This window comes from Sturnus vulgaris, chromosome Z, assembly GCF_052056855.1.
Source record: "Sturnus vulgaris isolate bStuVul1 chromosome Z, bStuVul1.hap1, whole genome shotgun sequence".
Classification (NCBI taxonomy): Eukaryota; Metazoa; Chordata; class Aves; order Passeriformes; family Sturnidae; genus Sturnus; species Sturnus vulgaris.
The window spans coordinates 49,540,762-49,684,940 of NC_142283.1; the positions used below are offsets into that span (position 1 = coordinate 49,540,762).

Sequence of the window (144,179 nt, forward strand, 5' to 3'; positions counted from 1 at the left end):
TTGCATTGCTTTTCCTGTAAACTCTATGGCTATGCAAGTGGCTTCTACTGAGGAATCCTCTCACTTGTGAACTTACTTCCTGTCTCCTCAGCATAGCAGTAAGGCTCAAATTTCTCATGTTGCATGCATGGGAAAAGAGACAGGAGGTTGTTTGTATGTTTATTTTAAAAATAGGGCAAACTTCTCTTGTATTATGCTTTCAAACTCTTTTATATCAATAAGTCTTTTCAAAACCATTCTTTCTACATTTTCTCAGGATGAAAGAGCAATTAGCAGAATACAATAGCCTCAACGTAGTGAAATTCATTGTATTGTAAAGATCATCAGTGAAGATCCTATCTGTCACCACAGGTAAGAGGTCTTTGATCCTGTATAATTCCCTTCTGTGTGATTACAAATGTGACCCGAATGTATGATTTAAAAGGATCAAGCAACGTTTTTGGCTATGTTCTTATTAGGGGTTTTGTTGACGTCTGCATTGGCTTGTTTTAATAAAGCTATTTACTGTGAGACTGAATAGTTCTGTAAGTGCCGCTGGTTTGTCCTGGTTCAAACTTTGAACATTAGCAAAGAGGAGTTTGGTACACTTTATGATGGTGACCCTATGATGCAAATTTGTCTGTTGACAATTTAAAATTGTCTGTTTCCAGACAATTAAGACCTTTTTTTTTTTTTTTTTTTTAACCAAGGCATATTTTAAAAAAAATTTTTTTCAGGTTTTGAAGTCTCCTTAAATATTCAATAACGTTGCTGCAGGTAGTGATGGGCTAAACTGCTAGGAAGTATGTTGTGTCAGTTCTTAATCTGCAGAGGAAAGCATTCTCTCTCCTCAAAAGCTATAAAAAAATCAGTTCAGAAGTTCCGTCTCACTGGAAAATGAACCAAGATTCACCCACTGAAAAGCTCTGTATATACTCACAATACTACTTTTTGATAGTGGTTAAATTGGAGTCAGGTCAAACCCCTGGTTTTTTAGATTCGACTAGAGTTATCTGCTTTGAATATAAGACTAATTCTGTCACTTTACATTTCTAAGTCCTCAGCTGTTTTGGCTGGTGGCTGAAAACAGCCCGGTTGCTATCTCAGTTCTTGTGCTGAAGTTGCTGATGAGCTCTGAGCCCATCTCCCCAGCTGATCCTGCTCCAGGGCCAGTGAGCTCTGGACAAAGATAATCTACTGGAGCTGGGGTCAAACAGATGACCCTGAGGCTCTCCTGCATGTTGTGTAGTGCCTTAACTCGGTGCTGCTATATCCTCCAGGACAAAGGTCCATGTTGACGTGGGTACACAGCAGCAGGTGTGAACTCCCTCTGCACCAGCCAGGCAGCATTTTCTCAGCCTGGTGGTGTCCCACACCTTCCTTTGGGCTTGCAGTCATACATGTCTCCAAAGAACTTAGCATTCTTGGACTTAAGGTCGATTATTTTTTTCAGATCATTCAATGTGACATTGAATTCAGCCTGGAAAATGCCACTTTCCAAAGCTATGAGCTACTGAGACACACAACCCAAATTTAGCTGCACACATCCCTTATTTTCCTAGTTACAGCCGTGTACACTGTAATGCTGTTAAGGCTGAAAAGGTCTCTAATCATTGCCTAGGCTCTCTTTGGCTTTCTCTTCTGTTTGCACTAGAAAAGTCATTGCATAATTCAGTCTAACAACACTTGAGATGTGCCCCAATCCATCCTATGAAATGAGGTTTAATGAGACTTTGAACAACCTGATCTTGTAAAAGACACTTCTGTCCATGTCTGGGGGGTTAGGATACATGATCTTTAAGGTCCTTTCTAAACCAGAGCACTGTCATTTTATGATTCCATGAGGTTTGTTGGTGGCCTGGAAATACTCCAGTTGGTTCATCTGATGTGATTTAGTGCTCTCACAGTTTGGATCTAACCTTGGGTACCTTTGGCTTGCGAAAGTCAGAAGACGGTGCAACATTCTTTGTCCCTCATTCAGATTTCTGTTCTTCCACGATATCCCAGCTCTTTCTGCAAGCATCTGTTTTTCTGGCCAACACCCTACACTCCTAAAGAGACTTTGTGCTTTTTCACTCAGACCTAGGCTGTCTAATTTAAAATTCTGTTTGGACAAACTGCCAAGAGAAAAGACACGTCACGTTATCATTCACTGTTACTCTGTAAAGAACCTCAGCTGGAAAGAGGTTTTAAATGAAATGTATTTACTTTTTAAATTTTTTTTTGCTGGGCTCATCCCCTGGCCAGTGCAAGGAGGATGGTTCAAGTAAGAAACAGTGTGAATAAAAACTAGGCACTTCCAGGTGGAATTGAAATGGGGCTACATCTGGTCATTTGAAGACTTAGAAAAGAAAGACTGCAAAAAATAGTTAAAATAAAGAAAGATGGAGAGAAGGAAGAATTGCCTTTTTATTTTTTTTTTTAAAGAAGAATCTACCAAATACAGTGACTAGGTGCTGAATTCTTAGAAAATCTGTGTTCTTCATAGCATGTCCAGGTGTTTTCTGATGTGTCTTTTCCCATTGCCCTTTTCAGGTATGGAAGCTCATGAAGTTAACACAACTCAAAGCACTTATTCAAGATTCTTTCTCAGATATTTAGAGGTTCTTGCTTAAGAATTTTTTCTTTCTCTTTGCATTATCTACTGTAATCCTAAGCATGGTTCTTGAAAAGAAAAAGAAAATATGATTCCTTGCTTCCAATGACCAAACTTAATTGCATTACTTGCATAATTTCTTATAAAATTCTTGCTGAGTTGTATCTGTTTGTAAACATAAAGATACAGACCTGTGTCAGGCTGGGGAAGCATTTTTTCGGTCTCAACAGATCATGTCTTAACACTAATGTGCTGTTCAGTGAGAATGTTGAAGCAAAGGCGTGCCTTGGGCTATGAGAGATGAACCTGTTGGCTGTAGCTGGTGACTGGGCTTCAGGCTCTCCTTTCCAAGCCAGTCTTTGTCCTGCCCTCCTCTTCCTATCCTTTTGGTTTTATGTCTCAAACCTCTTCTGTTGCCCATTCTGTTCTACCTTCCTTAGATCTGCATCTGCCCAGATAACAGTGAGTACTGCTTGTGCCGCAGCTGGGCTTGGATATTAAAGTAGAAAAATGACAGGAATACCCAAATGTACAGTGGGGGTACTCTGGAGAAATCTTCATTTTCTCCAGTTGCTATGTTTCATTTATTACTAGCAAGAATCAGATCTGGTGCTGTTAGAATTAAAATAACACATCTTCCTAGAATTCTCTAAACTGTTCCCAGCAGGTTTCTTTCTGTCTTATATCTCAGAAGGCTCCTTCAATTTTCTTTAATTAACCTCTCATCTTAATAATACCTTAGCTGAATGCCAAGATGCAAAACTTCTTCAGAAGTAATCTTTTCAGAGGATTATAGCAAATTAAAGTGCTATTCCATGCTTAAAGACTTCTGCATACCTTCTGAACAGTTAGGGATTGCAATGGTTTCAGGAATATGTCGTCACAACTAAAGCACTGCTGTCGGTAAAAATGTAGACTTCAGAGGCAAGGGAGGTTCCTTATGAGCATCAGCGTTCCTGGTTTTCAATCTGCATGCTTTGTGTAGAATGTGCAAGGATAAGCATAGGATGATTTCAGTGTTCTAAAAAGTATGGGTTTTCTGGAACTACTCCTTAAGGTCAGGAGCAGTATCTGCTATGTGTTAGACTTACCATATTATGCTTCTGAGAAGTATTCTGCCTTTGCAGAACTTACACCCTTCTGTAGAATACAAAGATAAAATCTGTGACATTGTTTGGAAGACTCTTTTTGCAAATCTTTCATAATCAGTGGCAGAGTGAGCAAAATAAGGAAAGTCGATAAAACTTTAGAAACATTAACTGAGATGAAAATACATTTGTACCAGCTGTAGTATAAATCCATATGTGGTCTAAAGCCAAAATAAAGACCCTGCCACACAAAAGGCTCCATTTTCAAAGACTTGGGATAAAAATCTCCAGAGTCTCATTAAATTCACTTTGATTGATCTCAATTATAACAACTAAGGAACCTTTCCTGAGTGCAAATTACTTTAATGGCAACAAGGTAATATTCCTAAAAGTATTCAGTTTGAAGTAAATTGGATAGTAGTTTAATTATGTGAATAATTCCCCCTTTGCATTAATGAGGACACATGGTCTGTGGGTTTTGGTGAAAAGATTGGACATAGAAAAACAGACTTTAAAGAAAGAGAGGAAAAACCTGGGCATTTTGAACATGCATTTTGAAGCCCAGTTGTGAGCACTGTTACAAGAAGTGGGCAGACTACCAGCATGAGACAATCCTTCCTTTTTGGGATTATTTTTAGCCTTTTTTTAGCCTATATTTTAAACACATGGTGTTTACCCTTTCTCTCCTGTGCTTCTTGATAGTGAAAAATTGCTTTTTCTGTCCCTTGTTATCTACATTAAAGAACAGGCCAGCTCTTTGCAAGTGGAAATGTAATTATTTCCTCCACCACAAGGACATTGCCATTCCTCCAAGATCTTCATTAAGTGTTGCCCTCCAGTGGTGCCAAATGGATGATTTTTGTGGTGCTCAACCTGTCTAGGATCTCTGTGACTAGGAAGAGGTAGGAAAGGGTTTATCCTGACCTCGTATGTGATGCCTGCGTGACAGACCAGACCTAGCCACCCTCAAATGCTAGAAATGCTGATGGTCATCTTAGCTGCTGCCACCCATTTCATACCATGTTACCTGAAGATTTGAAAAGCCTAACCTTTATCTTTTTACAGGTAAGATGAGAAGGGTATGGCAGCAACTTCGCAGACAAAGAATCAATACCTTTACTGGTGCTGGGAGGACAAATACAAATACTCTTAATTTCTACAATTTAAATTCTGTGATGAAGCTTACACACAAAAACATATCTTTTAATGCTGCAGAAAGTGTCCTGCAAAACGGTGGGAGCTGAGTTTCTCTTCCTACTAAATTGTCATGTGTCTACTATCCTGGTCCAGTGAGGGACAAGCCTCTCTGGTCACAGTGGCCATGGCTGCCCTGGAGGGTGTGGAGGGGAGACTGCTGCTTTGTATCCAGCTATGCCTAGTCCCTCTCACTTCTCTGGAAAGAGCACCATGGCCATGAAGAGGTGTTTTCATGGTTTACAGCATGTATGCTAAACCCTACAGATGTATAATTTGAAGAAACCTTGCTAGTGATGACGTGCTCTAGATGCATTCAGGCAAAGCACTGCAGGGGTTGCCAAGATGCCAAAATCTTTGAAGATGTTCCTTCACTGTCCTCTGCAACATCTGAGAGTCTAGCCCAAGATACAAAATCTTCTAGGCAAATATCAAAGTCATTAAAATTAGTGATAATAGAACTAAATATGGATTTCTCAAAGAAGCTACCCATTTTACTGGAAATGCCACTGACATTTGTCTCAAACATTCAGGCAACATTCTGATCTTTTGATCTGCTTGACACAAACCAAATATTTTTGGGCTGCCTTGTTGTATTTTCCATAATACCATTCTCTATGTCTAATGCTCCTCCTGCAGTCAAAATTTTGAATAATTCGTTTTTGGTCAAGAACTTTACCATTATAGATTCTCCGCATGTATTTAGCAATGAAGCAGCTGGCAATGACTTAGTTCATTTGATCTTCTGACAGCTGTGGTCCATGTAAGACATTGATGAATTAGAACATTTTCTTTAAAAGCTGTATGAAGAGTGGATTATTGGTACCAGGTATTGTTGCTCAGACAATAAAATGTATGTCATGTAGTAAATACCTGGAAAATAATTGTATCTTTTTTACCTCACAATGCAGCAGATTCTCCTCTTGTACGGCCTCCAGATTAGGACAGGGACAAGTCTTTGTTTTTCCTTTGAGAACCTCGTCCTTCTTACAGGAGTGTTGACTGAATGTGCAGATATCAGACAATGTGGGTTTAGGCCATTGCTTATCATTGCAAGTCAGAATGAAAGAGATGGGGCTGTGTGTGAGGGGTGTGTGTGTGTGTGTGTGTGTGTGTTTATTGCCTGCTTTGTGCCTCAAGTATAGTATTTTTTTAAATTTTTCAAATAAAAGCCTGTAAAGAAAGGGGATGATTTCGACTGTATCTTGTTAACAAAAGCTTGCAGAAATTTTTTAACTTATAGCCTTCATACCAACAGTCTGGACTGCATGATTTTACTAATAATTGATAAAAAATATATTCTGTGCTTATGTTTCATCTATGAGAAATAGAACTACTCTCTTTCCTGTGTGGGCAAACATTGAAATGGAAAAACTGAGTGTCGTACAAAAATCTTGTCTTCTCTTCAGTGTTCTGGCATTCATCAAGAAAAGCTTGGGTAATTTTGCTGTATCCTTTAGATAAAGCAACCTTGATAGATTGCAAAAATTAATTGTAGTTAAGGAGTACAATAAGAAATGAGAGGCTAAGTTCATTGATGCAGTAATAAAACTGGTTTGAATACAGCTTCTGCAATGATATTATTGATGAATGTGTCATAGACTTTAAAATAAGCTGCCTCTATTTTAATCAGGCTGTAAAGACAGTTATTCTGATGCTTCTAATCAGACCGCTGTACAATACAGACAGGCCGTTCATCACAGTGAATTAGAAGCTACCTTTAAGCAAGCAAAATCAGAGACACACAGGCTAACCCACAACCTTCTACACAACTCAGAGGAGATAAATATTTATTGCAAGTTTTTCTGAAACCTGATAAAAGTGTGGTCTGAAATCCAGGACAGTATACCACACTATGAATAATGTACCTCATAATGTTTCTTTTTGCATGTTTTTTTTTTTTTTCCCCTTAGGAAAGTATAGGCCAGATTGTATCATATTACACATTGTGTAGCTTTGAATTAATTTTAATTCTTAACAGTCATCTGTTTTCTTCATCTGTACATAAGTCATGCCACAGGAACATCTGCTAGTTCTTTTCTTTCTTCCTATTGACTTCAGTTTTTTCATTTTTATATTTTTGTTTTGTTATTTGGTTTTGTTTCCATATGAGGGTCAAAGTCAGCTTGCTTACTCAAAGAGGACAAGGAGAGACAGTGCTACAGCCCTGCAGTTGTGCTGGATTTGACTCCTGTTTACACAAGCAACCTGGAAGACAGTAGGTCTTCCCCATTCTGTCCTCTTGTCACAATGCCCTGTGGCTGGGTGGGTTTTTTGTCCCATGTATTAGAAAAACTCTTTCGGTCTCTGCGCTGAGGTGAACAGTCTGTCCCTGTATTGGGACTTTGCAACACAGTTCCTGTGCTCTGAAAATTAGAGCTGTCAGGTTTACCCCTCAGGGTGCATCCATGAGCCACTGTATAATGGCAAATTTTATTTAGAATCTCATCAGCCATTTAAATCTGATGTGAATCTCATGATAGAAGGCTGAAGAGATACATTGAATCCTATGAGATATTTAATAATTGGTAGGATTTTGCCTCTGCTCTTTGTCTTTCTTGCTGTTTTGAAAAAACAGGGAAAAAAAGAAAATTAAAATTTGAATACTACCGTGGTGGTGTGTGTTTCAAAGGAAATAAACTAGCAAAAGTGGGGCAAAAAAAAAAGAGCAAACCTTAATAACAGCAGCTTAATTTTTAGTCTCAAAAGACTTAACTAGCAGAAGGTGAAAAGAAGATCTGGGGCTAGCTAGCAGAGAAGCATTGCTGAGTGTAAACACTACAAGGCATGTCTGAGTGCTTTTATCATACAGAGACTGAAAATATTTCTAATTTGTAACTCTGCAGTCAGGAGCAGTCTTGCAAGCAAGGAGTGTTTATTGTGGATTTTCAGTACAGAGAAAACTACAGCCAAGCTGACCAGAAAGACTGGAATTTCATCTATCTCCCTCCCCTCCCCCCCTCTGCTTTCTCTCTGTCGCTCACTCATTGGATTTCTTTTTCAGCCAGCCTTTTAAAACAGAAATTACTGGGTCAGTGACATACATTTTTCCTCTTTTTCTAGTATGATCTCATGTTCAGCCTCCAGCAGAAACACCGCTACCTGTAAGTATCTTATTCAAGTTTGTTGCACACACTGAATGCTGTTGTGTTTGTGGTTGTAATAGTGCTTAAACAGCTTGCAGAGTTTAGCTTGTTGCTGAATGCTGCAGCAGAGCAGCCAGACAGTAATTTTTGAGCTCGAGAGGGATGAAAGCTCAGTTCTAACTTCGAGAAAAGGAGGCACTGGGTTATGGCAGTGGTTTAGTAGAAGCTACATTGAAAGTTTGGATTCCAAGCAATTTTATCCTAATATTCAAGTTGATACAGATTTCTCAAATATGCTGGCCTTTTTTTCCAACAGATTTAATAAAACTTTGAGGGTTTAAAAGCTTGGAAGAACTAAATAAGATTTCTTTGCTTAGAATTGTCTTATTAAGGAGACATACTAGAAAAAATGTGACAAAAAGCACTGAAATAAATGCTAAAAACTTTTGATACTAGTAAGTCACTAAAAAGGATATATTTCATGTATTTGAGTTTTTTAAATGCATGTTTTAAAATTGTACAGTTATTTTGCAGTAGTGATCTGTCAGCATTTTTACATTTTCATGTTAATTCAGACAGCTGATTCAGTTAATCTAAACTAGGCAGAGGTTTATTAGTCATATGTATGCATAAAAGTTTACATGTGTTCCTTAATACATGTATGCTTATAAAGGTTTTACGTTTCCTGCTGATTTCTATCTATTTATCTGGAACCATCACCTTTTAGAAATAAGTTGCTTTCAATTGTGTTTTGCTGAGACATTCCAACAAATTCTGCAGATAATTATACACTGTTTCTACAAATGGTTATTAAAAGAGGATTTTGCAAGTTACATATTTTCTGGTTAGAGAGTTCTACTAGTTGTAATCTCAGCTAACTCAGGATTGCACTTTGCCTTAGGCAAAATGCATCTCTGCTGTTGACATGTCTCCAAGGTGTAACTACTTACAGGGTGTTATCTGCCGTTCCTTAACTCAGCAAATATCTTGCCAAATATTTAGCTTCTTGGTGACCTGTAATCCTTGTTTGTAGTGCATGGAACAAAACCATTAAGTGGCAAACAGTCCAAGGGTTGCATGTGTTAAGTGCACATTCTGAAGTGACAGTCCCGTAATTTAATAGCTCATGATCCTCTCATTGCCCTGGGCTAGATTTTAATTACTGTAATAATATTCCTCTTTCCTAGATTAATTTCCTAGAAATTATGGAAAGCTCTTTCTTGTTTTCTTTAAACCCTTTCTCAAAAAAATGTATACGTTCTTTCTATTTCTTGCAAATATTTTCTGGTATTCTTTAAAACAAATCAATCCAACTTCCAACCCACAAAAATCATTCTCCATTATCCCCTTCTGGCTTTGCAAAAGAATAGGGCAATTTTGATCCATCTGTTCAGGGAAATATCCCAGGTAACCAGGGATTTTGTCACACACAGAGAAACTCTTGAAGTCTCATCCAAATCCCAATGAAGGCTTTGGATGTCATAGAGACTTGGGTCAAGGTCACTTGTGATTACAGGTGTTTTAGCCAAGTTTGAGGTATTAAAGCTGAGACTTATTGGTCCTGTTTGAAATTTTCCTTTCAGTTGTTTTGTGTTGGTAGATAACTATCTAAATAATTTGGATTAATCTTGTACTTACATCAATGTAGCTCTGCTCAGAATCAGACTCACTAGTTGTTATGTTTTTAATTAACCATTGCATCATTTCTCACATGTGCACCAGCAGCCCTGAGGGAAAACCAGTTCTTGCACTTGGAGAAAATTTTTAAAAGAAACCCTCTTCTACATTGTCCTCAGTTTAGTATGTCCCTCTATCAACTCTACAGAGCTGCATTCACTGCCTCTTCAGAGGCCCCTTCTCCATCTGCATTCCTCCAGGCTTATCTGCTGAGCAGGCAGGAGTTGCCAGCAGAGGAGTAACTCCTTCGAGTTCCCCTTTCCAAGTGTCCCTTGTTCAATGCCTTGGGCACCTCTTCAGGACTTACCTTCCAGGCCTCCAAATGCCAGAGCCAGCTTGGCCAATCTGCCTCTAATTATGGGAAATGATGTCTCTTTGCTTGTTGCCACATTTTTTTATACTGGTATGGGTTTATATTGGATCTCAGGGGAATTACTGGACAGGTGACAAAATGCACTGTGTTTTGCAAAAATACACCAGGTAATTAATTTAGATCCTAGCAGTGAGATGGCTTTGACTTTTCAGCTTAGAGTCAGCACATGATTTAGGGTGAAGAGGACCTCTGCAGGTAACTGCACCCACCTCCTTCCCCGAGAAAAGTCAGTTTTATGGCAAACCTGGCTTAAAAGTTGCGTCTGGCCTTGATTAGTTATTTATTAAATAAACATTGCTATTTTAGTGGGTTTGTATGTCTCTTCCTTGTGCTCCAGGCACTCTTCTGTTAGAAGCTTAAAACTGAGCAGTAAGGCCTCTCTGAGCAAATCCAGCTGTGTCAGCCTCTCCTTGTAAATCCCGTGCTCCAGCCCCATAGAGGGATAACAAGTATATATATCACTGAACTGACATGATGTTTACTTCTGGGACCAAAGCTGGTAGCTTTCTGTGAGCTTGTACTCACACAGTGCACCTGGAGTTGTTCAGTTGTTTCTGTTGTTTTGGCATAAAGACAGACCCTTAGAAAGCTGATGAGAAAACAGCTTAATTTCACAATACTGATTCTCCTTCTGTGTTGTTTGTGAATACCATTATTTCATTAGGCCACTAAGTATATCTGAAATATTACAGTGCATTTGGAATTAAACTGTCCCTTAGTTGTATGTCCACTCTGGATACACAGGTGACATGGCAAGGAATAGTAGAGGTGAATCCGAAGAGTAGAGCTGTCATATTAAGGGCAGAGAAGTAAGGAGATTGTAAGGAAGTCCAAAGCAGCCACAAAATGCAACAGTAGCATCACCAGCAGTTGTATATCTGCTGAAGTGCAGAACACTGTCAATCAGTATAAGTACCATGTAGCACACATAGGACTTTACTGAAACAATGACCTTCTTCACAGACACGGAGGATGTTAATACCTTGGCACCCGCCCCAAAACTTTCTCATCTTTATTGTCATTATGTGCTGAAAGGATCTCTTGCCATTTCGTCTTGCTATGATTGCATAAGTAATTGAGAAAGTGCGGTTATACTTCCCAAGATCTTCACTTGGCCACCTCAGTCCTACAGCATCCTAGTAGAGGCCAGTGGCTGGAACACATGGAGCAAACATAGTGATACAGGAGCTGTGTCTGCAAGATGAAGTAATACACTGTAATACTTGGTGACAACAGGACCAAATATGTAGCTGAGTACATCCACCATGAGATTGATCAAAATGCTCTTGATTCCTCTTGTACACTTTTTGTTCTGTTTTTGATGCAGGGCAACATAGAAAGCACTGCCTGCACCCGAGGTTTACAGCTGTACTCTGTGCTGGGATTTATGGGGCAGGCACCAGAAACAAATGAATCTGGTCGGTAACAGAGTCAAGATGCAGACATCTCTGCATGAGTGCCATTTTCAAGCTGGTGATGAAGCTATCTCTCAACTTTAACATCGTTTTATGACAGCTATCCACGTCGGAGTGGAGAAAGTCAAAACTATCCAGGCTTTAATTTTATAATTTCTGACAAGGTGCCATGTCAGAAAATGCCTCTGAATAAAGCTATTTTGCACCATAAATCTATGCCTCAGCCTGCTATTATGGAGCAGAGAGGTGGTGGCATTGTCATGAGATATACACTACTGTGTCAGTCATTAACAATGACTATGACTAAAAAATTATGTGTCAGAGTCATTAACTACCTCTTAGCACTTTGCCAGGTCCTAGTCTGAATCTAAAATTTCTAAATATTTTCTTATCTGAATTTTCTACCTTGGATTTAATTCCTTTTCCACTGGCTAGAGTTCTACATTTTCTCTCAGATTTTCTTCAGACTGGTATGGCTTCAGTGTTTTAAACCAAAATTGAAAGACTTTAAGTTAAATACCTAGAAAACTAGAGTTAAAATTTGCATTCCAGACTACACAGTCAACATACATCTAAATTTACATGTATGTGAGTCTCAATGTCTTCAGTCTTGATGATTGTTGTTGTGATGAAGTGAGTGGATCTGTGTTGTTTAACTTTAGGAAGTGAGTAATTTTACAGAATTTCTGAACTGCCAGTTGTTTTTCAGTGAAATTTAGACTGGGTGGATATGTGTGTTCATTTACAGGCTGCTCAGAAGGTCATTCTGCCAGAAACAGTGGAGTGAAAACTTACCTGTTATCGACAACAAAGAAAATGAAGACATAAAAGGATTTCTTTTTTAAATTCACTTTCAGGAAAGTTCATTGTTGGTCATAAGGTTGTGGCAAATAAGTAGTCAGGGCATTAAAATTTTACAAAAACTAAAGGAGTGTTGATACTTTACTGTCTTGGAATTCTTATGATCTTCTCAAATTTAGTTAAATCAATATCACTTCATGTTGGAACTTTGAAGCTTAGGAGTTTTGTACTTTCTGTGCTGTCAGACCCTGATCCCCAGAGGAGCACTGCTTTTGACTTGAGGACTTGGAGAAGGCTTCCAAATTTGAATAACAGAGCTGGAATCACTGGTGTGTAGTTTGAATAAAAGTGTGTAATATCACATGGTGAAGGGTTTGGAATTTGGGGTTTTAGAATATAAGAATAGATATAGGACAAGATGGAGGTTTTAAGACGTTGGATTTTCCTTCCTTCTTCTTCTTCTTAGGTTTGGGTAGTATTTTTTAATTGGATAGAAAATGCTGCACTGCAGGTCACGGGTGTATGGTCATTAGGTCAAAAGTAAAAATAATGTAATAATGTTAGGTTTTAATGGGACTGTTTAGCCTTAAAAGACCTTGTAATGAGTGAAATACATTGCCATTTCTTCATTTTTAGCTTGTTAGCTGGAAGTGCTGTAGAATCATTGTAGTATAGATAAGGATTAATAAACAACTGAGTCCGAAAATGAAATTCCATCTCTTGTGCTTTTAATCCTGACTCTGACTGAAGAGAAAAAAAAGAAGATAAAAAGAAATAACTTCATATTCTTTGGGCTGTAGCTTCAGTTACTTTGGAGGATTGTAGAAATTAGGCTTTTGAAAGGATTTCAATAGTGCTTGCTTAATGTCAGAAAAAATTTCTTTTCTTATGAGGTTATAAACATGAAAGATGACCATTAACTGTAACTAGGAGCATGAGAAACTTGTATAATTTATTTTCCCTATTATCTTTTCTTCTTTATTTCCCTTGAATTTTTCTCAGATTTTGGGGTTGTCTGCTATTTTCTGAGCATGTGTGCACTGAATGGTATTCAAAGGTGAAGTCATTCTGCTGCTTGAAATGAACTGCAATTGCCTGAAATGGTGGAAGTGTTTTGAATGTGTTTGTTGGTTTTTTTTTTTTTTTTTTGTCCCTGTAGTTGCTGGATTCCTTACAGCAATTTTCTTTCTCTTATTTTTTTTTCAGGATTAATGAACCTTGAAAGGATCTGATTTTGTCAGTCTTGACCAATGGATTTTACAAAAACCTAAGGATATTTTGAAAATATCTGCCCGATAACCGCCCAAATTTCAGTCAAGGAGAGCCTATTAATTGAAAACATAATACATTTTTATCTGTAACTAATAATGCCTTCATTATAAGGTGAAAGTCTGCTGGTGGAGGAAGAAGACTCCTTTTGTTAAGAAATTTTTTCACTGGTGAAAAAGGCTGGCATCCTCTTATAATATGAAGCCCTTTGAGAAAAGCTGGTTCTTTCTACTGCTGCCTGTCATGTTAAGAGTCGTGTGCTCTTCCTTTATTAGTGTGAACCTTGGGTTGAAAGTGATGAAGGGACAGTCTGTCTTCCTGTCAGAAGAAGACCTCAAGTTTTCCATCCCCAGAGAGAAGGATGCCTGCAAAGTAGAAGTTGTGATTAACGAGCCAATAACGCAGAGGGTTGGGAAACTTACTCCACAGGTATTTGGGCTCAGTTGTGCTGCTTTGAGTGTTAGTGTGTGCAGGTCTGGGAGAAACTAAAAAGAGCTGCTTTATTGATTTTTGTTGTTCTATTGGGTAGTGACTAAAAGGCATGAAACTGAATGGTGTGTGAGATTCAGCCCTTTGCTTAAGTAGACAGCTGACAGAGTACTGCAACCCTGAAATCCAAAAGCTGAGCTCAGTAGCGTGAGTGCACAGAAGTGAATCTGGCCAGAGTCTCCTTCCACAAATGAAAAATGGGTATTTCAAAACTTCCAGTTAGGAGATATCCTCCGTTCTCTCAGCTGCTTATTTTTCTCCCATGAGGGTAACCAGTACCCCCTGAGTAATGTATAACCCACTACAGCATTTTGAATTTTAGTCACAGAGCCACTACTTAAGAAACAATTAAGAAAAGAATAGTCACATACAATAAGCATTTTGTGTGCAACATTGTTTGTTCTGCTCTGCAACGGCCAAATTGTTAGCAGATGGCAAATACATTAAAACTCCCCTGTTTTCTGTTCAAATGTCAAGCTTGTAAGAATAATGAAGTATATTTCACATATTACCATTCTGCTACTCATCTGCTTTACAAATTGCCCCACCTGAGTTGTAGCAGGAAGGAGTTGAAAGTAGTTGTCATGAAGATGTAATGTTATAGACAGAAAATAAATGGGTTTAATGATTCATAACCAAACAGGTTTTAGAGTTTTGAAAAGTTCTGGTTTGTGCCACAGAATACACTTTTGTGTGTTTGTATATGAATATAGTTTTTAACCTCCTTTCCAGGATTTTTGGTGTCTTCTGTGAAGATAGGTGAAGGAGCACCAGTCTCAATAGATTTTTCAAAACTTCTGTCTTGGTCATCAGGATTATTTTTGCAAACCACTGACAGGTACTTCAGCTGAATCAGCACTCCTAAGGAGCAGAGGCATACCAGGGAAATCAGGAGGTGATGGACAGGACAATGTGTGAACTTCTCTAGAGGCTGGCCTCAAGTAGAGTAGTGCATCTGCTGAAACTACCCAGGACTTGTTTTCTGCCAAGGCAGGGACACTGACCATAGTATCTCACCTCTACTTCCCCAGTATAGGTTGGTCCTTGACTCATACAAACATAGAATTACTAAGGCTGTAAAGACCTCAAAGAATATTGAATCGAATCATAAATCCAGTACTGCCAGGTGCACTATTAAACTATGTCCCTAGGACCTACCTATATACAATTTTTGAATGTTTCCAAGTATGGTGATTCCACCACTTCCTTGGGGCACCGTTTTAATGCCTGACTGACCTTTCAGTAAAGAGATTTTCCATAATATCCAATCTAAAGGAGAGGAGGCAAAGAGGAACTTACATGTGAAACCTATGGCAAACCTCTTCTCTACGCAATCTTTCTGGTTGAGGAGTAAATTTGCTTTCAATTTCTGCCTCAGCCTCTATGTAGAGTAGGACCCAGGTATTTTGAAAAAGCCTCTTTGTCCTGTGTAATCCAACATGTTTTAAGCACATAGCTAGAGGCCTTTTTAAAGAGATCTCAGGAGACGTGCATTTGCTGCACCTTATTTTCCAAACGACTTCCTCTCTCCCAGCCTCACTTCTGTTAGCACCTGTTCTTTTATGGCCCTGAATATGTACCCAGGCAGTTGAGTGTGGAAGCTGCAGGCACTCCTGTGAGAGAACAGCTCTGCTGGGAAGGTGGCCCTAGAAAGGTGCCAGAATCTAGATCTTGTGCCACTCATGATCTTTCTACATTCTGCAATTCTGCAACCAGAAAATGTCTCTGGTATGATCTGATTTACTGCCATTAAAGTGAGTAATGTTCTAGGAATGTATGACAATTTAATTATAAATTGTAATTGAAAAGCAGCTCAAGTGGAAAAAACCAAAGCTCAACAGTAATTAGGAAAATATTTAGATTTCCTTTGTCTTACCCAGTGAATTTATAGACAATTAGAGTTGTCTGTTCATACAAAGAAAAACATATCAGGAAACATAAACCAGATGTTTCTTTTTGCTAAGCAGATTGTGTCTCAATACACATATAAACTGACTGTCAGTCAGTAGTAACAAACTTTTGTGGAAAGGTTCTAAATTTTCCAATCCCTTGTTACCAGTTAAGATGCAGAACTAACAATGTCTTAAAAATAAGGACATTAATTCTTTGATATGATTGGACCCAGTGAGATGCATCCCAGAGTCCTTAGGGAATTAGTTGATGTAGTTGCAAAGCCACATTTCACAATATTTGAAAAGTCATGGTGGCAGTCAGGTGAAATTTCCAGGCTGGAAAAAGGAATATACTGTACCCATCCTTAAAAAGGGTAGATCATTCCTGGGAATTATTGACCTGTCAGCCTTTGCTCTGTGCCTGGGAAAATCATTGAACAGATCCTCCTGGAAGCTGTGCTAAGGCACAGGGAGGATAGGGAGATGATTTGAGACAGCAGGGCTTCACCAAGGGCAGGACCTGCCTGACCAACCCATTGGCCTTGATGGAGTGATTGCATCAGTGGGCAAGGGAAGGACTTGGATGTCTTTTATCTGGACTTCTGTAAAACCTTTAGCCTTGTACCCCAAAACACTCTTATGTCACCAAAATCCTATTGACTCTGGGGGCTCTACACTGATTTATGTCAGTGAAGAATTTTACTTTCAGTGTACAGCATAAAGCTTCTGAAACTACATTTTGAGTGGGTTTTGTATATAATATACTCATTTTTTTCTTTAAGATAGCATACCACATAACTACTTAATATTTTCCATTTTTATAGAATATCACATAAGACTATCCAATTGATTACTTAAATATCACGTTCCTTTATGTTGTTAGTTTATACTAAGAAAGAAAGGACATTAAGTAAGAAAAAGACATAACTGTTGTTTTTGTTTGAAAAAAAAGCAGAGCACATATTTCTGTAGCATTTGAAAACAATACACAACAGAACAGCCACAACATAGTCAAAACTTTCATCACATGAGAGTAATCTTGTTTTCCACAAATTGTTCTTGTTCTTCTTTTCTAAGAAGTCCAAATAAAACCAAGCATACTTCCCATAATACCACAGTTTATTCTAAAAGGTTAATCCATGTATATATGTCTGGAAATCAACTAATTTATAACTTAAAAAAAAAAGACTTTGTACAATGCACTTCTTAAAGAAAATTAAAAGCAGGCAATACATTTTAAAATTGCTAGGAATGTAGAAAAATTATCACATTGCTTGAGCATCTGAGATTAACTTCAGTGGAAGTAGACCCTTTCACTAATAATAAAGGCTGAGGAAATCTATTCTTCCATTATAGAAGAATGTAAGTTCTATTCTGTGTAATGGCTAGAAAGAAACAAAGTTCAATAATTCTTTAATCCTTTAGCGTAAATACACAACGTGATCATTAGGTGCTTCAGTTAACTATGCATTAACATTTAATTTAGAATTAAATTATTACATAAATTTTACACTGAAAGTCAGAGCATCCAAAGATTTTCTCTACGAGTTTTACTTTCAGTCAACAATTTAGAACCTTACTAAAGTCCCTCAGCCATTTCACCATCATCTGAAGTGGTTGAAATGGAAATTGAAGTGGAAATGAAGACAATTCATGCAAGGCACTTCATTTTCATGATTCTTTTTTCATATTTTAAAAAATCACTGTCATTAAGAAATTACATCTTCTTTTTAAAAACAAACAACAAAAAAAGATAAAAGTGATTAGTCAGTCAGCCATATACATGCACTAATTGCTATTAGTTATGGCCTCATTAGATCTGTTAGTGAATGTTGAACAGATTTCACTTTGAACCGTGGAAGTCCATGTAACCATTTGTGAATACATAACCATTTGTGCCTTGAAAAAATGCATTGAAAACTATTAGATTCATAGTGAAATGCTTAGAAAACACAGTGATTTTGGTTTCTTGCTGGTTAGAATATACCTTCTCTCTGTAGATGTGAAACATGAGCATCTTCCATCCTCCACGTACTGCACAGGGATTCGCTGTTATCACAAGGATAACACAAACATAGTTTTGTCAGTGTTAAGGAGCTTTCAGCTGGTGTTTCAGTAAAGAAACAATACTTCATAGGAATTATAAATTTCCAGTCTTGCAAACTGCATTATTTGAGAACATGAAAATTGTGTGCCCCGGAATCCAAATCCATTTTCCAAAGAATGGGTGTGTCAAAGCAATCTGTTTTCTGTGTCAGGCATGTTTCCTCATTGCCTTGCTTTCACAAGTCAACCTACCATTAAATAAATCAATCTGCCTGAAATACGTGTCTGCCTTAGATGGTTAAACTGTGGCCAGACAGACTCACAGATTGTGCCTGTATGTTGTAAGAATTAGTCTATTTTGAATTAGCTGGTAGGGAAATACAGATATCTGCTTGCTTTTGTGCTGTGGATTACTCTGAGTTTGAGGCTGGATGTTTGTATGGCACAGAGATGATATCTGATCTGGAAAAGAGCTACTGGTACAAAGTAGGTATCACAAAAACTAGGAACATCTCTGAGTTAGCAGGGTTTCTAACAGAGAAATTTCACTGGGTTGTGCTTTCGTGGTACAGTTGTAGTGGACATAAAGCATGATTTACTGTATAATCAAGCTATTGTCATGAACAACTTTAAAAGTCAATAGATCTCAAATTATAATGTTGAAAATGCTGGTTTTACAGCACCATTGAACGTATATGCACTGCTGGATATTTCTACACCCTTAACTCCACAGGCTGCAGTGGTAAAGAAGGTGAGGCCAAACTATTTGTTGTACTGTGAAGGGACTTGGCAGCCTGAAACAATCACATAGGACGTTTGCCTTTCTGATTGTGCAGTGCTGGAATCCCCATGTTTAAGTGGATGCTCTGACTCTCACTGGGAGATTACAGTACAGGTGAATACCTATTCATAGAAATGAACTGCACATTAAAAATTTTCTCAGTCTGATGTATTCTAGGCACTCAGAGAGAAGTGGAACAGATGAAGTTAACATCTTTGGCAGTGTGGTGGCAGTCTATTCTTTCTCCTTCATAGGTTTTTGACTGTCACTTCCTTCCTAATGAAGTCAAATATACCCACAATGGATGTCCAATTTTAGATGAAGACATGGTCATGCTTCGGGTGTACAGGTAAGCAGCAGCAGCAGATCACACTTCATTGTGACCAGGAACCCAGCTGACCTTAGGAAGAGCAAGCAGTCTATTTTTTACAGTTAGAGCATGTTCTTCTGTACATGTTGCCACTACTTAGATCCAGTAGCTACATCATTTGTCAACAAATGACCACCTATTTACAGAAACATTTCTCACTGTGTATTGCAGGTATGCTCATTTAATGTGTATGATGTATTGCTGGCTTATTACACAAAACCAGTGATTTTTCATTATGCTGTGGAAAGTGACAATAGTACTTTCAGAGTACTGTGTGTCCTCTGCTGTCCTGCTGATAGGGACAGACACTCTCATACATACACAAAGAGTAACCTCTTCCTTCACACAGACGCCCTACTTATAAGTAGGGGGATTTGGGCAGCAGGGCCTGGATTATGGCAATTCAAGGCTTGAGCACACAAGAGAGAAAGAGGTTCAGGTAATTCAGTTTTGAAGATGAGGACAATGCCCAAATCACAAAGCAATATAAGATGGGATGAAGCATAACTAATTTTCTTTTGTCACTTGCAGGTTTACAGAAACGGAAACATATGTAGAAACATTCACCCTTCATGTGCAGTTACTTGAGCCAGACTGTAACATCATAAAAATGCGCTCCCATGCTTTGGAGGTCCCTGAATACTACGGTCTGTCTAGGGTGATTGACAAGAATGTCCTCACCTTTGATTTTGACAGGAAGATAAACCTGGATTGCACCATATCCATAATCTCTTCGGAAACTCACCTGCCTGCTCACGGCCAGCTTATTGCAGGAAAAGTGCAGCAAAAGCAGTTTCATGGAGATCAGCCATGGAGCTTCTTCCCTGGCACTAGTATGACATGCTTTTGTTGCTTGCATTAGCACGTTCAAAGGGATGCAGCAGATTAAATCTGCAGCAGTGGGTTGTTTCAGATGTGCTGTGTAACAGTGGGTCTTGTGAAGTTTAATGAACAGCTTGAGCTTAGCGTGGGCATGAAAGGGACATGAAGTTTTTGTGAGGCACCATGCAGATCACAGATCTTGGTCACTAGTTCCTTGACTGGGTTCTGCTTCTGGCTCCTAAACATGTGGACCAATATGACAGCTTTGTGAGTGCCAAGACTCAGTAGAAACAGCACATGCAGTTGCTGGAGGCAGCACCTAACAAAGACACCAAGGGAGGATGGAGTTGGAAGATGTCAGTTGAAAACAAAATCCTATAGGAGAAATTAAGTCACGAAAGGAGCCTTACTTCTAACCACACTGTCTCTCTCAGAGTTACTTTAGCTACCTGGGCAGGTTCCCCATGTTGGTTTCTGCTCTGGTAATTTTCACTGTTGCTGTTGGATTACAGAGCACAGCCTGGGCCAAAAGTGCAGAAATGGGAGCTGTACACTGGGACTAGGAGTTATTAACAACAAAAAGATGAGCTGTGAAGAATTTCTGAGGATGGGCATTCAGTATCAACACCTTGACCCCCCCTCACCTGACATTGACTATATTCCTGTGAGGTTGGATCTCTCAGACAGCAGAAGCAAAACTCTGCACAAGGTAGATTTTTATGCAAGTTTATGATGTCTGATTGTCATCCTGTGTTTTGTTGTTGTTGTTGTTGTTGTTTCTTTTTTATTAAAGTTTTTGCTCCTTGTCACATTCGAAGAAAGATGGGGAGCCTTTAAATTTTTCCAGTTCTTAGAACTTTGCCAGCTAAGCTAATGAAAGGCATTATCTCCATGCCTCTATGATTAGACCATTATGGCTACAGAAAAACACCTCTGGCTGATTACTGTCAGACATAAGTAGTTTATCCTGAGTGAAAAATTAATTCTGGCATAATTCCACAACTTCTATACAGTATGCTCTGCACTAACTTCAGCATATACAGTAATTAATAAGTTAAGAGCTCTGTGAACATATTCAGTTAATAATAATTAGTATCTTGTGCATGTTTCTGTCAGATAAAGTTATTCATTAAACTCACATCAAATTAAGTAAGTCGTTTCAGCCCCAAATTAAGGACACAAATAAGACTAGTGAACCTGAAAGTCATATTCAAGATGTCTCAATATTTACTCTAGGCATTTTCTAATTAAAATATTTCAATTTTTCTTTTCAAAATAATTATTGCATTAACATGTACCCTGATTTTCTAAAAGAAATCAAATTTATTTTTTCACTTTACTTTGCATTTTCAGTTGTCTCATTTTTTTCCTGTTGTAGACGGAGTATGCGTGGCTCCCGGTTCAGATTAGAGGTGCCATTCCCAACCAAATACCCAAAGCTGCCCCAATGGCAAAGTTTGTCCTGGAAGTAGATCAATTTATTTTAACCCCTATTACAACCACAACCATTGATGCTGAAGACAAGGAAACTCCAAAGTCTCTGCTTATATTCAACATTACCAAGCCACCTCCACAGGGTTTTATCACTCACCTCTCTGACCACACAAAAACTGTTGGCTCCTTCACGTGGAAGGATCTCAGTGACATGCTCATTGCTTATCAGCCTCCAAATAACAGCCACACAGAGAGGAGGAATTATGAGGTAACAGTGGAGGGTGTGAACATTTGCTGTTTTCACTTCCTTAAGTAAAATGGAAATAAATGTAATCATATGTAATGGATATTTTTCAGGGAAAAAAATTTTAAAACTATATGCAGTACGGGAGTCTCCTGTGTCTCCTGCGACACATCATCTTAACTAACACAAAATAGATGTTTATTGCTTACTGCATAAAGATTTCTTTGCACTAAAACCTTCTAGTCCCTCTAAACTGGATTTTTTTTGGTAAGAGGAATAGTGAAATAACAGTACTTGTACATCAATCAAAGAGCCCTTGGAAAGATCAGTGTTGCCTTTTCCACACAGCTTTTATCCCTGCATGATGTTGCTGATCTCTGTGATCTGTGCAGAGGTGACATATTTAAAGTCATGAAAGATAGACCAGTTAAAGTCCAGGATTGCTATTTGGCCTTACAGCCTAACTGCTGGGATAATGGTGGTTTAGGGATAAAGAAAAGGGACTCCCAACAGTTCCTGCTGGGAGTAGTAAAAGCATGTCACTAACATACAGAGCATGATACAAATGATGAATGAGATCAGGCTTCTGTCTGCAGTTTCTTGAGTAAGTTATGAAATAACTGTCTGATAAGGTACTTAAGGAATTATCCAATCAAAGCAAAATGATTGGTACTAAAGTAATAGAACTGAAGAAACAAAGAGTGAGAGCAAGGTAAGCTGAGGAAAGGGCTGCCTGGAAAGCAGAGCAACAGTAACTGGCAATTGATGCTGACATGTCTTGTCTCACCTTTTTTTTCTTGGCTGTCCTTTCCCTGTTTTCTTAATGTGAGGACCAGACATCCTACCAAAACATCTGCTCCTTAGGTGCCTCATCTCTGCTGTGCTTTCAGCATTGTTTGATTGCATGTTCAAGAATTTGACAGTTCTGGAGTTTGACAACTCAAGAGTTGATTTATTTTTTCTATATTAGTGCATAAATTTTCTATCATATCTATTTTGGTCGTGCACCTCTTAAAAGAGCAGGAAATCTCCACGTTTCATTATGACTAGTTAAGAAAAGCTCTATATTAATTGACGATTTAACTGTACTCCAAATAAAATGAAAATTACACACTACAAACTAAGTTTCACAGAATTCATTGCAAAGAGCAAAGAAGGCAGATAGTCAGTTTTGTGCAGAACTTTTGTGGCTCTTTTTGAAAGCTAAATTGTGTTTTGTTTATTAACATATTATCAGATGCCTGTAAGATCTCTCAGAAGAGTATTCATTATATGTGTTTTGAAGTACATTTGGTTTCCAGTTTTTAGTAAGCAGTTTGTCTGTTTTCACCACAGGTGGAATTTGAGGTGCATGACTTCTACTTTGAAAGGAGTTTGCCAATCACTGTGCATCTTTCTATCAGAACAACGGATACAAATGCCCCTCGCGTTTCGTGGAACACAGGTGAGATCTCTTATGCTAAGTTCATTTTGCTTCAGAATTAATAATATTTTGACACACTTCTTTGACAAAGCTCTAAAATTCAGATTTATACCTGGAGTCTAAGGATCATTAAACTGAAGGAGCATAAATCTATTTTTCCCTATATCCATTTTGGAGGGAACATGTTGTAACAACTTGAAGAAAACTTAATGTCTTAACTAGAATGAAAAATAAACAAAAATATTGGAGTTACAGGAAAACCAGGATTTATTTATACAGCATTTTCTTGAAGAATGAACTGTACATAAAAAAGTATTAATATTAAGGGAAAATATATGACAGAGTAGGAATAGTGGGGTAGCATGTGGGAAAGACCAAGGCTTGTTGGTGTTGTTTAAAGTGGAAATTTGCAAAAATAAACAATTAGGAAAAAGGGCATGATATACCACTAGTCATTTAAAGCTTGGAAACTTTACAGGGTTAAGTCTAATTCAAACATTGATAATGCCTGCACTGGAAAGGGAACAGAGTCTCTCATCTAGAGTACATTGATACTTAATGATCAAAAAGAAAACACAGAAGATCAAACATGTCTAGAAGTTAACACCAGGGGAAGTGTTTTCTTATAGCAGAAAAGGAAAGGAGCTGAGAAGAAGGTACCTCATGTCTTCCAGAGAAGCCTCACCTGAAATGACTGTTTAAGTAAGAAGCAACACTGTCCTCTGTCAGGAAGATCAAGCTATGTTTTTAACTGCAGACTCACTAAAGAATCTAAATACCCACTTTCAGACATTTTGAGATTTCAAGTACGATGCTCGTGTTGGTGCAAATGTCCAGAAATGTGCATCATTAGATTATCAGGTAACTGGAAACCAGATGACAAGGAAACTTTCAGGTCCTGCCTCTCTCTGTGAGCCACAATTGCTCCACTCAAGACTTTCACTGCTGGGACTGAGGTCGTTCATAGCAGGTGGCTCCAGTGACCTGATGGATGTCCTGCTTGGCTTCTTACACTCACCACACACACTAACAGACAGCTTTCTGTTACTGGCTCAATATGGGTATCCCATATCAGAATCCCTGCTATCTGTTTCCTTTATGTAATTTAACTGTGGTGCAGCAAAACAAAATTGGCTCAAACTGGTGTCTCCAGAGAGGGACCCTGAACAAAGGAATTCCTGACTTTTTACCCCCACAGTCTGCGTGTATTTGTTCCAATAGTGATACTTGTTCTTGTTGCTCATTGGATTCTGCAGTCTCTGGGTGACCAGCCACACCCCATGCCCTTTTTTAGACAAAAGGTCCATGCCCATTCATGGCTTTTTGCTTGAGGCTCCAGATATTTCCCTCCACCCAGGGCACAATGTGCAACTTGCACATGAAGCTATCTGCACGAGCTGCATTCTGCAACATCAGAATTAGTTATTTCTCTGAAAAAGATTCCTTAAAAACAGTGAACAAAATCAAGTATATCAGAAACTATTATCAAACTTTTGGGTAACTTTAGAATCAGCATTATAGAAGTATGAAGGTTGAAAACAACCTCCAAAATTATCTTCATCTGAATACCACCATGTCCACTAAACTATATAATGAAGTGCCATGTCTACTTGTTTTTTGAACACTTCCAGTCATGGTGACTCCACTACTGCCCTGGGGAGGTTCTTCCAAAGCTAAATTATTCTTTCAGTGTAGAAATTTTTTCCTAATATCCAATATAAACCTCCATTGGAATGCCTTTCACACATAGATGTGTAGATAGAATGAAATATGCTGCATTTTTCCTGGTTGAAACACTTCTAAAACCATCAGATGTTCATAGTGACATAACTCTCTGCTCCTTGCAGGCCTCAACCTCCTAGAAGGGCAATCCCGACCCATCACATGGCAACACTTCCAAATTGTAGACAATGATGACATCCAAAATGTTCGCTTGGTCACAGCTGATGGATTACAGCATGGGCGACTGTCAGTGAGAGGTAGGTAATTTCAACTCCAGAGACTGGAAAAATTTCCTCTATCATAAAACAACAGCTCTGCTCCCTCTGCTGACCACCTTCCCCTGCTACAACTGTGCTAGGCATGGGAATTTAAACAGGAATGTTCAAAAATGCTGTATTTAAACCTTTGCTTTCCTGATGTACATTTACACTCCAAAGGCAAAATTTTAAAGAAATCAGTTATGCCTTCATTGAGAAACATGATTTAGGAGAAACACAGCCAATACATTTTCAGTTCTTACATTTTTACTTGCTGATGTTAAGGAACACCAAGTGATTTTGATTTGTTGGCAAATACAGACAACACTTGGATATAGCTGTTACTGGCAGCTTAAGGTTTATTTTTAAAAGTGGAAATTAAATTAGATTTCTAGCTCATTAACCTAATGCATTATCAATATTACTAGTTTTGCTCTGCAGCACATGGGTCAGCACAGTGCTTGGGGAAAAGGTTATGTATTGGAAATCACTCTCTTCTTGGCAGGGTAGGAACATGTCACTATAAATGCTGAGTTTTTTGATTGTTGAATGTGTTAATGTAAAATGCATGACCTAAAGGCATAAATAAACTATTTAAAGAGAAGAAAAGGTAGTATTTTGAATATAGCAAGCATAGAAACTACTCAGAAGTAAACTTAAATTCACAAAACTCCTGACAAGTGGTCCAGTGTCTGCAAGATCATCCTCCTGCAAAGGGTTCAGCCTTAGAGACAGTATTAGAGAGACTGTGCAGCCAGCCAGGGCTCATCTCCTGGTGGCAGTCCTGCCCTTGCATGCTGAGTTTGAGAGCTGCTCAGACTACCATGCACCAACCAGAGGTGGATATTTTATCTTCAGTGACTGAGCCTTACTCTCTTTCGTCTGTCTGCATAGGTACATGCCAAGGATAACATCACCACAAATTTTGGCAATTGTCTTTCTTTTTGTAAAACCTTAGAGGAATGCTTGGCATCTTTCCCTGGTGGCCCTGGGGAGATCATACGTTTTAGGGCCAGCCCGCAGCTCTTGAATCCTTTGACTTGCCTGAATACTTGTCTGTATGCATAATATTTCTAATGAAGCAGAAATGTTATGCATACATTTATTGTCTTAATTACAGAAAATAACTTCAATATACCAAAATCCCCACATCATTATATTTCACTTGAAATGAAATCCTGATCTTTAATTATAAACACTGTATTCTTTGATGCTTAAAATGAATGCAAAATGCTCTGATAAGAAAACAGAAGTTGAAATTAAAGTGGAAACAATCGTAGTTAAAAATCCTTGATGTCTCCAGTTATCTTTAGTGACATTTGGAGGATTTCCTCTGCTTTCACAGTTATATATTTTGCATTCTTATTAGCTCTTCCAACTCCTACAGGCTTGTTTTTGATAGGTGAAGTTACGTTTGATTTTGCTAGTTAGCAATATGTTGTTAATCTCTCTCCCTCAATAATCTTCATATTAGTGGAAAGATATTTTCTGGGCTGAACCACACATTTTTGATGTGTTTTCTTCCACTATTTTGACAGGAGGGAAAGGATTCATGTTCACTGTCTCTGACATTCAGGCTGGCGTTGTTCGCTACCATCATGATGACAGCGATTCGACTAAGGACTTTGTTGTGTTTAGAATTTTTGATGGCTCCCACAGTATTCGCCATAAGTTTCCAATAAATATCCTCCCTAAAGATGATAGCCCTCCATTTCTGATCAGCAATGTGGTCATTGAAGTTCACGAGGGACAGATGATCCTCATTCAGGGCTCCATGCTTCATGCTTCGGACTTGGATTCCAGTGATGACTACATACTATTCAATATTACCAAGCCATCACAGGCTGGAGAAATCATGAAGAAACCAGGACCAAACTTGATAGGTAATGAAGCACATCCACAAAAGCACACTTTTCTTTGTCCCCTCCTTTTAAAAATACAGTAAACATTACAGTCAGACACCTTATTTTGGCTCAGGACAAATAATGGAAAGTTTGTACTTTCATTGTAGTGAAAAACCCCATCACTAACCAATGTTGGTCTCTGCACTAGGATAACTGTCCCTGTGTACACAACTTATCCTGTAATTCTTCCATTCTGAGTCCATTTTCCTACAGTACTTTTCTCTGGAAAATGTATTGGGCTTGTCAGGAGTTACATGCAAGGATCTGTGACAGATTCAGAGCTAAGACATTATCCTAATTATGCTAAATGATGAGAAAACTCTCCTTCCATGTAACAACCCAGAAATACCTGTACTAGGCTGTAGAGGCTGCTAGTCCTGCAAATTCTCTTCTCACTTTTGAACAGGGTTTTCAGCCTGTTTGTTGCGTTGCTTCATTTTTTTGAATGATCTTTAGGTGATACAGAAAAGAAGTTGTTGGTGATCTTCAGAGAATGTGGAAGACAATGAGAGAACATTTCAAAGAACTTGCTCCAGTTAGGGTGAAAATGAGGACATTATACTTCTCCAGTTCCTTGCACAGCTAATCCATAACTTTAATGTAGTATTAAAATCACAAAGTGTTCAATGGAAGATGTATTCTTCATTTCAACAGGGTATTCTGTCAACAGTTTTCTTCAGAGGGATCTATTTAATGGAATGATTTATTATCATCACTTGGGAGGAGAAGTATTTGAAGATTCCCTTGAATTTGTGCTATGTGATAGCCATGACCCTCCAAATCTCTCTGAGCCACAGGTATGAAATGGAAGCATCTTTGCAGTGTCCTGAATTTTTTCTTCAAATGGCTGATATCTTACATGTTCTTACAGGCTTTCAAATAAAACGGGTATAGATGTTTTCTGATGACAGTCATCACCACAATATTCTTCAGGGCCATTTCTTTTTTTTTGCTTTCAATGGAGTAATTCTCTCCCTGGCTGAATAGAGAAAAGTTAATCAAAAAGACTTCTTCCTATGCTATAAAATGAAATGTTGAAAACAAATTGTATTTGGAGACATTAAAAGCAAATTAAACAACTCTCCTGAAGTCAACTGAGAAGAAACTATTTTTTTTCATACAAGAGTCTAACATACTGGATTTAGCTTTGAATTGAAAAGGAAACCTCTAAGATTCAGAATCTTTGCCTTTAACTGCTATATTCCTCCATTACTGATGTATTGATGATAAGGCATGGCAGCCACATCCTGTGTCTCAGAGTCCAGTGACCCACTTCTGCATGCATGTTGCTAAACAGCTACTTGGGACACTCTCTTACTGAGAGGAATGGCTGATGACTCTACTGTCTCCCCAATTCCAGGTGATGATGGTTCACATTATCCCTGTGGATGATCAGCTACCCAGAGAAGCTCCAGGAGTGACCCGTCACCTGGTTGTTAAGGAGACTGACATTTCTCACCTAACTAAGAAACATCTCCACTTCATAGATGTGGAAGAGCAAGACAGGGAGCTCACATACACCATAACCACTTCCCCATTTTTCTCTTGCACCCATGGGTAGGTGCAACCTGACATACCTTTCAGGTGGGACAGTGGAATAACCCATGTAAGAGGAGCAGCCTCAGTGGCAGTAACATACTTGTGCATCAAGTTCTTCATCTGTTTAAAGTGCAAGTGATAATAGCTGGATGCAGCTCTCCTTTTGATGGTTAAGGGTAAACTAGAGCCTGAAGCAACAGAGTAGTAAAAAATAGATAATGAATAGTTGAACAAGAAATAAGAGACAGGAAATCTTGTGAAATATTTTCTTTCCTTTGGTTTGATGTGCATTTTATAGTGACTTGTGGGATCCCATATAGGCTCAAGCACAAGTGACAGCACCTCTCCTAACTCTTAGAATGGGGCTGACCTGTGCCTGAGAACAGGAGGTGCTGCAGCTTTTTCAAGAATATGTATCAGGCACTCCTGATTGTGGAGTAGGAAGATGTGGAGAAGAAAAAAGGCAGAACATGCTGTGGGAGCAAGGGAGGTATGGAAAGAATGGGTGTAGTAGTAGTTTATATCACTGGTGCTGTAATCTCATTAGAGCGTCAGCAACAACTTGCTAAATAAAAAGTTTTAAATCCAGACATTGTACAGTGTAAGCTGAAGATCAACACTTTCAATTTTGACCTCAAGCAGCAAAGGATCATTATGTAGCTGGGGGAGAAGGCTGTTTCCCTAATCAGTCAAATAGCCACATGGTTATCCAGCTTGCTGGTTACTGCTGTTGGAAAGCTAGGTTTCTGGAAACTGGTTAATTTCAGAGTTTATAAGATGCATGAAACTAGAAATAATTAATTTTTCTACTTATAGATAAATGCAGTTATGCAAGTAATAATAATGTGATGGACTAGCTCTGCAGGTGGTGTAAATTACTTGCAGTAATTCCAGAGCTTGCTTATAAATTATGAGATGATTTTTCATGATCATCCTGAAAAGTATTTATTTTGGTCAGTTTTCTGTGGTACAAGGATGGAAGAAAGGGAGATTTTTTCCTTTTGATACAGTCGGAAGTGCGAAGCTAATTTGAAATGCAAGATTGAACTACGTGGATGTTTTTCTTGTTCTTTGGTATTGCTAGCAAAGATATGACACACGTATTTTTGTGTAGTTATTCAGATGCTGGTAAGCTGTTTATGGTGGACACCATCCCCAGACTGATCAAGGATCCTGCTGCTCTTCCAGTGCGGTCCTTTACTCAGGTTTGTCATGTTACCTGATACTATAATGACTTCTAAACAATTTTCAAAAATTACAAATATACAGCTTTTATTTGATAGGAAAACAAGAGGTGAAAACTGAGGAGCAGTACTATTACAAGTTCTGCTTAAGAAGCTCAAAACCCTGCTATTCCGATACTAGATTTTAAAATAAATTTCTATCATGCTTCACTTTGCTATATGTAAAACAAATACCCTAAAACCAGCAGGGGCTACAGTTACTTGGATATGCTGAATTTGGTTTCACATGATGAAAGAGGAAAGAAAAAGTATACAAAATGTATACAAATGAGACTTTGAACAGTTTCCTGCTTCATCTCAGTGTCTCCACTGGTAGATGCAGTACACGATAGAATAGGCCAGAAAAGACTTTTTTTCAGGATTCTGTAGTTCGGTTTTCATGCTTTCATAGTTTGACAAATAATTATTACTAAAGTGTCCTGTTTTATATCTATATGGTTATATCTTACGGCATGCTGTATGGTTTAAGTTGCATAATGATCATTGCACTACCATAATGAGAGCTCTAACCCTACATATCCTGAACTGTGTGCCTAATATTGGTATTTAGATGCAAAATTTTGATGTTTTTATCACTGGCCTGTCCTTGCCATGAAACACAGGGCATGCAGTTGCTATTTACACTGATGAGAGCAAATTCAGCTGCTATGGGAGATGTTAGCTTTTATGAATTGTTAATTCTAAAGTCACAGTTAGAAAAGGTCCTTGCACCAGCATTTTTAAAGGGACCCATAAAGAAGTTCAGGCCGTCACCTCTGATATCACTTTTAAACCATATCTGTACTTTTTGCTATGGGTTTGAGTACTTGAACCTCTACTCATCTAATTTGTACCTAAAGATGCAGTTTAATCAAGGTATGGCTAGTAGCTAAAGAGTACATGCAAAATTTCTAAAATTTATTTTGATGGCTGGATAAAACCTAAACAGGAGATTATAAAGGTCCCTTATGTCATGGATTACGGACACCCCCATTATCTCCTCTTATATGCACCCCTCTTCTCTTTTTGTAGCATGCTGTGAACTATATGAAAATTGCTTACATGCCACCCATGCATGACATCGGACCTGAACCCCAGCAAGTCCAGTTTATTTTTTCTGTCAGCAATCAGCATGGAGGCACTTTGTATGGGATCTGCTTCAATATTACAATTCTTCCTGTAGACAACCAAGCCCCACAGGTAGGGTGGTGGTGAAAATGAGAAGGAAGGACTTGAAAATTGCTTTGGGCAGAACCAGATATGCAGAGAAATGTTCTGATTTTACTGAGATAAAAAATGAATTTTCCATGAGATCAGGGTTTCAGAGTCTTGCACACAGCTTGCACTGGGATAGAAGGTAAAGTCTGGTGAATATGCAATGTCATTTTTTATGCTAAGCTGAGGACTAACTCTGGCATCTATGTATCTGTGCAAAAACATGTATGCTGCTTCTTGGTTAGCCATACTGCATCTCTGTATTTTGTGTTGCTTATTGCCTATGGTGTTCAGAAGCCTCCAGGAATGGGATGAGAACTAGGATGCACATATTACAGCCCATTGTCGGTAATTTCCTTAGCTTTTTCTAACACAGCAGAGAAGAGTACATCCTTTGGCATTTTTTTTAATACATCACACATCCTTATAGCAGAACAAACAGGAATTACCCTGTTTGGTGTGTGTTTAAAGGTGCAGCAGCACAGACAGCTCAGCATTTCTCCTCCTTGCAGGTTTTTACAACTCATTTGAGAGTGGAAGAGGGTGGCATGACCTCTATTACAGAGGAACATATTCTCATCTCTGATGCAGACACAAAACAAGACCGTCTCTTCCTGCTCCTGCAGAGGCAGCCGCAGCATGGGGTTGTGGAGCTGGATGACATTCCCATGAATGGAGGTGACAGGCTTTCCTGTGAGGACCTGCGTACCCTGGCAGTCAGGTGAGAAGAGTGGTGGCTGTCTTTTGTAGTGGCTGAGGCTCTCAGATGAATGAGCTAAAGCCTGAAGTGGTGTAGGGTGTAGAGGCTAGCAATGTTCACCATAGGTCTGGCAGAGCTGCTTCAGGACAAGACTGCTGGCTGAGCCTGGGGATTGCAATGTCACCATGGAACGAGCTATTGTTTGGCCAGGAAATGGGAGTCAGCGTGCCTTCTGTAAATAAATTTCTCTAAGAAGTGCTGCTCCATGCAGGTGAGGAGACAAATTCTATATTCAGCCATGCAGTTCCTGTGAAGAAGGCACTGGTGCCAGCTTTTTTCTTTTAAGGAAGTTGTATGTTTTATTAAGCTTGGTTAGTTTACAAAGTTAACATTGATTAATGTAGAAAAGAAAATTTTGCTTCTTTATTTGTGGTAAGAACAAGACACAATACAAGCACACAGAGTTAGAACTCCCTGGCTCTATTTCCATCTATTTAGAAAGTAGGCACTTAACGGAGTGATGACATACATGTTTGGGAAACACCTCACAGGCAGCCAGGACATAGATGACAAAGCCTTTGGAAACCTTTCTCCTGACTGATGAATGGTTTACTTTAGGGGTTTTCTTCCTGTAGGAGACCCCAAAAGCCCTTTGGAGAAACTGATTCAGAATCAGTTAGGTGTTAGGTGGACAGCCTTACACAGGGAACAGCTTTTTATACTGGGGGGTATACACTTTGCAGGGCATGACCAGAAAGCATGGATTCTTTTTATCTGTGAAAAATTTGTGTAGCTCTACAATCTTTTTCCACAGATACCATCATGACGGCTCTGAGACTCTGACTGATGATGTTTTCTTTGCAGCCACAGATGGCATCCATTTTGTAGAGTTCATCCTGCAGGTTAAGGTCAGTGTGTTTCTAAGAGCAATTGTACGTGTGTAGGCAAATGGTTCAAAGCTTGTCTTATCAAAGTCCCTGCATTACCTTGGAAACTGGAAGATAATAGATGTATTAGGCTTCCATTTCAACCCTAGGTTTCAGGTTCATGTGGCAAATTTGAGAGGAGCTTTGACTTGCATTTTGTACTTAAACTATTTATCTAGTTTGGTTTACTTACGTCTTTTATTCTTAATTCAACTGGTTTCTTTTTGCTCACAGAGAAAGCTCACATACTCTGACACTGGCTGTTGCCACATGCTGTTAGTTTGAGCTGCAAAGTAGCGTGCTGAAACAACTTCCACTGAAATGAACAATAAGAAAATCCTAAATTATTTTTCTGATTAGGTGTTGCCTGTGAATGATGAGCTACCTGTCATGCAAACAGGCCTTGCTCCCGTGCTCCACTGCCTGGAGGGTGAAGAAGTAGTCCTCTCCTCAGAGTACATTCATGCCACAGATGCAGACAGTGATGACATGGAGCTGATGTTCATGCTGGCCCGCCAGCCACACCATGGGCTAGTGAGGAAAGCTGGCATTGCTGTGGACCGTTTCTCCCAAGCTGATATCATTGCTGGTTTAGTCACATACAAGCACACTGGTAAGCGAGCTAAGGACACAATTAGAATGAGACAATTAGAATGAGACAATTAGACAAGTATTAGTAAAAAAATCTTAACCTGAATCCACGCCTTTGCAGAATTCCACTTCTTCGAAACCATGTGTTGTGACTAGGGAATAAAATAAACTGGCATTAAAAAAAGAGGGCTGATCATAGACAACTACTGAATGTTTTAATATATTCTCCAAATCTGCTTGAACTGAAAATTATATTCAAGCAAGTACATGAAAGCATCATAACCCTGGAGGAACTCTTTCACTGTTGCTGACAAAATATCTTGGGCTTTTTTGACAAAATCATTAAGTACAAACTAGAATATTTTAATGTGTTTCATGACAGTAAAAATACCCTTTGATACTTCTTGCTTGCCTCTCCAATCTAGAAGGATATCTACTGTGGACAGTTCATAGTCTTTCCATACCACAAGATAAACGAAGTTCTGATTTTCCTCATGAGAAACACAACATTAAAAAGACGTTATTTTGTGGTTAGCACCTTTCAAAAAAAAAAATTGCTGGCAGAAATCAAGGGCTGGTTAACCCTTTTTCTTACTTAAGTTTATCCTTTCATTGGGATTAAAGAGGTTCTCTTTCTACATCTCTGAATGACAGCTTTAGTCTTTTTTCCCCCCAAACATTCTGGTTTTCTATTTAATTATTCTGTAATTTTGTGTTAGCTTGGAGAATAGTTGTGATATTTTCAAGCTTGGCACTGTCTAAAATGAACAGCTGGTATTTGAAAAGGAAGTACTTAAATGTGGCCACCAACAACAGACTTTTCTTCTGCATTCTAAAAATATCACGAACTGTATTTCAATGACAATATTTTGCAGGGGAAATGAAGTTTTACCTTCAAGGGTGTAGAGTTTGTGGTTCTCGTTTCCAAATTTCTAACATTAAATGTGCTGCCAGTGGGTATTGCAAGAGGAGTCTGGGAGTTGCTGCCTTTCCTTTGCTGGCTGCTTATTAATAATATCTTGCAACAATGCAAGACACAGGCTGCCAGAAGTGCTGAGAGCTGGAATACTCTGAGCCACAGATGCTTCCTGCAAGGAATGGTAGTTCCTAATCCTGTATCAGCCCACATTTTATATGTGATTACATACAGGTGTAATATACAGTAGTGTAATAAAGTACAGCAATAAAGTACAGCCCTTGTTATAGCCCATTTTGTAAGGATAAGAAGCATATAGGAATATATGCATTACTTTCTGTATTAAAAATTTTCTTTTGGAAGAGCATGGATATTACCATTTGTCATAGAGGAACATGTATATAAAAGAAAGATTTTCCTACATTCTCTCACAAGGAGTGCAGAAAAAACACTTTTTCTACATAACATAATTTTTTTACATACACTAGTTTACAAAGAACAGAATCTTGAGGACTATTAGCCATTTTATTACAATATAAAATAATATCATAACATTTAAATTATATTATAACATTAGTATAACAATACTAAGACTCTCTTATTATATCATAGAAGTGAGCTGGTTAAAATTAATTATAAGCAACAAACCAAATCTCTAACCAAACAGCACCTCCACCAGCCAGAATTTAGAATTCCAGTAATTTTGCTTCAGTTTCTTTTTCTTCTGACTTAATACTGAAGACTGTTCTTGCAGGATAAGAATTTGTCTTCATGAAGTTTTGGTAAATCATTTCTTCTGAACCATAATGTTTTTTTTCCAGGTGGTGAGATTGGCCTGTCTCCTTCCATGGAGATCTTAACCTTGATTGTCTCTGATGGTGAGGCTGGCCTAGATGTGAAAGACTGCTGTTATGATGGACCTCCTTCTCCTCCAGTTTCACGTGATGATCCATTTCCTGTCTATGACCTTAACATCACTGTACTTCCAGTGGACAACCAGCCTCCATCAATTGCAACTGGTGAAAGCTTCCTCTGCCTATAGCAGTACCAAGTGGGCTATGCAGTACTGTAATGGCTGAAGACTCAGGGTGGCTCGTTTTGTCGCTTGATTTTTAGCATTAGAAATAGTTGAGATCAGCATACAAAAGTTTTGGATCAGAATTTCCATCAATTTTGCTTTCCTTGGCTTGCACAGTACAAACACCCAATCCACTGCCAGTGCAAGCATGAGCTTGTTGGTCTTCAGCTACAAGTTTAAAGCATGTGGTTAGACAAGAGAGTGCTCAGATCTGCTCCCCACCATGTCTACATGCTAATTGCTGCATATGTAAGCTACGTCTAGGTAAAAGTCATCAATATCTTGTCCTGGAACTGAACTTACGGTCCAACAGGTGTCAGGTTTATGCAGGGCAATGGTATAAACATAAATAGAGATATTTATTTACTTTTGTGCAAAGAGCATAAACCAGAAATTTGGGTCTTACATGAAGGGGCAGAATCATTGCTGCATATATTTTTTCTATTTAATTCTTTTAGAAAATAAAGACAAAAGCTATACATTAAAACATGTGAAGCCAAGGTACTCTTAAAAATCTAAGAAACTCAGTTAAAATGGAAATAGAGTTGATAATGTACATCTAGTCCATCAGAAAGCCCATTGTGTGAAATTTCCATCAATTTCCTGGGCTTTTTAGTGTGGTCTGTGGTATACATATCAAAAGTATGTTTTCCATATGCTTGTGTTTTCCAATGTCATTTGTTTATAAGTATCAGGTATATGTTATGTATCTCAGAATATTTAAGCATATGTATGAGTAGTTTTGTAATTTGCAGGCACTCACCCAAGTAATGTTCTGGAAATGAAGCATTGTCCCAGTAGGGAAATTAAGCAGTGATGCATGAAAATTTGTTCATTATGAGCAATTCTTAACAGTTCTCATGTAATTAATGCTCTGACAAACAGAGGTAACAACGTTTTTGAGCAGTATATAAACCTTAGCTAATAATTTAACCAGTAAAATTATTTTACTTCTCTACGATGGCAACAGCAGAGATGTTGGTAAAAGCAGGGAAGAAAACATTAAAACAAAACCCCACAGTAATTCACTATTTGTTATATTTCTCTCCTTAGTTATTATTTCCATTCCTATTAGCAAAAATAATAGTAAAATGAGCTCATGATCAATAATGCTTAACGTTTTTTGTGCACAGGTGCAAGCTTTGTGGTGGAGGAGGGCTCCTCAGCAGCCCTTACTACCAATCATTTGTTTGCCACCGACCCTGACACCACTGCAGATGACTTAGAGTTTGTGTTGGTTTCTCCTCCCCAGTTTGGTTACATTGAAAATATACTGCCTTCTCCTGGGTTTGAGAAGAGCAACGTTGGAATAAGCATAGGTAAGTCTCAACAACTCATGATAATCCAGCAGAGGCTTGCTGAAGGCTCTGCAGTGGGCTCTGGTGGTGGAGATGCAGGTGTGGGCATTAATATGGCATTATTGAGGAACGCAGGTGCTGGCAAATGAAGAGCAGTGGGACTTTTCAGGGGGAGTTAAAAGGGAGACTGAAGCCCTGAAAATGTGAAGAACTGGCCATTGAAGTAAACAAGGCAATCCTCGTTTTATGCATGCAGCTGAGATCTATTAGATGTCATGATATGAGATATTAATCTGTTCTCCCTGCCTTCCTCTTCAGTCCCCCATGAAAGGCTCCAGTGTCCCTTCACCTACACATCTGTCAATTAAATGCAGTAGCCTGGGTCCCATATTAGTTTCAAAGGCAAAGTTACAAAAGTGATAGAGATGGTGTTTGACTTAGATGGTGACTTCCCTTGTCCACTTTCAAACCATGTAAGGCAGTTTCACCCTCAGCAGAACAGACTGTGAAATGCTTTGGAATGCTACCAGCTTTTACCAGCATCTTCAGCTGGAAACCTGCTATCACTGAGTCTTTGAGTTCTCATTTTTGTGGTCTGTCAGTCAAACAAAGTGTAATTAGAATAACATAATCTTAGAATCATTTAGTTTAGAAAAAAAGTCAAGTCCAGCAGTTAACATAGCACTATCAACCTATTGGACCTCATATATTTTCCTACTTGTTATTTGAGTTGGTTTTATGTGGGCTCAGTTTTGCAGGTTTTCTGAACTGAAAAGTGAGAAGCTTCAGAGTCCCACCTGACACAGAATGATGCACTTTTTTGGGGGGAAGGGCTTGTGTGGCTTGTGTTCAGCAGTAACCTGTGCAACGTCACTCCTACAGTCAGAAAATGACAGAGAACTTTAAAAATTCAAGTTATTTATTATTTGAAAAAAGACATCGTTTCAATTTTTCAAAATGATGGATAAGACTAGAAGGCATGAAAATACTGTGCTAACTCATTTTCTGTTTAAAATCTGCAGGTTCATTTCAACTGAAGCACCTGAAAGCCATGAATATAAACTACGTTCAAGCCAGGCACTTGCGAATGGAACCAACAGAAGACAACTTTGTATTTTATGTCACTGATGGGTTGCATCGCTCTGCAGAGACTCCATTTTTTGTGCTAATCAGCCCAATCAATGATGAAGTTCCAGAATTCATAGCCAGGAATATTACTGTAAGGAAATAAGCAAAATACTAAAGTAGTCATAGAACTACTTTAACCAGAAGCTACTCTTTAATATGAATAAGAACATTGTCCTGATACCTGTTCCTCTGCATATTTCCCTTACTTTGTGTAGTTTAGAGTACTTCAGGAAACAGCCCAGTGAAATATAACCCTATGAGACAGAGCTTTGGTGGGATAGGAGCAGTGCATAACTCTTGGAAATTTACATTTAAGTAAAAGGAAGGGCTCAATTCTTTAAACAAATAAGTCACCTTATTTGAAAGCAAAGAGATCTTTAGGCTTCTTCTGCATTCTCAAGAGCTTTCACATTTTTTAATGGAGTATTTTTTAAATATTTCTGGCATAGCTTCTCCTCTCTCTGTAGACTGTTTGTAATATAAATAACCCTGTGAGCACAGAGTATTACTGTAAAGTAAAAAGTGGATGTATATATTTATACACATCCATATTTTTAGATAGCTTTATGTATTTAATGCTTTCTCCTTTTGCATTTCTGAGCACTAGATTTGGCACTGACTTACTTAACATATTGTCTATTAATTTGGGCAAATATGAACTCCTTATCTCAACTTCTCTCTTCGTCACTGTAACCACTTTCTCTATGTCTTTTAAACTGATTGAAATCAATAGCTGGCTAAAAAACTACTGTGTGAGGGGTGGATGAATCAAGAGATATACTTGTACTAGAAAATGCCCTACTCATGAAACCATCCTAGAATTCTATTATTTCTTTAAATGTAAAAGAATTGGATGTTTTTCCTTTCACATTCAGGTTCAAGAAGGGGCTATGAAGGAGCTGGATCTGTCTGTTATCAATGCAGTTGATCTGGATGTGCCTCAAGACCCTCTGGTATTTGGGGTTGTGCAGAGGCCTTCGTATGGGTTCCTCATCAATGGTGTTCACGGCAGTGACGTTCTACACTATAAAGAGTTAATTAACCATGATCACCACAACCATGGCTTGCTTGTTCATGACTTTTCCATGGAGCTACTTAGGAATGGTAGGTGCAGCTTTCTTCTGATGATGGTCTCTCATTCCTTTAATGAGGCAAGTGGCACACTAAAGACATCTTCATCATTTATTTATTCACTTGCCTTATGCTTATTTTCAAGACAATGTTTTGGAATGGAAGTTGTCCTAGTTGTCCTAAAGCTATTCTTGTCTATTGATTTTAGGAACTGTCAATAAAATTGTCCTGAGAGACCTCTGTATCAAAAAGGGAACTAATATGAGTAGGAAAATAATTTGTCCTGAAAAAAAATAAAGGGAATAACATCATTAAACAGATTTGCAAACGTTTTACAGCACCTACAGAATAGAGAGAAAACAAGACTGATTTAAAAACACATTAACTGATCATGAGGTTAAGTATTTCTTCAAATGATCACAAAACTGTTGCATATTTTGGGTTGCAAGGGACCTTTAAGGGTCAGCTAGTCCACCTCTCCTGCCATAGGCAGGCACAACTTGCACTGGACCAAGTTGCCTAAAGCCCCATTCAACCTGACTTTGGACATTTCCACAACCACTCTGGACAAATTGTTCCAGAGTCTCACCACTCTTACAGCAAAATATTTTGTCCTTGTGTCCAACCTAAACCTACTCTTGCCCCTTGTTATGTCACTACAGGCATTGGTAAAAAGTCTCTCTCTGTCTTTCCTATAAACTTCTTTAGACATTGAAAGGCTGCAATATACCATGTGTCTAGCAAGAAGCAAGGGGACTCCACAGCTTGGCATGATCAGTTAGCCTGCTCTAAAGCAGCAATTCTATTTCAAGTACCTGTAATGAAATGTGTATTTAACGCTGCAAGGAATATGTGGATTGCTCCCAGCTGTGGCTATTCAGTGAAACATGGAATCTATCAGTATAAAGAGGGCCATGAATTCAATACTGTCACTCAAATTTCAGTTCAGCCCTCAAAAACAGAGGAAAGACTTTTTTGTCTCTGCCTGTCTAATATGAACCTCCAGAAATATCAGGTGTCCACCCCAAATTCTTCTGCCTTCCCAAGTCTTGGTTTTGACTTTCTTTCTTGGCTTTTTCTTTTGTTATCCATAATGGTGAACGAGCCACCTTTGCCCTAGAACTTCTGATTGTCCATGGATACAAGGGCAGCTGTCCTTCCAAAGGCTTCTTCAAAGTTCCCTGAGGATTATTTAAAGCACAGGGAAGTACTGCCTGGCAGTCTCATACTCCCTGAGGTTCCCATCAAAGTGATTTCGAATAAGGAGAGAAGAAGAAATGTACCTTTTTCAGATTGACAGAGACCCATTTCTTGGAGAGTCACTCCTTGCTTAGGTCAGGCGGGTGACCTTGAGTCAATAGTATGATATTAGATCACTGAACAGCAGTGGCTCGTCAAACTCATCTTCTGATAGCTAAGGTAAGTTTATTCTTACCCCAGCATATGGGGAGAGGAGATGGAAGGAAGGTGATTGAAGCAGAATGAAATGATGAGAGGGATTTTGCAGGAGTCACATTAAGTTGTTCTTTCGATTTCTCTCATTCTCCCTCTCCCTTTCTTCCTCTCTTGCTTTTCTTCTCCTTCCTGCCTCACATAGGAATGAAGCTGATGTACATGCATGACAACTCTGAAAACCTCAATGACAGCTTTAAAATTCAGCTATCAGATGGAAAGCATAAAGTCCTCAGAACCATTTCAGTAAAAGTCATTCCAGTTAATGATGAGAAACCAGTACTGAGCAAGTAAGTCACATGTTCCTGTTTCTGACAGAGGGATGTGCTCAGACAAAATGATGGAAAAGTGAACAAAACACCCAACAACAGAATCATACCATTGTTAAGGTTGGAAAAGGCCTTTAAGATAATCAAGTCCAACCATCAACCTAGCATGCCACCATGTTCACCATTAAACCATGTCTTCAGTTTCTGATGTGAAGAAGAAGCCATAACTAGTAACAGACTAATATCAGTAAAAGTGTGTCTATGTAAGTCTCTATCAGCCCGTTTAACAAAGAACTTTTTACTGAAAGAAGAGCATGCTTAGTGGTGCTCTATAGTAAGCAAATAGAGGAAAAATAAAAGTGTATGGTGAAACATATTCATTGTTCCTTTCACAAGTTTGCTTCAAGGTGTTGTACCTCTGCTGAACACTGACAACCGTGGTAGTGTTTTTTTCCCTTCCCTGAGACAAACACCTACCTAAACCACCTCTCTGAAAGCAGCTCTGAAATTTGACTTGAGAGGATCCATAAGGTTGAAGCAGGGGAAAGGCTTTCAAATTAGAATTATCTTCTTTCATATTCTAAAACTCTTTTTCTCTACCATAATTCAACTGCTGCAAAGGCACACACCAACTTCCCTTATGCTTCAAAGCTAGGAGTGGTAAATGAATTAGACATGATCAGAAATTGCCTGGCAGACCATTTGTAGATAGGCAGCTGGCTGCAAGAGAGCCAAACCTCCTGGACATTTTAAAAAGGAGCTCATCCCTTGGGATCTCCACTGATGACTTGTCACAGAGCATCAGGACCTCCATAATTGTGACTGTTTTCCAGCCCTGGACAGGCAGATGGGAAGCTAAGAGTCCAAAGGTTTTGTGGGTATAGCTCTGAACTTCTAAAGTTTGCATTTCAGACTCACGACCTATTAAGCAGACTGCCACTAAGGAGGGAGTTTCTGATCCCTCAGGGTATTTGGCCTACTTTCAGATCAGAGTTACATGCAAAGAATTTTTAATGTTATTTTTTTTACCAGGTAGGGCTTTCTGCAATAACAAATGTTAGTTTCTTAGTTAAAAGATTTTCAATGACCACATAATGCTAACATGAGAGAATGTCAATTTTCAGTTAAAATAGAGTATAATTTATTTATGCATATATCATGTACAGATAATTACTGATAATTGCCTATTTGTTCCTCACATGCTATAGCTTGACCTGCCGTTTTCCACCCTCTCTCTCTGAAAGAAGATGATAAAGTGCAAGAAGTCAAGTGGTTTTAGCTTTGCCCAGCTAGATCCAGAAACTATTGCTTCCTTGTCTGGCAATGTTAAACCTCACCACTTGCCGTTCCTGTGGTGAACAATAGCATATATTGAGACATCCACTCCCAAAATAGCTATTCCTTTATAAGAAGTTACTGCCTCTTGCCTGTTACTCCTCCACTGAGATGAGGTGTGTTGCCAGTATTTAAGCAGTAGTGCTTTAAGGAAATGTTCAGTTTGGCACTGAGGTGATTTCGCTGCCACATTCAGGCACTACATCTTCACTATAGGGTACAAAGTTCCATATGCTAGTGCAGTGTTTTACAGGTGAATATTGGGCACTACCTGTAAGCTCGACTTAACCTTTTGATTTTGGGGCACTTTCCACCCCAGGGATTTTCAGCTCTCATCTCCATTAGTTATGATCAACAGACTGAAGAACCTGTGATGGGATGTTTTTGGCTGGCAAACATTGCCTTTTATTCACAGGGATTGCCAAAACCTCAATTTGTCACCTCTTGGATTGCATCCTGTAGAAGAGAGTGCCCTTGGGGAATGTAAAGCCTTCACACATTCCTCTTGAGAGCTTCTTCCCAAAATGAGATGTGGGTGCTAGAAGGAGCATAGAGAAGAAGCCAGTTAGATATGGTGTGTCTCTTACAGATAAAGGTGAGCCTTGAAGACTAGTTGTTTGAAAGACAGTAATAACAATCAGTTCATTAGAGCCAGTACTGCTGTGCTCTATATTAGCAGTAATAATGCAGTCTATATGTTAACATTGTCTTCTTCCTATAAATTGTCTGAAGGTAAGCAGAATAGGGTCCAGGGGAATAAGAGAGATTTGTTAAATCAATTTGTTTTAGGTATCTTTGTTCTTTCTCACCATTGCAAGGAGAAACTTGTCCACACTGTTCACTTCTTTTCCTCTCTTGAACTGAAATCTTCTTCTCTGCACTCTTCTTCTGTTCTCTCTGCAATTGTCATTTCTGTCAGCATTTGGTTAATCCATATTTCTGGCAGAGAAATTACATGTTGAAAAGGTTCGTTTTATTACATCAATATATGACTTCTAATTTTTTCAGGAAGAATGATATAGAGGTGAACATAGGTGAAACTCAAATAATTTCTAGCGCTGTTCTGTCAGCAGAAGATAAAGATACCTCCAGGGAGAGAATTCACTACTTATTTGAAAGACTTCCAGAAAATGGTCAGCTTCAGCTCAAGGTTAGTCTTTGTACTTCAATAAAAAGCAGGCATGCAAAGAACTCTCTCTTTTTAGGGCAAAATAAAGTTCATTTTCCTTTTCTCCCAAATGCCTGTCATATTTTGAAGTAGACAGCTGAGCCAGTTTGATTGTTGAAGGAGTGCTTGAGTCAAACAATGATGTCCCAGAGGCTTTGGCATTAAAGCCCAGATCTCGAACAGGAGAATGTGGAAGGTGAAAAACGTGGCAGATCATCTGAGGTGAAAATTGAGAGAGATGCTGGGATAATCATCCCACAAAAGGGGAAAATCAAGCTAGGGAGGAATGGGGTCCTTGGTTAAAAAAAAAAAAAAGCCTTTACTTCAGTTACTTCAAGGTTCAGAAAGCATGGAAGGAGTTGCATGTGAAAGACTAAGTAATACCTCATCAACTAGCAGAAAAGCTTGAGGGGAAGGAAGGGAAAAGGAAGTTGATGGAAAGGATATATCAAGAGGAATGGCAAAAAATAAAATTAAAAAAGGGAAGATAATATTCTGTCAATCTAAAATAAGAAAAAGAAACAAAGATAGAAAAAAATGCTTTTTAAAAATAGCATGCATATGAGATAGAAATAAAATTCTGTTTCTAAAACTTGTGAACTTGGAAAGCATTTTGATGCTGGATCTCAGCATCAATCTGTGATCACATGAGACTTGTGAATTAAGTCTGAGGCAAGAGATAGCTGCTGATTGGAGTCTGTCAGTTTGAACATATAAGGTACATATACATATCTTAGCTTTCTGTCCTTGATAACCTTTGCTCTAAATCTAGTCATGCTGTTACCCACTAAATGTCAACTTCATTGATCAATCCAATTTAGAGTACTAGGCTGTCTTCAGAAAAGCAAGAAATTGGTGTAATTCAAATATTTTTTTCAGTCTGTGCTTCCCTGAAGTTATTTCTGATACCATTTTAGCTATGATTTCAGATAGAACCAAGAGCAGATTTGTGAAATTAAGAAATAGAAAACATAATCTGGGTCAGGAACTATTTAATTTTAATTTTGGTATCTGATTGAGAAGTGTGCAGAAATTTATTCTATTTTATTAATGATCATTGCATCTTCTTCAGCCTTATACCTGCTGGAAAAAACCCTCCACTTATTTGCTGCCCTTCAAAACATACTATTGGGAAAGAACCTTTAGAAGGAAAGCCAGGTAGCTGCCACTAACAGGGTATATAACTACAAAGAAACACAATTAACTGGGAAGGATGTGTGGGTGATTATCAGTTAATGAAGAATGTTTATGCTTTCTAGGTAGGACAAGGGTGGGTGACTCTCCAAACTGGAATGAAGTGCACTCAGGAAGAGCTGGACATGAACCTTGTGAGATATGTCCACACAGGAACTGTGGGGTCCAAGAAAAAAGACAGCTTCACATTTTACCTCTGGGATGGGTACAACAGATCCCCAGCTGTGGACTTCTACATAAATATCAAGGACTTGGAAAAGGGTAAAGATCCATTGATGTTTTATAGTGCCTGTTTCTGAAACCAAGGTATTTGAGTACATCTTGATCCATTCCTTAGCACTATATAGGCCCTGGTAAATGTCCCTGCAGATCCTGTAAGTTTAACTGCTTGGACTTCCCTGTTGGCCAGGTCCTGGGATTTGAAAAGGCTCTGCTGAATGCAATGTGTTGCACCTTGCCTCCCAGGACTCCCAGCTGCTTTACAAATAGAGCTGAAAATGTCTTTTTGGAACTAGCTTCATATCTGAGTAAATCAGCACAGAAAAATGGCTAGAATATAAAAAGGTAGGCAAAAGACTGTTCAGAAACAGCTCTGTCTCCCACGTTATTCTGAGTCTTACAGTCTCTCTTTTTTTGTTACACCTCTATTAGAAACATAGAGGTTTACCTGACACTGCTAAGATTGGAAGATGTGTAAAAAGAGGCCATGGTCTCTTCATCCTTGGCTCCAACAGGATAATAGTTTTCAGGTTCCAACAGGATAAAGCCCCAGGCAATGGCTGATCTCATGGTTGACCCTACTTTGAACAGAAGGTCACAATAAAGATATCCATGCTGAATTTCTCTGTAAACTTAAAGTCTTATAGTTTTTCTACCAGTGATGGCTTTCCTGTGACTAAACAATGCAGAAGAGATCATCCAGTTCAATATGACCATTTTAGTGTTGTTTTGTCTATTCTGCAGGAGACATTGCTATTTTTACAAAACTTCTTAGAGTGCCAAAAGGAGATCGCAGCTACATTACAACTGACGTCCTCCTTGCACTGGATGGTACTGACAAGCCAGAGGAGCTCCTTTATGTGATTACCTCCCCACCCCAGTATGGACAAATAGAGTATGTCAGCTATCCTGGCATCCCCATTGCGAGCTTTAGTCAAATGGATGTAGCACGACAGATTGTCTGCTATGTTCACAAAACCAAGGCAGTTGTTCATGAAGATGCATTCAGGTAAGGCGTAGTACCCCACCCCCAGACTCTTCCCCTTGAATTTTTGGGGTATTTAAAAAACCTGCACTACACAACACAAAACACCCCAAACCCCCCAAACCCCAAAAGAAATTATTCAAAAGAGCTGGAGGCTCTGTGTGAATCCTCAATGTTTATATAGCACATCTATTTCTTCTGCAATTAATATAGTTGGGAATGCTCTAGTGATGAATGCATTTTCTCACTGAGGCTGAAAACATAACCAGAGACACATTACTCAATGGTACTAGCTTCAACATTGTTATAGCACCCAGGCATATACAGCTGTTAAGATTTAAGTGAGAGAGAAGGACTGAGAACATACTTTACCACATACTGGATGTGGTAAAGCTGGGCCATTCAGGTATTTAATAACAACTTTCTTATCTGCTATAATTTATCATATTAATTTGATTTTGGGTTTTTTGAATCCCTAAGTATCCTGAAATATAATGAAACCAGTCCTCTTAATCTATTTTGACAGTACCGTAGCTCAGAAATTCATGTAGACACTTGAAAATTTGGGGTAAATCAATAGGTTTACCTACAGGCCTAGTCCAGCAGCCTAATATTAATAATAATTATTATTTTCACCTGTTTCTGAAATATTTGACTTAGAACAGTTTATACTAGGTGCATTCATTTTGTTCTTAAATGAACCTCCCTTGGTTATAAAGTAGAATGATGCAATGAATTATCATCAGATTGAGAGCAGATACACTGGTCAAAGTCTTGTGGACAGTTTTGTAAAAAAGATCAACATCAGGGAAAAGAAAAAGCTCGAAAATAAAGAAAATGTTTCTGAAGGAAGAATGGTTACTTTTTGCTAATATGGGTAGTTTTCTCTGAAAATAGCTTTTGACAGAAGATGGATTTATTGTAAAATGAAAAATTAAGAGGTTATTATTTTTAATTTGTTACTAAGAAAAAATAAAGAGTTGGCTCCTAAGAGCTGCAATTCAGAAAAGACACCTTTTTACCATACTCCTCGAATATAAACCTGACCTGAATGGCTTTTTCCATGAGGCATTATGAAGTTCAAGAACATGTTCCATCATCCAGTTTGAGAACTTTTTTGGAGGCAAATCAAGCAAGTATGGCATGGAGATATCAAATAAATCTCCCTATGATGCTGGGTAAGGTAGCATTGTCCAGAGTTAACCTGAAAGTAATTGTGAAACTTTCCTCAGATGAAACATTTTTAACTATCCCTTCCACTGCATTCAGTGTGGTGGAAATTCACTTGTACTCACTACAGAAAAAGTCAACAAATATTCCCTGGTTTTATGCTGCTTAATTGTGAAACACTTTCACCAAAACTAGAATTAGACTGTACAAGTTAGGTTGCAGTCATGTCAGCCCTAGTTTGGGCAGTACAGTGTAGTGGCTTGTCACTATGACTTCCATATCACATTAACAAAAGCAAATTAGACAATTCTAGGCAAATTGCAAATGTAGATAAACCCAATGTTTTCTGTTTAGGCCAATGGCTAAGAACCAAACTAGAAAGTCAGCCTTATAAAAGTAAGATTATGATGTTTTAATAAATATTGATATTTGATAACTATTTTAATCCAAATAATTATGTTCCTTGATATTATCGTTTGGAAATGGTTTTGTGTAGACATATAAATAGTCTGGCAGAATAGTATTATTATATCAAGAAGGAATTAATTATACGGGTAATTGTGGGAGGAGGAGGAATTAACTGATCAGATTTTTACTTCCCACTAAAATACTTCCTTCAGACATAAATTTACCTGTATTGTTTGATGCTGTTGGCCTGGAAGAAAGATTTGGCAGTGCTTGTTTGGACAGATGACTTCAAGTGATTAGCAACCTGACATCAGATGCTGGCAGCAGGATGCTAAAAGAACATGCTAATGTCCTCCATTTTGACATGCTGGCTTGATTTTGTAATGAGTTGGCACTATTTATGATTCCATTTTTATCTTTTAAATGCCATGACAGATGGTAGGTCCTATAGCCAACTCCATTGCCATCAAACTGCAGAAAGCATGAAATGTTGGTAGTTGTGAAATCAAACCATGCAACATGTCCTCCAAACTTTGCCTAGGAATTGTACTCTAAATTTAATCAGAGTGAGAATACTGGCTGCTCTCCACTCCTGAGGAAATTTCAATGCAGACATAAACCATAAATAAACAAACAACCAAAATCTCCTAAAGTGCAGAAGAATGTCTTGGACACAGGCAGTTTCATCACCTGTGAAACTGAGCAGTGAATGAAATTCATGGTGAATTTCAGTCTGATGTATGCATGCAGGAGCTTTGTTCCTATCTGGCAGTCTGGAGAAGGCTGGATGAATCTTCAGTTTCATGAACTGAATTATCTAATTCTTTCACTAAATATTGTTTGAGCCATCATCCAAATGATTTTATCGCAACCAAAAGAATGAGAGAAAATTCACTTCTGCTGCAATCCTTCAGGTGTTTTGAGAGAAGGTTAAGGTCTTCGCTGACGGTGCTTTACCCTTTTTTCTCCTAACACAGTGTTTATCATCATTATTTTAGATCTGTATTTGATTTCAGATAACTTACAAATAGCACAACCCTGTTACCATTGGCACAATAGCATTAGGTCAGTGTAGACAGATGTCTCTAGGTTCCCAGCTGGGAATACCATTCTCAGTAAACATATTTCTAACTGCTACATAGTCCCTGGTCTGCCTGTGCTCATTCCCATCTGTTTCATGGCATAGTGCCAGTTTACAAGTGATCAGACTCTAATCATCCAATGTTGGTGAAGGCAATGAGGAGTTTTAGATGGACAGTCTGTGTAACACAGTAAGCTGCTACCTGACCTACTGAAAGTCACTCACATTCAAGTCACGCAGCAATACACTAGGTGTTGACCCAGTGATTTAAAAAATTCTTCTTCAAGGTCTGAAGTCCAAGGGGAAAAAGATAATCCACTAAATGTGAGCCAGTCCCCATTTCATTTAAGTACAGTAGAAGAGTGTTAGGTGGAAACCAGCCAGCTAGGCTGGCCCTCATGCTGTCTGAAACAACTGTCCCACTCCAGTAGAGACAAATTTCTTTGCACAGCAAACTCTGCTCTGACTCAGACAGAACCAGCCTGTGTGAAAACCACCTTACAAAATGTTTTGCACATATTGTGCAGCATAGTAAATGAAATTTTTATGGAAACACAGGTAACTCATATGTGCTACAAGTTAATGGGACATGAAGGATTGTGAGACATTTTCTGAGCGATTTTTACTTTCATATGCCCTCAAAAATTTTTGTTACAGGCATGAAAATGTTCCATATAATGCTTTTCAAAAGAAAATACATAAATAATGATCTTGCCAATGAAATATAAGACGAATTGTAAAGGTTAAAAGATTGGTTTTCTCCATATTTTTCTCCAAAATTAAATTAAAAAATAAATTTCTGCAGACCATGCTGTCACTTGTATGGCAAAAGCCCATCCCCAGCTGGTAGGCTTCTGTCATGTTTTAACTGCAGCCGACTACTAAGCACCAGGCAGCTGTTCACTCCCTCCCCACCTGGCAGGACTGGGGAGAGAACTGGAAAGGTAAAAGTGAGAAAACTCATGGGTTGAGATAGAGACAGTTTAGTAGGTAAAGTGAAAGCTGTGCACATAAGCAAAACAAAGAATTCGTTCACTGCATCCTATGGGCAGGCAGGTGTTCAGCCATCCCCAGGAAAGCAGCATTCCATCGCACAGCAGTGACTTGGGAAGACAAATACCACCACTCCAAAGATCTCCCCCTCCCTCCTTCTTTTTCTCCCAGCTCTATACACTGAGCATGACACCAGATGGTCTGGGATATCCTTTGGGTCAGCTGGGGTCAGCTGTCCTGGCTATGCTCCCTCACAACTCCTTATGTACTCCCAGCCCAATCACTGCCAGTGCAGTGTGAGAGGCAGAAAAAGCCTTGATGCTGTGTAAGCACTGCTCAGCAGTAGCAAAACCAAAGCACCCTTGTCTTATCAACACTATTTACAGCACAAATCAAAACTGCAGCCCCATACGAGTGACTATAAGGAAAATTAGCTCTATCCAAGTCAGCAACGGCAGAGCTTCCAACAGATTTTCTCTACAGCCTCGGGCACCTTTCTCTTAATTTTGAAAGGAAAACTATCTGTAGTGAATAATCAAATCTTTAGTGGATCTAAAGAAACATCACGACTTGAGAGAGAGCTACAAGAAACTATGTGGCTATTAATAGAAATTCCCAGCATGGAAGAAGAACTGTGCAGATATGATCATTTGATAAGTTTGTGCTATGGATATTCATGTTTTTAATATTACTCTATACAATTTGTACAGTTCTGCCCAATATCTTAGTATTTCAGTGAAACTTTAGTTGACTTCTGTAAAGAAACATAAATTAGCTTCTCTTAATATATGAAAATTTGAAGATACAGTTAGTGACTAAACAAATCCATTAAGTGAGATAAGGCTGAATCTTTCTCTAGTTTGGTTTTTCAGATAGTTTTGGGGGCATTGGGTAGAAAAAATTTGTAACAGAGAACAGACAGGAACCCAATTCAAACCAAACCAGGTGGGCCACGCACTTCACATTCCTCTTTCTGTAAGCTGTAGATGCTACTGCCGGGTAACCAAGTGAAGATAAATTTTAAGGATTTATAAAATATGTATGCCAGAAGCTACAGTAAGCCCCCCAGGCAGACTTTCCTTTTAAATCTGCTCCATCTGTGTCCCAGCCAGAAGACTAGATCAGCTCTGTTATGACTCTTCATCTTCAAGGCCTTTCCTCTGGCATCTGCTCAATCCCTGCCAATGCATTGTAACTCCTGTCATATACCTGTCTGTGTGCTTTCCTGTTTTTAAGTTTCACATCCACTCCACTCAGTGGTTTGTGCTCCACCCAGATCCTCTAGTTTTGCAGTATCAGCACAGGCAAGTCCTGTAGTAAAGGTCTGCATTGTCATTTCATTTCAGTACATGGTGAATCAAGAACAGATGCTGAAGGCTGCCTTGCCTCTCTTTGCCAGATTCATCATCAGCAATGGACTGAGGACTAAGCATGGGACATTCAAGATCATCTTGGAGGCAGCTGACCAGGCTTTGCCCACTCTGTCTAGGAACATGGGGTTAAGAATAACAGAAGGAGCTATGATACTTCTTACTCCTGATGTGCTGCAGCTTTCAGACCCAGATACTGCAAAAGAAAACCTTACCTTCCTCTTGGCTCAGCTCCCCCAGTATGGTCACCTCTGCTATCATGGGGCTGTGCTACTGCAGCACAATTTCACACAGCAAGATGTGGACAACAGGGATGTTGCATACAAGCACCGAGGTGGGAATTCCCAGATTGACAGATTTACGTTTGTTGCCACAGATAGGACTAACCAAGGCTTCATCGTGAATGGGAGGGTGCAGAGCGAGCCAGTGGCATTCACCATCCAGGCAAGTGTGACCACAGGCCTACTTAAGAGAGATAAATAACACGATAAGGTCAAAAATGTAGCAATTTTGATGACACCTGGTACTTGCTGCAGTCTCTGACTTAACTAAGCAACTAAAATATTTGCTTTCTGTGTTCCATGAATAATTAACCTGGGGAATTAACTGCTTGCCAAAATGTTTAAAGTTAAGCAAGTAAATACTTATATACTTAAATACTTAATACTTGCATGCTAAAAATTTTACATAGGAATCTCAACTATGGGAAGGATAGAACGTTCTCCTGCTCTGCTTTCCCACTTGGTGCCTGACCCTGTGATTTGCAGATGTGGGGGTGTGAGTATGACTGCTGATCTTCATGTCACAGGAATCTTGAATTACAGCCACTTTGCTTCCCCACCTAGACATCCTGTCTTCTCTCTGACAGCCTCTGTAAGAAGCCTGCTCTGATTCTTCTTTCCTTGCTAGAATCTTTCTGTTCACTTCCCATTTCCCGTTTTCAAGTCTTTCATACTTCATCATATGAGGTGTTGGTGTGATTTCTTGTATGTATCTATGTGGCATGTTTCAGTACACAAAGTATGCCTGATTACATTGCATGTCAAAATTCTGTGTTTCAAAACACTGCTCCTAATGAAGAGACTGTTAGTATTTCCTGATGACAAAGTTTCAAGTTATATGATGAGTGGGGAATACTATATCAGCAGAGGGTGAAATATGGGAACAGCAATCACCACTGTGGAATGCTAGATGACTCATCAGAATTTGTGAAAGGTGGCATTGTCATTATAAAACAGAGGTAACAATCTTTTGCTGCAGTTATCTTCCGCTGTGAAGGAAATTACATAAAAAATGAGGACTATGGGAATGTGGGACATCAAGGCAGAGGTACATAGAATTTGTACAGAGTGTACAATATTCTGCTGCATGTGGCAAGTGATGGGCAATCTGGGCCTGGAAACTTCTCACATGAAGTACAACTTAACTGGAACTAAGGGATCTGCAGCAGGCTGTGAGCCAAAGTGGCTATTGCCACCCTGATCTGGCTACCGCTCTTCTAGCAAAAGCAGGGCAGGGAATATCCTGATGTTGTAAAACGAATGTCTAACTTTGATTTAGGTGGACCCTTTGGACAAAGTGGCACCAAAAATTATTCATCTCCATTGCTTTTCTGATGTGGAACTCCTGAAGAATGGCAATTATGGGATCTACATTACTGCCAGGTCCCTGAGGGCATCTGACCCCAATACAGAAGATGACAAAATAATTTTTAAGATTTTGCGAGGTCCTCATTATGGCCACCTGGAAAATATAACAACAGGTAATTTCTTTTATAATCTCTATTAGGGACCATACCAGACCAGATTTCAAACCCTACCCTGTTAATATTTGCTGGATAGGGAGAAGCAGAATTTCTTAGCAAACTTTGGGCAAAATTTGACTATAGTAACAAAACTTTTACAATGAAACCTGAGTCTTTGAACTCAACAAAACAACAACTTTGAACTTTGAACAAAAGGAAAGTTTGTTATGAATCCTCAAAGAGTTTGAGGTAATTTTTAATAGCTGCTGTTGAGAAACTTTTTTATTTATAAGAAAAAATATTAATATTGAACTTGGCCTTTTGATAAGCAGGTTACACATGAAGAAATTGGCAGGGGCTTATAGTGAACAGGTATTGCTGTTTAGCTATTACCCTGCATTTCTCTAAGTTCATATTCTAAACAAAAAGAAAAATTGAAAAGGCTCTATATGAACTACATGGCTCTTATTAATAGGCTTTTGGTTCACCTGCATGTTACTTATCTTTCCTAGGTGAATTCATTCAGGAAGGATTTAGCCAAAAGGATTTAAACAGCAAAATCATACTTTATGTCATCAACCAATCACAGGAAGTGAATTCAGACAACTTGGAGTTCCAAGTGTCAGATGCCAGTGGAAACTCTGCAGCACCCCAAAGGTAGCTCCACTCCTTGGTGATATGGGCTGAGATGCACTGAGCTCACTAGCCCCACGGGCACATGAACAGCTGCTGGGCTTGAAGCCATGCAGACATGGACATAGCTGCAACCTACTATTGCTTTTATTAGAATAGAGAAGGTTTCTTCCCCTCAAGAAGGTGAAATACAAAGAGTGAGTTCCAGTTTAGACTGTGTCACAGTTCTCAAGGGCCTTCAGGGCCTCACTGGGAAATACAAAGCATTTACTGGAAGTTGGGCATTTGGAGATCTGAGATGCTGCATGCTGAAGGATGGGCCTACTGCTACATGAACATGGTCCTACAGCTGCAGGTCACTCTTGCCCTTAGCTGATGGTAATGCATTTTTCACAAGCTTGAGATTACAAATAGATGGGATGCTCTCAAATGACAAAGCTGGGAGCACCATATTTCTGCAAAAGAGAACTGAAAGAACATAATAGAGAGCACACAGCTTCTTCTTTGTCATCCACTGCATGAATTAGGCATACTATCCAATATCTCCTTGTGACATATAACAAGCCCCATGTAGAGAAATTATAATATCATCCGAACTGTGCTTTGATGATAAAAGCTGGAAGTGTGAGTAACTCTTTAGCAGAGGGAATGTTTCTCTTTATTTCTAAAAATAGGGCTAAATGTTCAACCAACTTATTCAGAAGAAACTGAGGAAAAAAAACCAAAACAAACCAATATGTTTTTGTGGGCTAAACTGACTACTCACAAACCAGGACTCATGATGAAGAAAGAGCAGCAGAGAGCTGTACCGGGGGGCAGAGCACTTCCCTTCATGCTGGAGAGAGGACAGGAACTGAGCTGAGCTGGAGGCAGCGTTTAGGCAGTTATGTGCTGTGCCAAAAGATGTCCCCATACACAAACACATCTGAGCATGGAGAGCCCAGCTGCTCTGTGCTGGCGTGCAGATGAACCAATATTAAAACCACCATTATGTGATGCCACTTCTCATGCAACTCATTGTAAATGAATGGCAATACATAGCACAGCTTTAGGAAAAGAGCAAAGAAAAAGCTCTTTTTTTTTGCAGAAAATAGGCGTTATAATGAAGTTATCTGCTAGCAACCCAAAGAGGAATTTTAGTGAAAAAATAGTATTTTAATATTGGATTTAGAAGCTTGTGAGATTTTTTTTTCAATTTAAAGTATTTATCACCTAATGATCACTGGTTCAAAATATACAATTTGTTTTTCATGTCTCAGCTTTTTTTGAATGCTGCTGGGTACATCTGGCACATCCATTTTCTTCAGTAAAAATAAAGCAAATCAGGTTCTAAATGGGTTTCCCACAAAAGTAGCATCAGAGGTTTGAGAAGGACAGGAGGAAGCTTCCACTGGTGATAGACCTATTCAGCTGTGAAAGGTCTAGAAGTTTATTTTAATAAAGTTCAAATTGTAAATAGCTCACCTTAATTTCCTTCTTTGCACTCTCATTCATCCCTCTCTGACTCCCAATAATTTTTATCACAGCTTCAAAAAAAGAAAGATCATTATTGACTGTCTTGTCCAGCACAAAATCTTCTGAGCGGTCTTCAGACACTGCCCCCATCCTCCATAAACAACTCTAAAATTCAGTGCATAAGACACCTGAAATCAGAGAGGGGAAGGTTGAAGAGTGAAGTTTGCAGAGTACTAAAGTAAAGGGAGGAGAGAAGGCCCTTGCACAGAAACAGAAACGTCCTAGATTATACTCTGTATTCTACAGGAGGAGAGTTAGAGGATAAATGAAGGCAGATGGGTAGAAAGAAGGATATTGCTGAGAAAAGACCAGGGCGTGAAAGTATAATAAAACTTCAAGGCTAAAGGATGAACAGTGATAACTTGGCCTATTGCTGTTATGGACAAACTGCTCTTCTCAAAGTTACTGCAGAATCCCTCTGGCTGTGAAATAAGGCTCAAATGTGGTTTGGAGTAGACCAGGGCTGGTCTGGAAGATTTATTGCAGCCTCTTCCTAATCAGTTAAATCACACAAAAATGTTGATTTGGAGACAAAGACTCAGTATGTGTATTGGCTAAAGCAGCAGTGGGGAGAAAAGGCTCCTCTCACAGTTTCTGAGCAGCTGGGGGTGGCTGGCCAGGTGGCTTTGCTCTACACTCACATTTCTTCTCCCACAGGCTGGAGCTACAGTGGTCTCGAATTGAAATGCTACAGACTGAATATGAGGTGTGTGAAAACATGGGAGTGGTGTCTCTGAAAATCACCAGGGCAGGACACTCAGGAGAGTCTGCCTTTATAACTGTGAAGGTAAAGCCAAGAGCCAACAACCTAATTTAATAATAAGAAGTGCAGCTTGTTATTTTATTCTTCAGATAATTCAGTAATCATCAAAGAGACCTTGTGATTCAATCCACTTGGATACTTCTTGGGACATTTTCCTTTCTACTACAGGTGGCTGAAACATTTCTGACAAAATTTTTTGAGTTTTAAGTAGAAATGCTGATTAACCAAACCTGGAATGTTTTGGAGCAGCACTTCAGTTTTGATGAAAAAACAGAGCAGACACTTTATTCTGGCACTGTGATTAGAAGCTTGGTTTCCAGAATCTGCCACTTTAAAATCCAGGCTTTGGGCAATCTGTGGCCTAGGGGCTTTTGTTTTGCCTGCTCAGGCTGGAGAAGCCCAGGATGTATGGGAACTTCAACTGCACAGCCATGGCAGCCTTCTTAATTTCTCCTCCTACTCCCCACAGCCTAGGAAAATCCCCTATATCTTCAGTGACTGCCTCTGTCTTATGTCAAGAAGACTAGACTGAAAGCTGCAGGCTATAATTTTGTAAAACAGGTTTTGTGCAACTTGCTTTCACAAATTTTATCTTTCCTCATAAAAAGGAAATTCCTATATTTTATCAGCTCCCCTTGCCAGAGAAATACCATTTCCCCCCTCACAGTTTCTGAGGATTATAGCCCTAACTAAAAACATAATTTTGATTTTTCTTCCACTGAAGTTAGTGGGAATTTTGCTAATGATGGCCACCAGGGGCCATCCTGTCCTACCCTTCACAAACTCGGGTGATTCTACTCTAGCAGTCACTTGCAGGAACAGACCAGTGAAACTGATTCCAGCATCAAGAGCTGGAACACATACACAGTGTGGAAACTGGTGTCCTCTGGTGTTGCCTATGAAAATTCATAGTTGCTGGGAGTTGCTGGAATCCCTATATTTACATATATAGGGTTCACATCTATCCTAATGAGTCTTTGGGAGTGACAGAAGTGACCTCAGTGTGAATAAGTTTCTTTCAAGATGTCACAAAGGGCCAAATAGGAAAACATGGCCAGGTTGTTGCTGCTCTTCTGGGATGACAGGATGTGCTTGACCAGGAGCCAGGTATGGCAGGGTCCCCAGGCATGGTGAGCAGCAGTGTTACCTGGTGTTATCAAATAGCAATCTGAGAGGGGAATGAGCAAATTTATAAGACAGGGAAATTTTTTTTATTATGCATTTTTTAATGAGCAAGGACAGAATGACAGTTGCATATAAGAAGGGTTTATTCTTCAGGTCTTTTTCTTTTTCTGAGCCTGAGTATATGTATGCGTTGACCTGTCTATTTGAGATGTGCAAAGTACCTTCAGCATTCAGCAGAATGCAGTGGTTTGGTGAAATGTGTCAGAGCATGGCATTTACTGTTTGATTTCTTCTCAGGTCAATGAAATATCTGCTAGGCTGGGAAAGGACTTCACCGTGACTCCCTCCAAGCTTGTTCAGTTTGATCCAGGTATGAAATAGTGCACTGAATAACTCTAAAATTAATTCACTGATTTTGGAAGAGTAACCTCTTGTTTTGGAGAGTTCAATCTATTACATATCTGTAGCGAGAGAAGCTGAATAGTATTTGAGACTTGGGCTCATTTTTTGGAGGTACTGTGGGCTTCTTCAGTGAATTGATATCCTTATTACTTAGCATGAGATTGCTTACAGTCTTTTATATTGGTTAAAATATCAAAAGTGCTGAAATGATGTCTCCTAATCTCCCAACAACTAGGCTGGATAGGACTCACCCTGAGCTGAGCTGTGGGATGCTTTAAAGACTTCAGTCATTATAGGTAAAGCCCAGGACACAGGTCAAATTTAGATAAAACTGATAACAACTTAGGTTATTCAAGATGCCCAAGGCCCTTTTTCATTCACATACAAGCCTGAAGTTACCCAGTAAAGACAAGGAAACAGGAAAAACAATGGTAAGATTTGCCTAAAACAAATCTAACATGGTTTTTGATCTGTTTGCAGGTATTTTAAATAACTGTTCCATCTTTAAAGTTAAGGGTTTTCAGATAAAAACACTATGATACATTTTCTCTTGAAAACCAGAGTGGAAGTCCTAAATCTGTGTATTGCTGTGCAATTTTGCACATCTACAGCAACTTTTTGTTACAGTGTATGCACTTCAACTGAATCGCCATTGCCAGGAACAAATGCAAACTTAATGTTATTTGGAAGAACAGCAGGAGTCCAGTCAGCCAGTAGGAGCACAATAGCATACACAATCTACTCCATTCTAGCTGCAGACATGTTAATTAATCTATTTCTTTGACACCCTGATTGATTGAAACAGCACTTAAAGAGTAATTAAAATGTTTATTTCTGTTAGGAGTGTCAACCAAGATGTGGAATATAGCAATTACCTATGACGGATTAGAGGAAGACGATGAAGTCTTTGAAGTGGTTCTGAACTCCCCTGTGAATGCTGTTCTTGGCACACGGACAAAAGCTGTAGTGAAAATTTTGGACTCAAAAGGAGGTATTCTCTTTTGATCTTCATTACTAAGAAGGTGGGACAATCTTGGCTGAGTAGCTACCTATTTTCAACCACAAGTTGTTCCTAACACTCACCATTAGATCAAACTGCCTAATTTCTTATTAGAGAAAATAGGCTTGACAGTTGCAGGACCTTTATTCTCTCACACAATCATATGCATCCTCTTAGGAAACACAGCATGGAGAAAGCTACAAGTACAAAATGAGAAAAGTGCCAGGAAAGAAACCACTTTTCATAACAACATGAGTTCAGTTTTCATTTATTAAAGTAGGAAAAATTTGTTCTAGATCCATTAGAATCTTTTTCCAGTTATTATTTAGTTGTTACACATCCTCTAAAAGAGATGTATTTTCTTCTAAAGACAGAAACAGAACAAATTAACCCATCTCTTAGCAATATATTTTCCAATGCTTAAAAACCACAGTTCGCAACTTCACAGCAAACAGTTCAGTCTTTGAAGACTGCATTATCATTGTGTTTTTCAGTAATCAAATGTGATGTGCCTAAAATCAGACCAAAAAGGAGGCAACTGTAGGAACAGAGACATAGGAAAGCTGTAGAAAAATAGAAATAACTAGAAAAGCAGCTGCATCCTCTGACTGCTGAAGAATTTTTTTTCCCTGGTGTTTAGTGAAACAATATTTAAATATCCATGCTGCAATGAATTAGGCTTCATGTTACAAAATGCCCCTTTAAAATTTCAGAAATGTTTTCTCCTAAACATTCCTGGTGTAAATCAGTACTTAATTGACACAATGAGTTCATTGAAACAACAGTGTCCTGGATTTCCAAGAAGCAGTTCTCTGGGCATGATAAAAGTATAATCAATGCTGGTTAAAGACACCTGTATGTTCATGGTCAAAAACGCCAGCACTTCAAAGCCCAGTATAAGCATGAAAACAGATATTTTTAGCAGATGCTTCATTGAAATTCTGACCTGTGGGTAGACAGATGAATCACATATAAAATCTTACTTATATAGGTAGTAATTGCAGTTATAATCATAGATAACCCCAGAAATGAGGGTGACTGAACAAAAAGCAAATCAACTACTTCAAGTGAAAAAATCATCCAACTTTTAAGCTCAAGCTGTTTATATGCCCTTGTCAACATGACCAGTTATCTGCTCATGCAGTTAGAACTGACCATCTGCCATTTTTTATGCTTTCAGGTCAATGCAGCTATTCCCGTTCTGGCCAAAGCAAGCATGACTTCTGGGGGAGAAGCACGCTGTTTGCAGTTTCCTTGGGTTCCTCATCACCTTCCAAGCCTGGCAATGTTTCCTTGGAAGGGATCCCACTGCCTCCTTCCAAAAGGATGAGAGAGCACGGAGGGGGCCTGCAGCAGGAGCACAGCTTGGCAAATCGGTCCAGGACTAGGCTGAGAGTAACTGGAAATGGCAGAATAGTAAGACGCTTCTGTAGTTCAGTGATGAACTGTTTTGTGAATTTACTGTGTTATCTTAATTTAATTGTCATTTTTTAAGCAATTCTATCTGACCACACAATAACTATAAACTATATGAGTTTGCTCTGAGTCAGACCTGGGGCTTATTTAAAAAATGTGTAAGGAAAAAGCCAAAACCAAATCAACCTGATTGTGAGGATCCACGTATGCAAGAGAGGAATAAAAGACTTGGGGGAGGAAACAGGCATGAAGCAACTTGAGCAATTATGAAACTTCTAATCTTTTAAAAGTTATGGGTAAGTTAGAAGTCAGTGGAGCCAGAAAAATGTATAGAAGCTGTGCATCTGGTACTGAAGTTTTCGACAGCTAAAAATACTGTAAACTGAAACAGGGAATAATTATTTAAACCTAGCCACTGATTCCCCTGCTTTAGGTATATTGATTTAGCTAGGTTATTTAGTAACTTTTTGCTATTGTGACCTTAAAAGTTACTGGATTTTTTTTATAAACACTGAACATTAAACTTGTAATTTGTGCTTTTTAATGACTCCTTTCAGAAATGACACATTTCTATACTAAAAGAGAAAGAACTACAACCAAGACATGCTCTGCATGATGCATAACCTAGTACTAAATGTTACATAAACTCTTCTTGTTTCTATAATACGTGAATATACCCATCTCATTCTGCTGTTCTACATTTTTCAGGTTCATCCTTCATCTGTATTTAGAAATGAAACAGATGTGATTTTCAAAGTAAGAGTATTATGGGTATTGGTCAGACATTTCCATGATTTCTTTCTGATTCTGTTCTTTCCAGGCTTTATCACTTTTAATAATTTGTTATGTCCAATACTTTATTTTTCTATGTATATTTTTTTCCTTTGGTGTAATTTCCTTTGATTTACAATAATTTGTATAAGAATTAATTTTTATTATTTCTTTATTTAATTTATTTAAGGGCTGCTTGTACGTACTAACCCTCTCTTTTCCTTTCCTGTTCTTGTGTGTGTGATACTTTAAAATGAAGTATCACGGGATTGTATCACTCAAAAGAGAGGATGACACCTCCTCAGCTGAAGCCAACAAGAAGACACAACCACAGATAAACGTCATCTCCTCCAGGAAAACAGAAATCCCACAGGCTGATAAGGCAGAACTTGCAGCTGAACCAAGATCAAGACATGAGGTATGAAACCTTTTTTTCCATGGGTATTTTCACCATTTATTTTAAGTTGTGCTGTTTTCCAAAATGATTTAACACCTAGAAGAGTTTTCATGGCATAAAATTTTGTTATAAGACCTAACTAAACTGTTTCATTTCACTTGTTTTGTGCAATTATTTTCCTTCAAATGTTCAAATGATGTTTTCTCTTTCCAGGACTTCTACTCTTTTCAAAAGGCTTGTACACCAGATTTAAAGGGTCTCTTGCATTATGAAGAAAGCACACAGAAGTTATTTCAGTGTGATGGGATAACATGGAAATTCTGGAATTCCCAAAGCAAGGTAAAAATGTAGCCATGTATACGTATCTATGTCAGAGCATGGAGTCTACAATTGGTGATACCCTAAAGCAGAGGACCCTCTTTCAACTGTTATTTACTTGAACAGGGAATAAATGTTATCCAGATTCAGGTATGCTTTCAGCAGAAACAAAAGTTTCCCAGCAACATGATGAGGACTTGACTGCTGCAGTTGCCTTTCCTGTCTGTCACACACAGGTGCTCCTGGACAAACCACATGAGCACTTGTGCCTTGGTGCTTGTGATGATGTGGGCATAATTCAGAAATTATTCACTGTCAGTGAATCAAGTCTGTGGGAGAATAGGTGGAATTTAGTAAAATAAGCTTACTTAGGTATTCTGTAAACATGCATTCTCCCCACCACTTAAGATGTCATGCTGAATTTTGTTGCACTGCTTTCCCTGTACATACTATAGGAGACAGAAAAAGGTACCCAAACTAATAGAAAATCTTTAGAAGATTTTTGGAACTGAATCCTACTGTCACCATTAAAGCTAGTAATTATAAATGGTATATATGCTTCTGTATATTTTTGTATATATTGTATATAATAATATATTGTATATGTTGTATAAATGCCTCTGTCAGGCATTATTTATTTAAATCCTTTAAGCAATACTGTAGCTTATTTATAGATACCAAAGTTCATGCTCGGTTTAATTGGTAGTCACTAGTGCACAGACTATCTGTGCACAGACAACAGTCTGTTTTACCTCTTTCTCTTTTATTTTAGGAGGTAACTGTGAAGAAATGTCCCTCTGGATGGACTTATCATGAGGGCAGCTGCTACTTCCTGGTAGTGAATCACAAGGTCACCTGGGACACTGCTGCTCAGGCTTGCAGAGAACAGTAAGACACCATCATGCATTTGCTGTGCACTGCTGTTTCCCTGAGCTGAATGCTGCTCTTGAGGCCAAATTTATTTTGATAAGCCCAGCTTTGCCTCTTCTGCACAGAGTCCCCCAAAAATTGCACAATTCCTGGGATTCAAACATAGTGGATGATAAAAATATTCGTCTCATAATGTTTCAGGTGGTGATGCTATTTTAATCACAGCATGAATTCCCAAAGCTGTCCATCTGCAGTGAGGATACTTTCCTAATGGGAGGGTTAGTCTGGGAAAAGAGAAGCTCAGAGCCAGTAGGGACTCAGAATTTCATCCTCTCTTACTCACCACTTCCTTGGAACTACCTCCTCCTGGTATAGCAATGGTAAAATATCGCCAGATCCTGTGTGCCTAACTGTAATCTTCTGAAGATGCAGCTTTGAAGATTCTGTAACTACTTGAAAACTTTTGCATTCAATTTAACAGTGCATTTCTGACTTTCTAAGGATATAGCAACAACAACAAAGCCAATAATAATAATAATAATAGTTGTCTCAAAGTAGGAAATAAAAAACCTGCCAGTCTTTCCAGATACTTGCTTTGAGATTTTGGCTTTAGGAGTATTAGGTTAGCACTGGAAAAAGTGCTAGCCATGGTAACATGAAGCTTGTCCGAGGATAGGCATGCTCTGTACCTTGTCCTGAATTGTGAGCACCCGGTTGAAAACAAGTCTGAAAAATTGGAGGGGCTTAAACAGACCTCTCCATTACTCCAAAGGAAAATTGAAACAGGGAAGAGTTGGAAATGATAGAAACAGAATATGTTCCATAAGTAGTGGAAGGACATGCTGAACTGTGAATCATGGCCAAGCACGCATAACAAGCATTGATTCATTCCACTCAGTTATGCCAGACTGTATTGTCTTGGTAACGTGCAAAAGAAAAGTCTCGATACTACTACTTCCCAGCTGATGGAAGATATTCTTTCCTAAAATGTAAATGTTAAGTGCTCTTGTGAGCTCACCCCAAATATTACATTATTACTTGCTTTACTTACAATTTCAACTCCTGAAATTGTTTGTTGTTTTTATTATGCTATTTGTTAGCAAACAAAGCTATAAATTGTGAATATATATATATATATATATATATATATATTTTAAGGCTTCAACAGTGAATTGATCTCTTGGAACCATATGTCACACTACCGGGAGAGGTTTCCTATCCTCTAAAAGGGTTTGATCTCTGTGACCCATATTTTTTGTAGGCAGTAACTTCTTGATGAAGGCTATAGTGTGCAATGTAGATAACAAACTGAATAAAAGTAAATAAATTCAAACAATAGTAACTAAATGACGGTGTTAAAAAAAAACTACACAGAAAATCAAGGCATATCACTGAATCCACAAGGAAATTAATTCTAAGGTGGTGCTAATTCAATTAATGTCATACTAGCATAGACTAAGGAAGATTTATCCCAGTAAATGGAGTACTCCATGCCTCCATCTGGATCTAATTTACAAAAGTACAGCTTCAGAAACACGCTAAAACGTGGTACAAGAACATAACTTATGAAATTTTATTTTGTGCTTTTCCCCAGCTTCTCCAGCAATCATCACCACTAATTGTGGTGTTTCAGTTATTAATACTGATTCTATTGACATTTAAATGTTTCCAACAGGGAAATAAAACTACCATGCAGGTCAGTCCTCAATTTCAATAGATCAAACAAGCTAGATATTAAATGAAAATATTAGAATTGACTTGCGGTAAATCAGCCAACTTCCATGAAAAAAAGAATAGTATTTGATTACTACAAAATGGTATAATTTTAAGCTCTTATTCATCTGTCTCGCTGGAGTTTTTCTATTACACAGAACAGGAAAAAGAGCCCAAGTATTGTTAAAGTTGATTAACTAGCAGTCTCCAAGTAACTAGCCCCCTACCCTTTTTGAGACAACCTTGCAATCCTGAGATGATGGGCTTGAGAACAGGCTTTACAAAAAGTATACAGAAGTAGGCAGGCTAAACAGTGTCTGAAGAAGGGCTTGCCATGTGAAGGAAGAAGGCATAGGGGAGCCCTCATCACCATATTTTAGTATTTAGAGGCTAAGAAGAACAGTTACGGGAGCAAGTACTCCTGGGAAGATTCCAATTACACACAAGGGAAATTTGTTTTCACTGTGAGATCAGCCATTAGAAGACTCTCCTCAGGGATGGGGTGGATTCCACAGCCTCAGACACTTTTAAGGTTTAGCTAGAGAGAGTACTGGCCCATCTTTTCTGGACTTTTGCCAAGAAAGGTTGGAACCAGACGATCCTTGAAGTTCCTTCCAACCTGACAGTCTGTGGTTCAATTCCATCAAAGTAATGCTATAAATTTGTTGTGGAAGCAGTATTTGTCTGGACATAACTACATATGCACGGGCTAATGCAGGCCTATTTGAGTTTCTGTTGAAATACATTGCATCCATCTGTTACAGGTGATATGCAACCCTTTTCTTTAGTTTCCAGGTGCAGGGGTAGAATCAGACAAAAATATGTGCTTGTCTTGATGCAAGTTTTTATATGTCAGTGTTAAACTGGAAATGGGTGGGACAGGGAAATCTCAGTTAATTGCTGCGAAAATCTTGCACTATTTCTATCTCTAATTCATTGGAGAGAGAGATGGTTTAAGAACTCATTTCTCTATGTTTGTATGCGTGAAGAGGCTCTTGGCAATGTGAAGAGAAGCATCTGGGGGATATTATGGCTGAGTGATCCCACAGCAGCCTGATTTAGAAGCAATTTTGATGATTTATGCCACAGCTTTTGTTTATCCAATAGGAACATGTCCTCCCTCCCCAAGGGTCAGCTCACGCATATGTGAAATGATTTCACTGCTGCCACTGAAGGGATGGAAGAACTGGATAGATAGAACCCAGAGTTGTGTCTTTTGCCTTGTTAGTCATATTATACCTTAATCTTTTTTGAAATTGAACATTTAATTAAAGCTCAAATATAATTAGATTTCAGGTCTTTTACTGCTAGCTGTGTAAGGCAGGACATGCTATTTTGTTTGATGGTACTATATTAGCTGCATGTAGCCTCAGTCCTTGGGAATCACAGGCAGAACCACACCTAAAGTAATAGATTAGATCCTTCATGATGGCTCAGTGTTCCCTAGTTCAAAGCAGGACAGCAGCCCTCTTCTCCTGCTACTGGTTCTCTAAGTGACTGGTTTAGCTCATATTATTGTGTGTGACTCCAGCAGAAGGATCCAGGTACCTAGAACAATTTTAAAGTCTTTGTGTATGCTGCCTGACTTCAACTGCCAGTCTGGAAGTGCAGGGCTCCTGCAAGCTCTGCATCATCTGCCACTCTCATCTGAATGTTCTGAATGACACAAGGTGGTGTAAACAGCACTAGACACCTATTTCAAGGCATCAGGGTAACTCTCTAGGTGACCAAACAAAAGACTGAGATAAGCACAGCTGTTCAGTCACCCCCCACTCCCTTCAACATCATCAATTCAACACGGATTTAGTACAGCAGTTCAAATAAAATGTTGTGTCCCGTGGAAACCTTCATACTTAGTCAAGTGTGCTTTTGCTGATGTTAGATTTACCAAAATGGTACCAGACTGTACCATGTATCAGACAATTTAATGGAAAATCAGTAGTCTTTGTGCTAAGTACTTTCCATATAATACTTCAATAGCTACCCAAAATGTTTCCTTAATTTGTATAACTGCTCTAAGATAAAGGATACTCTTTACTCAATAACAAAAATTATAAAGCAAGCAGGAAGAATTTTAAATGAATGGCTTAGCACAGAAAAAAGTGATGTGTGTGGGTTTGTTGTGGCTTCTTTTGGTTGTGTTTGTTTGTTTGTTTTTGGCTTTGTTTGGGTTCTTTCCCTAATAAAGCATTATAACCCCTTATCTTGACTAATTTACATTAGGAAGTGTTAAATGCACACAACTCCATAAATAACATTATCTTGTAATTTCCGGTGTCTGATTCCATGCCTCGAGGTTCAGTGAGTAGCATTATGAAAGTTCATAATGTTCTTTCAGGGTAGTTCTCATTTCCCTACAATATATAAATCCCTTAACTAGGTATAGTGATTAGAACAGTTCTTCTCTCTTCAGTAATGTATTTCTCAAGCTGTACTTAGAAAGTATTCCTATAGAGAAAAGATTACATTATAATTATTGCAGTGCTTTCACAGTGATGAAGTGTCTCCCTAGTACTTGGATTGAAGTATGAAACTATTATTGCTCAGACCCTGCCTGTATGTTATAAATGATAGAGCAGTTACTGACACACATTGATGCTTTTTGGTTTCACATTTTCAAGGACAATCAGAAGTAAGATATGCCTACCTAAAGTAAATAACTTAGTTCCTGGCTTTTGGGTGTCCTTTAAGAGAAGCCAGATAAAATGCTCTACTTTTGTTCCTGCTCACCAAGTAGTGATACCACAGAAACTGCTGCCCAAACCTCTTCTCAGGTCCATTTGGTCGATGCAACCCAGCCACTGTGAGGCAAAATGGAATCCTGCTGCTGAAGGAGTTAGCCTGGGAGGACACCCTGAATTAATTACGCCTGCTTTCCTGGACTCTGTCTGTAGAAGGAGATGGAGTATGAGACTTCCCAACATGATTGTCAGTGTAGCAGCTTTGTTCCTAGCTCACTAGAGATTCTGTGCCTGGAAGACTGGCCCAGAAAGGTGGGAGTCTGTCATTTTTGGGACATACAGGCATGTCTCACTGTGACAAGAGGCACAGCTGAAGCCCTGCTGATACCTTCACTGGGTGCAGTTTTGGGGGCCTCTACCACAGTGGGTGCACAATCCTGACCCCTACCAGACAGTTCTGGGTCTGTTATGCCACACCTCTAGGTGAGGGGAGTGTACACAGGTGTCAGTGTGATCCTTTACGTGCTGTTCTCTGCTGGCTCGGGAACTCAGAGAGCCCCTGATGGGCCCGACTTGCCCCAGGGCAGCTGTGATTGCACAGGCGAGGGCTAACACCCAGCTGTCCTGCTGGCCTTGGCAGACCCACCGTGCAGTGTGGAGCAGAGGGCAACTCCATCCCTTGCTGATTTGGCTGGCCTGCGGGGATAACGGAGGAGGACTTTGCAGCAGGAGCATCCCCCCTCAGAAACACAATTTATTTCATATCCTCACCCTGTGGGCCTTGATTAAGGAATGGTCCAGATTTTGTGCAGTAGGGACTGTGCAGAATATTGTGGACTGCTACTCTGTACTTCTCCCCATGTACATTTTTCCTGCTTCCCTGTCTTCTGTGGCATCAAATGGAATCCATGGGATCAGCACTCTTAGAAGACGTACAGGGCAATAATGGGAATGGAGCTTCAGGCATGGATCTCTAACGAGGCAGCAGGCTTAATGGTGGGTTTTGACTCTATCCTCTGTTCATAGTCCCAGCTCTTAAAGAAGGCAGTCATCACTTCATCTGGAGCAATAGTCATTTGTCTTGATTATCTGGCAAAAGTAATGAAATTAGCAAAATCCTTACAATAACATTTACTTATTCTGATGTTAGAAAAGGTTTTTTTCTCTCCTAAAATGTTTTTATGAGCAGTGTTGTTTGCTCTGGCCCTATCAAGTCTCACCCAGGCTATTCTGAGGCTGAAGGGGTTGACATCACTTACACACTGAGCAGCAGTCAGAAATATGGGACAAAAGAAATGTCAACACCAGAGGTTCAGGATCAGAGGGATGGCAACACCAGATGTGACATGTAAAAAGGTGATACAATATCAACACAAATAAGACACAAAGATGGATAAATAAGAAAGTGGAGCCACCGATGGCTGACAGTTCCTGGCAAATGTGAAGAATGACATTTGTCTCCTAATGCCTAAAGATTTAGCCTGATCTCTAAATGGCCTAAGAGTAGCCTGCTGGTACGTGTAAGTTTGGTACTGGTTGGAAGACTTGTCAGTGGCAAGCCCACTCAGTGGCTATGGTTTGCAAACTCTCCTTCGGAACTGGCATATTACAAGTAAAAACACGGAGCAGAGCTTATGCACTGATTTAATTCAGAAATAGTCTGCTTAATACAAACCACAACTTCTCTCCAATCTGAACTAAATGTGTAGTCACTGCAGACAATCCTCTGAAGAATGCACTGCTTTTCAGAGTCTTTTCAGATACTGAAATTGTTGTGATGAACAACTGTGGGAACTCATGGGATATCTGCATTTACTGAGTGCAGGTTCACAGGAGGATGGAGAACTAAAACATCTCAGATGAAACCCAAAATTAAAAGGATGAAAATGCAAAAATGGAAAGGGTTGGGATAGAGGGACAGAAAGGAAATGGGGGGGGGATGGTGGTAATCATGAAACAGCCTGAATGTTGATTTTAGAGGATGTGTCTATAACTAAGGGGAGATTTAGATTATATATTATGAGAAGGTTCTTCACTCAGAGAGTGGTTGGGTCTCCCCAGGGAACAGCCTCCCCAGGGAAGTGGTTGCAGCACCAGCCTGACAGAATTCAAGAAGTGTTTGGACAATGCTCTCAGGCTCATTTTGTGATCCCTGGGGCTGCCCTGTGCAGGGCCAATAGATTTTGATGATCTTTGTGGGTGTCTTCCTATGCAGGACATTCTACGATTTTGTGATTCTGTGATTACTTCTCAGAACCACATTACTTCTTAAATGTATTATTCAAAGCTTCAGTATTGTCAAAATATGATTTTGAAAAGATATCTCCTCCTCTACTACCAAATAGGTGAAGTTGTATCTTTCAATGGCTTGAATTTCAGCGTAGGAAGTTTATTATTTTATGGAAAATAAGGCATCAATAATTGCACCAATAGTTAAAAACACAACTTATGAGTATGAGACATGTATTTCCTGTATACATTTCCTTCAGTTGCCCAGCTGATGTAATTTTCTGTTAGAAAAAACAAACTAGGACTTTGATTCCACCCCAAGTAATCCACAATTTTAAAACTTCATGTAATTAATGATTCCTTCATGATAGTAAGTTGTAGTTCTCCTGTGACTCATTATTTATATGCTTTATACTAGAATCAACACCCATTTGATAACTAGATGGGAGCTGTCTGTCACTCTGTGGAATGCTAATTACTCTGTCCTCTCTCGTTGACCCTAGGTACCTGGGGAGTCTAACAAGTGTGACTAATGAGCAACACATGCAGTGGCTGTGGGACTTCAGTGGGAGGATGCCCTTTTGGATAGGCAAGTATACTAGCTGCAAGTTCCCTCTGCAGATTGCAGTTCTTGTACGTGTTGAAAAGCAGAAACTCCTGCAGCAGTTCAAGCCCAGTTTTCAAACACTGTATTGTCCTTAAATTTTTGCTGCTTTTATTATTTCAGTGCAAGGCATAAACCAAAAAACAATTTACCTGGCTACTTATATAAGTCTAAATCAAAAATATGAGTTTTCTTATTGCTGGACTGTTTTTGTCTTGAAACCTTTCCTATTTTGGCACAAGCTGATAAAATCGGTTCTGGTGCAGCTCCTAAAATTTTGTTTATCTCATCTTTGTTTTGACTGTTACTTTATTTATCCCTAATTTAGCTTTTTTTTTTTTGTTTAAACTTAAATAATTATTTATGTTACTCCTAATTTAATGGTGTCATCTTGTGTAGGAAATCTTACAAATTAACTAGATGATAAGCTAAAGAAAATTTCATCATATCATTTCAGATTTAGCTATTTATTATTAGGCGCATGACATTTAATGAAAAATGGAAAGAATTTGGATGGTCTTCTTAGTACCTTCTTTCTGTGAATGACTGCCTTAGCTCACATACTAGTGTTACTGCTTTTTTCTAATCCTTCTTGTTTCTGCAATACTCTCCTCAGTTTGGTTCTTTTTCTCTGATTCTGAACTGCAATTCTGAATGTACTACTGAATACTACTGCTCTTAGTTATTTTCTAAGATGAACCTACTAGGTATACTAAATTAACTTTAAAAAATACATTTAGTTTTTGCTCATATTTATTAGTATCATAATTATGTTAACTTGAAAGAAATAAACGTGTTTGACAAAGATAAAGATTACAAGATTTTTATGCCAATTTTCTTATTTTGGTCTCTCCTCAGAAGACAGGTCATATCTGAAATTATGCCACACATTGATCTTAGTAATTCAGAGGCTAGCAGAAAAGATATGTTCTATATTGTACTGATTAACACAAGCTAATTTTACAACTGTTAACTAAAACATTGTAAATCAGGTCACGAAGATCTGCAGAATTTTATATTCAGAAGAAATCGGAAGGCATCTGATGCTGCCCAGACTCCTTGCTATTTCAAATCCTTGCTATATCAAAAGAGAAACCTATGAGTTGATAGACATGATGAAAGGAGAAAAAAATTTTAGATACGCACTATTGCAGAAAAGTGTATTTTCCTTTATTTATAGGCACTAACTGTGATTCAAATGGACAAATTAAATCCTAAATTGTATTTTGCATATGTTCTACCAGATGTTTTCTTTTTCTCTCAGCATGCAATTGTATGCATTTTTTAATGAAGAGCAACTTATAGAACAACAAGACTCTTTAGGCATCTGGCTCCAGTGACAATAAACATCACTGATTTGGTCTTATCTCACACAGGTTTGAACGACCAAGTCAATCCTGGACATTGGGAGTGGAATGGAGGAGACCCTGTAACCTACATAAACTGGAGAAGAGGCTCCTACCACTTTCCCATAAGAGGAAGAAATTGTGTATTTGTGCAGAAGCGAGGAAAATGGCAAGCAACTGACTGCAAGAAGGTCAAACCAAACAGCTATATATGTTCACGAAAGTTGTAATGGATGGGGGATGCTTCTGAAAGCATATGGACATTCATGCTATTTCAGTACGTTAGCTGTGTTAGAAAACCATACTAATTATTAGCAAGGCTTATTTTATACACTGCCAGAGGTAAAGATGCACTGGCCTCTAATCAAGGTATAGAGAGCAGCTGCAAAAATTAGGCCCAGGTTAAATCTCCCCAAAGACTTTGATCTGTCACTTTCATATGTATTTTTATACCAAAGAGCTGCATCTCACTGCTTTCATCACACTTCTATGTAAAAGTACTTTTTCTTTTAAAGAAAGTACCATGTCAGTTGATTTGCTTTGTTCTTGAAAGAGGGGTTGTGAACGGCAGTTTTACTGTCCACTCACGAAAAGAGGAATACTGCTGGGGCTGGAAATGAGGGTAGACATCTGTCTAGAAACGGATCTTTCTGTGTGATGATGGGAGTGACGTCATGTAAGCGCTGGAGTTTCTTCGGTGGATGCCCTAGTGTATCATACAGAAGTACTAATGGCTGGAGATTGCCTGGTGACAAGAGCACCAACAGGAGCAAAAAATTGTATTTCTTCTACCTCCCACGGCCAGCTTCAGAACCCAGTAGATCTGCTCGCACAGAGTTGCATCTGTTTCACATCCCTAAGCAATTTTTTTTTCCTCGAACTGCAGGATGGTGCTGTAATTTTTAGTGTAATTAAATAATGGGACATCTCTAAATCAAATGTTATAGCAAAGATGATTTATTTAAAAAAATATGTAAATTTAATCCTAGGATATTATCTGGGGATATTCACTGATACATGAACATCAATAGGATTTATATGTGTGTATAAACCAATGTAATAAATAATGAGACATATTTTGTAGGAAAGCAGCTATGGCTTTTGAAAAGTATTAATCTAAGTCTTTATTAGGGATTTGAGGCTTTTAAAAATAATATTTAAAAATCCAGATTTATTTCTGAGAAAGGCTTAAAACCCAGCAATTAATAGGAAAAAACCAGCTGGCCAGAACTTATTATTTTAGATAAATATAGTTGCACTATAACCATTTTGTAATATTATAGTAGGTTTATATTTGACCTATCAAAAGCTTGCTTTTGGACATTTTTACTGCCAGCCTTAAAATTACAAAAAAAACCCAAAAACCCAAACAAGCAAAACACCCCAAAACCCTCAAACATGAAATGAGGATCCAAGCATAGACTTCCTAAAGAAAAGAAAAAAAAAGAATTAAAGTTCCTCTCAACAGGAGCCAGTGTGTGACAGTTGGTTTGGAAGTGAGTAGGGTGTGAATTTGCCCTGCACCTATGAACTCTCATCCTTCCCATCTGCCTGCCTGCTGCCAGTTGATCCCCCCCTTGCTCATCTATTCAGCCAGCCTCTGGATCAATTTTGCAACAGAGCTGCAAAACCTCCTCGGGCTCCTCATAGCAATTTTTCTTGTCCTGCAAGGGACAGAGTGAGCAGAATCACCTCTGCTCTCTGAGCTGAAGGACACTGTTTCAGGGGTTATATAGATATATATGTATATATATATAATACATATATGTGTGTGTGTGTATGTATATATATATATATATATATATATATATATATAAAATATATATATATATATATATAATATGTATATCCCTCTGCTTTGCCTCTGTCATGCATGGGCTACTCATCATTCCTCCTTGTCTGTGACAAGTTCAATCAAAAGGTGAGCAGTTGCTGAACAGTCTTTCAGAATAGGAAAGAACTTCCCTGAAAGGACTATTGACAATAAATATGAGTGCTTCATAGAAGCAGAGAAAAAGAGTACTAGGGACAGAACCTCCTCACTTTTTTTATTGCTATCAACAGATGCAGACAAAAATATTTCCATAATTTCTCTCTTCTTTTTTCTTTTTGTTTTTAATTTATGAAAAGTTTCTAGACACTTTTGCAAGACAGAAACTCTTTTGTTTAAGGAGTTTTCTAGGTCTACATAGATATGTTACTTGTTTCCAAACCAAGTACTCTTGAATATCTGGTTTTAGACCTGATTTTATTTCTGATAGTTTTCATTTCAGAAAAAAACCCCCACATCTAAAATAAGCACTCTCAATGTCTCTCAGTGGAGTGCTCTGGAATTCCAGGGAAAATTGACTGAGACATTAACTTTTATTTCTTTAGGGCCTTTTTAAAATAAAAGCTGTAGAATTATTTGGTGCTAATTTGATAAAGCCTGTTGAGATGATTCAAATACCTCTCCCAATTATTTGATAAATTAATGGTATTAATACAGAGTGGGGATGTTGACAAAGCTTGTTACTTGATCAGTAACTAATAAATGACTCATGCCATCTGACGCAGCAATGACCTCAGGTTTGCTTTTTTGAGAGTAGGGGAAATTTTCCCTTTTCTGTAGTTCATTTGAAGTACTTTAAAGTGATTGCAGGGTATGAAGATTTCATTACACAACAGATTCTTAGTTGTGCAAACTGCATGAGTTTACTGGTTTAATTATATCTAACAAATTACACTATTGAAACTAAAATTCTTATATGGCAGAGCAAGTACATTTCTGCCGTGGAAGGCTGCTGTATTTTTTTCCAATGCAATTAACTGTTCCAAACATTTAAGTAATAAATTTTATTTTTACTGTCCTTAAATAAGTACTTTTTCACAGATCTTTGCATCTTTTTTTTTATATTATTAGAATACTTGAGTTCAAAGAAAAAAACATACTCAAATCAGGGAAAGCACAAATCAATTTTTTTGTGTAGACATAGGAAATTATTGCTTCTAGGATGTTTAGTAATGGATAGACCTACAGTCCTGAGGAGTTTTGGGGATTCCTTTCATCTTCAGCATTTTTGAATTAGACTCTGAGTAAACTCCAGGAAAAATCAGTATTTAGAGGATCAGTGCCCCCAGGAGTATTTCAAAAGGCTGAAAATAGGAAAAAGGAGCATACAAATTCTGCTGCTCACATGTGGATGTCACACTTTCTGGATAAACAAAGGATTTATTTCACCACAACTATCCATATATCTATACCCAAGAGCAACAGAACCAAGATGCTCAGTGACATTAACCTAGCAGTTGCCTTTGATTTCTATACAGGGATGAGCTCTGTAAGCACTATGTGTGCTTGTCACATTTCACCACTTTCGCTCCCTGACAAATATCTTTTAAATTTGTCAATATTTCAAACAAATTTGACAGGGAGGTAGTTAACTCAAAGCTGATGGTTATGAAAAAAAATGGTTAGGCAACAGATCACAGGGGCATTTACTGTGAACCAAAATATTCTAAACCACTTGAGTTTTTACTAACTTTATATATATCAAGTATTTAGTCTGAAAAATATAAAGAAAGTTTTCCAGATCTTCTTTCTACACATGGATACTTTATTGAATGTCTTCAAGTCTTTATTCACTCAAATGATAAAAATAACTTTGAGAGAATTATGCATAAGATTCAGTGAATACTGGTGATTCTGCATTATTTACATCACAGGATTGGTACTACTGTAACACTATATATATTGTCATGTTTTACCCTGTAATGTGTGTGTAATAATAAACCCTAAAATATACTTTGGTGAATATGATTTTCTTAAGTTCAAAATCTCACAAAAGCTTATTTTCTAATGCTAACACCTTTAGTGTTTAGCATAGTATAAATGCACTTATAGTTAAGCATAATATACCTCCTGTTCACTCTATGCAGCTTCTGAATTCAGTTTTTTCTTCTATTTGGGCCTATTCTTGAGTGAATACTATGAGGAAATTTGTACCATGAGTTAACCACATATAAAAGAGAAAATGCTCTTTATTTTAAGAAATAAATCTAAGAAAAGGTATAGGACTGCAAGCAGATATACAAGAAGAAGAAGAAGAATGAATTCAAGCAAGACTGTCAGTCTATAAAAATGAATTTTAACATGATTCTTGATTTAAAGAATGTGGAAAAAAGTCATTGTCCCTCAGAAACCTCAGTTATCTTAAAAGGAAGTTTTCGTCTCTTGTTACCCTTTAAGAAGCTATGTTGACTGTAATATTGATAACTCTGCTGTTCTGTGTTACTTAAATACTGTTCTCAGTATCAGTACAACTTAAATGACCTGAACAAAATAGGCTCTTGTTTTTAAGGCCTTTTTTGGCATTGAGGTAATATATTATTTTCAATCAGAAGTAGTCCTGAAAAAAAGGACCTAATTAGAGGAATCCCATAGGTTAGAGGTATAAAAGACAAGGGAGCCCAGGAAAGCTGGTCAATATTCAGCATTCCTCCCAACTCAAGACCATTGTATCCCCATGAGCAAGAAATCAAACAAAGCTGGTAGGAGACCTACAGGGATGAGCAGAGAGCTTCTAACAAATGTCAAATGGAAGAAATTTATGGAATGTGGAAAAAGATAGAGGCTGTATGGGAAGCCTATAAGAATATTGTGGGCATCCTGGTGATAAATGATACAGAGAAGGCAGAGTAACTGAATTCCTTCTTCACCTCAAACTCTACTGCTGAGGCCATCCTTCAGGAATCCCAGACCCTGGCTGCAAGAGAGGAAGGCTGGAGAAAAGACGACTTGGCCTTGGCCACTGAGAGTTTGGTTAGAGATCCTTTGGCGAGGCAAACAAAACTGTAAATCCATGGGCCCTGATGGGATGCACACACGGGTGCTGAGGGAGCTGGGTTTCTCTCTGCCCAGCCCTGTTGTTGCTAAGCCCATTCTGCATCTTCTTTGAAAAATAGTGGAGAAGGGGTGATGACTGGAGGAAAACCAGTGTCACTCCCATCTTCAAAAAGGGCAACAAGGAAGACCTGGGAAACTACGGGACAGTCAGCCTCACCATCATCCCTGGAAATGTGATCACTCTGGAGGCCAATGATCTCCAGAAGTCCCTTTCAACCCTAATGATTCTGTGATTAAGAATCTGGTATCTGAAGTATTGCATATAATCAGAGTGAGCAAAAGAATATAATTTTATGCATACAGAAGAAATTTTATGGTAAGTCTATACATATTTTTTTTGTTTTAATAAAAAAAATCTTACGTGCATCTTCCTTGGATTATATCACAAACATTTGTTGATGGTGTCAAATTAATGAATAACCTCTCTCTCTCAAATTATTCATAACAATCTAGGAAGATTCATCTTCCTGAAGTCTGAATTATGTCTTTGCCCAGACTCCTTTGTTTCTGTCCCATCGCTTTTCCCAGTGTCTTTCTCCCTGTCCCATGCCTTAGCAATCTGTAGCAATTAATCACACACCCAAGAAAACTCCTCAGGCTGGGTATGCAGTTGGACACACTATCAATTAGGTATTACATAGGTGCCAGTACCATTCAGAGACAGCCACCCATTGTGTCCTGGGTGTGTACCTACAGTCAGGAGAACATGGGCCAATACATGTGAAAGGATGCTCATCCTAGCCCCACTGAAGACATTAAAAAAAATATTCTAAAGTGTGACCACCTTCATTTTGGCTGCAGTATGAAACTCTATACTTTTCTGTGTTCTGTTGCCAGAACACAGAAAAGAAACAGAGAAATGTGAACAGGAGAACATAAATGAGCAAAGAAGAAGCAGTGCAATAGCGGACTTGAAACAGAATTGAGTTCATGATGTAGAGTTACTAAGGTTGGAGGTACTAAACTAAACAAATCTATTGCCTGTTCTTTCATCTCATACCTTGTTAAAAGGTTTCATAAATAAAAATTTCCCATGAGGCCTGTATGTGATCTGTTTCCCTGAAACTCAGTAAAACAAAGACCACAGATGGCCTTCTTTGATGAGTACAATTATTGGAGAATAAACTGCATAGTGATAATTCATTAGTTCTGCGGTCTTCATATGGGATCTGTGAAAAATATATCTGGATACAAGTTTGTCTACATAGGATGTGTTTTGAAAATAATAAGATATTGGACTTTATATATGAAATCCATTTTAATGATTTTATCTTCAATCATGGTATGATGAGACTATTTAGCTCAACAGAAGGCAAGTAATTCAAGCAGTGCCCAAGAATTATTTTTAGGCATCAACTGGCAATGTAGATAATGTCCGTTAATGACTGAATAAACTCCAGCTTTGAAACAAATGAATAATACCACTTTGCATTTGCATAGCACTCATCATCTATAGACCTGACAGTTTTAAAAGGATGGGCAAACATTCACAGTGACTATTTCTAGTGCAAACAGAATGTCCTGAATAAATTGCTACTATGAAGGCAAACCAAAGCCTTCTTGAAAGACACTGCTGCATATAGCTGTAAGATTTAACAACTACAATACAGTGAAAATGTTATGCTTATATTAAAGGGTAATCAGGCAAGAAAACAAGTTTTTAGAAATGAAACAGCATTGGTTTTTTTGTAGAATGCTGAGATTAGGTCTATTTGGAACATAATGTCTATGTGCTCAGTCCAATCCCTGTAGTAAATTATTAGTCTATGCAGTTAATGTCACCACAAAGAGACTTGCAAATGCTTGCTATTTTTAACTTCAGAATGACTATCTGGGCTTGCTGTCTGAGCTAGGCTAGGATGCCTTCCAGTGATGCAGACAGGCTCTTGCCTAAGCAGAGGGGCTGAGTAGAGACCTGCTACCTCTACACAGCTACATAGGCAGCTGAATTCAAAATAGATTATGGCAGTATTTAGATATTGAACAAACCATGCCCAGATGTACCACATCCCATATCTTACCAACTTTGCTTATTGGAAAGCAGCCATAGGGTACTACTGTAGGCATGAAGGAACAGCATTAGCAGAACCAGAGCTGGCTGGCATGCTGCTTTTGCATCTCATAAGATCTTAGATAAAACTATCCAAACCCCAGGACTAGAACTGGCTTGACCTAAAAGTGAAGAGAGTTCTTTTATCAGGCTGTGGGTTGTGGAGCAGCTTGCCAAGTGACCTGCTGACATCGCTTTGCTACAGTCTTCTTCCCTATCCTTCTGTAAATAATAATTTGTGCATTTACATCTGGAGGCCCCAAAGGCTTTTCTTATTGCTGTATGTTACAGGACAGAATGGTACGTATCAGGAGTGGATTCTCATCTTGAAGAGGTTTTTTCATTGCCATTGCACTGCAATGTAACACTAGCAGCAAAACATCTCTACATATGTGTCAATGCGAAGATTTTTATATGTTCATTGTTAACATTTACACTGCAGCAATAACCCAAGTCAGTTTAGTTTACACAGTCTGGGAAACAAAATCATTCCAGTTCTACAATTTACTTATTTTTTATCTGCTCATTAGCAGAGACATCCTTAGATGACCTGCAAATATGTATCTTGCTTCAAACAGCCAAATTTCATAATACATTGGCAAATGTGTCAGAGTCGCTGCATCAGTTATAATACAATATAATGCAATATAATACAATAGAATATAATATAAGGCAATACAACGCAATATAATACATAGGTCTGAATATCAGCCAAGTCTTGGGACTATTAGTTGCTTCAGCAACTAATACAAAGAAGAAAAGAAGGAAAACTCAGAATTTCATGTTCTTGTCATTGCTGGATAGTTTCGAGTAACTGTTACCAGTACACACCAGATACAAGGTATTTTAGTTACAAAAGTCGACTGCTTCACTTCTAAGTGTTGGGAACACTGGTACGATATGAGGATTCAAACTGAAGTTCTAGGCAATAAATCAATTCCTGGAAATAGAAGTCAAGTAACATCATACATCGAGTACTGACAAATTAATTTTTCAAAAATAATACAAACTTTAGAGTCTATTGATAGGCTTTCATAAAGACAGGAGTGTGTGGACATTAGAGCACCTAAATGGCAAGTTATCTGAAGCAGAATTTCGTTTTTGTATTTCAATATTAGGATCATTGTTTGCAATGTTTATTGAAAATAACTTTTCCTACTCCCAAAACTTTTCTTTATATGGTGTTCTAGCAGATTATTTATTTTTACATGTTGCATAACATGGTAATTTTGCAAAAGATGCCTCTGTTTTAAGGTCTAATAGTCTTTAGGTATTTCTGTTGAGACTTGGATAGCTAGATCCATAAATATATCTCTTTTAACATGCTTTATTTGAATGTTCATTTATCATAATCACTTTATAGGATGCCTGGAGTGTCTTTGGTCCCTGAACAGGATGTAGCACTGTTAGATAATCTTTGATAACCCAGGAAGCAGAGTTTCTTCACCTTGAGACCTGCTCTGTGCTGGTGACATGTCTGCAATCCAGCAGCTGCAAACCTGCTGAGAGGAAGATGAAGCGAGGGCTAGTGCTTCCTGACAGATTCCTCTGACTGTCTGAGCAGCAGTCTGTCTGTCTGCAGACCCTGGATCATATCCTAAATCTGAAAGACCAAAGTTAGACTTAACTTTTGAAAATATAGTCTCCAGGTTGAGCTTGATGTTTCAGCAAACTTTAATCAGCTTGCCTTTTCCTATTGTAATGAAATAACACTCCCTGTTTTGACAGTCTCTGGCTGTATGGAATGGAAAGTCAAAATAAACAATGAAGACCACATTGAACATTCTAATACACAACCTCAAATGTTTACTTAATTCCTTAGCCTAAACTAGACACCTAATCCAAACATTTCCTCCTGTTGACTCCTCCTGTCCTCCACAACATCCTGGGTTACTAGATTTTAGATAGGAACTTCTAATACACATAACTCAGATTGAAAGCAGAGTTTCATTAGCACAAACCTCCCTATCATAATTGTAATCTACAGTAAATGAATGTAATTAGTCTCTCCTGAGCCCTCCTCTGCCATAATCTGACTCTAGGTTCTTGTATAAAGCTAGCATACTACATTCACTGCAATAGCAGCAGGTCTACAGGGTTGCCCTTTCCATCATCATGTCACTGCTTCTCCTTCAGATGTTAGTGCTCTCATGTCTTGGAGCCACAGGGCTACAGAGAACTTCACAGCAAAGGAAAAGCAGAAGGCCATTTCAGCACTTTCTCTACACGGACAAAAAACTGTTTGAAAGTCAAAGTTCTCCTGAGCTGGTAAGTGAGAACCCAGTAGGAGTTGAAGGGACCCTGAAAGTACCAAGCTTTTTTGTATCAATTCCACAGACAGCATCTGGAAGTGAGAAGAAAGAGGAGAAAAAAATGTCTAGATTCATACTTCCCAATGCAGGACTCCATGCAGACCAAAACCTGAGATCATGGGCTGCACCCCGAGAGATCTCTCCTGTGGAAAACTTCACTCCACTCCATCATTCCAGCAAGAGTGAATCTGAATCTCCCTACAGAAAAGATGCCAAGAAATTCTGGGACCATTTTATGTTAAAGAAAAATTCAGCATCTGAAGAGGTTGTCCTGCCAATCAAGACCAATGAAATGCAGCAAGAAAACTGCAGAACCCTGCCTTTTGCCCAGGTAAGAACAAGATCAACAAACATGCCTTTCCCCTGTCTCTTGTAATCAGCAGCTAAAGGGATATGGGTTGTTTAAGTGGCTCAGTCAAAGGGCTTCAGAACACTTGCTCATAAGTGGCTGAAAGATGCTGGTTAAAAAGTTTTAGTCTGATGAGGCAAACTGCTAAATTGCAGCACTGGAAAGCTGCAGACTCAATTTTTATTATTTATTTATTTTAGTTATTTATTATTTTTATGCACAGATATTCAGACATAGTCTAAGCAGGCAGGGAAATTATGAGTAATTATCCATTCAATAAATATATATCTCAGCTGTCTGCAGATCTGAATTATGACCCCTCTCTCTCTCTATATATATATGTATGTATAGATATAGATATGTATGTGTATACACACACACAGACACACATATTTGTGTGTGTGTGCATATACAGACTCTCAGGACAAGTATTTACTGGAAAAGATGGCTGTTTTCTTACAGATAAGCAAGGATTGTTTTCTGCTGTATTAATTAGAAAATGGATGCTTTCGTCTAATTCTGTGCTAAGAATTTGGAGAATTGGTAGATTATTCCATGCATAGATGAAGCCATTCTGTCATATTGTAACATCAAGACAAGCAAATAGCATAGGTAAATGTGCTGTATGCCTTGTAAATCACCATCTACTCTCAGTGTTTCTGTAATCACGATCTCTCAAGGACATGTCTTTTCACATCCAGAACTAAATTAATTTCATACAGACATACGTACATACAGATGTTGCCTAGAAACCTGTACTCTTTGTTCTGAGAAGAAAAAAATGAAGTGGTTTTGTTTTTTCCTTTTTTTTTTTTTCATTCATGCCTTCTAGCAAAGTCCATGGACCATTTCTGCATCAGAAACATTAAACTGCTTTCTGTTTCAGGGTGTTACTCATAACGGCTGTGAAAAGGTGACAGTGCAGAATAATCTGTGTTTTGGAAAATGTAGCTCGTTTCATGTTCCTGGTTCAGAAGATCATCTTTATACCTTTTGTTCTCATTGCTTGCCCAGCAAGTTCTCCATGAAGCGCCTGGATCTCAACTGCACTGATTCTGTTCCAGTGGTCAAAGAAATCATGATTGTAGAAGAGTGTAAATGTGCAACTCGGAAGATTAAAGACCCTGTGATTGGATCTCTACTGTCAGACTTGTATGAAAATGTACGCGAGCACAACTAACCTGTGCAAAGTACTGCTTAACTTGTTCATAAGAATTTTCCAATGAAAAAATTCGAACAAGTTGTCACCACTCTAGTGAAAAAATCACTAAAAAGGTAGACCTGATCTCTGTTTCAACAATAACTTTACCTAAAGTGTAACAAATGTTTCCTTGCAGCTGTTAAGAAGAGGTGAAATTACTGGGCTTATGTAAAAAGATCTTATTTTAACAAGGGAAAACTAAAAATTTTCCATCCTTCCTATCACTGTTTCTAGGATGCTAGTAAACAAAGGTGGAACTAACATGATTAATCAGTGCAAACCTGAATGGTGACTTGCCTTTGCTTGTGGGGAGTGCCAATATAGCTCTATTGGAAACAAAGATGAGATTTTAGGCTGTTCCCTACAAATATAGGTCTATTTTGACTTCAAGATAATGGCACTAGAGTGTAAAACATGAATGAACATCAGGTACATAGAAAGCTGTGACTAGTTCATGTCACACTCATTTGATCCTAGTTGGAGTTCAGTTCTCATTGAAAACCAACATACTATACAATTTACACCAGTAGATGATGGCAAAGGGTATTTTGCCATAGAAATCACTCACTCTCTTTTCGACATTCACTCTGTATCTTTATTTTTACTCAGTGTTCAACTGTAGAAGGAGAAAAAAAATTAAAAATGCCATACTCTTACAGAAAATATCACAGATGTTGTTATTATTTAAATTTACTGTGGAAAGATGATGCACATTTTCCAGTCCAATGATTTTTAACATTGTCAGTGAATCTAAGAGAAAAGTTTAAATAATGTTCTCAATGCTTAAACTAAAGCAGAAAAGGCATTTGTGTAACAGAAAATCTGAGAAGGACTTTATCATCATAGCAACACCTTAACAACTTTACAGGAACAGGCTTTGAGAGAGCCCTGCTAGGAAGCGTTGGAGTCTACTGCTAGGTAACACAGCACCAGTGACTATTAGCTGAACTGCTGGCTTTCCTGCCCTCTCCAGCTGCTTCTCTGTGGATTTATCTTGCAGACCTGGCACTCCAGACAGCTTCCAGCAACAGAGTTCAGCATATTTCTGCACCAGTTTTGTCAGTCCTCTGGGAATCTGCTCTCACACCTGGGCCACTGTTGTTAAACTGTCAAAGCTCCTTTTTAGGGTATTGGAAATCACTATTGACTTAGCTTATTCAAGGTCAAATTCAAGGGCTGGGTAAATGGTTCCTTTTATTTGAACTGCAGTGGGATTAGAAGCATCTCAATATTCCTTCAGAAAATATGTGCAGCACGGCTCATGTTGAATATTTACTAAAAATTGCATCTGAATTATGTTCTGATACTGGGTGTGAAGCTGTTTGCTTCTGCAGGTCACTGGCAGTGAATGAACTGAAGATTATTATATAGTTACCTTACATTACATATAAACCTGTTTTAAATAATAAAAATTGCATACTAAAACTCAAGAAAGTCTTCTCTCTATTCATTTACATGAAGGACTGATGTAAAAACTATACAGGGCTGTTTATATGCTATGGCACGAAATATGATGCCATTCTAAATAACTAGCTATCAAGGTCTTGTAATCCCTGTATTGTGTGTGAAAATTGGTGCTCATTTTTAATCAAGCCTAAGGGAGAAAAGCACACACAGCATTAAAGTTCTCAATTTTTTTCTCTTTATTATTTTTTTTAATCTGAAAATGCCAAGTGTTCTGAGATGTTTTACTCTGAATATTTTACACATTTTAAAGCTGTCTGAGTATATAAGAATGCTAATCCATGTTTTTGTTTTGGTTTTTGTTATCTGAAATGCAAATATGTTTTTAGGTTTGATGCTTGCAGGCAACCACTGGAAGGTAGGATCCACATACAGCCCCAGTAAGATCACACATCAATTAAAAAGAAAAAAATCTTCCAATCCTGTAATTTTGACAAAACTGATGGATATACTATGAGTTTATCATGAGGATGTCTGAACCAAAGTTGCAGACTGCAAACTATACAGCCTAATCTTTAAAGCTTCTTCCCTGTGCTGAAGCACTACTGCAGTCAAAGAAAGCCATTCATGTAAAGAGTTTGCAGGATGAGACTCAGTGTGAATTTGCACAGCTTAAAAGTAGGTGACAAGAGGTAATGACAGCTGTAGTAATTGCTAATTAGATTAGTGCTGTAGGTTTTTTGGATGTATGTTTAATTAACCCAGCAATGACTGGTTGCATGTAATTAGCACAGTATTTTGCAAAATCAATCAATGTGTTAATTGGATCAGATTTCTCAGCATTTAAAAAATCCATATTAGGAATATATTTTATCCAGGGCCTAACAGGATTTTGTTTCTGGGCATAATGATCGCCTCTCAAGCAGAATGGTGTGGATCAGAAAGGTGAGGGTTGTGATCCCTACATGGATGCTTTCAGTAGTAACATTATAGCAACAAACCCTAGTTGTGTCCACTCAGAGCTTGCATGCGTTTACTTTTTACTTTTGTCAGCTGTGCTGAGAATCTAAGTGCTGTTAATGCCATTTACTTTAGAGCACTCCTTGTGCAAACCCTACCTTACAGAACAAGCCTATAGTTGCAGAACTCTGAAAATTCTAATCAATTCCAAGCACAGTTTCTATACTTCTGCCCTTTTACTTGTCCTACTGTCTCTTTTTCAAATGGGTGTGCTTTGTGTAGAAAAGAACTGAAGTGCTGGTTTTTTCCTACTGCTTTAGCAAAATAAATCTTCAGTCCAGGCTATTCTTTTAAGTGTGGATTTAATGCAACGAGCTTTAATGCCTGCAAATACATCAAACACCAGGGTTACATCAAACTCCTATTGAACTCTGCACGAGCATATATTCCAGGGAAACATCTCTGAAGCTGCACTTCATGCTGTGCTTGGTACTTGTTCACCATCTATGAAACATTCACAACTAATCCCATCGCTCTCAGCTGACTAACTTTTACTGGCAGGTGGTGAAATCTCTTGCAGTGCTTTCTCCTAAATGTACTCACTCACTCCTTGCTGCAAGAGCAAAACAAGACTCTTTACTTAGACAGACACTCTCTGCCAGCTGCATAACCATGTCTAGAATCATAACATGCTGAGTTGGAAGGGACCTCCAAGGATCATTGAGTCCCATTCCTGACCCTGCACATGCCAACACCAAGAGTCACACCATGTGCCTGTTGTCCAGACCCTTCTTGAACTGTCAAGCTGGTGCTCTGACCACTGCCCTGGGGAGCTGTTCCAGTGCCCAACCACCCTCTGGGGGAACAACCTTTTCCAAATATCTAACCTGAAACTCCCCTCACACAGCTTCAGGCCATTCTCTTGTGTCCCGTCAGTGGTCACTACAGAGATGACTGTCTACCCCTCCCCTTTCCTTCACAAGGACGCTGTCATATCCAAAATGAGGTGTCCTGTTAGTCTCCTCAGTCAGGTTGAACAGACAAGTGACCTCAGCTGCTTCTCGTAAGGGTTGCTTCCCCTCAAGGCCCTTCACCATCCTCATTGGCTTCCTTGTATGCTAATAATATAGTATCTTTCTTATACTGTGACACCCAGGCCAGCCCCCAGCACTGGAGGTGAGGCTGCCCCAGCTCAGAGCACAGCAGGACAATCCCCTCCCTTGCCTGGCTGTGATGCTGTGCCTGATGCCCCCCAGGACAGGGTTGGCCCTCCTGGCTCCAGGGCACTGCTGGCTCAGGTTCAGCTTGCCACAGACCAGGAGCCCCAGGTGCCTTTCCATGGCACAGCTTTCCAGCATCCCATTCCCCAGTCTGTCCATACATCCAGGGTTGCCCCATCCCTGGTGCAGAATCCAGCACTTTCTCTTGTTGAACTTCACATGGTTGGTGATTGCTGTGACCCCTGATTTGTCATGGCCTCTCTGCAGGACCTCCCTGCCTCCCTCCATCAACTCCTCCCTGGGGACTTGCTTATTATCACTTCCAGTCCTGCATCCAAGTCACTTATGAAGATGTTGAAGAGCAGAGGGCCAAGGATGGAGCCCTGTGGAACCCCACTAATGACAGGTCCCCAGTCTGATCTCACCCCATTCACTGTAACCCCTTGTGCCTGACCCATGAGCCACTTGCTCATCCCTCACATGATGTGTGTATCCAGCTGTGGGCTGGACATTTTGTCCAGAAGAATCCTGTGAAAGACAGCATCAAAAGCTTTGCTGAAGCCTAAAAAGATTACACCGTCTCCCCTTGATCAACTGGGTGTGTTACCTTGTCATAAAAGGAAATCAGGTTTGAAAAGCACTGTCTCCTCATGAGGCCATGCTGACTGTGGCCAATGAATGTGTTGTCCTTCAGGTGTTTTTCAATACCTCCCACAAAAACCACCATAACTTTACCAGGCACTGAAGTGAGACTGACAGGACCCTGCAGTTTCTGTCTTCTGTCTTCTGCAAGACAAGTTCTTTGTCTTGCCCTTCTTAAAAACCGCACAATGTTCTCCAGCTAACAGTCAGCTGGGATTGCTTCGGATTCCCAAGACCACTCAAAAATCATTGAGAGAGGCTTTGCAATGATATCAGCCAGCTCTTTGAGGATTCTCAGAGGAATCCCATCCCATAGATTTGTAGAGATCCATCTGGAACAGCAGATCCTGTGCAATGTACCCAGAAGTATGTGCCGTGCCAGAAAGTGCATTTTTAAGGTGTGGAACTGGTGCTACTTCAGGTCCTCCATCAGACAGTTTACCAACAGAAACACGAAACAGTGCTAATGAATTATAAATATTTCACATTTTCTATTGTGCTAAATCTAACTCCTTGAGTATTTGGCATGTAACCACCAACTTCAGCTCACCTGAAATCATTCCCTGACAGCTGTGCACACTCCTTCTGCTCAGGTGAGAAAGAATGGGGATTAAAAGACGCTGTAGATGGAACTATTGCAAGAATATTGATAGAAGGTTAACTATCCTCATTGAGAACAAAATTGTCCTGTTTACAGTGCCTCAGGCTCCATGGCATCAGCAAACTGCATTTTCACTCGAAAATTTAAAAAATAACCAGAATATTACTACTACTACTACTACTAATTCAATAATGATAGTGATAATAATAATAGCAATTATAAAAATAATAATGATAATTAAAACAATAACAACAACAATAAATAAAAAAGTCAGAGCAAGCCTGATGTTTCTCTAAGGGCTTTTCTGAGGCATTTTTGTTTTTCCTGGTTTAACTACTGCTTTTACCAGTCATTTAATCTGACATTCTGCTGGTGGCTGCAGCTCACAGTCAGGGTGTTCAAAGTGAACAGGCATGTACCTACGTTGCCTTTGGAACAAGGCTGTATCTGCTGAAGCTTGTTCAAACTCACCTCACACTGCATAAATGTGGAACATTCAATCAGTCTATTGCCCTGCCTGGTCTTTAGACAGCAACTCTTGGGAGGGAGAGCCATTAGAACCAATACTAGGACATCTGCAGCTGGACACTATCTGAGCAGAACTCCTCACAACACTGAAGTGCCTAAGATGAAAATTAACTTCCTAAATTACACTACTCCCTGGTCTATCTTAGTGCCCCACTTAATCTATCTGGGCTGCAAGATCAGGAGATTTAACCATGTCTGCTATTGAGGCAGGCAGATTAGAAAACATAACTTATCTTTGATTTTTTTGGCTATTAAATAAGAGAGAAAATGGAGCCTGAGACAAATTTTCCTTTAACATCTAAAGCCTCATCCTCAATATGTCACATTTTGACTGGCAAAACTTATGGGCCACAATGGGTTTTGTTTCAGTATGCTGTTTCATTGACATAGACTTTTTTCTTTGTGACGTGGATCTTCATGACACCAAGAATTCTGCTCCCATTTTAGAGTTTACAAGCGTCTTCTATGTATTTCACCAAGGTTTACAAAACAGTGAGCTATGCAGTGGTGCTGCAGGAATGCGGTAGCAACAAATTTTAGAAGGACCCAAGAAACGGAGTACTGCTGAGAAGGTTGACTTCTCAGATCAGTATGTATCTCTGCACAGACAATGTCCCTTCTGCATGTTGGTCAAGGGGCTCATTTGGGCTAAAAATGAATCCTGGAAAACAGTCTCAGGAAGCAAGGGGCTTGTGAGCTGTAAGAATCCTGGGAGTCACAGTGCACACCTCTCTCTCTCTCTCTCTTGCATGTGTTCTCCATAACAGAGCCTCAGCTGTTACTGCACATGGCTTGATTTTAGCAAGCTGATTTAATATTTACAGAGTGCCAATAAAATTTATAGGACGACAGCTGGTGGCTCCTGTGGTAATTTATAAACAGCAACAACAAACAACACAGACATCAGAAAATCCAAGAGGAATTCTATGCCATTGTGCAATATTGAGCACTGAAGAAGGTGAATAATTCCGCATACTTCTAATGATCTTTCTGTAATACACTCATATTGGATTTTATGTAAAGTCCATATTATGCAAAGCTAGTATTCCCATAAGTATGTTTTTTCACACAGAACGGAGTTCACCACAAAGACTCATTATCTATCTATCTATCTATCTGGATTTGATATTCTGGCAAAAGAGTCAGGCAAGATCTCTAGGCCAAGACTTTTCAGTTGGAAAGTCCAGCAAACAACTGCCTGCTTTTCCTCCTGCAATGTGCTTTCTCAAAAAAAAACATTAACAAAAGGGGAATGCTATGCTATGACTAAGCCAGAAAAGACCACTGCCCTTGTTCCACAACCTATGTTTACTACACATTCCTGAACAGAAAAAATACAACTTGTCTGGCAGGACTATAGGTCTGAAGACTGGCCATTATCAGCATACCACTGCAGAAATGCAAAGACTCAGTATTCAAATGGAAGATAACATTACTGACTGATTCTTTTTCATCCTACATGTAACTTTCATTGATCATACTATTACCCTTTTCTTATACTTCCATTTTACTTCCCAAGTCCATGGTTTCCTTTACATTTCTTGATTGTTTTGGGTTTTTTTCCCCATCAAAATTTATTCTTCAAATCAGTGAAGTTTCCATAGCTTATTAGGTCTTTTACATGCAGACATAAATATATATACGAAATCTGTCATAGAATAGAGAGTGGTTTTTTTCTACTTATAAATATTTATAAAAGAACAACTTTTTCAGTTATTCTTTTCCCTTTAATAAACATAGTAACAGTCCAATTAATACATTTACTATTTTCAGTGTTACCTGCTCCTATTGACATATATAGATTGTTCTGAAAGAACTGATCTTCTCTAATTTGTTCTCTGATTCTGGAACATGCTTCTTTCTCCTTCCAGACAATCTGCAGCTTCGGCTACAAATATCTATACTCAGATTAAAGTTAACAATTGCCCTGTGTAAGAGAAGACAGTAGACACACAAACCAGGATAAGATCTAAAATCTTGACAAAAGCTTTAAAACTACCTAAACAGTAATCTCACTATTTTTCCCCCAGAATAATCACATTATGATTAAGTTTTAAGAAGAATGTGATCAGTAATAAAGACAAATTTTCTTCATTGGTAGTGTTCACAACATTACTCTTCATCCATCATCGTGAAGGAAAAATGCTCCAGGGTAAGAGCCATCAATTTACAGTGGGAACTATGCCACTCAGACAGATGGGGTACCTTTAGGGAGCCAAAAGATTATATATGTTCATCAGCGATGGGTGCTCAAGGCATGATTCCCAGCTGAGAACACTGGAAACTTTGTCTGTTACAAGCTGTCTGTGGCTCTTAGCCACAGCTAATCCCTCGCAGGTCTGAATTATCTTTTAAAAATCAAGATTGGCTTCTGTGGCCAGGTAAGGATCCTATGTGAGCAAAGGGCACCGAACAGCAGGCGACCTGAATGTCATAAAAATGTTGCAACTGGTCTGCGCTGATTGAGGAGAGAGGCCAGGATGCAAAGTACAGAATTACAAGAGTAATTCTTCATTCATGAACAGAAGTGTCCCATTCAAATTAGGGCACAATGAACATGTTCAACAAATGGTTCTTATGGCTTTCACGCATTCATATACAATATGATTTGACCACTCACTGCATAACCCACATTCATGCTGCTATTCTGCAAAACAGTAATAAATTTTTGGTGTCACCACACAGCTGATTCTTTCTTGATTTAGGTGTCCCTGGCATTGGTCTTGCTACAGCTACTGATGAAGCCAGATTAACGGCAGGGTTTTGCCAGAGATGTTGAAAGTACTGGGATTCTGGTGTAATCTTCGTAGTCCAGAGGCATTTTTCATCTTCATGAGTGGCTTTAAGATTCTGAGAGACAAGACAGAGGATTAGAGGTCCTTATCTGCAAGGTGAGGACCGTCCTTCTTCCAGAGAGCTGGGGCCTGTCACTTATTGTGAAACCACGGCTATGCGGTATACAAGGTAAATAAGTATCTCTAAAGGAAGCTAGGGTGAGTTTATACTATTGAGTTCATACCACTTCAAGCTACGAGGCCTAGCTGGTGCAGCTGCCAGATTCTCCTAGCAGAAGCCTGGAGGCTGAGGCAGAAGTCTTGCCTGCACCGCTCATTTTTGTCAGGGACGCTGCAAAAATGATGTCCGGAGGAGGGCTCACGCTGACTGAAGTCAGTGCTCGGGAACGGAACAGTGACAGCACAAACTCCAGCCCTGGGGAAATCGGTCTGATCGGTCACACAGGTTTCCCACCGGGCAGGGCAGAGCACCCATCCAGAGCGGTTCCTCCGCCCTCGCAGGAGGCGAGGTACAGACCCGCGCCGTGCCCTCCGTGTGCGCACCCCTGGCCGCCGAGGCGACACGGCCGTGAGGGGCACGCGGGCCGGCCCGGGCGGGCTCGAAGGCCGGCTCTGCCCGCGCCGCTCCCTCCCCGCGGGGCGCGGTCCCGCCCGCCGGGCGCTCGGAGCGCGCACGCGCGGCTGGAGCGGCGGAAGCCCACGGTTGGTTCCGCCGCGTGCCCGGGCGGGGGGCGGCGCGCGCGACCCTCGTTCCGCCGGGAGCGGCGCCGCGGGCGGGCCGGGCCGGGCCGGCGGGAGGGGCGGGGGGCGGCGGTACCGGCGGCTCCTCGGGCACGGCCTCGCCGCGGCGGGCGGGCTCCCGCCGGGCTTCCTCCATCCCTGCGGCTTCTCTCCAGCGTTGGTGATGTCCTTGCAGGGAGCTGGGTAGGGAAGCCCTGGGCGCGCTGGGTATTTCCCCAGCTGTGACATAAGGAGATGCTGCTGTCGCTTTCGCGCACCTCTAGGGTGCTGGTTGCCCTGCAGAGGAGGAGGAGGAGTGTGTTTGCTGATGTTGTGGGAGTAGGAGAGGCACATGTTTTTGATCGGCTGTGTGTTCCAGCAGCGCGGCACAAGGAAATGCAATGGCCTTGGCCTGCCTTGGTTTCACACTTTCATTTTCCAGCTCCAGATGAAATAGCAGGTCTTCGTTCCCCTCAGACTGATGATCCAAACAGTAATGCTCTTAAAGTAACATCCATTACCTCTCTAAGAGTGGCTGCTTGTCAGCAGTAGGTGAAGATAGTTTTCACGGACTTGTGATAAGGAAAATAAAGGCGTGCCTATTTTAATGTCAAGCCACATCCCTCTCCAAGCCCAAGTGACATTTTTTATACATGCAGTAGATGTTTACAGGTATGCTTTGCTAGATCTTATCAATGAAGAGTAACTGGGTAGGAATCTCTTGCCTACCTCAACAAACCTGCCAACAGCCACCTAGCAACTGCATTGTGCCAAGGTCTCTAGTGCAACCATCCATTGTATAAACACAAGAAATGCCAGGTGTGTGGGGTTTTGTCATAGCAAAAATATGCCGTTGCTTATGTTAACTGGTTATTCAGATACCTATCCTGTTCTGTCAAACAGAAGAGTAGCAAAAATCTTAATGACAATTCTTAAATGACACTTGATAACCCAACGTGACCAATTTAAAATCTAGTTCGTAAAATAAGTAGATTGTTTCAAGTCCACCTTGTTTTTTCCTGTTGAGGAGTATTTGTAGTTTTAGTACCAGTAATCTTTGGCAGTTATTCTTAAGATTTCAAGAAAGTCACTGATATAAAAATGCAGCTAGATCTAGAAATTGGGGAAGGCTGTTGGTTATTTCTGCCTTGCCTCAGTTTTCAAAAATATTACAAGTGTAGCTATCTTGTGTTTCTACTCTCTGTTCCTTTTTCTGACTTGCTTAGAGTACAGCCTTTTTAGAAAGTGGTGGTTTTTCCGCTCTAGAAATGTGTATTACAGTATTGTTCAGTTTGTGTGAAGTCTTAAAGTTGTGTTTCACAGCAAACAATACAATAAGTTATTGATTTGTGTTGATCTGCACTTGTTCAGGGATTTGTGAAAGAAGTTCTGCAGGTTACATTTCAGAAGCCATGCTTGTCTTAATGAGCAGGGCTAAAGTGAGGCATGGTTTCTAGTTGTGTATCAGAGCAACACCCATGTAGGTGAAAGAAACAGAATGTCCCCAGAACTGACTGTTGTGCTTAGGATGAGAAATTGGGTACTGCTTATGTTGGGTGTATTCATGAAATACGGTTTCCTAAGTATGTTTTGGGATGGTCTTGATTCAAAATTGTATACCTTTTATTTTTCTAAGGTTGCATTCAAATGAGTCAATTAAAGCAATGTATATTTCATGTTAACACTTCTGGTTAGTACAAAGCGTTCTCATTTCTCAGAATTGACTTCCTGCCTGACTCATTCTGTGATCTTTATATTCTGTGGGTGTCACACGAGGAGTCATATTGCAGGTGATTGTAGTGAACAAAATGCTGAGTTTATGGCACCGTTGATGGAACTGGGCAGAAAGAAAAGGGTTAGGAAAAAAATGCCGTCCAGGCATCCTGTAATAGAAGTATTTTTTGGAAAGGCAAGAACAATTCCTGATCATGTGGGAAAGACTCAGTCATGTTTTAGTGCAGCTGGAGCTTTTCATAGGCACAACTACTGTTGGCTTCCAGATGGTTTCTATTTGAGTTGTTTATTTAGAAGAAATATCTGTAAATTAGGGTGCAAGGGAAGAAAACCACAAAACCTCTGACATTAGTGCTCTGTATTTTCTCTTAAATTATTTCATTGGAAAATTGCTTTGCTTGGAGAATTTAATTGCTTGTAGGAATACTGACTATGTACAGATATAAATCACTTAATTGTTTCTCTCAGCTTATTTGTCTTAAACCTTCTCATAGAATTTTTTCCTTTGCATATTGTAGTTTTTCTGATTAGAAATTATGAATTTCGAAGAACAAAATTATATGAGATCAGTTATCTCTTTTCTTGACACTATTTGAAAGAATAATAAATTCACCTTGTTTGTGACTTAAATTTTCGTCTTTCTTCGTAGTTATCAGATTTTGAACCTCTTAGTTTTTCTTTTTTTCCTCCGCCATTATATATTTATGCATGGTACATAAACCAAGAGAAAGAGGGGGAGAACTCACTTTGCCAGACAGAGTAAGTCAATATATTAACATAATTTATTTGCTATTGCTGACAAAGTAAAATGAAAAAATATAAAAATTTGCCATAATAGTAGACAGGAAGCAAATGTGTGTAACTGAAATACACTGGCAGTAGTGTACTTTTACATAGACCTTTCTCTGAACTTTTGCATCCTTTTAAATATATATTAAAATTGTGAAATGGTGTAGAGCTGACGTGTGAAGAATGCTAGTTAGAATTAATATGTCAGTTTGGAGACAGCTCTACTCAGTAAGTAAGGTAGGGTTTGAAAAACAGAACAGAAAGTAACCTGTTATATGCTGCCTTTCAAACAAGTGATAATGGTTGGTTGTATATCACACTATTTTCTGTCTCTTTCAGAAGATACAGAAGACAGATGAAAAATCACCCTGTCCTGAGAGTGAGGCCTGTATTTGCATAGTTTTGGCTTAGTTGTGGAATTTTCCATCCAAGGTATTGTTTTGAGGGTGGCTGATATTTGTTTTGGTTTTGTAATTATAAAAGTGAATGTGATCGTGCAAGCAAAAGTAAGTCACTGAGGGTTAAGAATTTTGAATATATTTCCTTGATAGGCATTCTTACTGTTTTCTCCTGAATCTCTCTCACTACTTATTGCTCACATCATACAAGTAGGTCACTCAGAAGCAAGTATTTCAGTAATTAAATATCTCTTGTTTGTTGAGATATTATTTCCCATTCTGAGGAAGTGCTGTGAAGTCATGGAATCTCTGCTGCTCTGGTGAGATGGGAAACACATGGATTCCTCAGTGGTCAGCAGCGTTTCTAGCTACATTTTTGGCCTCTATCTTTCTGTCAGTCTGTATGATTTTCCCTTTGTAAATTCATGGTGATTACTCCCAGTCACCTCCTGGTCCTTCTTGTGTTTGAAAGTAGCTTCCAGGATTGTTTCCTTCACCTTCCCAGGGAACAAGGTGAGGCTAGTAGACCTGTAGTTGCCTGGCTTCTCCTTCTTGTCTTTGAAAGCAGGGTTTTCATTGACACTTGTTTTCTTCAGTCTTCTGGAATGTCCCCCATCAGCATAAAACTTCCAAACGTAGTTGAGAATGACTTCACAATGACAAGACCAGCTTTCTCAGTGCTCAGGTTGGCACCTCAGCAGGTCACATCGAAGTGTTAGGTCCAGTTCACTTAAAAAAATGTTAATCTGATCTTCCCTCGCTCAGAGTAAATCTTCTGTCATCTACACTTTCCTCTAGACTTCTAGAGGTCTCAGGGACCTGGGATTCCAGAAGGCAGGTCTTACCCGTGAAAGACCAAGGTAAACAAGGTGCTTTGACATTTTTGTATCGTTTTGATACTTTTCAGCAGCAACTGACGTTTCCTCTAGCCTTCCAATGCTGCTCATTGTACCTGTACCTGTACAAATCTTTCTCTTGGAATTTCATATCCCTTACCAGATTCAACTCTAGGAGAACCTTGGTTTTCCTAACCCTATCCTAGTGCACCTAAGTGGTGCTCCTTTGTCAGTTGTGTGCACACATTGGTGCAGCCCCCCTTCACCTTGGTTTGGTTGATTATAAGATCTCTGTTTTTCACATCATCCTGCATACTTTGCTTGAAAACTGTGACTACCACTTCCTTGTTAATTCAAAGGTCACCACCTTCCTCTATCACCATTCCATGTTTAAGCATTCCCCAAGCTGATTAACCAACCTCTTGGCAAAGATGCTTTTACACCACGTAATTTCAGGTGGATCTTGTTCTTCTTCACCCTCAGTTCTTGAGACTCATAGAAAGTTCTGTGGATGAACATGGTGCACCACTTGGTCATTTGCAGGATCTATCTGCTGCTCAAGTTCTCCCGCTTCACCAACAGCATCAACGAGATGCTACTTGGCTACTAGACTTTGGCCATACCCTGTGAACTATGTAGTCATGCTTGGTACACTCCTCGTCTCCCCTGGCTATGTTCATGGTGCCTGAATGGAAGAGCAGCTGAGGGTAATAGTCTAAGGGCCAGACTACCACCATTCTCAGTAACAGTCCATGGTATCCAGGACCCTGGCAAGCAGCATACTTTGCCGGGTGACAGGTTGGGCCAGCAGAGGTGTCTTTGTCCCAGAAGCAGGGACCCACCACTGTTCCTTACCCCACTCTTCCCATATTGCCATAGGACTCAGGCAGAGATGACTCAGGGGCGTTTTTGGACAGAGCTTCTGTCTATGTGTGCTGCCAGAGCTCAGAACCTTCTCTGTACATCAGAGCCGCAGGCAGAACAGGAACTGTCCTCTTGGTGTTGGAGCTCAGAGGCTCACAGACTTCTCTGCACTCTGCATCTCCATGTCGGGCTTGGCAAGCTGAGGCTGTGTCTACTTCTCCTGGTGCAGTGGGGGTTTCTGTAGCGGCAGGAACTTGGTGGGGACCTGGTCTGTCTCCTTTTCAGCACCCCTGAATATACAGTTTTCTTACCTCACTCAGCTTGTCTGCTTGATGAGATAGGTCCTTCATCAGTTCATGCTTAGAAGTATATAAAATGTTGGTTTTGTTCTAAACTTGCTGGTTTCCACTGCTAGCTTACAACAGAGAAACCTTAAGAACTGGCAGATTCAGTAGTATAATACCACATCGTTTTATGTCTAGAGTCTGTACATAAGTGTGTAGTGTATTGATAACATGCGTGTGTGTAACAGACGGTGGTGCATGTGTGCTAGATATTAAGAGAGATTATAGGCCTAAATAGGTTTTATGATTATCGTGATCTTAAAAGCAAGTTTTAACAGCACAGCAGCTTTATTCAATATACAATATGGTTCTAAAAGCAAATGTTAGAAAATTCTGTATTTTTAGGATAAAAGTAAAAACATTTATTACTCTGTGATACTTGAATGGGAGCACTGTTACATTGGAAGATAGCAAACAGAGAGTTATGATAAATAATAAAGGAGAGTGGAGAAATGACAGCTTGTTTGCATCAGATTTTGATTAGACATCTAAAAAAAGAAGAAGACATTAATGAAATTTGTGAATAGTTTTAAGTAAGGAAATTTTGAATGCAATTGAGGACAGTCAAACATGAAACAAGTAAGCAAAACCCCTGCAAACAGATAACATGTTGATAAACAAAATTTCAATGCAACAAGTAGAAGCTGAAAGGAATGGAAAGAAATCCATCAGAAATGGACAAGATTCCTGACACCCAGAAACTGGGGAAACTAATGGGTAAGAGAGTAGGTTGAGATTTAGTGTATGTGTGTGCTTTGCAATAATAAAATATGTGTATGAAGTTAGTCTGACAAAAAAAAATAACAGTAGTAACCCCTCCCCTGATAGTTGTTCTGAATAGCAGTTAGGACTTAATGCTGTGTTGTTATGGAAATCAGCTTATGAAGCACAGAAGTTCACATTGTGGGACTTGGTGAGATTTCTTCAGTCTAAAACCAAAAGGAACCCAGCCCACTAAAATATAAGGATGGAAACCTTGATGTTTTAAATGTGATTAATAGAAATTGTTCTATTGCATTATATTTTTAATAATCTGTATGAGAGATGTCAAGGGGAAGACTCCTTTCTCCCTTGGTTTGCTATTAATGTCGTGAAGGAGGTTTTTTAAGCAAGGAAACCCTGAATTCTTAGTGAAGCTTTTGACTATTTTAGCATAAAAGCTTTAAGAACACAACATGAGATATAGGGGGATACTATAATTGATAGGTGGAGTGAATCTTTGTGGGACATAAATAATTCCCTATATTTCTAATTTGCTTTGCAATGTTTTTACTTTGGTGGAAGGGTTTTCTTTGCTGCTGCCACCTGACTGACAGTTGCTGCTTTACCTATTATTTAATAGTTTTCCCACTTAGTGGTTTTACTTGCATCTTGGTGATAAATGTTACATTTTAGCCAGATAACTAATGAATGAGATCATAAAATGTTTTGCTAGCTGGTGCTCGAAAAATGTATGTGAAATGTTTGTAAATTTTTATGTAATTCCTCAAATCAACAGCTGACAGATTTTTTTCTTCCTTATGTATGAACCCTATAGGTTGCACTATACTTGTTAATTTACTCCTTTTTTTTTTCTCCTCTCTTAAGGATTATCTTCCTTGGTCGTGACAATTTATTACCTGTTTTTATTCGATGGGGCAACGAATTCACTTTGTGGTTGACCCTCAGGGTTGGTGCTGCATGGGCCTAATTATCTTCGTCTGGCTGTACAATACAATCTTCATTCCAAAGGTCATCCTTTTTCCTCATTACGAAGAGGGAAATATTTCAGTTGTGGCAGTTTTGTGTAAGTAATTTTAACTTCTTTCTGCTACTAAGAAAATAGTGTCTCTGCTTAATATACATTAAAAAAAACTAGGGTGAAAGTAAAGACAGAAGGTAAGATAAAGGGTAAGAGTAGTGGGCGTGTCCTACATTTTTGTGTTCTGAGAATCTGAGACACTTCATTTTACAGGTGTTATTGTAGAACTTGCTTTTGTGGAAACTGGTGAAAAGCCTGAATGTGGCTTTCAGGTCCTGTACTTAGAACTTGTTGACAGGATTTCGGGTTCACATCTCTAAGTGCCTGTCAGAATTTGGTGTGATAGTACTGATGACTGTGGGTTAGCTCAGACAAGTTTTGCTGATAGATTTGCTGGGGAAATGGCTTGAATTATGTCTGGAACAAACTTGAAGGTGAAGATGCACTATTGGGAATATTTTTCATATGGAGGCTTTGAGGTGTGGTATGATTGGTGTTTGTGGAGGAACTTCTTAAAAACAGTCGTATGGTCATAGTAGTACCTGCTGGTGCTATGAGAACTGTTAACTACTTTTTTCACTCCCTTTATTAGGGAGTACTTAATATTGTATACTTAATATGAAAAATGTATCTGGAATTCAATGACAAGGCTGAGTATTTTCCAGCTCAGTTCTGGAGCATCTGTATTTTTGATATAGTGTACTTTGTATATATGAAAAAGACTAACAAATGCTTATTTACTTTTTAGGTTATTACTTCTGCTCATTGTTTTGTATAGCTTCATTATTTAGAGCCTCAGTAGCAGATCCAGGAAAACTACCTGAAAATCCAAAGATACCAATTACAGGTACGTTAAATTGTTTCTGTATAATTGAATGAAGATCTTTTTAATATCCTCAAAATTATTAGGAATACATTTGAATTTGTGAGATTTAATGGAAACCATGAGCTGTCTCTGCTGAATAAAGTTAGTATGTCACTGTTTTTAAGTTGTAAATTTCTAGGACTTTTCCTTGTGTAGTCTCAAAACTTCTTCCAAAACTACTTGAATTTTCTACCAGAAAGTTTAGTTATGTAGGACTTTCTGCTAGGAAATATTGCAGTGGGAAGAATTTTTTTGCATTCTAGACTTTCAAACATATTGCATATGCTACTAACTTGATAATATTTAATGAAAAATGTTTAGAGGTGGCTAATGATTTTAATTCTATAGCTTTTGTCTAATTAAGTTTATATAATGTTGAAAGTGGTGGCGGAAGGTTTTGCTATGCTGGTTTTTACCTGTGTGTTTTTTACTTTTTTTTTTTTTCTTTTTTTTCCCAGAATCTTACAATTGTATAGGGTGTTAACCAAAAAAGCCCAAACCACGGTGCTAATTACACTGCATTTCTATAAAGTAGCTGTTTAATGGAGCAAGTATTTTCTGTCCTTGTAAATTTATCCCACAATTCCTAGATGGTATTCAGTGCTCCAGAAGTTGGAGAAAATTTAAAACATTAATGATTCTTCACAGAGAAAGAAAATATTTTTGTGAACTGCTGGGTGCTATTATCTAATCATAGAGCTTTTACTTATGAGTTTAGAATGAAGTGTTAAACAGCATGAGCTTTGTTATATTAACAGATAACCCTTAATGAAGAAAATGTATCCCATACAGTGAGGATGAATACTTCAGTTGTGTCTTGAGATAAATAGAATAAAATTTTGTTCTCTTCCCGATGTTACTGAATATCTGGCATGATGTGTTTGGAAACATGGTCTTTTTAGCCTTAGTGCTAATGATATGATGTGCATGAAATAGACAGCTGATTGTAGAAAGGGGTGCATCTCCTTGGGATTCAGATGTGTCAACAGTAGTTGCAGAAAATCTCATGCCAGTGTTCTTTCTACTTCCGGCAGCTGATCATTTGATTCAGTAAAACATCAAGAATTTGAGACTTGGGTTCTGGAGTCAAAGTTTTTGCTGCAGGAAGAGCAACAGGAGCTGGATAGTGAAGGCTCTTCTTAGTTACAGACGGTTACATTTATACTGGGGTTTTAATTTACCTTTAAAATACCAGGAGCAGTGCAAATTCCCTTTGTACACAAATACTTTTTTCTAATTTAAGGTATCTCTTTGCATAGCTCTCCAACCTTTACATGCTTCATTCAGTCCATATGGCAGTCATACTTTACAAGTACTTCTGAAGGTGAAATGTTTATGTTAGGTCATGACTTTGATATTTTGGTTTGGTATGTGATATATCAGGGGTTTTGTGCTTTTGGAGGTAGCACTTCAATTCTCTGGTATTCTCTAGGCTGAGAGGAGGATACATTTTTGCTTAGTATAAGTTGTGTTAAAAAGTGAGTTGGGGTGTTCCTGAACTCTGCTGGTGGCTACCCTATTAGTGAGTGACGCCTTTGTGACACTGGATTCATGGGAACAGATTGTAAATCAGTTTCCATCTGTCATTATTACTAGTTTAATGATCTCAGATACTGGGCTTCTTTACTTTCAGTGTCCAAATGTTATTTTTCAGCAAGAAAGACCAGATTAGAGCAGCCTGCAGGTGGCTCAGAAGTGCTAAATATAACTTTATTTTGTTTACATAGGGACAGTGTTTTACAGTATAAAATTTCAGAATGTCCTACTGTAAATACTAAGCTTTTTTCCCTTTTGTTCCCCTCTATCCCTGAGATTTGACAAATTTTTGTGCCTCAAAATCAGTTTATTTAGGTAGAAACAAAGTTGAACAGTCAAAGTATTTAAGTTGTTCAGTCATCCACTTCTTGTCCTTAAAGACAGACAATATATGCTTTTTGTGACTGAAATTATTTAGTGTTAATCTTTCTTGTTTCCCATGTGAAGATGAAATTTTTGGACATATAATTTGAATTTTCATTTTCAAAGAATACCTCTAATTTGAGTGGTGTGATTTGAGATAATTGATAGCCAATATGAACAATAATACTCCTGGTACTTTCAGCTACTCAGTATCTCTGGAGATTAGCTTTTAAAAAAATCTCACATTAGTAATTTAAAAATAGTATATATTTGTAAATACAAGCCTATTCTCTATCTCTTTCTTTGATTGCCATATGTGTAAAATTGCATATGGCGATATGCATGTCTTTAAAATGCTTTGAGTTGGAAGATGCCCTTGAAGTGTTCATTGTGTTTCATGTTTTAGTTAGCTAGCAGTAGCAGTATTTCCTCCGGAGGTTCTGGAATAGCAGCGAGATTTTATCCTGATTCTGTCTAGCAGATAATTTTTTTCACAGTAGAAATGTAAGGAAATAATTGAGTTACAGTCTTCCTTGTTTGAGTTACAACTTTTTTTCTGTAATAATTACTTTGTAGAAATTTATAGGAAGAGAGAGCATTTTGGAGAAGGAAACTGTCACAGAGTAGAAGTGATATCTTCCAGTTTAATTAAGGTAACAGTGGGAAAAAGCTTTTTATATGATGCTTATCCTGCTCATATCATAGCAAGATTTGTTTTTTTAATTAGAATTACAAGCACACTGATTTATTATAAGCATGCATTACTGAGTTTGAATCTCTCTAACCTGTCTGTACATTTTTACCTAGAACGAGAACGTTGGGAGTTATGCTACAAATGCAATATGATGAGACCAAAGCGTTCACATCACTGCAGTCGCTGTGGACATTGTGTGAGGAGGATGGATCACCACTGTCCATGGTAAAACCAGGACATTTCTTCTAATAATCTACTGTTGTTTTAGTGAATCATTTGAAATTTGTGGTGCTGAGTGCTGCTCATTTTTCCTGTTTCTTTCCCAGTGGTACTTTTATTCATTTAGGCATTTAAAGCAAGGAAGTAATAAATTTGAGTTTTCATATAACTACCAGTACAACTCAGAGTGAAAAGTAAAAATCAACATTTCTGAAAGTAGTTCTGAGGTGTCATTTTTAGCAAGGCAAACTGCAGAGGACAGAATTGACATTAGGATTCCCTTATGTTGGTGTAGCCATTTTTCAAACTACCTTTTTTGTCAGGTTTTTGCTACTTCAGAGAATAGTACTGTTATAGTGCTTCTGTCACACTGGCTTAGTTTGGTCCTGATGTCTGTGCCAATGCTTGCATGAAATTGCATCCATGTAACTTCTGTGAAGCAGACTGTGCCCCAATTTCAAAGGTTTTTGATCTTGTGCTTAATACAGATAGAGTCCTTGTGTTTTCTTTACTCTTCATGCAGAAGGCGTTTCTGAATAGCCATGCCTGTATTGTCTTCTGTGCCTTTGGTTCGTTTCTAAGTCATATTTCTTTGTTATTGGGGTAGCCTGTGGTCACATTTATTTGTTTTCATGCCCAGTTTTTGGCCTCTCTGTCATTCACAACCTGTGAAATGTATTGAGTAGCAGAAGATAAGACATATTACTGGGAAATTTTGAAGACTTTAAAAAAACAATTTTATTACTAGAGCTTTACTTAAAGTTGCTATATGTATCTTTGCTATATAAAAATACAGAGAAGTATGTCTCCTGTTCTAAGCAATGATCTCAGTAGTGCAACCTACACTTCAAGTTGCGGTGCAAGGGATCCAGTAGTTTGCTTCATAAGCAATCATAAAGTCTTCTATTCACAGTATCATTAGTATTAAGTATTAATAGTGTTAAGTATTTGTATTTCTGTTTTTATATATGTACACTTTGTTTCTCTGCAGGATTAATAATTGTGTTGGTGAAGACAATCACTGGCTGTTTTTACAGCTGTGTTTCTATACCCAGATCCTTAGTTCCTACACGCTGATACTTGACTTCTGCCATTACTACTACTTTTTGCCGCTGAAAAAGGAAAACTGGGTAAGGACCTGTTTTCTCTGTGAAGCAAAAAAATAGTATTGCAATGTAATTTGTTGTGGCATCTAGTTGCTACATATCTTTGGTGGATCAGCTTCACTCTCAGTGAAGAGAGTTCAACTAGCTGTATGTTATTAAGTGAGCAAACTGATTTATAGTAAGTAACAAAATATTTTTATGAAAGGGCGTATGATTTCTATGTGTTAAAAACACAGTACTAATTTTCTTAGGAATCTGGGAAAGGAGGGAAGAACCAATTAGCTTTCTTTGGAAGTGATTGTGAGTACTGGAAAGAAGTAAGGTAGCTACTTTAGATATATTCAAATTTCCTTTTTCTTTCTTCAGAGTAGATTGATGCAGCATATAGAGTTATCCTAATGTCATGTTTTAAAAAGCTGATACTGCTTTTTTAAGAAAAAACAAAAACACATTATCATTTTACAAGGGGAAAAAATATACAATGGTCTTGTAGCAGTATTTTCTGTTGTTTTGAAAAGGTTTTGTGGGTTAAGGGAGAATTAAGTTTGGTTTGTTTTATGTGGACTATATATAAATAGTTACAGTATTTCCATGTCTTGTCATCAGTATATATACAGATGACATATATATATATACACACAGCATATATATATGTGTACACAGAGAAAATGGACTTACTGACTAGAGTAGAGTGAAAAATAAAGGAATTTCTTCCACTATGAAACTTATATTGTAAACTTGCTATCTGGTTTTCATTTTTGCCTATTATCTGTAGTATTCAGAATATTGAAGAAGGTTGCTTGAAAGTTGCTCAGTGCTTGAAAGTGCTGGAACAGCAAAGTTAGAACTCCTTCTTTATAAGAAAACTGTCATGCCATCTTGCTTATGAAGAAACACAAAAACTTCTATTCTAAATCGGAAATGAACTTTATATTTGTACTGGACTATAACAAGATGCAAGTACACTATAGACAAAAACCTAGAAAACAAGTTTAAAGCATTTTCAAAATTAGGTAACGTTCCAGATGTCATAAGTGAAGAGAATAAGATCATCTCAGGTATTGCACTCTAAATTTTGTTGAGATTTTTTTCTAAGTACTGAGGTGCAGAAGATTTTTTAATTCTGTTTTAATGTGACATCCCAGCATACTCTCTACTAGTGATATCATACTCATCTTTCCAGGCTGCTAGAACCTGACCCTTCGTTGTGGGTAAGGCCAGTCCCATTTTCCATTTTTTTTTAACAACTAAAGTTTGTCATATGATTTGTATTCTACATTATGTAAGAATTTCACTTTGTGAAAAATTCTACTTCTGGAAGAGGATGAGGCATAGTCTTCTGAGCTTGTTACTTGTTCCTATGTAAGTCCGAAGTGGATGTGATGTTCCCATAAAAGTGTGTGTGAAGATGATGTGGCCAAGGACAGCTGAAAGTGTAGGAAGACTGTAGTCCTTGGATAATCCAAAACTGATAAAAGTTCTATATCCAGATTCATAGATACCAAGTTTTTATTGTGTAGAACATTCTGAAGTTTGAGGATTGTTGTAACTCGTTCCTTAAAAAAATTGTATTCTAAAGAAATTATTTATTATTTAATAATTTAATTATTTAATTTATTATTTTTTTCCATCTGCATCAATACTGCCATTTAAATCATTAAAGGGACTCTAGAAATATGTAAGAGAACATAATTTGCTGTCTGCTTGGAGCATCTTTCCATAGGCACTGAAACAGACTTGTTAACTTCTAATGGTATAATGTCATGGTAGGGTATTTCCTTTTTATTGTGAATGTTCCCCGAATGTATTACTTCATGTAATTACACTGTCTTAGGTAATGAGCCAAAGTTCGGTCTGTTGGCCTTGCTTTCTAAAAGTAGTATGTAGGATAATCAAATTATTTGCTTGGAGGTGGTCTGTACAAGAGAGGGAAAGGGAAATCATGTTTACTTCAGATGTTTTATGATACCTAAAGAGGTGATAATAAATATTTATTAATGATGACAGTTCAAAAAACAAGTATGAATATGCATGAAACTTGTTCTTGCTGGTATAACTGGATTCATTTGACATCTTTTGGAGAGAGGCCTAATTTTAATATCTACCCCTTTGACAGGTGACAGGTTATGAGGCCAAATAAATGTGCAACAATTATTTTTAATCTATTTTAATGTGTTTGCCTGAAGAGTGGATCAGGTTCCTGTATTTGGCTACCTAAGTTTACAGAGAGCTGAGGAAGAAATCAAGTAGTTTGCTCTGTTTAGTTTTATTTAGTTTTACCTGATTTTTGGCTTTTTTTTTTGTTTTGTTTTGGTTTTTTTTTGTTTTTTGTTTTATTAATTTCCGTATATGAACACTTCAACTTTTACTTTTAAAAAGTGGATCAGTGCTATGGTATACAGTATTCTGTGCCCCAGAGAGAAAAATACACTTATACGATATAGAAAAACATTAGACACAGCAGGTCTGGGCTATTCAGACCTTCGTTAAGTATGGTTTACCACTGAGTAGTATTTAGCTTTCTCAGTTTTTCAGCTGTGGAATTGGAGAGTACAGTGAAGTAGAGAAAACTAAAATAGTTTGCTGGCATGACTAGTCAGTATATCTACCTGGAAGATGACACCAGAGTTCTATGAAGCTGATTTTTAAAGTGTTGCTAAGGATGTGATGCTGTATAGGTTTGTGCCACAGAATAATTTGTCCGAACTGTGACTTTTTGACACCAAATGAACAGGACTGGTGAGAATATTGGCTTAGTAGTGGTTAGGGTTTTAGGCAAACATCCTGCAAGATTCTTTTTGTCTTCCTATATCAATTAAAGCTGAAGTACCACAGCATTCCAGAGAGTGCAGTATCTTCAACCTTTCACAAAAGCACTATTCTTTGTTGAAATTTTGGCTGTAACTGAGAGATTACATTTTCTGAATTGACAGGGGCTAGTGTTTAGGACAGATTCAAAGAACTGGATTTTTTTTTCTAAACAGCCATCTGGAATAAGCTTATTCTTGCTCATTAAAAATACTTGTGAACTTTTTGGCAATGTGCCTTCATCTATATTTTTATTCTTCAGATATATAATAGTACAAAACACAGAAGCTGTAGAATTAAAATTGATTTTAGTGCTATTGTGAAATAATAATTTTATTACGGTACTGATTAATGCATTGCAAAAATGTGATCAGCATGTTAGTGTCGCTTTCTGAATTAAAGCTTACGTTTTTATTTTTAAAGGGCAAGAAAGAAAACGCCAAAAATTTTTAATTAACTATTCTGAGTTAAGGGTGATAGCTTTAAAAGTAATGGAGAAAGCGCTTTGCCTGTTACTGCAGAAAATTGCTTCATAATTGTCTTGGTTCTTGTAACTAATATACTGCCCGAGAGGTGGGTTATGGTTGCCTCTGTTTGTCCAGCAGGAGGAGTGCAATTACTGCTAGAAATAAAGGAGATGGTAATTAAACTGATTATGTGGGATGATAGCAGAAGAAAAATGTATTGTTCAAATAAAATCAGCTTATTAGTTCTTCTGCAAACTTTGGTGATTTTCAGAGGTTAACAGAGGAATAATCTTAATTTTACATCTTCATGAGAAGATGTCAGGAAGCCTGTAGGTTTTAGGACGTAGTCAGTCTTGTGAATAGGGAGATGAGAAGAATAAATACTAGATTTCTTATCACTACGTGGTTGGTCTCTCCATGGCTGTGCTGGCACAGATTCTAGATACAGCTGGTCAAATTGAAAAAGTAAATGCTTTGGTAATATCTTTTACCTTATTTATTGAAGGCTTTTAATCTTTTAAGCAAAATAAATTTTGCTGATACATTCTGTTCGCTAGAAATGTTGCTTCAATAATTGTCATAGCCAAACCTCCTGACATACAAAAACCTAGGCTCCTTTGCTCTAGTTTAGTTTTATTTTGTTCCTGTTTCTGCAATTACAAAACATTTGACTTTGGAAAGGATTTTTGCAGTAATATTAATATTATGCATTGACTAATATTAATTAAAATATGGAAATATGTATCATCCAAAGTCCATTTATACTATAAAGAGAGTCTAAAGGAAACTTTTCTCTTAGAATCACAAAATTATGTATGGGATGGGAGAGTTTTTTAAAAAATGGAAACATCAAAATTTTTGTTTTCAGCGTTCTGCAAATACAACCTAACCCTGCTCTCCTACAGTAGAGTTATAAGGTCAGTACATGAATTTTGAATTAAATCCTTCCTCTTTGTTCCTGCAAAATCTGCATTCTGTGTTTTTTTAGTTTGCTTTCCCAAAAGCCTGGCTTTCTTTTGTATTATATACTGTTTTTGTGATAGCCAAGGTGATAGACTGACTTCATCAGCAGGCTGGGGCAAACATCCCAGGAACTTACAACTGAGCACAGACAAGCAGGTTATCATATGTTACACAAAATATCGTTCCCCAAGAAAAAAAGGGGTCTCTTTATATATTTTCTTGTATATCAATCTCTCTGTGTGTCATATTTCAGTGAAGAATAAAGAATGAATAGAATTAATCTTCCATTGTAAATGAACAATTATGAAAATAGCCTCTTCTGGAACAGATACAATAGTCCTGTGTTTCCTTCTGAAAGCTCTGTCCTCAGTACAGTGTGCTGCTTTAAAGGAATACTGTAAATCCTTGTAAACAATTGCACAATAATGCACATGACAGGGACTTGTTATATGTTTTTGAGCTTTTTTTTTTGTTGTTATTGTTGGTAGGGTACAGAGAGTTGAATTTGGAAACACTGATCTTATAATGGACTAGGATCTAGAGCTGGACCCATTGCTGTTTTTGACCTCTCTCCTCTATGATAGTATAAAGCCGTGGTAGCTGTTGTCCTAGCCAGTGGTGGCATTCATTGTAGGAGTCATCTGTGTAGAATTTTGTGAGTCATTCTGTTTTTAAAGTCTGATTGCTAAAACACTCAGTTACTGCATATGCTTTGGTTTTCTATAGAAAAAGGTGTTCTGTTTGTACCAATTTGAGGGCCCGGTATTGATTTCCAGTTCATAATTGCTTAGGAATTCATTTGCTAGGAATGTGGAAAAAAAGAGAGGGAATATGGGAGGAATATAGGAGTATTGACAGGTTATGCTGGGATGTGACAAGGAGAGGCAAGGCCTTTTGGGATTGGACCTGTCAAGGGATATCAAGGACTACTAGAAGGACATCTACAAGTGCATCAGCAGCAAAAGAAAGAGTAGGGAAAATGTGGGATGCTGCTGAAATCAGATGGGTAACCTGGTAACATATGAAACAGAGAGGGCAGAGTGAATTCCTTCTTTGCCTCAGATTTTGCTGCTGAGGCCATCCTTCAGGAATCCCAGACCCTGGCTGCAAGAGAGGAAGGCTGGAGAAAAGACGACTTGGCCTTGGCCACTGAGAGTTTGGTTAGAGATCCTTTGGCGAGGCAAACAAAACTGTAAATCCATGGGCCCTGATGGGATGCACACACGGGTGCTGAGGGAGCTGGGTTTCTCTCTGCCCAACCCTGTTGTTGCTAAGCCCATTCTGCATCTTTGAAAAATAGTGGAGAAGGGGTGATGACTGGAGGAAAACCAGTGTCACTCCCATCTTCAAAAAGGGCAACAAGGAAGACCTGGGAAACTACTGGACAGTCAGCCTCACCATCATCCCTTGGAAACATGATCACTCTGGAGGCCAGGACCAAGCATATAAAAGAAATGAAGGTCATCAGGAGTAGTCAGGATGGACTTTGCCAAAGGCAAATCATGTTTGACCAATTTGATGGCCTTCTGTGATGGCATGGCAGGATGGGTCGACGAGGAGAGAGCAGTGAATGTTGTCTACCTGAGCTTCAGCAAGGGTTTTGACACCGGCTCCAATAACATCCTCATAGGTAAAGCTCAGGAAATGTGGGTTAGAGGAATGGACGGTGAGGTGGATCACGAACTGGCTGAAGGCAGAGCTCAGGGAGTCATGATCAGTGGACCAGGAGGCCTGCAGTCAGTGATATTCCCAAGGGATCAATACTGGGACCAGTCTTATTCAACTTGTTTATCAATGACCTGGAGGAAGGGATCAAATGCACCTTTAGCAAGTTTGCTGATGGCACGAAACTGGGAGCAGTGGCTGATCCAGGAAGCCCTGCTGTCATTCCATGGAACCTGGGTCAACTTGGGGGTTGGGCAGAGAGAAACCCAGTGAGGCTCAACAAGGGAAACTGCTGGGTCCTGCACCTGGGGAGGAGCAGCCCCAAGTGCCAGCACAGGCTGGGGCTGACCTTCTGCAGAGCAGCTCTGTGGAGAAGGACCTGGGGCTCCTGCTGGATCATGAGTTCTCTGTGAGCTGTCAGTGCCCCTGTGGCCAGGAGGGCCAGCAGTGTCCTGGGGTGCACTGGGAAGAGTGTGGCCAGCAGGTGCAGGGAGGTGATCCTGCCCCTCTACTCAGCCCTAGTGAGGCCACACCTGGAGTGCTGTGTCCAGTTCTGGGCTCCTCAGCACAAGACAGACAAGGAGCTAGTGGAGAGGGTCCAGTGGAGAGCCACAAGGATGATCAGGGGTCTGGAGCTTTTCTCTTATGAGAAGAGACTGTGGGAGCTGGATCTGTTTGGTCTGGAGAAGAGAAGACTGAGAGGGGATCTCATCAATACATAGAAATATCTCAAAGGTGGGTGTCAGCAGGATGGTGCCAGACTCTTTTCAGTGATGCCCAGCAACTGGCTGAGGTGCAGTTAACTAAAGCAGAAGACATTCTAGTGCAACATGAGGCAGAACTTGTTTACACTGATGGTGGCAAAACACTGGAACAGCTGCCTGGGGAGGTTCTCTGGAGACACTCAAAATCCACCTGGATGCATTGTTATGTCACCTGCTGTAGGTGACCCTGCTTTGTCAGGGGGCTTGGACTGGATGATCTCCAGAGGTCCCTTTCAACCCTAATCATTCTGTGATTCTGTGATTTGGGTTTGTTCATCCTGGAAAAGAGAAGGCTTCTGTTACATGAAGAGATCCCATAAGAAAGATAGAGAGCTTCTATTTACAGGAGCATGCAGTGGCAGGACAAGGGGGTATGGCCTCCAACTGACAGTAGGTTGAGATTACATATTAAGAAGAAGTTCTTTACTCAGAGGCTAAAGAGGCACTGGAAGAAGTTGCCTAGAGAATTTATGGATGCCCTATCCCTGGAAATGTTTAAGGCCAGATTTGCTGGACGTCTGAACAACCAGCTATAGTGAAAGATATCCCTTCCACAGCAGGCGAGTTGGGACTAAATGATCTTTACGATCCTTTGCAATGCAGACCATTCTGTGATTCTATGATTATGTGACCTTTAGCGTGAAAGGTATATCCTTTTTTGTACCTCTAGTTTAACGTGGGTTAAAAGAGTCAGATGAAACTGCAACTTCTGTTCTGTATGCTAGGATTTTCTTCTGTCATGTGTTTGGTGATGTATTTTTTTATGCTGAAAACGATGTTCAAGAGAAGGAACTCTTCTAAATTAAAGTTTCAGGGGGTGTTAATGGGGGAGTGTCATACTAGATTCAGAATGTAACTTTGCTATTGGCACTTTTCTCTTACATTTTACTGTTTTCTGTGAAGTTGAATACATCAAAACATTTCTAATATAATAAAATGTACCAATGAAGATATGAAGAAGTAGTATTTTACAAATAGTAGAAGTTGTTTCTTATCTTGCTTTTCTTTAAAGCTTTCATGAGCTAATAGAAAGGGAAATTAAGAATGGTATGACTGCTTTTGAATTGATTTATCTTTGAATTAGCTCATTAAATGAGTAAGAAGAGTTAAAAGAAATGGAAATTAATATATTTTCTACAGCCGCAAGAAAAGCCAGTATTATTAATAAGGGAGGGGAGAGGGCACTGTTACAATAATTCAGAAAAGACTGTTGGGATTGTTGATTTTCTTCACAGCTTTAGTAGGCAGTTTAAACTTCTTTTCCCGGGTTTATATTTTGAACTTTCATGGAAATTACAAGAATCAGGTATTTTTTTTGCTTAACATAATTTGCTTTAACTATTCTCTGTTGAATTAGAGCACATTATCCCTCTTCCTCAAGTTCTAGTGGTTGAACATAAAGCAGTGTTGTGGGGGTTTTTTTTGTTGTTGTTGTTTTGTTAGTGGTTGGTTGGGGTATTTTTTTGTTTTTTGTTTCATTTTGTTTTGTTTTTTTCATTCCGTTCTCTTCTATATTCTGGTTGTAATTTCAGGTTTACTTGAAAGGTTTTTATGCTTTCCTGCTATGATCTAGCTTTTTTAACTGGAAAAACAGATGTGTATATTCAAAAGACATCCTTGAGAACGTAATTGTAACTTAAAAATAGGAGAATGAGGTCTGAACTCACAGTTCACCTAATGTAACTGCCATGTAAAGATGTTCTCCTGTAGTAAAAAATAAGGTGCTCTATCCTTTGAAGACATTACATAACACTCTGTAATACTTTTCATATTTTCTGCTGGATGAGAGCAGACTTTCCAATGCAGCTGATCAAATACGTCCATATTCCTGTTACACTGAAGCATCTGTACTGTTCACCCTTATCCAAAGTGGCAGTAATCCACTCAGCGCCAAAATTTAAGTTATAGATAAATTTATGTTAGATAGTAGACAGCACTACAGTGAGAACAATCCAGTACAGATACTTGGACTTTGTAGGTATAATCATCAAGTGTCAGTCTTGGAATGTTGTTTATTTTCTTTCCGAAGAGGTGATGTAAAAAGGAAGTGTGCTGGGCCTGGTAGCTGAGGTATAAGAGTCTTAATAAATCAGACTGTTTAACAGAGTAGTTTTCCTGTATTATATAGTTTGTGTGTAGTAATCTGTCACAGTTTGAGATGGAAGATTCAGAAATATCCCATTTGAGATTGTTCTATTCCCAAAACCTTAACAACTTGAAAGAGTTTTTTAACAGTTTGGCAAAATAAACACTCAACTGTTAACGTGTATAAAGAAAAGATTATTGCTTTCTGCTTTTAAAACATAAATATATCAATGATGTGCAATGTAGCTCAAAATGCATTATTTACCTTCAGCTTTAAAGCTTTGAGAACACCTCTCACAACTCTTATCTAGTATTTCCATTTGGTTCAAAGACTTTAATTTGTAACTGCTAAAGTCTCTCTCTTCTTTCTGTCTTTTTCTAGGATATGTTTGTATTTAGACATGAACTTGCTCTCCTAAGAATATCTGCCTTCATGGGTCTGATAATATTAGGTGGAATAAGTCGACTCTTTTACACTCAGCTAATGGGTATTTTCACTGTAAGTATCTAATTTCAGAAGTATATATTAGTTTTATTTTCAGTACAATTAGTCAAATCAGAAAAGCATACTGCATTGCAGGGAAGACTAGAAAAATACTTACACTATGAGGCACTTGTTTGATACGTGGTCTGTCAAGCCTCTTGACACCAGTGAAATCTAAGGAGCTCTGTAGCAAACAGGTGTCTAATAATTCCACCATCAAGTCAGTTTCCTGATTTGTATTAGTTAAATAAACTCATACCTTGTCCTGGAATTGCTCAGTGTACAGGGTATGTAGTTGATTTTTGTTTTTATTTTAAACTCTTGTGTGTCCTGGTCAAAATTATGTGATATTGAGGCTAACTGATAAATCAAATTCTGAGAACATGGCATCTTTGTTAAGTATTTTCATAAATTTACCTTTTTTTTTTTTTTTTTTAATTTGCTAAACTGTGGAATGTAATAATGTACAGTTTACAGTCCAGATGTGTATTCTGCATTTAGATACACAGAAAAAAAACCCTTTGCATGGAAAAAATTTCCAGTTAAATGAATTTGGTAGCATAATAAATATGTGCAAGAAACAAGCTTTTTTTGACATAACATCTTGTTCTGTACATTAGAAGTTAATAGCTGCTAGCAAATTCTTTAAAATTATCTTGAAAATCCATACAAATGATTAAAATATTGTTCTACACAAGAGAGAGGGTATATTTTTTGGTATGTACATGTTGAAAGAGTCTATGATCTTGCCTGCTGAACTTTTTTTAAAAGACAGTAATGTACAAGACAGCAACATCTTTGTGGCTACAACTGTTGGAGATCTGCCTTAGATTTCATTTTGGAATTATGAGTGTTTGCACAGTATTAACTTTTGTAGGTAGATAATAGAAAACCTCTCAACTGTATTGCGTAATTCATTTGTATGGAATAAAGGAAAAAAGATTATAGTGTAGTTTTTAATTATGTTAGATAAAGAAATAGTAGTGCTTTTTGGTTTTACAGTATTACCTTTACATATTTACTACCTTTTGCTTTTCATGTCATGGTAGTTATTATTACCATTCTCCAGCTACTCTGCCATAATGCATTCTGTACTTACTCTCATCCCCCAGGTCAACAGATTTACCTTTGTGCACCTTTACTGTGTGCCTGATTTCTGTTCCAGGGTCTTGCTGACAGATTTTCTCTTCCCTTTAAATGTTATCTTTATGTCTGCATCATCTAGAGCTGAGATGTTTTTCTAGACCACCACTATGGTGGCTGTCTAGCTGAAGTAGTGAATTCTGCTCACCAGTAACAGGTGAGACAGAGACAGAAACTTAGTGAGCCTAATTGTTTAGATACTGAAATATGAATGTCTTTTCAGTTTCTGTAAAATGGGGATATATATAGTGCTGCACTAAACCAGATTGGTTATAGAAAGAAAACAAGGAGCAGACCCTAAGTTTATCATTCTGTTCTGTATGCTGCCAGAAGCTGGACTAAATTTTAACAGTGATCATCAACATCCATTCAGATACTATTACTGGATATGAAATAAGACCTCTTAGACTGAACCTATGTCTGTCAGATATACCTGAAACCTGGGCTGTTTCTGTTCCGAGCAGGATACCAGCTGCACTGCCACTGCAACAGGCACGAATGCCCAGTTGTAACTTTGCTGTCCTGAGCCTTAACACTTCCAGGCTGCTGCCACCACTGCACTATATTTATAAGCTGCTGTAAATTCTTTTCTTTCTGTGTCAATTGTATAGTATACTGTGAAGTACATCCTATTCGCTTACAGAGCTGGCAGCTACACTGGGACAGGTGTGGGGTAATAGCATTTTTAAGTCCATTTTTCTGCTGAAATCATAATGACTGAGCTGCAGTCTGCCTGGACCCTCTTTTCTGTTGTCATTGCCTAAATGTGAAACAAGCATGCTACAGTAATTGTGGATGTGGATGGTCTGTGAGAGGCAGATGCTGAAAAGAACAGATATTCATTAAGGCCTCTCACTGCACCTTACCTGTTCCCCCCAATAGCAAAGGGGCTATTGTCACACGGACAAGTTTTTAGGCTTGATGAGATTGTTGTAGAAGTAGAAATCCATTACTGGTATATGTCCATTAATTCATTCACACCATGTGGATGCTGTTGCATTGACTCACTGAAGAATGTAGGTCGTGTAGTCCATCCCCCACTCAGAGCATTTCATACCAGCAGCACAATTGTCTTCTCCTTTTTCATTCCTTTCTTTGTAAATACAGAATTAGCAAGAATGAACAATACAGTCGTTTTGAGGAAATCTGCTTGGCAACAACCAGTCAGACTTCAAATAAACAAAGCAAGTCTGTTTGGTCTAGTTATGCTTAGTCTAAAAGTGATGTCAGAAACTGTGCAAATGATTTTTGATTGCCAGCATTATAGTGTGGAGGCTTGCTTCCTGCATAAGCACTGACAGCTTTGGTTAGCAACTGGAAAAGGCAGAAGAGGAGAGGACAGCATGTGAGTTACTAGTTTCTCTGCAGGCTCCCAGAATGCATGCCTGTGGTGGTAAAGTAGGGAAACAATGAAACTGGTATGCCCAACCATGAGCTGAGCACATTGAGTGTGCAAGACATTCAAGCCCTGTAGGAGCAATGAGCCATGAACAGTAAGAAGCAGTGATGTATCCACTGTGTACTGTGCTGGAGTTACCGTTCAGCATCTAGCCTTCCTGTGTAAATTAGGGAAATTGTATCTGAAATGAGCTCTATATTAAAAACAGAATTAGTGGTGAAATTAGTATAAGGTATAGATCTAAACTTAATAGCAGAACACAATCATTAAAGTATGATAGTGCAGACAAGGACCTTGAAAGAAACTTAAGATGCTTGGAGCCACAGATATGCACAGTTAAAGCTTTCATGTCATGTGAATTGCTCCATAGCTATTCATGAAAGCATTAATTTCAGTGATTCCTGAAGCTGCCTAGAGATGTGTGCAAGGGACAAAAGCATGGGCCTTTTGAAAGAGGCAAAGCAGCTCTTGTGCTTATATGGTAATACACATTTTTGTAGTTCATGCTCTTGTGCCTCTTCTTGCAGTTTAACATATACCACGATTAATTCCACAGCTCCTGGAAAAAAAAGCTGTTTTTAAGTAGTAGAGACAATAAACATTGCAGCTCTGTGGTCTAAACTTTAGTGGGTGCAAACTGTTGCTGAATGAGTCCAGCAGGTTGAGGTTCGTTAGTGTTTAACATTACTTTTTATCTGTGCTGCAAAAATTTTTGGAAAGAAAGATAAATCTAAGATTTTTCAAACTTTAACCCTTTTGTAACAAGACATCCTGATTCTCCATAAGGTAAATTTGCCTGACCATCATTACATAATTTTCCAGAAATTAAGCCAATAGCTTTTGTTTCATCTTAGTAATATAAAGCTGAGGCCCATTTGTTTGAGGAATATTGGACCTGCTTATTTAAAAAATTCCATATTCTTGGTTTATATTTTTATTTACAGAGGTTTATCCTCTTGCCACAGCACCAAGATAGATAAAGTTTAACGTGCAGAATAAATTTGCACATGTGATCTTTGTGTACATTTCTAGAAGCAGAATTGCACTCTACTAGAATTGACCTAAGTGCTAGATTGACAAGCTGTAAGAATGAGCAGAAATTTTTCATAGGTTTTCATAGGATTGGCATTTTCTCCTCTTTGATATATTTTTTCAGAAATCGTAAAATGTGTGGCTGAATGCATTATGGAAAGAATATATCTGATGTCCTCCATCGTGTTTTTCTGGAACGGGGCAGTAGTTAAAAACAGAAAAGCAAAGCAGCACATTATGAAGTGCAGATGAAGTATTCTGCCATGTGTGCTGGCACTTTGCAAAATTCAGGTTTGTTGCACGGTTGTCTGATGTGTGCCTGTCATTGCGCAACTCTCCTTGGTTATATCAGTAGATCAATTTTTAAAAAGTCTTTAAGAAAAATATGCATGTATTCTGCATATGTGTGTATTCTGCTGCTACCCTGCTTCATGTGCTTCAAGGTGCTTGGAAAAAAATGTGGTCTCTAGTAAAAATGAAAACTTTGTAAGTTATAGACTGAAATTTGTCTCTTACAGGGACAATGTTCTTGAGGCTGTAGTGCTTGATAAGGTGATTAATAGACAAAGTAACTTACCACATAGTAATTTCTCTGAGTGCATTTGCCACCACTGTGATATCACTGTTATGATATCATTAGCACAAGGCTATTCATAACTCATTTGGAGGTCCAGGAAGCCAAAGAGCAAAGGAGGTGACTTCCTACAATGAGAGGAGAACAGCTGGTTGGCAAAAACTGTCCTTAGAGGAACTTTTGACATGAATTGTTCCGATGAAGAGGGGAGCAGCTGAGATGGCCTCTGTGTACAGGATTAGTGCTTTCTCCCTAGAAACTAGCATATGTGAAACACACTTCTATCAGAAGGGGCACGTGGCTCTTTTCATCCTCCTTCTCCAGTTGCTTTCCCCGAGCTTTATTTGCCTCTAATTTTGTTATCATCCTGAATTTTGATACTTCTTCTGGATGTACTTTACATTACTCTTGGGGAAGTTTTATTTGGATACTTTGAAAATAAAATATCTAGCTTCTCTCTAATTCATAAGCCTCTGGAATAGGGAGAAATTTAAAATTCTAATTTAGGAACTCTAGGACTCTTAAGAAGATATTCCTCTTAAAATCTCATCAACAATTAGTATTCTAACTTAAAATATTAAAGTTTTTAAAGAACTGGGTGGAAAAATTGGTTTCACCCATGGGTTAAACACCGTCAGAGGTAATTACAAAAATGATCATGAATTTAAGTTAAAGGCCTGCCTGTCTCTTTCTTTACCACTCCTCTATTCCCTGTTATTTCTTGTAGAGAAATTTTGAATTTTTTATTCCTTAACTGGTAATTTATGTTCCTTAACTGAAGTCTGGTGTTCTTACATTCTCAGGCAGCATGATTTTTAAGTTACATTGTTTGAAAAGTGGACACAAACTTTTAAGTGAAACAGCAACAACCAAAAAAAAGTACAAAAGAGAAGTCTGGGAGTTGCACCTCACAAGGGTGCAACTCTTTTACTCTCCTACTGAAAGTAACAATTTTAAAGATAATTGTTACTCTTTACTTCAGATCTCCTCTAGCTGCTTGTACTTCGCAAGTACTTGGCCTGAATCGCTGTAGGATAACTAGATAGCTCCAGTATAGACTCATTAAAACACCATGGAGGTAGAGATGTGGGTGTTTGTTGGTGGTTTGTTGTAAGTAGAAGTATTATTTATAGGTAAATTATCACTTTGTCCATTTCAGAAAGTTCTAAAATCTCCTGAAAAAAAAAAATACAAGCAATCGGTCTTGTGTATGCACCTATTAATGACATTGTTTTGAAGTGACAAAACCGAAGTTTATCTAAAAAAGAGAATTTTGCACTTAAGCTGGAAGAAAGTATTGAGAAGGATGTATCTGTGTTACTATTTTTTATTTCCATTTGCTTTTTTTCATGTAATTATATGAAATAATAAAATTTATTGGGAAGCTAAATCAAATAGTACCCAGAATCTTGCTTGCTCTCTCAAGGCATATTTTTTGACATATGTTTTTTAAGAATTTTTCTCTCATGTTTTTATGTAACAGATGTTTATTTTCCTCAAAAAAGTCCCATAACTAGCCTATTTGTTCATTTATTCATAGGAAAAGGCATAAACTCACCAAGGGAAAAAAGTGTCTTTTATCAACCTCAGATTGTTACTGATGTATGGTTTTTGAAGGTACAGAGCTCTTTTAAAAAGAATGCTTTGATTCAGTCTTTTTTTAAAAAGTGGAATGGCCAGGATACTCATGTGTTTATTAGAAGACTAGCCTTGGCTTTTACATTTCTCTCACTCATATTCCATTTCAGTTTTAAAAAAATACTTCTCTGTGTCTTAAACAATAAGAGTTAAATGATGATAAACCTCAGTTTTTCTATTTATACTGTAGGATTCTTCCACTTGTTATGTTTGACCTACAAGGCATTACTATAGAACATGTAAAAAATGATGTGGCATGCTGTTTTTTAAACAAAGGCTTTTCTGATTATTTTGATATTTGTTCATACCTAGTGAGTTTTTAAATTGCACCAGATACTGCTAAGAAGTAGTCAGTGTGCTGACCATTTTTTGAAAACTGGTACCTTTTGCATATATGAGATTTCCTTCTTCTCAAGATCTGTGGTGTCCTTTATTTTGTTGGCTGCCACCTGTCTGAAGCAATCAGCCACTTCTTTCTCTTTCTCTGTACAAAAGGAAAATCCGGTCTTCCCATGGATGGTGGAAGGTAACAGGATAATCAGTTCAACAGTGATCCTCTGATGTCATTGTGGGAGCCCTGTAAAAGCGGATTATCTGTGACCCAGATAAAATAATTAGAAATTACTTGGACACTTACAAATAACTGATCTACTAATCTCATTTCCAAAGTTAAAAAAGGCCTGTCTCTCAACGTAACACTACCAGATGTTTCAGTTAAACAGCATCCTTTGCAGAGACTAATCTGAACCCTAATTTTAAAGGATTACCTTTGATTGTTTTTATCTCAAACACTAAACAGTGTTTTCATTTTTCCATATGTTCTAACAAACTATTTCTGTGGAAGAAAAGAAATTTTCTTAATTCTTCTACTATGGTCCATTAAATATGATTTAATGTGATTTATGCTAGTATTTCAGAGAGAAACTTTTCGTGGAAATTTTTCAGTAATTAACTTGTTTCTCTGGGGCAGAACTATTTAATGGATAGGCTTTTATAAATTTAATAGATACCATGTGGCCTTTGTGCAAGGTAGAGGATGTATTATCATAAACTAAGTGGACAGTGACTTTATTAATTTAATTAATGCTACCAGGGTTTCCTGTTAATTAACTGTTTGAACGGTGTACAGTGATATGCCAGTATCCTGTTGCATCAGTACTTTCTGGATGTGGAAAAGAGAAATTTCCCTTTATTTTCTTTAGGAAGGATAGAAAGGAAAATAGTATTCAACAGCCGGTCTGGTGCATAATATGCTGCCTACCACATACATTTTTCCCTTAGAAGCTTTTAAAAATGTTGATACTTGCTTTTTATTGTTGCACTGTTCCTCCTTTTCACCTTAAATTAGCAAGTGTATATTATGAGTTAGTTTTTCAACCGTTTTACAAAGATTGAGTTTCAAAATAATGAAAATGTAGCTGCAGTTATTCTGTTAATAAAATCAAGAGCTTTTAAATTCTTTGTGTATTTTAATGTATTGATCCATTGCTGATTTAATATGCAGAGTGACAAGTGATCTAGTTCTGCTGAAATGCTTCTTGTCTTTAATAATAAGTATAATGTAATTAAAAATATTTGCAATCATATCTTTAATCAGATAATCTATTAAATACTATTTTGATTAGTGAATGCTAAGGGCTTTTCCTGTTTTTTCAAACATGGCAGAAGTGTAATCAAGGAACTATTAATCCTTGTAATTAAGTTTAGCATATTAAAAATTAGGATTGGTAGGGGAAATTAGGATTTCCAGGCAATTGTATTCTTTATGTGGCTACAATATAGTGTAAGATATAAAGTAATTACAGAGGAAAAGTAAAGTATATATAAACTATAACCCAAAGAGTAACTGGAAATTACTCACAGAAAATAACAATGTTAACATTATCTGTCCTCCTCTTCCTTGTTATTCTTATCCCTTCCCCTTTTCCTGTCTTACCTTTAATCCACCTATAGCCAGATCTCCTATTAGAAGACTGCATGAAATTCTGTAAATTAAATTGCTAGGAATTAGTAATATCCTGCTCTTTAAATACAATTTTGTTAACTGTGTAAATTCTTTTGTATCTTTACCTTATTTCTTTCAAATAGATTTGAAATTTGTATAGCATTTTTAATGAATGTATTCTGACATCTTAAAATACATATTTACCATAAAAATAAAATACTAGTTTATTTTTTAAAATCCCTCTTTTATGAGCTATGTAAAATAGAGGTATAAATAGACCTATAAGACACTCTAGTGGCAAAAGATCTCTTTTATTTAGGTCACTGCATGTTCTTATGTAAATATGAATATTTTTATTGAAATTAATAATTTAAAATACTTTAAGAAAAAAGTGCAAGTTAGAAAATGTAATCAGATTTTATATTGTGCAAGGAGTACAAAATAACATTGACTATCATGCCAAAATAACCACTGGTTCGTCACTCAAAAAGGAAGTCCTTTTACTAATGTATTTTTTCTAATAGTAAAGGTAGTAGCTTTTACCACTTGAAGATAAATAACTATAAAAATAATATTTGATTGTTCCAGGGGCTGACTACATTTGGTTTACATGTTGCTCGTCAGATTTAGACATCAGACCATTAAAATTACTTCTGTGTGAAGAAGATCAACAACTAGCTTTCTTAAATATTTTTCCCTTATATTTTTTGTCTTAAGGTATTTATAAGGATCAATAATTATAATACGTTTTGTTGTGTCACTTGTCATGCAGCTATCTGCACCAAACATGCCATGGATTTGAAATAGCCTGAAGTTAAGAGATCTGCTTGTATTGCTTCCATTGTAGATGTTTTCTTTTCATTGAGTCATCATCTGAGATCCTGTAAATAAATTGGAAATCTATTTAACTAAATTAATCAGAGCGTAGAGGAGTGCAGGAATATTCCCTAGGAGTAACAGAGTGTAGATTTATTTTTCATTTAGCACAAAAGTCTGATATAGAAGTTTAAACTTAGAACTAATAATTTTCAGGCTGACATAATTATAATTGATAAAATTAACCATCTTATATAAAAAGTATAGATTAAGGAAAGAATACTAAAGTATAGATTAAGAAAAGAATGCTAAAAATGGCAAAAGTAAACCCAACATGTATTTAATGCCAAAAAAAGAAAATTTCTCAAATATGATGTATTCTTTTTATGCTTAGTATTTTATATTCTTGGGTTGCTCACCTGTTACTTGCATGCACACCATGAAAGGATGTTAGAAGAAAAAAAAGTGTATATAAAGGATGTGTTGTCTTGAACTTTCAGATAAAAGTAAAGGCTGCAAATCCAGGAAGGCTCACCAGTTTTGTTTTCTCTTTTTCTGCTTCATCATACTTTCCTGCTGATTCATCTATACTGCACATTTGAAAATACTAAAAGCATGGCATAATGCTTATATTATACGACTGCGAGTATTTAATAGAGCTGTAATGATTGCATGTCACTTTAAGCAAACACAGAAGAAAAACTGTACCAGGGATTTTAGCTGCATGCTTTGGAGTTAGTCCTGTAAGTTACAGTTTATACTTTGGAAAACATGAATCAGTAAGTGAAAAATACTCTTTGCATGTGCTTTTCTCATAATTAGTTCATGATAAAACCCATCCTATAGGACAGTTTGTTAAACAGTGCATGTGATCTTCTTAATTTTTTTTTGTCAGTTCGTTATGCTAAATAAAAGAGTAGAAGCAAAAGGTACAGTTCTCTTTAGAGCTAACGTGGATGCATTCATTTGCAAGTGAATCTGAAGTTGGTTTGCAGAACTCTGCTGGTGCTTTTACATACATCTCTTTTCTCTCCATTCTTCTCCTTCCTCTTACAGCAGTCTTAGCTGTGGCAGTAGCTTACTTAATTTTGAGTAGGCAAACTGCTCTTATGCACTTGTAGTATAGCCTCAAAGTGAAAACAACCCATATTTTTTCTACCCTCAGCAGAATCTGAACACCTTGCCCTTTTCCTATTCCTGTGTTTATTTCCTCTAATTTCTTTTTCCTATCTCAGTAAGGTGTGATTTTTTTTTCTCTAGTTGCTTTAAGATGCTTATCATTAGGTATGTATCTCTGAATAACCAGATGCAGGAACAATTTTTATTTCCAATCTGGATGATGACATTGGGAATCCACCCATGTGATCCATCATGTTAGTTTAATCAATTGTGTTTGTCAATTTTGTCTTGTATTCAATTTCAAGTTTTAAGATATTTTAAAAGTTAGAGATTACTAGGACTCCATTGAAATATGACGTTTGCTCATACCAAGTTATTTTAAACTTTTTGATGGGTGCCAATGCTCAAAAAAGGTTTTAACACTAGCATTAGCTATAAGTCTGGAAAAAAATCTTAGCAGAGTTCTATTTGTATTAATAGTAATCCAAGCTGATAGTAGATGCAGACAGCTAAAGCCTCTTAGGCTGAACACAGTAATTCTGATGTTGCAGCAAAACCTTGGTATACATCAAATGCATAATTAAGAGAGATGATACTCTAGCTGAAAGACATTTTTGAGATGTGGTGAGAATACCACGTTGTCACTCAGAAGAATAGTGGTTATTCTGGGTCTTTGTCTCCAAAAGGAAAAAAAAAGTCATGTCTGAGAAGGAAGCCTTAAATAACAGGTCAAAACTCAACTGTGGTACTCTCCTTTTCCTTCATCTCGTGTCTCCAGAGGGGCTACTGACTTTCCTGGGGTGCTGTGAAGTTTCACTTTCATGTGAAAAGGTAAATTGGTGCACTCTCAAATTAAAGTACATTTCAAATGAGCCTGTTTAGCAGCAATGTTGGGGGAGGGAAGGTATGAGAGGCATTTTGTTTCTTAAGTTCATTCAGTAGCACTTGTTAAGCAGCTAAACTTCAGAGCAGTGTTTCTTTGCTAGTTTGCAGCTTTTGAAATGTGGCTCTAATTTTTTTTTTTTTAATGTATGTAAAGAAAGGGAGAAGGGAAAGGAAAAATTAGAAGGAAGGAAAGGTAGTTCCTTGTTTGGTGCTTTAACTTAGTTAATTTAACAGTTAATTTAACAGATTACAGTTTTGAGAGGAACAGATCGTGATGTGAACCTTTCAGGTCTTGATAATGTGCCATGACTACACTTAAAAAGAACTGCAAATTCCAGTTTCCAACCTGTGATTTTGCCCCCAGAAATCTCAAATAGTATTTTAGGGAGCACTACAAGTGTATTAATGTATAAGCAATGTGCAGAAACATAGGAGAAAGCCATGTTTAAGGTATTTGGTGATGTTATATCTGCACCCAAAGCTGATTTAACGGCCCCTCTTTTGAAATGGTAGCGTGAATATTCCATAGCTACAAGTCAATTTAGAGTCTGGACTAGCATGTCATTTTTTTCATGAAAGACCAGTGGCCATTATTGCTTTCAAACATGCCAATGTTATTTTGTACTATTTGATAAACAGCCTTGAGTTGGCCAGAGAGTACTTCCTAGAACTGAGATATTTTTGCAGTTACGAAAGGAGTTATAGCATCTCATGCAAATGCTATTACCACCTTGCTGAAATGCCATGGAAGTAATCTCTTGTTCACTTATTCTTTTTTATTCAAAAATCCATGTATGAATTTCTGTGGTCGACAAAGATGGTGTTTTCTCTGACAAAAGCTGAACAAAAAGCCAGTCCAAGGAAGCAAAGTATTCCTTGGCTGAGCAGTCAGGTCCTGCCCTAACAAGGAGAATGACTTGTGTCTTGTAATGCTTTCCCAACACTTGTGGAAGGAGAAGGAAGACATGCCCATGAGAGGAGCAGCAGTTTATCTGTGGGAATCAAAACAACAAGCAGTATTTAGTTTGCTGCGTCCAGTCCTTTCCTCTCCCGATTCTGAGTGGGTGTTAAAACCCACCTAATGATGGGGTCAGCATGGTTTATGTAACCTTCACTGTGCATGCCTTCTCTACACAAACCACTGGGCAAGAGCTCGTGCATCCTGGTGGATTGGCATGAAAAAAGGGGACTCCTCTCCTTTGCCGTAGTGCATCTGGAATTCAGCTGGATAGATCACGGACAGAATTAAGATTTTTGCTCTTTAGTGTGTGCTAAGGGATCCTGTTCCAAAACTCTTCAGAGCTTGGAAGTGGGATAGAAAGACAAAAATTGGCCTTCCATGGGCCATCCATGTCTTGTGGAGCAGGGAATCAGTTTCCTGTACGTTATTTCCCACTCATATTGTGCCCTTCCCCCTTAAAACTTTAGGAAAGTAAGGCCAGAGTCCCAGCAATGTCTGCACTGAATTGCATGCAGGAACAATCAAGGACCACAGTATGGTTTTTAGTGCTCGGTCGTGTTTCCAGATGACGATGAAGTTGCAGCCTAATTCAACCACAATCCTTTTGTCTTTATGTTGCTGGGAAAATTGAGATTAGCTCTTGATGTTATTCAAATTCTACTGTAATTTTTCAGGTGTTTTATGTGCCTGCCTATATCAATGAAAAGTAAAGGGAAATACCAAACTACCAATGCACAGGAGTTGAAATCGTGAAGAATATTTCAATTAACTGTGTGTTGAACTTCACAAGTGATTTTGGGATGTAATGAACTATAAATGTGGATTTAAACCCCCTAAATGATACTCACAAAGGAAGCTTTTTTGTGAGATCCATAGTGAAAAGTGAGAAAAAAGTACTATTGGTAATTTTAAATGTTTTATTTGGGGGTGACCTAAACTAAAACCGATCAGTTAACTTTTCTTCATGTTTTAAAATTAAAGTATGAATTTAAATTGCTGTTAGCTGCAGCCTTCACTCTGCTCATTATTTAGCTTTTATATTTTTAGAGAACAGTATTTATATTTGGTATTTAATTGTAGGAACTGTAGAAACTCGAGGTATATTTTCAGTTGTATTGTTAGTTTTATAATGCTCATGAAGCTAGTGGTTTTAAAACTTCTGACTAGCTTCTGCTTTTCAAAATATTGCATCTGTTAATGACTGCATTTTACTAGCTTTCCCTGTGGTTATCTCAGTGGGATACTCCAAGTCTGGAATGAGTGCTTGTGGAAAGTATGGCAAGAGTGGACCTTATACACGTGGCTTCTAAATGTCCTGTGCATTAATTGTAATATCTGAATTAATTTTAGCTGTAATAATGCTGTAAGGTTTTGTTGGCATTCTTTGGTATTGTAGTCGAACTATGGAGTACAGTTTCATAACATGCTTGTAAAAATCATTTAACAGACTGAGTTAAAATTTATGTGTGTAATCTTACATTAAATCTAATATGGCATATGTGTAATATACAACCTACTGAACTAATGTCAAAGCAATGTACATTAATAATTCATTCTCTGCTATATTTACTTGCTTTCATAATGAGATTTTAAAAATTAGGAATGTAAATAAATACTTTTTCATTGTATTTTTTTTTTCTTTAACAGGACACTACAAGTATAGAAAAAATGTCAAACTGTTGTGAAGACATGTAAGTTCTATAAAATTCCTACATTGCTGAAATGCTAAGGGAGTAGCTGTTTGTTAAGATGATTTTGCATGGTACTATGCTCTGTACTTCCTATCTCTAGCAACACTTCTCTAATCTTTTAATAGTGGTTGTACACAAAATAGCCTCATGTTCCCTTTCTTTTCCTACCCAAAGCCAGTGAAACTATATTTTCTTTTCATAACTACAGACCAAAAGATACTTTCTGCAGTGTTTTGATGTACATTTCTTTAATATTGAGTTCTCCTGTACTTCAGAAGGTGCCTTTGTTTGATTGATGATACAGATAGTTTCTGTTCCCCAAAGCTGAGTCACAGCTGTGTGTCGTAATGAAATAAAAGTTGTATTTGTGATGCTTGGACACAGTTCATCAGAGTACAGTATTGTATCCCCAGCCAGCCTACATTGTTGTAGCTGACTGAAGTGCACTGTGGGCATGCTGTCTTTCACTAATAATGCTGTCTTCTCTAGATCGAGGCCCCGAAAGCCATGGCAGCAGACCTTCTCAGAAGTTTTTGGCACTCACTGGAAGATCCTGTGGTTTATTCCTTTCAGGCAGAGGCAGCCACTGCGAGTTCCCTACCACTTTGCCAATCATGTCTAAACAGATGGATGGTGGGTGCAGATGGGTCCTCCATGTTGGAAGTACATTACAGGTTTTATGATAATGGGACTATGACAGTCTTCAAGTCAGTTAAAATCCAGTTGTAGGCATCACAGTGTGCCCTGGGCATTCCTTTAGCTATGGTCTTGATTCCATCCTGAAATTAATGCAAGTTAAACCATCAACTTCAGGCTTATTTACTTTCAAATTAGCTTTCCAAAGAGATTCCTTTTGCCTTTGAGGTTAATACCAAAAGCAAACAACTGGAATATAGTCTTCATCCAGTTTGATGCTGGCACTTTTTTTTCTTTTTTTTTTTTCTTTTTTTTCTTTCTTTTTTATTTTTTGTGTAGGAAGTACTGAAGTTTGCATTGGTTAGATTTCTCACTAAGTGTCTTATTCTGCCTTGAAATTTTTCTTTTAGGATTTTTATCAGTAGGTCTGTCTGGAAAATAATAATAATAATGTGGGGTTTTTTCCTGCTACATACGTTTAAAAGTCCATGTTTCTGTCAGTTATTTATGATATGCAAAAGTAATCCTACAGCACTGCACTATAAAAGGTAACATTTAAAGCTGAAGCAGAGTACTTCCTAAACCTTTCTTGGAGAGGTTTTGTAAAGGCACACAAATGTGTGTGTTTACATAGAGAACAGTTTACAGTTTATAGTTACCTTTTGGCCTAGATATGATGTTAGTGAAAAGTGTTCATCTGTTTATGTCAGTGAGGGGGATTAAATATTTCGGGGGAACTATGCAAGTAAAAAGCATGTTTTCCCTAAATCCCAAGGATTCAAATCAGCAATAATCAGCAAAGAAGTTGCATGGTGCAAATACTAGAATGATTACTTTTGAGAAATAGAGGTGTAATTAGTTAGTATAATGTACCATAAAGAAGAGTATATTGTCAGTAAAGTTAAAAATTTTATAATTACTTTTCTTTAGTCCTGATTAGCTGAAATTGGTCTAAATGTTTGTATATTGAAAATAAAAGTAATTAAAAATATTTATACAAAAATATAGATTTGCTACTAACATGAACAGTGAAGTCTATTAACACATTTAATAGGGTACTGTGTTGGTGTAGATAGCATGTTGTTTGTTTAAATATGGAAGTAGGTTAACCAAAGAAAGCATCTTTCAGATCTGGTAAAATGATACCTATTTCCAAAGTACCAGCTCAGTCTTCTTGTGTCTGGAAAAATTATGTACTTACTTTAGCGCTCTGTATCTATACAACTATTCGCTTCAGATGATTGTGAAAACTACTATGGATTTCTAGGAGAAATTCACAGTTCAGTGTTTCCAGTTATACTGCTTACTGTGTTTGTTGCATAGTCTAACAGGACTAGGATCCACCTTAAATTGCAGCCATGCAGCAGGACACAATAAAAGACACAAATTCAGGTTTTAATGTATTTATATTGTGCAGAAAGTAAGTTTATTTGTGAACAGTTACTTCAAAAAAAGGTAAGATTTTTCATTACTGGTGTCCACAAAAAATTTTAGATCGACAGTTTTAAATTCTTAGTACAGTTACTGCCAATGTTAGGTGTCCCTTTATTGATTATTGATGATCAATTGAAAGTTCCAAAAAGTGTATCTTAAAAATCGTTTGAACTTTAAGCTTTTGTAAACGCCTAACACTTCATCCAACTTTACTTTTCTTGTCCTTTTAAAAATAAATGCAATGTTTTGTTAATTTAAATTTCAAGCCTAATGTTCAACCATTTTCCTTTTATTTTTCCTCGTGCCAATTGTAGTGAGGTTAGACTTTCTTTCAAGTGGTATTGGCATATCGGTAGTATAGTTAAAGAAGCTTGAGGAAATGGGTGAAAAGACTGGAACAGTGTTTGAAATTGAAAGGGATGTGGATATACATAATAAAGTAATTTTCTTCCCTCCCTCCCTCCCCCACTATTTAGTCTATATTTTAGGAATATACAGGGAAATAATATTTCGTTTTCCATGACAATATTTAAATGTTCTGTGAGTCAAACATAATTCGAAGTTTTTAATGCTAATCAGTTATCAGAGCACATTGTACAGTTCTGAACCTTATTCAGAAAGAGAACCAAGAATTTAACTAATTTTGGTGTATTTATTCTGGGGTATATCATTGTGTGTTTTGCTTCCCGGTATTACTGTTTTGGTGAATGCCACCATGCATTCACCAAATGGAGCTTGGAGCACCAAGCCCTGGGATGGTGGGGTCCCTGGAGCAGCCCCGGGATCCGCGGCTGTGTCGCACACCACCCATGGCCCCTGTCACCCACTGTGCCCGCTGCTGCTCTGGCAACACTTAAATGACCAAAAGACAAACCTGGAGGCTGGGCTATCAGTTATACTTTCTAGCCAGTGATGTTCCTGAAAATATTGCCTGTTCTTCAAGCAAAAGCACTAGTTCCACAAAGTTTTGTTCTGAAATATCTCCGTATTTTTGATTTCTTTTTAAATCCACATTTTCTCAGTCTCCTACTCATAGCATTAGGAATAAATTTGCAACATGATTGAGACTGCTAGTTCATTTCTGTCGCTTTTCTAAGTATTTGGGGGACAAAGGGGGAAGTTTGGAGGGACTTGATATTTTAGGAGGTACTAAACCTTGTTCTTTGAATGAGAGGCCTCTAAAATGGTAAAAAGTAATAATTTTTTCTTAATTTGACTGAAGGACTCTATCATGTTATTAGTTTCTCCAAGTCATGTTTCTGAAACTAATTCTCAAAGTGGGTTGTTCTTCCAGGAGAAATCAGACTTCTACAAACCAATTTGATATCCTTCAGACCTTGAAATTCTCGAATCCTTCAAACCATTGTTTCCTTTCCCTCCAAGTCTTCCGTAAGATTCCTTATTTTAGTAGAAACAGCATTTTTAAGATTTATTAGTGTAGCCGTGGAAAGGGGTTTTAACCCTTAAATGCGGCAGAAATAAGATGCACAGCTACATGGTCGTCTTTCATGACAGAAAGAAAGAGACAAGTTTATTCAGAAACACACTTGGTTTTATAGCATGACTCACAATTCCAAGAGTAGAGAAAAGGTGATTGGTTCAGAGAGAAGACACCCTATTCCCAGGGCCTGCTCACACACCACAACAGGTGTTCTATCTTGTTATGAATTCCTTTTTATTTAGACCAAATTATCACCCTGGGAGAAATTCTCCCTAGCCTTAAGCTGGCCCAGCTTATCGGCTGGGAACAGAGCTGAAAAGCTCCAGCCTGGAATATTTTTCAGGCTGTAATTTTCTTACTTTCTCAATAGGTGTCCCACAGATTAGTGTTTGTTGTTTTTATGCATTAAAAAAAATCTTACAGTGTTACTAAATTTAATCTTAATATCAGAACAACACATGCTTTATTGAGAAAATTGAATATTATCTTCTGACTTGGCAATATTTAATTTCCTGAGAGGCACAAAGATAACTTAAAGAACCAGTGAACTTCTCCCTGAGAACATGTGGAAGTAGCTGGTTTATTTGCAAAGTGAGATAACTTCTGGTAGGACCAAAGAATGTTAACTTGCTATCTTCTCATAATCAGAAATTTGAGATGTCATTTGAGAAATGCTGGTGTCTAAAATAAAAGATAATGCATTAAATAACGTTTGTGAATCTGTCCTCTGATCTGTTGCTTAAAAGGAGAGATTCTATCACACAGCTGGTCTAGCAGTTCAAGTACACAATCATTTTCAGTCTTGAGGAGTTACGAGTCTTGAAGTCTCATATACATGGAATTTTAAGAATAAATTTTCTACGCGTTAACACACATAGCTTTTAAAATATATTCTGAACTGTTCTTCAGATATTCTGATAATTATTTTGATTCATTAGTTTATAAATACATGGTTAATAAAACACCAAGTAAGATGTCACGCTTAACCCCAGTCAGCAACTAAGCGCCACTGAGCCACTCAGTCATTTCCCCCGGCAGGATTAGGAGGAGAATTGGAAGAGTGAAAATCTGAAACTCTTAGGTCAAGATAAGGACAATCTATAGGTTTGCTAGATAAAACAAAGGCCATGAAAGCAAGCAAAGCAAAATAAAGAATTATTTGCTGCTTCTCATGGTCAGGCTGGTGTTCAGCCAGCTGTGAGAAAGCAGGGCTGCAGCACACATGACAGTGACTGGGGAAGACAAGCACCATCACTCCAAACATTTGTGTATTCCTTCTTCTCCCAACTCTGTTTGCTGAGTGTGACACCGTGTGGTATGGAATATCCCTGGAATCAGTTGGGGTCAGCTGTCCCAGCTGTGTCCCCTCTCAACTCCTTATGCACTCCCAGCCTCCTTGATGGGATGGTGTAAGGAGCAGAAAAGGCCCTGTCACTGTGATGACGATATTTCAGAAAATGTTCCTCGAAAGATTTTTGCACTACTTTCTCAGTGGCTGAGCATTTGACCTTGGGAGGCATTGAAATACTTGTATCTGTGGACTGCATAAGGCCTAGGATTTCAGTTCTGCTGAAATTATCGAGTGGCATCTTGTGTCTTGACCAGACTACAGCAAAGTGGTTAAAGCCATTTGTTGCAACAAGGGGCATTTAAGTATCAACTGTATAACTGTAAGAATAAGTTATATTTACAGTGGTTTTCAAATTAGAAAATATGAAATTTAACTCCTAATTTCGGTGCATTCCTGGGCATTTCTGTGCACATTCCCAGGACTGATATCTATATATCACAGTAGTCTACAGACAGAAAATTGTCATTCTCTCTTTAACAGGCAGAAAAATAGTTCTGCTTTTTGTAAACTAGCACTCTGAATTTTGTAGCTCATACATGGGTATGTGATTGAGTTTTATTCAATTGTTCTTAATTTGATCTTGACTATTTTCAGATAATGCTAAATGAAGTTCCTACTGGAGTTGTTGAAAATCATGGGGTGTAACACTGGTTATGCCTGAATGGTAATGTACAAGGTGAATGACTGAAAAATAGCAAAACCGGAAAGCGTACTCTGGTATTCTTTTAATCAAATCTGAAAATGCAAGAGTATGTTCAGCTGATATGCAATGTATTGTTTTAATTTATCTTCATTTCTTTCATTAATGTAATGTTTTTCTGAGATTCTCTAAAATTGATTTAAGTTATGGTTTATTTTTTTCACTCCTACTGAGAATTATTTTGTTCTGTATTTTTATGGAATCTTATTTTTAAATAAAAAATTTAAAAGTTTCTTTCTCTTCACTGAATTTCATTTATATTGATTTAGAGTTGTGTAAATTGTTTACTATTATTTTTCAAGCTGTTTGTAGATTTTTCTAATTGTGTTATAAATTACTCTTACTGCTGTATATTTTTTATTGTGACAAGTGAAAAAGCTGCAATCCCAAATGATTGTTTTGAAAAAATGAACTGTGAAAAATTGCTGAATAGTTAGTGAGGTTCTTACTATCTGAGTTTTGTTTGCTTTTAAGACAAGAGCTGAATATTGGTGGAAGTATTGAAAACTTCCTCTGTTAGGAGTAGTCTACCAACTAGTATTGGTATACAACACTAGTTATAGTATTGGTTAAATTTGTCTACATAATCACAGTACCAGCTAGATTAGGAACCTCTGATGTAGGTATCAACTTAGATTTATATAAATTGCCATTTTTCGAATTGCAGAGTTTTTAATCTTTGAGCCTTTTTTCTTTTTTTTTTTTCCTCTTTTTTTTTAACAATGTCTTAGATCATTCATCCTTGGAGCAGTTTTTGAGAGAGCTAAATGTATCTGAATCCGCAGCTCTTCTGTTTTGTGTACATGGAATTTATGTCAGATTTTGATGCAGAAAAATTTCACACGCTTTGTTCTATTTCAAATGAGATACTAGTTTTAAAGATGTAAAAAGAAGTGCAGCAGTGGCCACAGGAAAAAATTTTAGAGAGCAATAAAACAAAAGGTGCTGGCTGTGGTACAAGCAGTAGTTTCAGCTTTAGAAGTACAGGGAAGATTTTAGACACCTGGGAAGATAACTGCGTGACTAATAAGCCCAAGAAAAAAACCCCAGTGGTTATGTCTGCAAGGAAACGATTAACATAGCTGAACTTGTCACTTCATGAATCAGGAGGCACAAACTACATGGCGATGGTTTGCGGTAAAGGCCTTGCATCTTCTGTTTCAACCCAAGAAGCGGATTCTGCCAATAACAGTAATAAAAATCACTTCCATATTGATCTTTCCACAGTGCCCTAAAAACAGCCTATAAAATTCTGTGTTCTGTGTGTATTCCAAAAAAACGCTGTTCTTACCTGCTGTGAAAATTCTGTGTTCTGTGTGTATTCCAAAAAAAAGCTGTTCTTACCTGCTGTGAAAATTCTGTGTTCTGTGTGTATTCCAAAAAAAAGCTGTTCTTACCTGCTGTGAAAATGTCCGTTTCTCTTGCCTGAAATTTCAGTGGGCCTCATTCCCCACATAATAATTTCAAATCTGGTTATCTCTGAAATGAAATTTATTTAATGTTTACAAATCAGATACAATTGGCATGTATGAGTGCATGCTATCTTTTCAGTGTATGGAAACTGGGATCTATTCCCAGTTGCCCATAAAAATAATTTTAAAATGTACACTCTAGTTAAGGCTCCTGAAAGTATTTCTTGATGTGTTGCTCCTGAAAGTATTTCTGGATGTGTTTTGTCAATTTGTAAACTTACAAAACAGTATTTATGAGTCTATAAATTTATTTTAAGAGGTGACCAGGTAGTACAAACATGAACAAATACATGCAAACACTCCTATAGTCTGATTAATTACCCATATGAGCCAAAATAATACTAATGTGGAAGAGCAGTTGGAGGGAAAATTGAACCCTATGTACTTTAAGCTGAATAAACAGCCTCGAGGAATGATGGAGGATGTGTTTCTCTGAATAAAATGAAGCTAAACTAAGCTGAAAAAATGGGCCGTAATTTGTTTCAGTTATAGCACATCTTTTGTATGTCTTCACAATATTTTTCTCATTAGATTCCCATCTCCAAAACATGCCCTTTGCTGAAGGATTAGTGTGAGGACAGACATGTGCAGCAAAGGTTTTGTGTGGAGTAAGCCAAAAAGTGGTATTTTAGTTGCACAGAGATAAACTGGACGGGTGCTGTTAAGAAGCAGCAACTCTTTCAAGCCCAAGTAATAATTTATTCCCCAATACAGCATGATTTTGTCTTTTAGGATATGCTTCCCTACCTCACTTTTATTCCATGAAGCTTAGACTTTCTTGTAGCTGTGGCCCAAGCCCCCAAAATCCAGTCTGTTGGTTGCTGTGTGGGTAATGGGCTCCTCTTTTTTGGTAAGTGTAAAGGTGTAAGATGTGTAAATGTAGACAGTGCAGAAATTTGAGCCCTATAGAGGCGGAATTTGACGTTTTGTTTTGTTTTGTTTTTTTTGATAGCTAATGGATGCTAATTCACTGGGTTGGACTGCAAGTCTGGGGCTCAGAATATCTGCCTTCAGTTCTCTGTGTGACCTGTGTTTCTCTTAGCAAAGACACCTGGTTTCTGTCGAGTGAGTTGTGCAAAGCCGCAGTGCTGATGGTGTGCTGTCCATGTCACAGAAACCTGGATAATCCACTTCAGAGGAAACATGCCATTAACACGAGAGCCATAAACATGTCACATAAGGAATCTGGGGCACCTAACATCCAGCAGTGCATAGGTTACTGGAATTTGAAGCATATGGGCTTTTCAGCTCATTCTGATAAACTTTTGGATACTCCAAGAAGAGAGATTACATAAGAAACTGTATTTAGTTTTCTACTTTGAGTTTGGATTAAATTAAAGGATAACAGATGAGCATGTCATAGGTAATCATTTGAGATAAATTTATTTTGCTTTCAAATAGAAAGCACTTGTAAGAAAATTGAAAATACCTTTCTTCATCTAATTTGGCTTTTTTCTACACAGTTACATATTCAGGGCATATTTCTACTAAAACATACATGCAGCATGTTTATGGATGAAGAATAATTTTGGTTATTTATCACTAACAGCCAAGACTGGAAATGTTTATTGTAAGTGTCTTCATTCACCTGTAGTACATTTTCAGCATGATCAGCTGATGGTTTTTTAATCTGGCACTGAAAAATCAGAATTTGGTTTCCCTTTTCTTCTACCTCAATATTCCCAGAACAAAAAAGTCAAGAAGTCTTTTTACTTAGACTAGCCAAATGATCTAATAGCCTCATAACTCTGAAAAACTATTGCTACAGGGTCAAATGCAACAGGTACTACCTTCATATCCTTGGGTAGTGAGAAACCACAGCAGCATGTATGAATTAGGAAAGGAGTTGCGATGCCTTTTCCGCTGGTCCAAGTGTGTTCTTTTTTTCTTTTAATTTTTTTTTTTTTTTTTTTTTTTTTTTTTTTTTACTGCATATTGGAGAGTCAGGAGCCTTGTTTGATTAATAAAGCATGTATTTTTAACCTAATGTTTTCAGATAGAGGGAGTAACAGCACTGCAGCCACAGCACACCATGCAGAGATGGGGCTGCAGAGGATTCTGTGAGTAGGAATGTGGCTCTGCGACCCTTCTTTCTTCTTGCTTGCTTTTGCATATAAACAGTTCTAGCACCAACCTCCAGATCTCAGAGCAGCGTATCTCCCTGTGGGTGGGAGAAAATTTTTGTCACTAATTTTATATTGATTTTCAAATAATAGCAGTTTAAGTGAAAAAGAAGTCTTATTTGGTCTCTCTATCCTTTCTACTGCCATCAGTTCAGCTGCTATTGTTCCGTTAAGCACAATTCCTTGGTGCTTTCCTGTGAAATACCTGAATTATGAATGGGTGCATCTGGATGGGATGTACAGTACATCCTTCCTGAGTGCTCCTGCAAATTCCCTAGAGATCTCGTTTTTCCAAAACTAGACATATCAAATGTGTCAAAACTGCAGATACTTAGAAGATGTAGCACTGATGGAATTGTTGAACTTCAGCCACAGCATGACGAATTGATCAGATTTCTCAGCTGCGTGCCTTTTTCAAAGCAGCAAAATTTCTCCTTTTCTGAATATACTGGCCAGCCAAATTGATACCAATGTGCCTCGGAGAGTGTTCTCATTAAAATGTGGGTGCTGTTTTTTGAAAAATTAATTCAAAGGCAATTGAAAAGCCGGGTTAATGTTACATCTAAGATGTGTCACTCCCTATATATCCTATTTTATCTGCTTAGGAAAAAAAATTTAAAAATTGATAACTGTCACAGTTGAAATCAGTGTGCATGTATGATTCATAGGAACAATTTTGCAGTTTTGGAGAAGTCTGAATGAAATCATTGGTCTTACAAATAGATCTTGAATTAATCTGAAAGGCAGATGATACAGAGCAGCATTAAGTTGAAATAATTATCTCAGTTACATCTCTTTTGTTTGAGAAAGTCAACAGTGGCAAATTTTATGATAGTTATTTGCAGATTCTGGTAAAAGATAATTTTTTTTAGCACATTGTTTCTGTTTATCAAATTTTGGAAAAAACGGTATATGAATGGGTGAAAGAGAAGTTTGTTTTCTCATAAAAGATAGGCAGTAAATAACACAAATGTATTGCTTAAAAGGGGCTGGAGAGAAATATATTATATCTCCATCTAGGAGAATACTGATGAGGCTCCATATGTCCACTTACCTTTACTAGGTCTAATAAAGGTTTTGGCAAACATCCCCTAAATGCGCTTTCAGTTATAATGCCTAAAGTCTTTGCATGTGGAGGTCTGTATTGCATTACAGCAGTAGTTGTGTACAAAACCAGTGCTAGGGGTGTTGAGCTGTATTTATTTATCATGTAGAATGGATGGCAAATCTGCAATGTGTGATTAGTTTGTGAGAAGGATAGTGAATCCAGGTTTAGTGAGCTCTTTGCAGGATGTGCTATCTCAGTCCATGCATTTTGTGCAGTTATTTTGTGCATTTGAAGGTAGAAGTCTGTATCATTAGCTAAATATATTTTGATTATTATCATCCAGAGGAGCTTCCTAGATGGTTAGAATAATTCACTCAATTTGTCTAATATGTCCTTAGAATTTTAAGTTGCTTAGATTAATTGAATTATATTATTACACGAAGTTCTTTCAGAAACAAACTTTTAAAAACAGACACTACTGAGACCCTGGGGCAGTTTTCAGACAGGTAGTAATTTTCCCAGGGGTGAACTGAGTTAAATGTTGCACTTCTTTCTATTTATACACAATTTATTCTTTTCTTTTGTAGCTTGCTGTTCCGTGCTTCATTGGGGTATAGGAAGATGATGAACTGAAAGAAATGGGGCTAGCTTCTTTTAGTGCTGCACCACTGAGCTCCCTGTGGAATTCTAATTACCAATGTTTGCTCTTTCCTTCAGGTTTTTGGTATCTAATGTGGCAGCAGAGGATTTATCAATTTGTTGTGTTACTTCATACTCTTCCCACAGTGTGCCAACCTTTATCTGGTAAAACTGGACCAAACAAAGATGCAGAAACACACGAACATGAAAGAAAACACCTAAAAAACTAGGCAGGTCAAAACTTGCATCAAGTCACAATAGTAGCAGGCATTGATAACTATCCGCATATGTGGATAGGTAGCAAAATCACACACCTATTTGCAGGGATACTGATAACTACTCAGTTAAAAAGCTAATGCTTTTGTTGGGAAAACTCAATCCTCCCCTCTGGCATCAGATAGCTGTGTGGGGTCCAGTGATCTGACACCAAAACTCAAGGCAAAATACGTCTGCATAAAACCTTGATGCATCTGGCTTGCATACCAGGGGGTACAACATGAGGAGTACCTGACATTCTGCTTGCTGGGACAGCACCACCTTTCCAGATCTAAGCAAGACAGAATGCTGAAGAGAAAATCATGGCAGATGCAAGCCTTTTAAGAACTGCACAGACACTCCAGCAGAAAAAGACTTGCTAAGAAAGCACAGGTATTAACATTAACATCTTACATCTACAGAGATTGCTCCCATACCCCCTGTGTGGGACTCACAGTGATGATCTCTTGGAGTACCAAAGAGAAACTGACCTTAAGCCAAGGGAGGCATATGCTCAGTTACAGGATAGCACAGCCTCTGTGACTGCAGCAGTAAAAACTCTCAGTGTTGAGTGTGCAGATGAACACTGTTTAAAAACCTCCTGTTCTTCCTGCCTTCCTGCCAATAGGAACTCATATAGATAGTGCATTAGCGTTCATCACAGAATGGTGCTGGGCCTGACCCAGCCTGGTGCTGAGTGAAATTAGAATTCTTGCTTAGCATCTGGAGAGGATTATGATTACTATCAGCATTATATAAGGTAGTCTCCTTTAGCTGGCAGATGCTGTCAAAAACATCTGTTGGTCCAGGGGAGTTAATAGGAAATAGAGTTCCTGGATATTTCAGGCAGGAACTTTGCTTTTAGTCCTGACCTATTCTCCCCCTTTTCTCACTTAAGCTGGAAATCACTCACATGAAATTAATTGCAGCTATGCCACAATACCTTATCCTACATAAAGCTTAAACGTACCTCTGTGGTTTTCTCTTCACAAGCAAAATGATCTTTCAGACCGTGAACTGCATGAGGATGCGAAAGAGCATGAAAATACTCGTCATGGGGAAATCATTAACCATTACTACCTGGGCAGCCTGGTAAGCCTTTGTGGTTACTGCGCTGCAAAGAGAGAGAAAGGACAGTAACACACACGTATCTCTTTAGGGAAAAAAGGCCAACTTTATTGTAGAGACAGCCCGTATTTAAAGTGTGTTACGTGCAGCTAGGACAGGACAGTTGTTCATTGGACAATTGGGAAAAACATCCCTGGGACAGTACATCAGGATGTATCCCACGGGAAAGACACCAGGTGTTAATCTTTATTCTGAATTCCACTCAGTTTTTCACCATGTTATCACTCTGGGAGACTGCCTCCCTAACTGAAGCTGCAGTCAGCCTTGTCAGCCTGGGAATGGAGCTGAGAGTCAGCAGAAATCCAGGCCTGAAAAGAATTTCCAAGCTGTAATTCCCTAGCTCTCTAAATGTGTGTGTCCACAAGCCTTACTCAGAGATAAGCCAGTAGCTACACATATACTATTGGATTATTCTCAGCAGATACACAGATACATGTTGTCCCCCAAACCAAGGAGACTCCACTATATGTGCCTCAGGTCTAATAATAAATCCTTTTTACATCATTCCAGCAGAAACATAAAAATGAAATAAAGAATCTAAATATAAATATTCTTGGAAAAAATGAACTGGAACAGGGCCTTCCCCTTTTCTTTACTCTTCACATTCTCAGTTTTGTTTCATCAAAGAAAACTGGTGGAGACTGTATTTTCTGCCCCAGCTGTGCCGTCTGTGGTTTGGCCAGCACTCACACCAAGGCACCTGCCATTTCCAGTCTTTCTGCCCCGGGAGAATTTGCTGTAAGGGCCTGAAGTTGGTATTCAACTATATGGAAAAATCCCTGTCCCTTAGCCAGTTATCCATCACATTCTTTCCATCCTAAGTATGTCTTCCATACCAAGAGGTTACCTGGATAATATCTAGCTAAGGAGCAATGATTGCTAGTCATAATTCAACTCCCATATCTCCTTACCCAAGAGTAAGTAGTCTTCACACCCAACCAGCTGATAGAAGACAGGCAGAATACTCAATGAATGTGGTGACAATAGACTCAGTGTCACACCTGCTTGCTTTAGGCAAAGTGGCCCCAGAAGCCCTGTTGTGGGTTGACCTTGGCTGGATGTTAAATGTCCACCAAAGCTGCTCTGTCACTCTCCTCCTCAGCTGGAAAGAAAATATAATGAAAAGTCAGTTGAGATAAGGACAAGGAGAGACCACTCACTGATTACTGTCATGGGCAAACAGGCCCAACTTGGGGAAATTAGTTAAATTAGTTATTACCAATCAGAATCAGAGCAGGATAGTAAGAAGTAAAACAAATCCTAAAAACACCTTGCCCCCACTCCTCCTTCATTTCCAGGCTGAATTTTATCACTGATTCTATACTTCCTCCCCATATCAGTAGTGCAGGGAGACAGGGAATGGGTGTTGTGGTCAGTTCATCACATGTTGCTTCTGCTGCTGCTCAGGGAGAGGAATCCTTCCCCATTGTGGAATCCCTCCCACAGGAGACAGTCCTCCATGAACTTCGGCACTCTCAGTTCATCCTTTTGGCTGCAGTTCTTCATAAACTCTTCCTGCATTGGTCACTTTCCACAGGGTGCAGTCCTTCAGGAACAGGTTTCTCCAGCATGGGTCCCATAGGTCATAAGTCCTGCCAGCCACCCTGCTCTAGCATGGGCTTCATGGGCTTCTCTCTCCATGGGCCACAGATCCTGCATGGAGCAGGCTTTCCGTGGGATCACAGCCATCTTTTGGGCATCCAGCATCCTCCATTGTCTGAAGGGGGAACTCTGCTCAAACACAGCAGACTACAGGGACTCTGTGGACTGCAGGGGCAGAGCTGCTTCATAGCTGCAGGGGAATTTCATCTCTGGTGCTTGGAGCACCTCCTTCCCCTCCTCTTGCACTGACCTAGGAGTCTGCAGGGCTGTTTCTCTCTTCTCTGGCAATTACTTCTGTGCAATAACTGTTTTTCCCTTCTTTAATATGTTATTAGAGGTGTTACTGCCATTGCTGGTGGGCTCAGCCTTGGTCAGCAGTGGGTCCATCTTGGAGCTGGCTGACATTGGCTCTGCTGGACATGGGGGCAGCTTCTCACACCCTGTCACCTCCTGCTACCAGAACCTTGCCACACAAACCAAGTACAAACAAACATACAGAACTGCAAAATCACTAGCAAAGGATTTAAGTCTATCAAATTAGTAGAAAAAGTTTCCACTTCTGATGGGTTACAAGCAAAGGAAACACCTGAGTTAAAAGGGAATACAAAGCAGAAAAGGTCTTGGAGCTAGCCTCCTCTCACACCAAACTAACATTAATGCTAAACATAGAAAGATATATTGGGAACAACTGAAGTTGTGAAAATGAATGTAAAATAGAACTAACAGTAGAAATGGGTCACAGCAAGAAAATATGCCAATCTATTTTTGTTTGGAAGTAATTGATTTCCATGGCATATTAAATAAAGGAAATCCATCTAGACTTTTTTATGGCATTTAATATTTCCAATAACAAGCTGAGTTAACCTGGAAATGTAAAGAACTGATTAGAAATTGTGAGGTGTGAAAAGAATGGGATAGAGCTAGCTGAGAGAAGAGCAGCAGCTGTGAACTGATGTATACGTGGCATACATGGTTTCTCAATAGTGTAAGTGAAATATTTACTCCAGAGGCAGGTGCTGGCTTTGAGGGCCAACAGTATCCTCACCACTCCTGCCCACCTCGAGTGCACTCGGCATGGCTGTGAGGACACAGCATGGCATTGCAGTTTTCAGGCACTGTTGTGCAAAAGGGGCAGCATTTCATGGCAAGGAGTCACTGCTGAGGGATGGGTTTGGCTTCCAAACTTTAACTGCTTACAGTGCCCTAGGAAAGGGGAGCAGTCAGCTTTGAGTTTCTTTTCAGTACCTACCCCTGCAGTCTGCAATGCAGTCTGGCTAAGGGCACTACTTTCCCTAGGGCCCTCTGCTTTTACTGTTGTCCACACTAGCTTGCAGAGAACACGATGTAAGTGTTTTGGTCTTGGCTGATAGAGCTGTTTTGGCAGCCACTGAACTGGAGATGGGCTGTAAGCAAAGTGCTTGCTCCACATCCAGTTACAAAAGTGCACTGTATTTGATAAAGCCTATCAGTATGTCCCTCTCTTCAAAGAGAAGGTGAAAAGAATCCATCCCTTCTTCTAAGGAGATTGTGAGCAAGCAGCATAATGAACTCCATTTATTGCTGGGCTTCTTAGCACTGAATCTCAGGGGATACAATTCAGATTTGTATGATTCTCACATTGCTCAAAGGGGTGAAATCTAATCCACAAATGAGATGGATGGAGCATTATCCTGTACTGAACATTAAAGGCTACCCTCCTCATGAAACAGGCACTTACTAAATAAAGAATGCTTGTGTGAGACACACAATTCTTAAATATCGAACTTCTTTTTTTTTTTTTTATGGCAAGTGTAACTCCACCTTCACATTTAAATAATGGTTTTCCTTTGGGAAAAGTATTTTTAGACATGCTAAAAGTTATGTACTGCATTTTATAAACTTTTAAAAAGAAATAAATGAAAAAAGAACGCTAGAAGTTTACCACTGATTTATTGTGCATCGGATTCATTATTGCACATGGATTATTTTGATGGAAATAATGCAAATTAATAATTTAATGCAAATGAATAATTTTCTTGGCCTTAGAATGTACAATTGAATGTACAATTGAACATTCCAGTTCTGGGCATGTCTCTGTCATTGCCTATCCAACTGTCTTCTGCCCAATTTGCAAGATATGATAGCCCACAAGCATACATATATATATATATGTATATATATATATATATACACACACACACACACAAGCTGAATCAGTTCTTTGAACATAATGAAATGGTATCGTTATTCATTTTTCAAGTTAAACCATCATCAGTTGAACTGATGTGTACTTTTGAATATAACAGCAGTTTTCACTTCTTTGCCTTCCTAGTCAGCACTTAACATCTATTACTTCAAAAAGCTATTTGAAACAAATACTTCAGCATTACTTTTTTCCCTGAATGTCATTAGACTGGGAACTGAGTCTCTAGCCTTTTAGAAGCCAGCTTGTCTGCCCCAGTCTATTTTCTGCCTGTCCCAAAAAAGTGCTGTACTAGGCTTGGAAGACTAGCAGGCACTTGTGACAGGAAAAAAAGGAAGAGTGTTGGAAGGACACTATTAATCAGCCTCCCTGTCAGCCTTCGCTTTTACTCTCAGTGAAACTGCTGTGGCTTCTGCCAGATCCTCTGCCAGGAATCTTTGTGACTTAAATGTGGAGCCGTTCACATTCCTGAAGTATCATCTTGGACACCCTAGAGCTTCACAAAAGAGGAAATATTTCTACCCACGAGAAAGAGAATGCTTAGATGGAAGTGTCTGGTTGTATGATGCCCAGTAAACAGCTTCATAGGAATGACGCTTTTCATCACTCTGGCAGTCAGCAAAGATGTTTCTTGGGCAAATACTGCCGTGGCTTAATTATCTTTTAAAAAGTTTTATTTGTCTTTTCACTAATGCCAAATGAGGAAAAATAGAAAGGCCAGGCAAAGTTAATAGCAGTTATTCCCCACCCCCATTACTGCCACATTATAAAGGAATAATCCAATTTATATTTTCCAGGGTATGTAACTCAGTCAAAGGCAGCAGATTGTCAGGGTTCTGTAGCCATGTACTGCTCCCTTAAAAGAAGTTAAAAGGCCTAGTTCCATTAAAGATGTTTCTGTGTCAGTTTATTTCAACTGGTTTTGCAGCTGCCAGTGATGATGAATTAAAATATTTATCAGAAAACAGCAGGAGGAACAGGAAAAGTACATGCTGAGGAGAAGTGTGGGGGAGTCTCCCAAGAACTTCTAGGTTCTGGAGATCAGCAATCCTTCTGGATTTCCATGAAGGCCTGAGGCAGGGCTATATGCACACCTGGTGAAAGAAGGGAACACCAAAGGGGCTTTCAGATTACCTATCTAAAACCTGTAAAATCTGACACTGCAAATAGCTGGGACTGGTTTCCACCCAGCACCAATGAGTGTGTGCAAGTGTGGCTGAGTTTGTTCTCTACAATTACTTAAATCTACAATACTAGTTTGGGTCTCTCTGTCCCAGCACTACCCATCCTCCAGAGAATATGGTATGAATTCTTTCTTTGAGCCTATTGGTAGGTGTTGGGACCTTACAGAAATAAATTAAAGCATTCCTGAAGGTTCCTTCTGGGTATGAAGTGGAACTGTTCCCTGGAGTAGAATCAAAATCTGAGTCAGCCTAGAGAAAACAAACCTTACAAAAACTTAAACCTTTGGGGAAAAGCCAGATTGGCAATTATTTCGTGATGTGTAAGGGACAGATATTAGAAGTGGGGAAACTTGTTTGCATTTTATTTATTTTAAATATGAAACAGATTTAAGTTCTGTTTAGTTTGATATTTTCATACATGCCTTTTGTTCCTTTGAAAATGTTTTAAAAAATGCTTAGCCAGAAGAAATTTAGGTGAAATTCACTTAGAAAATCAACTAAAATAATCCAGTTCACTTGAAAATTCAAATTATTCCATTCCAAACTTATGTGAATACAGAAGCCTGAATTACCTTGAAATTCATTGCTATTATGTAGCAAGCATATTGTACCACATGCTTTCTTCATAAATCAATCTTTTTCTGAAAGCTAAAAGAAGTAATCTGAAAAATGTTGTCCAGTAACATGTGTCTGTGTTGAGTATGAGTCCATCTTCAAATCGCATAGGAGATGTGGTATCTTCACATATTACAGTGTTTAAAAAATCCCATCTGCAAAACAGACATGGCTGGGAGAAAGGCAGACCTCCCAGCAGGCAGGAGAAGGCATGGGAGCAGCATGTGAAGGGGAAGCACACACTGACCAGCACTGCAGGCATTGTTTCCTTGGGTGCCAGAAATCCCCATTCTGCCTTCAGCTCGTGCCAGAAGGCAACATGCAGCAGCAGAAGGGAGGCTCATCATTAACTCTGTATTTCCTGGATGTACAAAAGCAAATATCCATGTGGTGCTTGTGATTATAGGAATTGCACAGTCTTCCTGAAACTTCAGGAACTCTCTGGGATGGAGCAACTCCACTGTTCACTGAAGACTTAGTAGAAGGAGTTGCTGCAAGATTGGATCCTGCTGTAGGCTGGGCATCTGAGAACAGCTTGAGACCTCTCAGCTAGCTACTGTGTGATAAAACTTTTATCCTCTTTTAAGCACAGTGAACTGGCTCATGATTACCTAAAGTGTGGGCTCACACTCCCAGCCGTCACAGTTCTGCTGGGGATTTGTGAATTGCCCTAGTAAGGCAGATTAGTAGCTGAAGCAACTGGTCTCTTCACCTGTGATCAGCCTTCAATGGGTGGGAAATGCAGAGAATCCCTCTCTGCAACGTCGGTCCCATTTTCCCTTGTTCTGGCAAATATGCCTGTTAGCATGTTTGAAGTTAGTGTGAAAGCACATGTCCAGGGTTGATCTCACACCTACAGCTGACTGCTTTCTCTATTCCACCGTGATGAGCCTGTTAGTGCAGGCCACGTGAAAGACTCAGCCCTAGGACATCTGCCTGCACACTGCGTGCCAAAAACTGGATAAAACTCTGTTGCTGGTGCTCTCCATACCGTGTAATGTTTATCACAAAGCCGGGTTGTTTGAACAGGATGTAGGGTACAGAGCCGGAGTTAATCCCTCCTGTGCACTCTAAGTGTGCTGAGCCATCCCACAGCAACCGATCATAGGCGGATTTTACACTATTCAAAAATTTTTCTCATGTCCCAGTTGACCACTGTGACCTAAATGAAATTAAAAAGGATGCTCATCTATTGTACAGAAACTCTTCTAGAAAAAGAACTATGCAAATTCAGGGGATTGGGATATCCAAAATCCCCATTAATTTTTGGTCTGATTGTTTTGATGTTGGTCTCATCAGTGTATTTAAACTGAGACTGCAAGCCCAACTCAACAGCACAGAAGGAGAAGGGAAAACAGCTCTTATCATTTGATGATGGGTGATGCTACAGAGCTGTTCTGTTTTCAGCATTCTGGGCTGGCTCAAGGGAGTCATTTAATTAGGTGCTGTCAGTGTTTCAGACCTAAATAAATGGGCTCTTAACTCAGTAGTTGATCTTGTGGAAACATGAAAAAAAGAGAAAAAATAGTAGTAATAATAATAAAAATAAAAGCAATTGTTGTTGCTGTTGCTTTATTGTTATTTCTGTTGTTATTGTTACTATTTTAATGTGTTAATTTCAAAGATAAAATTTTGGGGATATGGAGAGGGTGATTGCTTTGATTTGGTTTTTGCCAAAGAGGGATTTGTTGCTTAAGGCACATACAGAAACTGCAATACATCAGTAAAACTGATGCTGATCACTTCATCCAGGACTGGCAAATCCTGGTCCTTCTTTATATACCTTTTAAATGTAAGCCAGAGTTTATTGATTTCCTCTGTGTGATTATGTATGTAGTTTTTGTTTTCTGCACCTTAAAACAAAGTCAGAATTACTTGTTCTTCTAAGCCAGTCCTTCCATCAGGGAATGACAAATTTTCCATTAGGGGCAAAGCCTGCAAGGAAAACTGCAGCAAGAATGCCTTCTTGCCCTGGTGGCAGTATGTAGAAGAGACAAATGACCTGAAGCTGTGGGGCAGAAGGGAGCCGTGATTAAAATAGTTCCCTGCCCACTCTCCTCCCCTTCCCAGCTAGATCATTCAGAGCAGAGGAGATCAAGAGCATGCATGGGAAAGGGAGGAGAAAAAGTCTGTGTCACTGAAATTCTAGCTGCACCCCCTCCCGTCTCCTCCTGAGGACTTACAGCCCTCCTGTTTCTTGCTAAAGGCTGATTGCAAAGAGTTAAACTGTTTCCATATGTCCAGTTCCAGAGTCTGTAGCCTTTGGCAGCCCCTGCAGCATCCAGCTGCGGCTGCTACCTGTGTGTTCCCGGGCACGCGTGTGCGCTGACCTCGGGGCCAGGGCCCACCGCCATGCCAAGCCGTCTCTCCTTCCTGGGCAGCAGACTAATTCAGAATAATTTCTTCCCCCTCCCTTCTTACACTCAGAACTGGCCGTGGATCATGTTAAACAATATACAACTGAGAAGAATGCAAATAAACTTAATTCCGTGTAGCCCAGCAATGCAGCTAGCCGCCCACTTGCGAGATACTGAACTGGTGTACACATGATACACAAAGAACGCTGGCTGGTTTCACCAATCCCTTCAGACAAAAAGGAAAAAAAAAAAAAGAAGAAAAGACCTGATCCTTGTCTTTATATCAGTGAGGTTGGAGTTCTTGCTAATAAAGGAGCTTTTCCCATGATGCAGTGTGATAAGGATTGGCCTACATGTAGCCCAGCAAGCCACTGCTGATGTTTTCTTGATTAGGTGTCTTATCTTCCATTGAGCTGCATCTGATGAAGGTTGCTGACAGCGTAATGGCAGGAAAAGCATCGGACAGCTCCATAAAATGGCAGCTTTGCTATGACATGTCAGCCAGGACCTGGTGGATGGTAAGTTGGTGTGATAACTTTTTTTTCCTCCCCCTGGAAGTGTTTTTTTTTTTTCCTTTTCTGAACTCATCCTTCACTGTTGCAATGCACGTGCTGCAAAGTTCAGAGCGCACAGTTTGCAGCTCCAGCTCAGTGACTCTTCAGAGCTCCTAACATCACAGTGAGATAGATAGGGTTTCTC

At 38.4% G+C, this 144,179-nt stretch overlaps 3 protein-coding genes across 5 annotated transcripts; all 3 read left to right on the top strand.

The window, feature by feature from the left end:
* The first annotated feature begins 7,846 nt into the window (after positions 1-7,846).
* FREM1 (FRAS1 related extracellular matrix 1) lies at positions 7,847-73,494 on the top strand. Its single transcript, XM_088157015.1, has 37 exons — positions 7,847-7,961; positions 13,416-13,907; positions 18,941-19,035; positions 19,588-19,889; positions 20,391-20,587; positions 21,257-21,580; positions 22,892-23,000; positions 24,827-24,958; positions 26,497-26,841; positions 27,517-27,659; positions 28,223-28,419; positions 29,516-29,606; positions 30,657-30,824; positions 31,352-31,560; positions 32,354-32,447; positions 32,826-33,078; positions 34,794-34,991; positions 36,184-36,369; positions 37,371-37,567; positions 38,352-38,580; positions 40,145-40,289; positions 42,612-42,753; positions 44,031-44,226; positions 44,929-45,193; positions 50,221-50,635; positions 51,752-51,953; positions 52,448-52,592; positions 54,741-54,870; positions 56,269-56,341; positions 57,215-57,364; positions 58,554-58,789; positions 59,498-59,678; positions 59,809-59,978; positions 60,171-60,296; positions 61,048-61,163; positions 68,272-68,357; positions 69,749-73,494. The coding sequence occupies exons 2-37, from the start codon at positions 13,677-13,679 to the stop codon at positions 69,946-69,948; spliced, it is 6,678 nt and encodes a 2,225-aa protein (XP_088013141.1). The 5' UTR covers positions 7,847-7,961; positions 13,416-13,676; the 3' UTR covers positions 69,949-73,494.
* Positions 73,495-78,768: 5,274 nt separating this feature from the next.
* CER1 (cerberus 1, DAN family BMP antagonist) lies at positions 78,769-80,494 on the top strand. The gene is made up of 2 exons (XM_014882777.2): positions 78,769-79,296; positions 80,201-80,494. Exons 1-2 carry the CDS (start codon positions 78,769-78,771, stop codon positions 80,492-80,494), a joined length of 822 nt encoding a protein of 273 aa, XP_014738263.2.
* An 8,808-nt stretch (positions 80,495-89,302) lies between these two features.
* Positions 89,303-129,107, top strand: ZDHHC21 (zDHHC palmitoyltransferase 21). 3 transcript variants are annotated; one of them, XM_014874028.2, is made up of 9 exons: positions 89,303-89,367; positions 92,248-92,340; positions 95,938-96,136; positions 96,840-96,938; positions 99,663-99,774; positions 100,760-100,898; positions 110,009-110,125; positions 123,270-123,313; positions 123,803-129,107. In XM_014874028.2, exons 3-9 carry the CDS (start codon positions 95,983-95,985, stop codon positions 123,933-123,935), a joined length of 798 nt encoding a protein of 265 aa, XP_014729514.1. In that variant the 5' UTR covers positions 89,303-89,367; positions 92,248-92,340; positions 95,938-95,982; the 3' UTR covers positions 123,936-129,107. The 3 variants fall into 3 exon arrangements, with proteins under 3 accessions (XP_014729514.1, XP_088012237.1, XP_088012236.1); XM_088156111.1 differs by lacking the exon at positions 89,303-89,367 and adding an exon at positions 89,567-90,204; XM_088156110.1 differs by lacking the exon at positions 89,303-89,367 and adding an exon at positions 91,694-91,878.
* Positions 129,108-144,179: the final 15,072 nt, after the last annotated feature.

What these genes read in the sequence shown, in the direction of transcription:
- FREM1 (XM_088157015.1), top strand. Translation starts at nt 13,677, where the DNA reads ATGAAGCCCTTTGAGAAAAGCTGGTTCTTTCTACTGCTGCCTGTCATG. An exon ending in AGTCACATACAAGCACACTG is followed by an intron (nt 33,079 to 34,793) that starts GTAAGCGAGCTA and finishes TTTTTTTTCCAG; the next exon opens with GTGGTGAGATTGGCCTGTCT. An exon ending in CATGGAGCTACTTAGGAATG is followed by an intron (nt 38,581 to 40,144) that starts GTAGGTGCAGCT and finishes TGCCTCACATAG; the next exon opens with GAATGAAGCTGATGTACATG.
- CER1 (XM_014882777.2), top strand. Translation starts at nt 78,769, where the DNA reads ATGTCACTGCTTCTCCTTCAGATGTTAGTGCTCTCATGTCTTGGAGCC. An exon ending in GAACCCTGCCTTTTGCCCAG is followed by an intron (nt 79,297 to 80,200) that starts GTAAGAACAAGA and finishes TTTCTGTTTCAG; the next exon opens with GGTGTTACTCATAACGGCTG.
- ZDHHC21 (XM_014874028.2), top strand. Translation starts at nt 95,983, where the DNA reads ATGGGGCAACGAATTCACTTTGTGGTTGACCCTCAGGGTTGGTGCTGC. An exon ending in ATGGATCACCACTGTCCATG is followed by an intron (nt 99,775 to 100,759) that starts GTAAAACCAGGA and finishes GTTTCTCTGCAG; the next exon opens with GATTAATAATTGTGTTGGTG. An exon ending in CGCTGAAAAAGGAAAACTGG is followed by an intron (nt 100,899 to 110,008) that starts GTAAGGACCTGT and finishes GTCTTTTTCTAG; the next exon opens with GATATGTTTGTATTTAGACA.